Source organism: Zalophus californianus, chromosome 1 (genome assembly GCF_009762305.2).
Source record: "Zalophus californianus isolate mZalCal1 chromosome 1, mZalCal1.pri.v2, whole genome shotgun sequence".
Classification (NCBI taxonomy): Eukaryota; Metazoa; Chordata; class Mammalia; order Carnivora; family Otariidae; genus Zalophus; species Zalophus californianus.
In genome coordinates, this window is record NC_045595.1 from 753,868 (window position 1) to 869,650 (window position 115,783).

At 60.1% G+C, this 115,783-nt stretch overlaps 5 protein-coding genes and 2 non-coding genes across 18 annotated transcripts; 5 read left to right on the forward strand and 2 right to left on the reverse strand.

Annotated features, from left to right (window-relative positions):
• Positions 1–45,910: 45,910 nt before the first annotated feature.
• PWWP3A (PWWP domain containing 3A, DNA repair factor) lies at positions 45,911–62,744 on the forward strand. 6 transcript variants are annotated; one of them, XM_027582073.1, is made up of 14 exons: positions 45,911–46,039; positions 46,558–46,685; positions 47,239–47,324; positions 48,392–48,462; positions 49,904–50,740; positions 51,869–51,970; positions 53,680–53,750; positions 55,150–55,226; positions 55,736–55,796; positions 57,652–57,727; positions 58,102–58,152; positions 58,598–59,034; positions 60,711–60,799; positions 62,432–62,744. In XM_027582073.1, the coding sequence occupies exons 2-14, from the start codon at positions 46,629–46,631 to the stop codon at positions 62,484–62,486; spliced, it is 2,070 nt and encodes a 689-aa protein (XP_027437874.1). In that variant the 5' UTR covers positions 45,911–46,039; positions 46,558–46,628; the 3' UTR covers positions 62,487–62,744. The 6 variants fall into 6 exon arrangements, 5 of the variants coding, with proteins under 5 accessions (XP_027437874.1, XP_027437873.1, XP_027437875.1 ...); XR_003517852.2 differs by lacking the exon at positions 45,911–46,039 and having other exon boundaries at positions 46,435–46,685; positions 57,652–57,842; XM_027582072.1 differs by lacking the exon at positions 45,911–46,039 and having other exon boundaries at positions 46,439–46,685.
• Positions 62,745–66,105: 3,361 nt separating this feature from the next.
• On the reverse strand, positions 66,106–66,178 carry TRNAF-GAA. Its single transcript has one exon. It is a non-coding gene; the product is annotated as a tRNA-Phe (tRNA).
• Positions 66,179–66,309: 131 nt separating this feature from the next.
• TRNAN-GUU lies at positions 66,310–66,383 on the forward strand. Its single transcript has one exon. It is a non-coding gene; the product is annotated as a tRNA-Asn (tRNA).
• A 60-nt stretch (positions 66,384–66,443) lies between these two features.
• On the forward strand, positions 66,444–74,236 carry NDUFS7 (NADH:ubiquinone oxidoreductase core subunit S7). Of its 2 annotated transcripts, none has more exons than XM_027582083.2 (8): positions 66,444–66,687; positions 67,502–67,535; positions 68,364–68,432; positions 68,900–69,017; positions 70,128–70,307; positions 70,387–70,433; positions 71,186–71,274; positions 74,079–74,236. In XM_027582083.2, exons 1-8 carry the CDS (start codon positions 66,459–66,461, stop codon positions 74,174–74,176), a joined length of 864 nt encoding a protein of 287 aa, XP_027437884.1. In that variant the 5' UTR covers positions 66,444–66,458; the 3' UTR covers positions 74,177–74,236. The 2 variants fall into 2 exon arrangements, with proteins under 2 accessions (XP_027437884.1, XP_027437883.1); XM_027582082.2 differs by having other exon boundaries at positions 67,499–67,535; positions 74,079–74,233.
• A 547-nt stretch (positions 74,237–74,783) lies between these two features.
• On the reverse strand, positions 74,784–77,896 carry GAMT (guanidinoacetate N-methyltransferase). The gene is made up of 6 exons (XM_027582084.1): positions 77,655–77,896; positions 76,552–76,697; positions 76,323–76,386; positions 75,991–76,058; positions 75,706–75,816; positions 74,784–75,149 (listed from the first exon to the last, which is right to left on the reverse strand). The coding sequence occupies exons 1-6, from the start codon at positions 77,833–77,835 to the stop codon at positions 75,009–75,011; spliced, it is 711 nt and encodes a 236-aa protein (XP_027437885.1). The 5' UTR covers positions 77,836–77,896; the 3' UTR covers positions 74,784–75,008.
• Positions 77,897–82,802: 4,906 nt separating this feature from the next.
• DAZAP1 (DAZ associated protein 1) lies at positions 82,803–107,657 on the forward strand. 5 transcript variants are annotated; one of them, XM_027582078.2, is made up of 13 exons: positions 82,803–82,978; positions 91,004–91,044; positions 91,678–91,844; positions 92,089–92,154; positions 94,015–94,125; positions 95,571–95,619; positions 98,865–98,947; positions 101,921–102,074; positions 103,975–104,004; positions 104,138–104,278; positions 105,126–105,302; positions 106,227–106,316; positions 107,248–107,384. In XM_027582078.2, exons 1-12 carry the CDS (start codon positions 82,950–82,952, stop codon positions 106,304–106,306), a joined length of 1,128 nt encoding a protein of 375 aa, XP_027437879.1. In that variant the 5' UTR covers positions 82,803–82,949; the 3' UTR covers positions 106,307–106,316; positions 107,248–107,384. The 5 variants fall into 5 exon arrangements, with proteins under 5 accessions (XP_027437879.1, XP_027437877.1, XP_027437878.1 ...); XM_027582076.2 differs by lacking the exon at positions 106,227–106,316 and having other exon boundaries at positions 107,248–107,657; XM_027582077.2 differs by lacking the exon at positions 106,227–106,316 and having other exon boundaries at positions 94,018–94,125; positions 107,248–107,657.
• A 4,168-nt stretch (positions 107,658–111,825) lies between these two features.
• On the forward strand, positions 111,826–113,184 carry RPS15 (ribosomal protein S15). 2 transcript variants are annotated; one of them, XM_027582089.1, is made up of 4 exons: positions 111,826–111,887; positions 112,220–112,305; positions 112,720–112,954; positions 113,038–113,184. In XM_027582089.1, the coding sequence occupies exons 1-4, from the start codon at positions 111,885–111,887 to the stop codon at positions 113,149–113,151; spliced, it is 438 nt and encodes a 145-aa protein (XP_027437890.1). In that variant the 5' UTR covers positions 111,826–111,884; the 3' UTR covers positions 113,152–113,184. The 2 variants fall into 2 exon arrangements, with proteins under 2 accessions (XP_027437890.1, XP_035582947.1); XM_035727054.1 differs by lacking the exon at positions 111,826–111,887 and adding an exon at positions 111,933–111,952.
• The last annotated feature ends 2,599 nt before the right edge of the window (positions 113,185–115,783 follow it).

The window sequence follows — 115,783 nt, forward strand, 5'->3', positions numbered from 1 at the left end:
CTGATCAAGGCCCCCCTGCTCCCTCCTCCACGCTGGGGTTGGGGGGAGTGGGGGGCGCTGGCGAATCCTCAGATTCTGTCATGGCTCCTTCAGGATCCAACCACATTCTCTGACCTCTAGGTCTCCGAGCTCTGCTGCTGTGTGACCCAGTTTCCCTAACTGCCCAGGCCAGGGTAGGGGTCTGTCTGTTGCCTCTTAATCCCTTTCTGGCTTTGGAAACGGCATGTATCGGGGGCTGTGGGGTCCCAGGGCCCTTCACCCCAGCCTCACCCCAAATAGGGATACAGGGAGGTTGGGGGCCACCCAGAAGGGCCAATGGACGGGGGTCCTCTCAGCTGCTCGTCCCCTTGGTGCCACCTGCCAGGACCACATCCTCTTGGGCACAATTAGCAGGGAGGGAAGGCTCTCGGCTAATTAATTCAGCCGAGCGGGGCCCAGCGACAGCGACTGCCTCTTAATGAACCCAGTGAGCAGCACAAAGATCCCTGTGTGCACCCCGCCCGCCCTGCCCAGTGTTGCAGGATGGACGATGGACACCTGTGCTGAGCACCATGGAGGCCCTAAGGATCCCCCATTCCACGGTGAGGACCCCGAAGCTCAGAGAGGGAGGAGGCCTCCCTGAGGCTGCTTTCCCAAGACCCCTTGCCACAGGGGACGGACGACTGCACAGGGACCGTGGGGCGGAATCCTAGCAACTGACTGCAGTTTTCTTATTAAAAAAAAGTTATTGAGATGTAACTCGCATACCACACCATCCATTTAAAATGTTAGTACATTCACAGGGTTGCACAACCAGCTCCACTATCTGGGTCCAGAACTCTCACCGTCCCCAAAGGCAACCCTGTCCCCATGATGTCATCCCCACCTTTGCCCCCCCCCGGCCCCCGGCCCCCGCGGGCCCCCTTCCCGTCCGCGGACGAGCCCGCTCCGGACGTGCTGCCCACGTGGACGCACACCCCGCGTGGCCTCCGGTGTCTGGCTCCCTCCCTGCGCGTCGTGGGCTCGGGGTCCGGCCCCGGGGCCATGCGTGTGGGCGCCTGGCTCCTGCTCTCCGCTGCGGGACGCTCCAACATGTGGATATATCACATTTGGGTTATCCTTTCACCAATTCATGGACATTTAAGGTGTTTCCAGCTAGCTATTATAAGGATTTTTTTTAAAGATTTATTTATTATTTATTTTGAGAGAGTGAGAATGAGAGAGAGAGAGAGAGAGAGAGAGCGAGCACATGAGAGGGGGGAGGGTCAGAGGGAGAAGCAGACTCCCCGCGGAGCAGGGAGCCCGATGCGGGGCTCGATCCGGGGACTCCAGGATCATGACCTGAGCCGAAGGCCGTCGCTCACCAACTGAGCCACCCAGGCGCCCGAGTGGAATCTGGTTCTCATCTGCTCTCCCCCGCAGGCTGGGAGCTCCCAGGGGCAGGGCCAGTCCTGTTTGGTCAGCACCGGGACCCAGTGCCCACAGCTGGGGGCTCTCCTTGAACTTGTCGCTGGCTGAATGCACAGTCGCGCTCACCCACGCACACCCCCATGTTGCCTGGTGCTTGCAGGCAGGACCTGGGTCTCTCAGGGACCAGCCCTGTGCGTCGCCAGCCACGGATCCCTGCCTCAGGGACCATGGTCACTGTGCAGGATGGCTGCTCACTCCCAAGGCTGCCCTGGGCACAGTGAGGCCCCTGTGACCAGCACCCCAGCCTCAGCCGGAAGATGGGCACCACCCTGCAGGGCCCCCGGCCAGCCATCCGTTTGCGGGGCCCAGCGGAGGGAAGGGATTTCCCTCCAAGGCTGGTTCCTGCTGCCTTGGTGCCCCGCCATGGGGAGGGGGTCCTGAAGTTCCCCCAGCCCTGACGTCTGCTCTGGGATGGAGCTGGGCCCCTGGTCAGATTTGGGGCCGTCTTGGTTTGGGGGGTCAGGCCTCCATCACATGACAGTGTCCGGTGGCCCCTCTCCATCTCCACTGGAGAAGAAGCCCCAAGGCCCCAGTACCCCTCACCATCAGGACTGACCGGGGCCACCCTGCCTCTAGGGGTCCTCTGGAGCCCCTTGATCGCAGTCCCACAGCCAGAAGCCCCCGCCCCCCTGCTTTCCACAATGAAGGCCACGGTGCCTTCTGCAGGGTTCTCACCCCTGTGCCTCCCGCCGGCACCTGCTCCCTCGGGACCCTCTGCCCCCCTGGGCGCACCCACACCCACCGCTGGGCCTGTGCCCTCTGCCCAGTGCGCCCTTCCCCAGATGTCTCCCCCCCCACCCCCGGCCCACAGCCGCCTCCCCAGATCTCATCTGTCACCTCCTCTAGGTCATCAGCTCCCGGAGGGCGGGGATCCCTGTCTCCACAGGTCACTGCCCCGTCCTCAGGGCCTAGAACTCGCCTGGTACACAGAAGGCGCTCCATGAATTCTTGCTGATGGAGCGACCGAGTGTGGAAGCTGCATAACTAGAAAGAGAGAGAATGTAACAGACGAGTTGCTTCCCAAGCCAGGGTCAGCGCCCCCAGCATTTCGGGCTCCTCTACCGTGTGCGGTCAGCGCCCGGCCCTTCCCTGGTCTGCGGGCCCTCATGGTCTCCGGGCCCAATACTGGGGGCACCTATGGGCCATGGGAGGAGGCCACACTGTTGGGGCCCCTGATCCAGGTTGCAGGTGGCCGGGAGGCCACGAATGGACAAATACAAAGCAAATCCACAGCCCAGAAGCCCCAGAGGAACCATAAATCAAAGCAAGATGACATACAAGCCGGAAATTAAGCGGCTGCAGCGGGGCCGGTGTGGCCAGGGGGGCACACTGCCGTGGGAGGGGCTCCTGTCCCCTCCTGGGGCTGCATGTGGCCGGGGGACGAGGGGCCTGAGTGCACAGCCCGAGTGGCACAGCCACCAGACTGATGGGCAAGCCAGGCATTTTGTGGCCCAGTCTTTACGGAGACTGCGGGGGGAAGCACGAGGGTGTAAAGGAGCTGGTCCCAGGAGCCATGGGAGGCTTTGGGGCAGGGCTGGAAGCCAAGGAGGGGTGGGCTGGGGGATGCTGAGCACTAGGACCTAGACTGTCTCCAGGGAGGCTTCCAGGAGGCCGCTGCACACTTCGATGCCTCCCTCCCTGCATAGTCACCTGGGGGAGCAGAGCCCCTGCCCGTGGCCACCGTGGATCCTCTGCACACTTACAGGAACCTCGGGGTTGCCTGCTCAGTGTTGGAGACCAGGATGTTTGGGGTGAGCCCCCTCCCTCTGAGGCCAGAGATTGGGAGAAACTCTCTGCATGGGGGGGTTTGCTGCTTACCTGGCAGCCGCTGACCCCCACCCCTGATCCAGAAACAGGCCCAGAGGTCTAGAGGCAATGGATCCAGGAGCCCTCATGGACAGTGCAGTCTGGGGGGACACTGAGTGGCGGGGGGGGACTCCTCTCCTGTGCAGATGGGGACAGAAGCCCCACCAGGCCCTATTGGTCCTTGGAGTGAGTCCAGGGTGAGCCCCAGGCCTCTGTGGGATCAGGATTTGGATCTGAATGGGGCCTAGGGCAGCCCAGGGAATGAGACCAGGGTCCCCCCACCAGCAGCCAGGAAACATTTGTTTGGTTCCTACTGGGCAGTGTTGGGGAACCCTGGGGCTGCCCTCTCCCTGAAACTCTGATGTACCTGCTTGGGTTTGGGAGCACTGGAGCTGTGCTGTGGGTTCAAGTCCAGACACCTCCACAGGCGGTGTGGCCTTTCCCTCTGGGCCTGGGGCGCTGCCCCGACTCCCGGGGTGGGGGTGGGAGAAGCTTCCAGGAGAGATGTGAGAGTCTTTTCCCAGGATCCTCCGCCCCCGGCCCTCTCTAGCTCCAGCTCCCGAGGGGGCACACTGATGGAGCGCAGGGGGGTGAGGGGGTGTTACTGACGGCGCTTCCCCGAGCCCCCACCCCCACCCCCGCCAAGACTCCTCCCCTGGGGCTCCCGCCATCGTCGGGATGATCGATTACTGACACCTCCGAGGGGCTGCCCCTGTCAGACGAGCGGGAAACTGAGGCACGGGTCAGGCGCATTGCCCCAGCCAAGAGAGGGGTCCTGGGGGAGGAAGAGGAGGCGAGAGGCGGCGGTTCCGGCCCCAGCCGCCCCCCTCACACCAGTTTGCGGGCTCTAAGTGCTTAAAAGCCTATTGCGGTCGCTGGGAGCAGCGGCGCGGGCGCGGGTGGGCACCGAGGCGGGGGCGTCCCTCCGGAAACGGCCCTGGACCTGAGACAGGCAAGAAGCCCAGGAAAGGCCGGCGCCCCCCACCCCCTCCCCAGCTCTAGCCCCGGGACTAGGCCCCACCCCTCCCTTGAGGCCCCGCCCCTCCCCTGCCCCTCCCCATCGCCCTCCCCGGCTCCCGCCCGGGACCAGGCCCCACCCCCCGCGAGGCCCCGCCCCCTCTAACCCAGGCCCCTCCCCCCCCCTCACCGGGGGCCTTCCGCCGGGGCGCCCGCAGGCCAGCCCTTCGCTCCTCCGTGCCTTTGCCCGAGCCGGTCCCCCACCGGGCGCTCTGTTCCCTGCGCTCTCTCCCTTGTGAAAGAGCATCGTCTCCCCCTTCAGGCCCCAGCTCCTCGCTCGGGGCCTCAGTTTGCCCATTTACACACGGAGGGCGTGAGCTCCGGTCTCTGAGAGGAGACTGGAGGGGAGGCCTGGTTTTCTTCTTCCTCCCGTTTTGGCCAGCTTTGTCTGAGTCACCTTACCCCGCAGGACTCGGTTTCCCCACTTGTGTGATGTGATGCATCTGCCACACAGATGAGACCCATCTGAGACCCATTTTACAGATGGGAAAGCTGAGGCCAGAAGGGGGTCGCATCCAGCCGCAGGCCCCACAGCTGGCACCCTGCTGTCCGCGCCTGAGGGGCCCGTTAGCAGGGATGGGGGGTGGGATGGGGGAGGGCCTGATTGTCCTCACTCCAGCCAGGGGGCGGGGCGGGGCCTCCCACCCCAGCAGCCCCGGTAAGCTGCACAGGGGAGTCTGGGATCATTTTCCTTGTAAAGTGATTCAGTGTGGGCTCTGAGGAGCCGGCAGGCCTGTCGGGGGGGGGGGGGGGGGGGGGGGAAGGGCACCTGAGTAGGCCGTGGGCGAGGTGGGGGCTGGACTCTAAGCAGCCAAAATTAGAGCCTGTTACTTTCCTGCCGTGGGGGCACCCCCAGAGGGGCTCTCCACAGCACCTGCTTGGGAATGACCCCTGGCCCCTCTGCGGCTTTGCCTGGCCCCACCCCTGCCAGGCGCCAGAATTACGGTTTTTCCGTATCTCTGCTCCCCTCTGCGGCCTGAGTGTTAATGAGGCAGTGCCTCGGAGTCCCGCACACTGGGGGGCATTGTTAGTGTCACTCCTCACGCCTACCCGCAGGCTGCAGTTCTAGATGGCACTGTGGCCGGGAGGGGAAACTGAGGCACAGAGCGGTTAGTCGCCGGCCCTGGCTGAAGGCACAGCTCCAGACGTCAGACAAATCCTGGTTCTGGTGCAGCCCCCGGTTTGCTCACATGAAAAATGGTGCTATGGTGGCACAGAACGGGGGCTCAGAGCCTGGGATTCTCGGTGAGCTGAAGAGTTGTCCCCACAAGGCCAGGAACTTTGGTTCCTCCCTCCCTGCATAGCCCCAGTGTCTCGCACAAAGTCAGTATCCCTTGCCGAACGTGTGTGGAATGGCCGAGTAAGTGTGTTTTGTGCATGGACTCCAAATCAAGTGCTCTTTGTCACCAGCTGGGTGAGGCTGGAGGTGCTGGCCTCATTCTCCATTGTTCACGCCCTAGGGAGTGCCTGGTATGGGGGGTGGTTGGTGGGGAGAGGCCTCTCTTGGGTGAGGGGGGGCAGCAGGGGCAAGGCAGGAATCAGCTATGCTGGCTGGCAGATCTTGAAATTAAAACACATATATACACCAGATAAATAAACCTGGCCCACATCCTGGTGACAAGTGGAATTGAATCACCCGGTTGGGGACCTGGCAGCGACGGCTGGGGGGTGGGGGGTGAGGACACATCACTGGCTCTCTGTTGTCCTTCCCTGACCCCCGCAGCCTGCTGGGGACCTGGGGAGACACTCGGGGTCAGGAAGTGAGAAGAGTCCAACACCCACATTCTTGAGCCCAGGGGTCCCACAGGCCCGGGGTGGGGTGAGGCCAGCTCCTCAGGTGGGGGGGGGGGGGTCCCTGCACAAGTCATGTGCCCTCATCTGAACCGAAGACACCGTGGTAGCCCTGGGTGTTGGACGTGGGACAGGCAGGTCTGAGCCCGGCCCGGCCCCTCACGGGTCGGCAGCTCCTCCTTGTGAGGTCCTGGCAGCTGCCATCATGCTGGAGGCCAGGGAGACCCCACTCGAGCACGCGGGGAGGCCCCCTGGAGGCCCGCACAGCTGTGGGGTCCTCCCTGGCCCCTTCTCTCCTTCTGAGCCTGGCCCACAGAGGTGGAGGGGCGGGTGGGAAGGGAGTTTTCAATTAAGGAGCAGCTAATCACCAGGTGGCAAGGCCCAGTAAATCTATTATGAAAAGCCTCTAAATGTATGTAAAACCAGCCTCTGACAATCCAGGGATTAGGCCACCAGGAGGGGAAACCGAGGCGAGGGCTGGCCGGTGGATTAACGAACGGAATGGGGTCTCTTGAGGGTTGTGGGGAGCAATCCCCAGGAGTTGAGGCAGAGGGGGAGAGGTCTTCCTCTGCAGAAGCCAGCACCCATTTTATAGCTGGGGAAACTGAGGCCCAGAGAGACCCAGACCCAGCACACCCACTCGGGTGTGCACTTGGGGTGCTGCAAAGTGGACCCCTCTCCAAAGGTGGCCTCGATGGTGTGAAAGATCGGGGACCACAGACGGGAGGCTTTGACCAGACCAAACTGCCGGTGAGCCCCCGCCCCTGCCAGTGGGGAGCCCTCCGGCAAGGCGTGCGATCCCAGGGCTGGGATTTCAGGGTCCCTGGACCTGGCTGAAGTCACCGTGGACGTGCCCACACCTTTGGTCAGCGTTCTGGGAACTCAGGTGGATGCCCAGCTTCGTGGCTGGACGGACAATCGCACAGAGGCCGAGGCTGGGACGGGAGGACGGGGCGGCAGAGAGGGCTTCCGTCTCTCCCTCTGAGGGCGGCAGGGAGCCCTGGCAGGGGTTTTAGCCCAAGTGGCCTTGGCCTCCCTCCCAGCGTCTGCTGTGGGAACACTGACCCCAGTTCCCTCGGGCCTCAGTTTCCCCAGCTCGGGCCCCACACTCCCCCAGGAGGCCTCTGCTCCGGGACGCCAGCCCCACCCGCGGAGGTCCTTCCAGGGACCCAGGTGTGTGGGGCAGAGGGTGAGATGAGACCCCGTGGCCTCATCCAGCAGAGCTCAGGGCAGGGGGACAGTCTGTGGGCCTTCCCTGGGCCCCTGGTCTGGCTCTGGTCCAGCCACCTGTGTGTACCTGCCGCCCAGGTGCTGGGGAATGAACAGGAGGCGAGCGATTCCTGCGCCCAGGCCCCCGAGTCCCTCTAGATCCCTGGGGAGGTTGTGTGGGGGTGGGGAGGCCCCAGGAAGCCTGACCCACGGTCTGGGCCTCCCTGTGTGATGTGAGCGGCTGGGTATGGGCCTCCCCATGACTCAGTTTCCCCATTGCCACCACTGGGGGTGGCTTGAAGCTGTTCCCAGCGCTGGGGGGAGGAAGTTGGGGGGGCCTCTAGCACCCCCCCCCCCCCGGCCATCAGTAAGGCCTGCCGGGCCCCTTCAAGTCGTCACGGCCCAGCAGTGGTCGGGGGAGGGATTATCCAGCCTGTCCAGGGTGGACTCAAGTGGAACCGGGGCTGACGAGCGGAACGCGCCCCCGCGGGCCCAGCCTGCCTGCCTTTGTCTGCCATTGGCCCCCGCCCACTCGCCGGCAGGGACACCATCTCCGCCACTGAGCCGCGGGGCTCATGCTGGCCACGGCCCGCACAAAACCCCACGGGACCCTGACCCCAGCGGCCTCCTGCATGGCGGCCCGCCTGAGCCCCTCTTCCGGTCTCAGCGTCCCCACCTGCAGCATGGGTGCGCCTACTGAGCATCGGATGGAGGCTGTGTGGGCAGAGGCGGCTGGGGGCGCGGACACCCTCCCAGGACTTTCCCAGGGGTGCTTGGCCGCCCGTCCACCCAGGCGCTCCACCGAGCCTTTGTCCGGGAAATTCGAGGTGGCAGGGAGAACGGATCCGCTTGCCGCCTGAAAGAAGCCGCGGCAAATACTGTTGACCCCCGACCCTGACCCCCTAATCCTGGGCTGAGGCCCGCATGGGTGGGGGGGCCCTGAGAGCCGGGTCAGGGTGTGACCCCCGCTCCCGGCGCCAAGGGGGGCTTCCAGGTCAGGGTCACAGGGGCTTCCGGGGAACATGGCTGCCCTGTTGGCCACGTGTCTGGCCACCACCCCGCGGAGGCCGGCAGGGGAAACTGAGGGAAGGCAGGTACCGCCACCTCCAGGCTGGGCAAGCGAGGGCCAGCAGCTGCCCTCTCTGAGCCTCAAAACAGCAAGTTCCTGGGAAGTCTGGCCTGACTGGGAAGGTACCTGGTTTCTGTGCCTCAGCAGAAACTTCTGGGCTAACAGATGGCTATGGGGGGGGGTCCATGGCCTAGCGGCCCCCTCTAAGAAGGCCCGAGGAAACCCTCCCCTGGAGTATAAGAAGGGGCTCTGCCCCCTCCGCCCTCCCCTGCTCTAGATTCCTCTATAGCTCCCACTGTCTTCAAGACCGTTTTTCCCCACCCACCCGGACGAGGTCCACCGAGCTTCGCGGCCTGGGCTCACATCTCCACCCGCCTTCCCTGGGAGAGCCCTCCCCTCTCTGGGCCTCCCCAGGGGACAGAAAGGGTACGGGAAGAGCCACGAGGCGCCACATTAGCCAGGCTGAGCCCAGAGCCAGGCACACAGCAGGCACTTAGAGATGCAACTCGGGGCGGTGCTGGACTACAGCTCTTTCCACGTCCACCGACCCCGCGGTGCCGCCACAGGGGTGCTCCCGGGACCAAGGGCCGAACGAGCGGATGGAGGCAGGGCGTGTCCTCACTTCTGCCAGCTGCCGAACTTAGCCCCTCACCTTCCAGCTCCTGGGAGGCTGCCGCTAGAAGCTTCCACGGAAGATTAGACCATTCTCCACCACTGGCTGGAATGCGTTCGCACGCTCGGGCGCCCCTGTGCTCCCTGGCGGCCACATGTCTGTTCCATCCTGCCGAGCTGTTCCCCACGATCAATTTCAATTTGGCCTGGGCTCTGCCTCTGCAGCCCAACTTCCTTGGGGGCTGGGGCTGGGGAGGGAGAAGCGGTGGTTTCCTCAGCCTACCCTCCTACATGCCGGAGCCCGTCTGCTGATGAGAGGGCTCCGCTGTTGCTGCCCCGTTCCGGGCCTCAGTTTCCCCAAAATGACGGACTGAGGAGGTGGGGAAGGGTAGTCTGGGGCCAGTCCTGTTTTCATCCAACCTCATGCATTTCTGGGGTGCCACCTGTGTCCTCGATCCCATGTAGAAGGCCAGAGACACCGTGGGAACCAAAGTGGAAAAACTTGAATGAAGCAGGGTAAGGGGGCATGTGGGGCTTTCCTGGCAGGGGGAGTAGCATGTGCAAAGGCCCTGAGGCAGCAAGGAGCACAGCGCCTGGGAAGAACACAAGGAGGCCTGTGTGGTGGAAGCCGGTGAGAAGAGAGGAGCCGGGGGAGGGTGGGGGGGCTGGATGACAATGATGATCAACAGTCAACATTTACTGAGCACCTACTACACACCCAACATTGACCTATGGGCTTTACCTGCCTCACCTCCCTGGAACCTCACCACTACCCTATAATTACACCCATTTTACATAGGAAGAAACAGAGAGCATAGCGAGGAGGTTGCTGGCCAGGGTTACAGGGTGGGCGGCAGAGCTGGGGTTTGGCCCCGGCTCAGGTCTGCCCCAGAGTCTGGAGCAGGACAGTGGTGTGGACTGCCCGCTACAGCAGACCCTTTAGCCAACACCCCACCACGCCCCATCCCTGTCCCCCCTCCACTTCAGGTCCTGACTCCAGGCCTCTGTCCATTTCTGGGGTGAGGAAGAGGGACATAAAGGGGGTCCCACATCCCTGGAGTTTGATTGGAACTCAGCTGCCCTTCTGCGCGACCTTGGGGGCACGCCTGCCTGCCCCTTCTGTGCCTCAGTTTCCCAGCCTTATCAAGAGAGACCGCGGGCAACTCCTCTCTGACTAAGGCGAGCTGGGGGAAGGGATGAGGCGCCCCCAGTCATGGCTCTGCACCCCGCAGCCCTGGTCAGGCCCCACCCCCCTGCCCCTGGGGGAGCCTTTCCCCTGCTGTGTGTCCTGGGAGCCCTCTTTGGGCCCCTCGTGGCTCCAGGCTCTGGCCGCCACTAGGTGGAGCGTGGAGGCCAGTGGAGGCTGGGCGCGGCCGCCTTGGCTCCGAGCTGTGGGCCGGCCCCGGGCACTTGTGTGCGTGATCTCCCTCGAAACCTCCACGCCCAGGCCTCTGTCCTGCAGGCAGCGGCCCTAAAAGGACCTGTGTGGGCTGGACGGCGGGGCGGGGGCGGTGTCCAGGGCCGGACGAGGACCTACCCGGGCCCAGCCTTGACCCCGATCCCTGAGCCGGCTGCCGCGTGCGGGAACCGGCCTGGAGTCTGGCAGCGGGGGAGGCTAGGGCTGGGTGCTCAGCCCGTGGGTGGGGGCTGCAGGCATGCTTCTGGGTGAAGGCACAGTGGAGGCTGGGTGGGACTCCTCAGGGTCCTCAGGACACCCTCCTCGCCAGGGGGCCGGGGCTCCGTGCTGGGGTGGATTCGTGGGCTTCTCTGAAGAGGTGATGCTTCAGCTGAAATGTGAAGGGTGAGACGTATTGGGTGGGGCTGAGCATTCTGCACAGAGGAGACAGCTTCGCCGGTGCCCCACGGTGCGGGGCGGGCGGGGATGTCTTCATGCATGGGCACTGGAGTTGGTGAGGGAGGCGGGGCCGGGCTAGCCTTTGTAGGCCATGCGGGGACTTGAGTTTCATGTGGAGGGCACTGGAGAGCCATGGTGGGTGAGGGCAGGAGAGTGATGCCGTCGACAGCTCCCTGAGGCTGCCTCGGGACAGGTTGTTGGGGATGGAGTGGAGGCCAGCAAGGAGCGGGGGGAGGCTGGGTGGGGGGCCAGGTGGGGTCTGGGCAGGGACCTCAGAGATGCGGAGCGAGCTCAGGTGCCAGGGGCGTCTTCAGGCTGTTCTTTGCCTCCCAGAGCCCCAGGGGTGGATCCAGCCCCCAAATGAAGCCCCAGGCCTGCTCCGGCCCCCTCCTCCCCTGCCAGCTGACGAGTGGCTTCTGGCTTTATTCTCGTGGTACACCCGTTTCCACAAAGGGAAACTGAGGCACAGAAGTTTTGGTCACTCACAGCCCATTCGGGGGCAGGAGGGTGCTGTGTGATTAGCACATCTGGGATGGCCTTCTGTGTATCGGCATGTCTGGGGTCCCCCTTTGGCGTAATGAGTACATGTGGGGGCCACTCTCTGTGCCCTGGGCCCCAGAAAGGCCACGTCACTCTAGACCCCATTCCCATGTTCACTGTGGGGAGAAGCCCCTAACCCCGTGCTCCCTTGGATTTCAGTCCAGGATTGGACCCAACCTGAAGCTCTGGGAGGCAGGAGACAGCCTGGGGCTGGAGAGTCCAGCACCGCTGAGCCGTCCCGCTCTGCCCCCGTACCGTGTCCCCAGCCACTTTTCCCGCGTGAGGTCAAGGCGCCAAGAGTCAGGCCCATGCCCTCTCCCCAGGCGCACCGTGCACTTGGCCCCACCCCTCCCCCTTGTTCCCGCACACCCGGCCACCTGTTCCATCTTTGTAATAAACCAATCTTGTCCCTGCCTCAGGGCCTTTGCACAGGCTGCTCCCTTCTCTGCCGGTCCAGCCTTGACCAGCCAGGCAAAGAGCAGCACCCCCACCCCAACCAGCCGCCCACCTGAGCCCAGGTGCGCCCTCCCCCACCTGCTGACACCCCCTGTCAATATTTATTACAAAGGGGTTAGGGATTGTGCTTCCATAGGTGACAGATGCACAGTCCCTTGCTTCTGGAAACTTACATCAAGCACAAGACACGAATTTGCTTAAAAAACATGCAGCGTACACTAACAGAATGAATGAATCAGGTCTCATCCAGAAGAGCCAGTGAATCTTGTTTTTCTAACTGGCGGAAGTTCACCTGTTTAAAGTGAACAGTTCAGTTGTTTTTAGCAAATGCTGTGTGACCATCCCCTCTGTGTAATTCCAGAACATTCTTTTTCTTTTTTTTTAAAGATTTTATTTATTTATTTGACAGAGAGAGCCCCAGCAAGAGAGGGAACACAAGCAGGGGAGCGGGAGAGGGAGAAGCAGGCCTCCCACGGAGCAGGGGGCCCGACGCGGGGCTCGATCCCAGGACCCCGGGACCATGACCTGAGCCGAAGGCAGACGCCTGATGACTGAGCCGCCCAGGCGCCCAATTCCAGAACATTCTAACGCCCAAGAGAGCAGCCTGTGTCCATCAGCCGTCATCCCCACTGCCTCTCCGGCCCCCCTCCGCGAGCCCCCTTCCCGTCTGCGGATGAGCCTGGCAGCTGGATCTGAGCCTTCCCCCCTGGGCCAGCACCCTGGGGTTAGGGTCCCCCCGGGATCTGCCTCCTCCCCACTCCCTGTCTGTCCCACACCAAATAACACAGTGCCCGCCGCCATCATCCCAGGAACTGCCCCCAGCTCCCTCCTTCTCGGGGCACCCAGGGACTTTTCAAAACCGAAGGTCAGGCTGTGACCATCCCCAGCCTAAATCCTCCTGTGGCAACCTGTGGCCCTTGATGTTAGTCCGAATTCCAGGCCATGACCGACGACGTCCCTGCTGGCCACGCCGCAGGCTGGGAGATCCTCAGGAGGGTCCCAGCCTGGCAAGGAAGGCGGGATGCTTCCTTCCAACAGGCGGGGGGCTGGGAAGTAAGTGGGATCGTCCCCATTTCCTGGGTAAGGGTGCTCAGGCTCGGGGTACAAGATGTAAGAAGGGGCTCCAGTGAGTCGTGTTCTCAGCTGCGTGGAGCCATGTCAGCGGGACCGCTCGGTGCCCATGCGCCACTGCGCACTTGGCGATCCTGCCTGGGAGCAAAGAGCCCGTGAGGACGTCCAGCGGTCCCTCCATGGCTCCCGGGGCCGGCAGCGAGGTGGGGTGGGACGTTGTCAGGGTCCCTCTGAGACCCGCAGGAACATCAGGAGCCTAACGAGGGTCCCTAGGGCCCCTGCCCAGCCCTGGTCAGGGGATAAAGGCCACCTCCTCCACTCTGCTGTTTCTCCACCCCCCACCATAATAGGATCGGGATGTTTGAAGTTACTAGGAAGCGGGGAGGCTCCCACATAGAGAAGGGCTTAGAAGCGCCTTTGTGAGCCAGGCGGGTGATGATGAAAGCACCATGAAATCCACGGTGTCACCGATGCCCCGCGACCATGACAGGCCCCTTTACTGGAAGAAAAGGGGAAAAATCCCCAGTTACATGTGTGCATGCGAACATATGTGCATATGCCATGCTCCAGCCGTGGCAGAGGCCCCAGCAGCCCCCGAGGCGCTGGCCCCCGTGTGCCATCTCAGCACAGTGCACCGCCTCAGGGCCCCCCAACACCTGGCAGGAGGGCTCAAGACACAGGGCAGTTTTAGCAGAGGCCAGGGCAGGTAGCCCTGCCCATGGCTTGCTGTGCTCTGCTTGCATGCCTCTGGAGACGGAAACCTCACTAACTCACAAGGCTTCCAGGCTTCCTTGTATGTGGCCCCAGGTGGAGGTGAAGTTGTATTTTACCTGGGAGTGGACTTCCAGAGTCAGGGAGGAAAGGTGACACAGGGCAGGGAGGAAGGTCATGTTTTTATTTTTATTTTCTTATTTTTAAAGATTTTATTTATTTATTTGACAGAGAGAGACACAGTGAGAGAGGGAACACAAGCAGGGGGAGTGGGAGAGGGAGAAGCAGGCCTCCCGCGGAGCAGGGAGCCCGACGCGGGGCCCGATCCCAGGACCCTGGGACCATGACCCGAGCCGAAGGCAGACGCTTAACGACTGAGCCACCCAGGCGCCCCAGGAAGGTCATGTTTTTAAACAGCTTTACTGAGATACTCACCTACCTTCTCATTCATTCATTTTAAAGTGTACAATTCATCTGTTCTAGTACATTCACAAAGTTATATATCCATCAACACAATTGATTGTAGAACACTTCCATCTTCCCCAAAAAGCAAGCCCGTCCCCATCAGCTGTCACCCCCCATCCCCCCAGCCACCGGCCCCCACGAGCCCCCTTCCCGTCCACGGATGAGCCTGTTCCGGTCGTGTCACCCACGTGGGCTCACACCCCGTGTGGCCTTCTGTGTCTGGTTCCCTCCCTGAGCGTCGTGGGCTCGGGGTCTGTCCCCGGGGGTGCGCGTGTGGGCGCCTCGCTCCTGTCTGTGGCCGCGGGACGCTCCCGTGCGTGCGGGACGCGTCATGTGTCCATTCCCCCGTTGGCAGGCAGTTGGGTGTGTCCCCTCTTGACATGTATGAAGGGGTGCTATTCCTGAAAACGCTGTCATCTGCCCACGTCATGGGCGTTAAACCTTCACACAAGGTCAGGACCTGCCAAGGCCAAGAGCAAAGTGCGAGTCCATGCAGGGCTCGAGGTGTGGGGGGGACGGGGGAGAAGCCTCATGGACTTGGCGGTGCGGGCTGGAGGTCTCCCCCGCAGGGTGCTCGGGCAGGCAGCCGCGTCTCCACCAGCCAGAGTGTCTCACGGCGCCTCGCGCGCCCACCTTCTCGACTGCAGACACACCTGCTCCCCGCCTCCCACGGACGGGTCCTTCCTCCGATGGAGGTGGTGGGCAAGCCAGGCTCGAGGAGTGAAGAGGGCTGTGTCCAGCCAGACCCGCAGGAGACAGCTACCCCCACCCCACCCCCGTGGTCCCAAGGACTTCCCACCCCGCCACTACTGCGGGGAGCAGATGATGGGGTTGGGGGCCAGATGGAGGGGGGGCGGACGGCGGGGTGCGGGGGGCGGGTGGTGGGGTAGGAGGGGGCTCCATCCGCACCCCGGCCTGCAGCCGGACGGGTGGTTCTAAGGCCCCCTTGTCCACTAGTTTTGGGGGGGGAGGCAGGTGGCAGGGGCAAGACCCCGCCCTGGAAACTGCCCTGCCCTGCCCTCTCCCCGGCCCGTAGTGGCCCGCGTCCCTCCACTGGACAAGAGAGGGCCAAAGGTCACCCGGCGGGTGGGAGACACAGAGGCTGACAGGTGGAGGAGGCAGGTGAAGGGCTGTGTATGAGGTCTTGGGGCCAGCAGCCTCAGTCCTGGCCTTCCTGAGCCCTCCACCTCGAACCCCGACATCCGTGCTGACCCTGGCCTGCTCTGTGTCCTCAGGAGGCCGCTTGGCTCTAGCTGTGGGTTCGAGGGTGAGCGTAGGCCGCCAGGTCGGGATCTGGGGCCCAGAGGCTGCCTCATGTGGCTCCCGTAGCCCCATCAGGAAGCACCTGCTTGTGTACGTGGTGTGGCCACGGAGACCTGGGGAGGGGTTCAGGCGCCATGGCATCTGCCACAGCTGAGCACCCCAGGACCCCAGGAAGGGACACCTGGCCTGACCCCGGCACTCAGAGGCACTGCCCTCAGAATGCGACGGCATCTCCCGGGACCCTGTGGGGACAGATGAGGAGCAAGGGTCTCAGTGCAGGGGACGGGGGTGGGGGGTGGGGGAAGGGCACAGGCTCACGGACACGCCGCTGCGGGGTGGGATTGTGTCCGAGGCTTGACCCCTTGAGCGGGACCTTATTTGGAAACAGAGCCTTGGAGATGTGGTCAGTTAACACGAGGTCGCTCGGGTGGGCCCTGATCCAGTGACCGAGAGCACGATGTGTAACCTGTGCGCGTGGATCGGGGACGCGCAACAGGGTGTACCACAGCTGGGTGCCGATGCGCAAGAGCAAAACAGACCTGCTCCCTTGGCCTCGGTTTGCACCTCTGACATCAGGGTAACTGGTGGTTGTGGGTCCAGTGAATGCACGTTTGTAAGGTGCCCGGGACAGCGCATGGCACAATATAAACACGCGTTGTGTCTGAAAGTGACATGGAACCGAAAAGGGGAAAATAAGACAGGAAGGCAAGTCTAGTGCCTGTCCTTCGGAAGCTGGAAGCCAATGAGCTCGAAGGAGCAGTCTGTCTCTGTCCTTCTCTCTCTGACTTGTCAAGTACTAAGGGAAGGGAGGGAGGGCTTCTCAGAGGAGGTGCCACTGGAGTTGAGCCCTAAAGAGAGCTGGACTTTCCTGGGGAAGATGAGCATCTAGGCAGAAGGAAGAGCACATGCAAAGGTCCTGAGGCCGGGGAGTGGCCAGGGTCGCTGAGCAGGGGGAGGCGGGGGAGGAGCTTGGCAGTGGGGAGCCACAGCGGGGAGGGACATGATCACGTGGCGTGCCCATCAGAAGGGCCACGCAGGCAGCGCTGCCTAGAGGCAGGGGGGAGGCTCCGGCTAGAAATCCTGCCGAGCGCAGTTCTGGGAGAAAATTCCCTTCTCCTGTCCTCCTTGCCTGTGTCCGCCTGGTCGAGCAATGGTGGAGCAGGGACCTGGAGGGCAGACTGGTGGGGTCCAGGGTCCCACAGCCCCCCCCTTGGTGGGGACCGCCCACCAGCCAACCAGCCTCATCCCCCCTGCAACCCGGGCACGGTGGCAAGCTGGGGCCTGGGCAAGCGTCCAGCTGTGTGGGGCAGCCTTGGCAGGCCCCCCGGTCGCTCCTTCTCACTCCCAGGCAGGAGAGTGCGGTGCGGTCCCCACAGTGGAGTGGCAGTGACTCCGGGCTCAGCAAACGGCCCGCCCCTGGCCCCAGCCCGGTCAGCTTATGCTGGCTGGTCACCCCACCTGCTGGGCCCTTGCAGTGCTCTACCTGACAGACGGGGAAACTAAGCCAGGTGATCACTAGGGCTGCCATCGGACACCCCTTGGCCCTGGAATATGCATGTCTAACCCCTCTCCCAGGACGCTCGCCTTTTCTCAAGTTTAGGAAAGCTGAACTGTCTGGATTGAAATTCTCCGGCTGTGCGAGGCCAGTGGAGAAATCCATAATGCATTGTTTAGACAGATGCCTTTAAACTGCTCCGCGGGTGGGGGGGCCGGAGTGGGGGAGATGGACAGCGATGGGGAGGGGGGCCTGCACTGGGAAGGTCACCCTTTTTTTCTGCACGAAGGTCAGCAGCAGCCCGTTGCCGAGGCAACAGCGGGCTTAAAGATGGAGGCTTAAGAAGAACAGAGCTTCTCCTCCCCGCCCGTTCGAGGGGCCTGGGCCCAGGCTCGGGGGCTTGGGGGCCAGGGGCAGATCTTGGTCCTGCCCTGCCTGGGTCTGGGGCCCAGCTGCGGTCACTGTGAGCCTCAGTGTTCCTGGCTGTGGGATGGGAACAGCGTCCACACGGAGGCAGGGACCCCCTGGCTGGTCTGGTGTTGGGGTCACCTGCAGAGTCCTGGGTCCTCTTGGGGGCGCAGGCTGGGCAGGGAGGGGCCGGGGGCTTGGCCAGAATCCCCCCATCTCACTGCCCACAGCATGCCCACGGCAGTGCCGAAGAGGTCAGCATCGCCTGCGCCCCTTCCTGGAGCCCGGGGCCAGGGACCCAGCAGCCCCTGTGGGTCCGAACCAGAGCGGAAGCTCAGATTTGCAGACGTGGGGGCAGTGATCCCGACAGAGAAGCCCCGGAAGGGAGCGCATGGGCCTGAGACCCTGGTCAGTGGCCACTGCTCCGCCTGCGGGATCTGAGGGCCCCCACGGCCAGCAGGAGGCCGGATGCAAGCCACCATCAGCTCTGGGGACCACGGGCTGGGCTGACTCAGCTTCTCGGCGGTTCACGAGAATGGCATCATCTACACCTCTGTCCCCGGAGGGCGATCTGAACACCGGCTCGTTATTCACCGTCCGCCCCAGCGTCTCCTCCTGCTGTAGTGGACGGTGGCCACATGTCCCTGTCCCCCTGAAGAACAGAACGAGGAAGGTAACTTCTTGAGAAGAAATTCACACAACATACAATTAATCATTTTTAGCTGAGCAATTCAATGGCAGTTAGTACATTCACAGAGAACGGCAACCACCGCCTCTATCCAATTCCGGAACATTCTGTCACCTCAGAAGGAAACCCCGTCCCCATCAGCCGTCACCCTCACCCCCCATCCTCCCCCGGCCCCCGCGGGCCCCCGTCCCGTCCGCGGATGAGCCCGGTCCGGACGTGTCACCCACGTGGACTCACCCGCCATGTGGCCTTCTGTGTCTGGTTCCCTCCCTGAGCGTCGTGGGCTCGGGGTCCGTCCCCGGGGCCGCGCGTGGGCGCCTGGCCCGCTCGTGGCCGAGTAGGCGTTCCCGTGTGTGGCTATAGAAAACTTTTTTTTTTTATTATTTTCTCAGAGAGAAAGAGAGAGAGCTCACAAGCAGGGGGAGGGGCAGAGGGAGAAGCAGGCTTCCCGCGGAGCAGGGAGCCCGATGCGGGGCTCGATCCCAGGACCCTGGGATTGTGACCTGAGCCGAAGGCAGACAATTAATGACTGAGCCACCCAGGCGCCCAGAGAGATAACTTTTCTTGAAAGCCTGTGTTGGATCAGGGTCCCGAAGGCTGACGGGACTCACCACCTGGGCGGGCGGGGATGCCCCAGGGAGTGAGGGCCCCAGAGGTGGTGTTCAGAGCCACAGCTGTCTGGGTCACTGCCCCAGGCTGTCCTGGGGGCGCTAGCCGTGGCAGGGCTTGTGGGCCAGCAGGTGGATTCGGGCAGACATGCAGCTGGTTTTCAGAGGTTTACTGAGCTCCCACTATGTGTTGGCCTTGTGCTCAGTTCCTGGAAATCGGGTCAGTGGGGCCACACTCCAGGGAGGGTCCCTCTTGCCTCCCCCACCTCCTGGGGGTGCCACCATTCTTTGGCCTGTGGCCACATCCTCCAGTCTCTGCCTCTGGGGTCAGGGGTGGTCTCCTCCTCCTGTCTCTTGGAAAAGACACTTGTCATTGAATTTAGGACCCACCCGAATCAGGATGAGCTCACCTTGAGATCCTTCATAACATCTGCAAAAAACCCTTTTTATAAGTAAGCTCAAATTCACAGTTTCCAGGGCTTATAACATGGACAAATCTTTGCAGGGGTCGCCTGGCTGAGCAGAGAGAGGCCAGGCCTGCAGGCCTGGGTCTCCAGGGGTGCGGTGACCTGCAGCCACGACGTTTCAGAAGGCTCCAGGCCCTGTCTAGTTAGTGGGCCTGGACTTGGCCCTTCTCAACTTCCAGGGGCCCAGATTCTTGGCCACCACCCCGGATCTTAGTGTTGGGACGACATAGGACACTCATGTCACCCAGGGCTTTGCTGTGGGTGCTGGGGGTTTCCACAGCTCCTGGGATTCTGCACGTGGCCTGTGGGACCAGAGAAGAGAATGAGGCAACTGTGTGTTCTTGGGTCCACGTTGGCTGCCTGTGTGGCTGGGAACACAGGAAGCCTCAGCCTGGATGAGCAGCTGGCCAACCCTGGACCCATGGGTGAGCACCAGCTGCGGCATCTTTCTTCTATTCACCATCATAACCGTCTCTAAGTGCACAGCTCCGCGGCATGAAGCCCGCTCACTCGGTCCTGCAGCCACCCCACCCTCCGTCTCCAGAACGTTCCGTCTCCCCCCACGGAGACTCTGTCCCCACCCCCTGCCCCAGCCCCGGCTCCCACCCTCTCCTCTCTGTCTGTGGGGACGGGACTCCTCTGGGGACCTCCTGGGAGTGGGGTCCTGCGGGATGTGTCCTTCTGGGTCTGGCTCCTCTCACTGAGCCCGGTGTCCTCGGGGGTCCCTCCGCGTCGTGGGCAGGTGTCAGGGTCCCTTTCTTCCTGAGGCTGGAGCGTGTTCCCGCGTGGGGACGGACCGTGCTGGGTGTACCCTCATCTGTGGGTGGACACTGGGGGGCTTCCCCCTTCAAGCCGCTGTGACTCATGCGGCTGTGAGCACGGCGTTGCAGGTACCTGTTGGAGTCCCTGCTTCCAGCTCCCTGGGGTGTAGACCCAGCATCAGAATTCTGTTCACCTCTGGGGAACTGCCTAGCAGCTGCGTACAGTCCTGGCCCAGTTCATGCGGCCCGTCTGTGCATGAGGTCTGGTTTTGGACGGAGCACTGGGCTTTGTCGAAGAGACACCATGTTTGGTTGCTGAGCCCGTGTCGACTGTTCTTCTGACAAGCGTAGCCATGGGGCCCTGGCCTGCAGTGGTGTCTCCCTCTGCAAGAGAGCCCAACTGGAGAGATACCTGCATGGGGTGAGCTCTGAGGCAGCGTTTCGGAGGCTGCCTCTCGAACGACCCAGCAGGTCAGTGTCCCTGACCCCGTGGTCTTCCTGGAGCTCTGCACCCAGGTCTGTTCTGAGCCACTGAGCGTTCCCTGGGGCTGGGAAAGCGAATGACCACACTCAGGATGGCTTCAAACAACAGAAATTTATTCCCTCTCAGTTCTCCAGTCCTGGAAGCCAAAAGTCCAACATCAGGGTGTCACAGGGCTGCTCTCTCTCCGAAGCCCATGGGGGCTGATCCTCTGGGCCTCCTCCAGAGGCTGGTGGCTTGCTGGCAATGCTCGGTGTCCCTTGGCTCGTGGGCCCCTCCGTGACTCCAGTCTGCATCTCCGTGGACACGCGGCTTCTCCCTGTGCGTCTGCTTCCACATCTCTCTCTCGTGAGGATTCGGGGCCACCTACTCCAGTGTGACCTCATCTTAACTAATCACATCTGCAAAGGCCCTATTTCCAAAAAGGCCCCATTCACGAGTTCCAGGCGTTGGGACATGTGGGGACCTATCTTTTGGGGGACACAACTGAACCCACAACACCGAGGGATGAGAAAACCCGCCTTCTAGAGATTAGAAATAATTCACGTAAATGCCACTGGGAGAAAAAAATCCAGATTCTTTTTTTTTAATTTTTAATTTTATTTTTTTAAATTTATTTATTTGAGAGAGAGAATGAGAGACAGAGAGCACGAGAGGGGGGGAGGGTCAGAGGGAGAAGCAGACTCCCCGCCGAGCAGGGAGCCCGATGCGGGACTCGATCCCGGGACTCCAGGATCATGACCTGAGCCGAAGGCAGTTGCTTAACCAACTGAGCCACCCAGGCACCCAGATTTTTTTTATTTTTTTTAAAGATTTTATTTACTTGACAGAGAGAGACAACGAGAGCAGGAACACAAGCAGGGGGAGTGGGAGAGGGAGAAGCAGGCTTCCCGGGGAGCAGGGAGCCCGATGCAGGGCTCGATCCCAGGACCCTGAGATCATGACCTGAGCCGAAGGCAGACGCTTAACGACTGAGACACCCAGACGCCCCCACATAAATATTTTTTAAATCCCAGGGTGAGGGAATGCTTTCTCACCGCACTCTAGAAGCCAGAAACCATAAAGAAAAGAGGCGTCCGAGATCTGAGCACTGAGAATCCAAAACACACCACACACAGGGACGCACAGCAAACGTCCTTCACATGTGACTCGTCTTGTGAGCCAACAAAGACCAGCAGCCCCGGACAGAATGCGAGCGGAGTCGGTGAAAACACGGTTCTCTGCAGGTGCAATGTGACGGGCGGCACCGGTGAGCAGAGGATTCACCTGCACGGAGCTGGGGTCGGTGTTTCGGGGGCGGGGGCCGCGGGCCTGGCGGAGTTTGGTCGGGCTGCCATGTGTATACGTCCTGCGTACAGAGCATCTAGGAGAGACACACTGATGAAAACAAACAACTTTTCACCAGTGGCCCCTATAAACCTCTTTTGAAGTCTGACACTATGGGATGAAACGAGTCAGGCAGAGACGGGCAAACACATGTGACCTCGCTCCTGCGTGCAACCGATGCCAGAAGCCGAGCTCGTGGGTCCAGAGGACAGACCGGCGGCTCCCAGAGGCAGGGGCGCGGGTGACGCATCCGAGGGGCATCGTCTGGTTATACCGAGAGCAAGTGCTTGGGGCGTGAAGCGCGGTCCTGCTGATGCTGCTGGGCGGCTCAGTGCGGGCTTCCCAGGGGGAGGAGACGGGTAAAGGCGCGTGGTGATGAGCGTCGACCCCACCTGCCGAGATCACTCTCAATGCATGCAGACACGGAGTCTTTATGTTTATGCCTGAAACGAAGACGGTGCGATCGATCGATTATATCTCACTTTGCACAAAAAGGCCACATCAAAGGAAGTTCAAACGCATCGGAAGGCAGGCGGCCGTGCACGCAGATGCCCGTGTTCCCCGAGGCCCAGCGCCCCGTGGCTCTACTTCTGGAAACACGTCGTCCAAGGGGCACTGCATTCAGGGACGTGCCATGTGCCGGGCGCGGCGTCCCCTGCAGCAGCCAATGCAGCCGGAGGAATCCTGAGAAGCCACCCCAAATGGGGGTGCGCGTCCACATCCAGCGACGAGGGGCAGAAACAGCCCACCAGGCAGCGTGTGAAACACTTAGGACACGACCCCGCAGTTGCCATGTTCATCCCTGGCCTTCCTCCCAGAGAGGCGAAGATTTGTGTCCGCTCAGAACCCGAGCACGGACGTGCCGGGCCGCTTTATGCGCGACAGCCCCGGATGGGACCCGGCCCATGAGCCCCTCAGGACACCAGCTGGTCCGTGCACCGCAGAATATTAGTTGGCAAGACAAAGGAAGAAACTATGGCAGGGCCGACACACTGGCTGGACCTGCGGGTGTTGTTCTCCAAAGACACAGAGAGAACATTCTCACGGTGACTTACGGAGACGGACAGCGGTCTGAGGCGTGCAGGGGTGCGGGACGGCCGTGGGGTCGCTGGAGGGAGCGCTCTGTGCTGGCGGGAAGCCCCGCATCTGGCCCGGGGGCAGGGCACACAGGTCTTCACGCCGCCTGCGAGTGTCCGCGCCGGCTTCGTGACTGCCCTACACGGACACACGGAGCGACCCGCCGGGGGGACAGGCACGGCGGCTTCCCTGCCCCAGCTTTGCAAGTTCCTGTGAATCTGTCACTATTTCTAAATAAAGAGTGAAATTAAAAAAAACTGTAAGCAGCATAAAAAAAAGATGCCATTTGTATAAAAGCACAAGGTCCCCGAGGATGTCTGCGGGATGCTGACACAGGTCCCTGGCCTCTTTCCCTTTGTCCATTTCCGGAATTAAACAGTTTTTTTCCAGGGTGTCCGGCCGGCTCCGTCGGGGGACCCTGTGGCTCTTGATCTCGGGGTCGTGAGTTTGAGCCCCGCGTGGGGCACAGGGAGAACTTAAAGCAATTGTTTTTAAGGAGGACGTATTCTTACAACACAAAAAAGCAGTTGAACGTTTTTGGAGGACATAGGCCTAGATTTTGGAAGACGGTCGGATTCTCGGTGTGCTGAACGGACGGCTGGTCGCGTCATTAGCTGTGGTGTCGTTAGCCGACGGTCCGTGATTTCACAGTTGTCACCGTTCCTGAGGGTCACAGAAGGGCAGCACTAACCCAGCTCTGACAGCAGATTAGGGTCAGAGCCGGCCGGGGCTGGGGCGGGCTCCTGGACACCTGCCCTTCGGCCTCCCAAGCCCCCGCGTGCCCGGCCACTCCCTGCAGAGCGCGCCTTGGGCATCGCAGGAAATGTGAGAAACACAGAAACCTGCCCCGTGAAACCGCCACACAGCGGTGTTCACCCCAAGCCTGCACGGGCGCCGAGGCTCCCCGAGCGTGCGAGCCCGTGTGCACACGCTTCACTGCTTCTCTCCCTCCTTCCCTCACGCGCACCTGCACCCCACACCCCAGCCCCCCTGGGCACACTGTCCTCCTCCCAGACGGGGCCCTGCTTTGCGTTCGCCGCCCCCAGGGTGAGCTCCGGACAGATGTCACCTCGCTGCCGCTCGCTGAGGTGACGCGCTGGCCACAGGGAAATGGAGCTGCGCTTGGACAGGTCTGGGGTGATGCGTTCTCCACCGGGGCCGATTTAAAAGTTCCCAAAGGCAGGCTGTGAATCTAAGTGGCAAGTGATTTTCGTCACGCTGAGCTCTCTCTCTCCCCAGGTGCTTCGTGGTCCCTGGGTCTTCCTCTGTCAACTGCTACCCGCCCGGGCTCTTTGCGTCCTGTCTCCTGGGCCGGGTCGGGCTCTTGCGTCCCACGAGGTCATCCCGCGCTGCGTGTGCTGTGGTTCGGGGCGCTGGAGGCGTGGGGCTCGCATCCAGCCACCACAGATTGTGGGGGCAGCGCTCTCCCGGGGTCGAGGATTGCCCTGGACGCTGGGGGCAGACATGGCCCGTGTTGGAAGTGGAGGGAACAGGCAGCCAGGGGATACAGGCGCGCGTTGGCTGCCTGCCCCGCCCCAGGCCAGAGAACCGCTTGCCCACTCCTCCTACAGGCAGGAAATACCGCATTTTGTTCTGAGGTTTTTTTCCCTTTGGCTCCAAGCAAAATCCTGCTTTCTTTGCCCTTCTAGAAATGTTCCCCTGCCAACGATATTAAAGTCTTAAAACCAAGGACCAAAAGCCCCAACAAACCCTCTGCACGGTACCCCGCAGGAAGCAGGCAGGGCCTCCCCCGTGCCCGTGCTGACGGGGGGCAGACACCTGGCAGGAGGAGCGGGTTGAAGTCAGGAGGGTGACATGGGATGACCTGAGGCGGGTTGCCGGTGACAACATGCAAGCCCAGGAGCTCACGGGGCGGTTGCCTTCGGCACCCTGAGCTGCCTCAGGCCAGGGCAGCGACAGGGCCCGACGCTCAGCGGGGCCTTCTCCCAAAATGCCGTAAGACTGCCCGCAGGGTTGATGGGCCCCAGGAGTCCTGGAGGGTGCTGGGGGGGGCAAGGCAGGGGCACAATGGGCCCGCTGAACCCTCCCATGGCCCGGTTCTCCTGAAATTGGATGGACACAGCTGCAGAAGGCCCCGGCCCCTCTCGCGGTGAGGCGACGGCACACAAAGCCGGCTGTCGTCCCACGTTTTCTGCTGCCCCTGCCTTGTCTTCTGCGTCCCCAGGGCCACTGTGCAAACCGGGGGCAGAGAGCCCTTCCAGGCAAGCTGTCTTTGTCCCTGTTTTGTGGGAGACAATAGGGGCCACTTTCCTTTCCAGCCTCTGGACAAGGCCGGGCAGCAGCTCTCGCCAACGGCATCTGGGCACTTGCGGGCTCTCTGGGGAGAAGGGGGCCAGCTCCTGTCCTTGCACCCACGGCACCCCGTCGCCGGCTCTCCGTCCCGTTCTGGCTGTCCTGCCTGGCAGAATCCTGAACTGTGACCAGTGTCTGCTTCCCCGTGGGGTCAGGGGCTCTCCCTCAACGCCGAGTGACCAGCTACGAGCGCGGCTGGACGCAGGAGACGGTCTCGGGCTGAGGGGCAAGAGGTAGAAATGCTGGCAGGTATCCAGGAGCCGCAGACCAGCTGGCCCGACGGGGGTCAGGAGGGAGATGGCTCAGGAACCCGCAGCCCAGCTCAGGGCCGTCCCCTTGGGGCTGCCGGATGCAAAATGATGGAAAACGTGGCGGCGTCCAGCCGACTGGCAGACGCGGCTTGCGGGACTGTCCAGGGCGAAGACTCACAGGCAGCAATTTGCTGGATCGAGTATCTCATCTAAAAAAGCAGCTGCCCCCTGCCCCGTCAGCCAGGTCCCGAAAGCACCAGGGTTTGCACATTTCTCAGCCAGAGCTGCTGTGGGGGGCAGAACCGAGGGCGGATGTCGGCGCCCTGCAGGAGTGCCTTGGGCCATCCCTCCCCGACCCCTATAGCAGGCCCGCAAGCGCGGTGACCACAGGCAGCCAGCACTTCTCAGCGGCTGCTGCTGCGGGAGGCTTTCTGCTATAGAACCTGTAATAGTCACACAGAGCCCAGAGCCATGAACGAAACTCACGGCCCCACACCGGCGTTTCCTCTCCCGCGGGGAATGCATAATCAGAGCAAAACTGTGATCCTCAGCAACAATCAACCATCTGTTGCTCCTCCAGCCCATCCTCACTCGGGTGGGTCTGACAGGTATATGGTAAGTTAGGGATCTGGCCACCCCGTGCCCCCCGTGGGCCAGGCCGTGTTCCTCTGCCTCAGGGCACCCGCATGCTTCATCCAACCCGGCGTGCGGGGCTGGAGGAGAGACGCCGGGTGCGTGGGCCCCGCTCGCCAGCAAGATGGATTTCAGTGCTGAATGGTGGTGGGGGTGCCTGGAAGGGGCTGTGTTCACACCCGGAGTGGTCCCTGTTGGCTGCAAAGTCCTGGGCAGGGGTGTCATGGCCCCCGCCTGGACCCCAGATCGCCCCACCTGGAGGACATCCTCCAGCCTGGCCAAACAGGGCTTTGGGAGGGCGGCTAGTGTCCCCGATCCTGTTGAATGCCTTGGCTCCTGGGACAAATTCCCCTCTAAAGTGGTCCCTGAAGAGATGCCCTGGTGGCTCAGTTGTTAAGCATCTGCCTTCAGCTCAGGTCATGATCCCAGGGTCCTGGGTTCAAGCCCCGCATCGGGCTCCCTGCTCGGCCAGGAGCCTGCTTCTCCCTCTCCCTCTCCCACTCCCCCTGCTTGTGTTCCCTCTCTCTGTGTCTCTCTCTGTCAAATAAATAAAATCTTTAAAAAAATAAAGTGGTCCCTGAAGTTTTCTTCAAAGCCAGGTGAAATTTACATAACAATCCTTTTAAAGTGACGATTCAGCGGCACTTAGTACATCCAGGAGGCCATGCCACAGGCACCTCTAGTTCCAGAACATTCCACCGCCCCAGAAGGAGAGCCGACTGTCTTAGCCGGCACTCCCCCTCCCCCTCCCCAGCCTGTGGCACCCACTAACCCACTTTCTGTCTCTGCGGCCTGGCCTGTTCCAGACATTTCACATCAGTGGAATCACACACTCTGTGCTTGTGAAGGGTTTCTTTGCATAAGGAGGTCCCAAATACCACATGGCACATACTCACACTAAAGGTGATCTGTCGTTTATCTGGAATTCACGGTCTGCTCAGTGTCCCGGGTTCCTCCCCACCACAGTAGGCAGCCTGCCTGCTCCGAGGTTGGGGCTCTGCTCACTGTGGGGCCCTCCCGGCTCGAGTCTGTGCCCCGGGGGCCTGGTCTCAGTTGCTGGAGGCTGGGGGCCCTTCCTGGGGGGTTACTCTTGCTCTGCTGGACGTTATCTGGGAAGGTGCGGGCGTGAGCCTTGGCCGGCCGCATTCTCTGTGCACCGGCTGGGGTGGGGGGCGCTGCACCCGAAGACCCTGGCCTGTGGAAGGCTGGCCACTGCCCGCGGGAGGAGCTCCCCAGTGGCTGTGGTGCAGAGAACACCTGTGTCCACAAAGTGTTTGCACACTCCTGGGAGAACCAGGCTCCTGGCCCACCCAGGATGGACCCAGGTACGCAAAGGGCATCAGAGAAACCTGCTTCCCAAATCGAATGCCCGGAGGTGAAAATGTAAACAGTCTCAAAATTGCTGGGTGACAGGGAGATGGACATCCATGTGCTGCCCGGGGCCTGGGACGCATCACTGTTGCCTGTGGCATGGGGCCACGACCCCCATGCCCAGCGTGCCATGGCCCCACGTGGCTAGTCACCTGCGAAGACAGGGCAGGGAGAAGCAGGTGGCTCATGGTTCTGGGAGACTCGTTGTCCAGTGTAAGACCTCAGCTCTGTGACCACAGCATGTCCCAAAGTGACCCGTCAGCGGCCCCCAGGGACCAACAGGGCCCCCTGCTTCACAGGCCAAGGAATGCCATGCTTTTAAAGCATCTTCCGATCTTTCGTGATAAGTACTATTTTAAGTAACTCATTTTGAGGACAGTCTTATTTTCTGTGGGTACGGAAAAGCCGCACAGAATCCCTGGCCAGCCGCGGGCCCGTGGGGGCATCCTCATTAGCACCTCTTCTCCAGCGGGGCACAGGTGCTGCCCGGGTCCTGACTCCACTCACACGTCCTCAGTGACCCCTGGTGACCCCCTCCGTCCCAGGACCTGCCAGAATCCCACGCGACATCCCCTTAGGCCCCTCTGGGCTGGGACGGTTGCTTAGAGTTGCCCTGCGTTTTGTGACCTGGCCCGTTTGGAGGAGAGCTGGTCGGTGCGTTCACAGGCAGCCGCTCTCCTGGCGTCTGCAGTTTCCCTCACGGTCAGGCTGGATAACAGGTTTTGGGAGGAAGATCAACATATCATACATACTGAGGGTCCATAAAGCATTTTTCAAATTACAAAATTCTTAAAACGATGAAAATTTTTGAGGGAACAAAACTGAGAAAAAACAGTAAATATCCACTAAGCCAATTATACACATATGCACACACACACACTTTTTTGCATACGTATATATGTAAAGATTTGTTTATTTTAGAGAGAGCACACACGAGCAGGGGGAGGGGGCGGGGGGAGAGAGAATCTCAAGCAGACTCCCCGATGAGCGCAGAGCCCCATGTGGGGCTCGATCTCATGACCCCGAGATCAGGACCTGAGCAGAATCCATGAGTCTGATACTCACCCGACTGTGCCACCCGGGCGCCCCTGCATACACGTTTTCAAAAATAAAATATATACTTAAAAAAATTAAGACTGTATGTTTTTTCAGAAACTTGAGATATAATTCACGTAGTATACATATACAATTCAATTGTTTTTAGGATGTTCTCTCATTTTTTGAGAACAGTGGTAGAGTGTGCCATTCGAACTGCCGTCCAGCGTGTGGTTCGGGGTGGGCGTTCCAGCCCCTGTCAGTCGGCGCCCAGCCCGGTCGCACGGCCCGTCTCTCGCGGGAACCGTGAGCACCTACCAGCAATGCAGCAGCACCCGTTCTGGCACTTAAAAGAGGTATTTGACAATGTGGGGTTGTCATTGCCGCTGACCCCCCCCCCAGCCGCCGTGAAGCTGGGGACCCCGGTACAGGGTCTCCCTCAGCAGGAACCAGCCCTGCGACGCCTTGACCTTGGACTTCTGGCTCTGGAGCCTGGAGAGGGTACATGACTGTGCTGTTTCGGCCACCAGGTCGGGGGGTACCTCGTGACGGCTGCCCTCGCTTAACTAGCACAGGTTATTGATTTTTATTATTCTCGTAGAAGACAGACACGCTCCTGGGACCCAGTCAAACTCTCACCAAGTCAGAGCGAAAACCCCGGGCAGAGTGCACACTACCAACAGCTTGGGGTGCAGGAGCACACGGAGGTGCTGGGAGCCGGGCCCTGAGGATGCAGCTGTGCAGAGCCTCTGACCCCGGCCTGGCCCTCTGCAACCAGTGGAAGGCCCTTCACAGGAGCTAAAGAAAGAACATTCCTGCAAACCAGCCCTGGGAGGGAATGACCCACCACGGACACCACGTGACAGCGCAAAAGCTGCTTGCCCCTTTACAAATGCCATGCACTGCCCGACAGGTTCCCCAAAAGGAGAACTGAGCTCAGCTCCAAGAACCCAGCCTCTCTTGGGGGGCCTCTGAGGTCAGCCGCCCCTGCCCCCCTTGCAGGGGTGGTGGTGTGGTTGGACACGCAGGGCCAGCACATGGCCCTTCACACTCACTTCCCCACGGCTTCCCTTCGGCCCCCGTCCTCACCCCTCCAAAGCCCTTCCTCAAAGCCACATTCGCTTTTCTTGTTGCTTTGTGGTAAATGCTGAGTCTTGCAGTGGTTTTCCACGGAAGGAGAATCGTGAAGACAGGAGAGCGCGGTCCCGTGTCCCCTGCACCCAGTCTTCCCTGTTCCTGATGCCTGGCATTACTGGTGCGCTTGTCACGGTTAACAAGTCAGTATCGACGCCACCCCGGCGTCCTGTCTCCTCTCCTCCTGACGGGGCCCGTGCGGCATTCAGTGCTCGTACCTCCTTCGGCTCCTCTGGGCTGAGACAGCTTCTCAGCCTTTCTTGATTTGGGTGCCCTGGGCAGCCGTGCGGAGGACCAGTGCGGAGCTCTGTAGAATGCCCCTCTGCTGGGGCTCGGCGGGTATTTCCCTCGTGGTTACACTGGGGAGGGGGCTTTGGGGGGGATCCTTGGTCCACACCTGTTTCTGTGGGTTCTTCTGGGAACTTCTCGGGGCACCCAAGCGGCTTGGCTGGATTTAGGTCCTGGGGTTAGGGAGGGTGTGAGGACACACCCAGCACTTCTGCTGATAATGGAGGCTCTTTGGTTTTCTAAAGTTATTCGGTTTTGGAGCTTTGTGCTTTACTCATATTTATGACCTTTAAAAATCAAAGGATATCGCCCCCGTGTCTGTAATCCTAAATGAAATGTCTACTTTGCCCTGGTTTTCAACTTCAAATAAAGGGAATCATACTCCGAAAAAACAAAGGAAAACCTCAGATCTCAGAATCTAAAAACAAAAAGTAACATCTTTGTGTCCTTAAACATACACTCAAATGTTCTGGTCATTCATATAGAGACTTTTAAATGTACGTCCTTTCTGAAATTTCAGAAGTAAATACTTTCAACAGCTGGTGGCTTCTCTCAAGGACGATTTTTTTTTTTTTTTTTTTTAGGACCTTTTAAAAAGAAACTATGTTCTTTTTAGCTGGAAAAGGCAGGACATCTGCCGAGACCCCTTAGTGGAGATGTGCCCAAAGCAGTGGTGCTCCGGGAGCAGTCTTGCTGCAGGGACAGAATCTGGGACAGCTGTGGTCATCGGGACCACGGAGGGGTGGGGGCCCGGGACTCTGAATGGCAGCACTGTGAGGCCGACTGAGCGTCCCCCGTGTGCATCTGCACCCAGATTTCCCCTTTTTATAAAAATACTCATTGGATTAGGGGCCCCCCATGCTCCAGCAGGACTTCATCTGAGCTAATTACACCCTATTCCCAAACAGAGTCCCATTCTGAGGTCTAGGAGTCCAACCTCTGAACTCAGAGGTCTCAGCTGGAGCCCCAAACCCACTGTCTCTTGGTGTGGCCGGCCCTGCCCCTGTGCCCAGCTCGTCTTCTGGGTCAAGGTCTTTCAGAGCCCAGTCCTATCTCCTGGTGCATCTCTGGGTGAGGACCACTCACTTCGGGAGGAGGGTACAAGGCCAAAAGGCTTCCTTCCAATTCACCACCTCCAGCCCGGGAACGGTACTGTGCCAAGAGCCAGGAAGGACCCGGAGTTCTTGGAGGGCACAGTCCTGCCATGACCTAGGCCTGGTGCCTGCTACCTGTCCTGTCTCCCCCTCCCCCCACCCCGGGACAGAGACAGCTCCTTCAGGGAGCCACCCCACTGCTGCCTGATGCTTTGCAATTCCCAGGCCCCCCAAATGAGCGTGGGGTGTGGCAGCTGCAGGACCCCCTGGATCCGGGGTGCCGCGAGCTCAGGGGGACCTCGTTTTAAGCCATGGCCCCTCTCAGCTGTCACCTCCTCTCACCCGGACTGCGGGTTCCATTAAGCCTGCATTTCAGGACAAACAGCATTTTCCCGATGCTTCCGGAAACTTTGTCTGTCTAGTAGAAAGGAACACCCTCCTTTCTTCTAACAAGGACACAGGAAGTCTGTCTCCCGTGTAGCAGACTCTGGCCTTGACACGGGTTTGCAGAAACACAATGTTCGGGGCGCCTGGGAGGCTCAGTTGTTAAGCATCTGCCTTCGGCTCAGGTCATGATCCCAGGGTCCTAGGACCGAGCCCCGCATCAGGCTCCCTGCTTGCAGGGAACATGTTTCTCCCTCTCTTGCTCCCCCTCCTTGTGCTCCCTCTCTCGCAGTCTCTGTCAAATAAATAAAATCTTAAAAAAAAAAAAAAAAGAAACACAATGTTCTGTGGATTGGGTTTTTTTTTTATTATTTTTTTTTAGTAATCGCTACACCCAAGGTGGGGCTCGAACTCAGGACCCTGAGTTCAAGAGTCGAACCCCCTTCCCCGTCCCAACAGAGCCAGTCAGGCGCCTCCTGTGGGGTTTTTAAATACATCGCAAGGCTTCTGTCCCTGATGAGTGGGGGGGCCCCATCAGTGAACCACAGCCTGTCCTCTGGGCTTGTCACTTGCTGTGTCTGGGCAGAGGCTAACGTTCTGGGAATAGTTTGGCTGGGAGGGGTCTCTGGCCAGGTAGCCAGGGCTGCTCCGAGTCCTCCCCAGCCCCCCAGACAGGAGTTCGCTGGCACCTGAATGGGCTGTGCACAGGGGGACACAGAACGGGGCAGCTCTCCAAACGGGAAAGACCTGCCGGCCTCACCTCACTCCCTGCCCTGCCGTGGGTGGTGCCAAAGCCCTCCACGTGGTGCTGTGGTCTCACCGGTGCCTGTTCACCTCTGTCCACAGTGCAGCCCTGCCAGTCTGGGCAGGGGACGGATTTCTGGAACACTTATCTTATCTTGTTTTTCTGTTTTAATATTTTATTCATTTATTTGTCAGAGAGAGAGAGAGAGAGCGCACAAGCAGGCAGACAGGCGGGCAGTGGGAGAGGGAGGAGCAGGCTCCCTGCCGAGCAGGAAGCAGATGCGGGGCTCGATCCCAGGATCCTGGGACCATGACCTGAGCCGAGGAGACGCCCAACGACTGAGCCACCCAGGCGCCCCTCTTATCTTGTTTTTTTACGTGTATTTTTAAATGTTTTACTTTGAAAGTTACCGAAAGGCAGAGAGAAACATACGGGGAAGTCCAGTGCCCACTTGACGTGCACCCCGTCCAGTCAGGTCATAGGGTGCCGCCTTCCATCCCGAGAGTCGGGAGCCGCCTCTGCCGCGCGTGCTCGGGGGGCAAGGCAAACTCCTTTTTTTTTTTTTTTTAAGATTTTATTTATTTGAGAGAGAGAGAGAATGAGAGATAGAGAGCACGAGAGGGAAGAGGGTCAGAGGGAGAAGCAGACTCCCTGCTGAGCAGGGAGCCCGATGCAGGACTCGATCCCGGGACTCCAGGATCATGACCTGAGCCGAAGGCAGTCGCTTAACCGACTGAGCCACCCAGGCGCCCAACAAGGCAAACTCCTGAACCAGCACACAGCGTCAGCCCAGCTATGACTTGGGGTGCGGCAAATGTACGCTGTGTCCCCAGAGAGCTTTACTTCCATTATTTTTTCTGGCGTTTCCTTTGATGCCTTATGTTCTGATGTATCGTGCTGCTGAAAGCAGGTGTCAGAGTCTAGGGTTTTCCTACAACCAAGAAAGAGAGGGAGTGTGCACGGACACATCTCTGGCCATACTGTACCAGGAGAGAGGATGAGAGCCGGTGAGCGGTGATATGCAGGTAACCCAGCAGCCAGCCAGAGCGTCCGTGTTCCCATCCAACATCCTAACACGGATGGAGGACCTCAAATGACGGGATGGATGTTCAGCCAACAGACCCTATGGTGGCTGTACCCACAGCACATGGGGGACTGCAGACACCCCCTTTCTCTTCCTGACATTCTCATTGTCATTTTGGAAATTTCAGTTTCTTCACCTTCTGTCACTCTAATGCAGAGTTATGTGGTTTTCTTTTAAGATTTATTTTGGAGAGAGTGCACACACACGTGCCCAAGCGGTGGGGGGCAGAGGCAGAGGGAGCAGCAGACTCTCCGCTGAGCGCAGAGCCAGACATAGGGCTCTCCATCCCAGGACCCCAAGATCACAATCTGAGCCAAAACCAAGAGTCAGAGGCTCAACCCACTGCACCACCCGGGCACCCCTGGGGTTATGGTTTTTAGACATTTTTATTGATCAGTTTCACATTCTGAGAATGCAATTCTGGACGATAAGGAGACCAACACTCCTGACCAGGCACCGCACTTCATTTTAGGAAGACTGTAGAGTGAATTCATCTGGTTCTTATTAAAAGAACCGAAAAGCCTAATACACTAGAGTTTGTAACACAGGCTGTGCCAACGATAAACCAGGAGTCACGTCAAATAAACGCTTGCAGTTCTGATTTCTGGCCCGACCTGCGCTGGAGCTGCCCCGCGGAGGCGACAGGCAGAAGAACGTGAGAAGTAGAGCCCAAGTTTCCAAACTGCTCCTGCGGGTGGGGGTGGTGCATTTGGGCGCTTGCCAGGGACAGAGTCTCCGTGCGGGGAACGTTCTGGAGACGGCAGGTGGGGGTGGCCACGAGACCGTGTGAGCGTGCTTCATGCCGCGGAGCCGCGTGCTTAGAGATGGTCACAACAGGACATTCTGTGTTACACGTATTTTGCCACCACGTTTAAAAATCGCCCTGTGTGAGAATGAGCATGGAAACCCCCGATTCCCTGGAGCGCACTCCAAATTGGAACTGCAGACAGAAGCGCACCTGGTGGCAGGGTGGAGGCGCTGGTCAAGGCCATCAGGTCCAGCCCGGGGGCAGTCCATGCTCTAGGGACTCTGCACCGAGCTGCTGGCCGCGAGCCCGGAGCCCAGGAGTGGCAGCTGAGGCTCGAGGCACTTAGGGAGGCAGACTCCCCTCTTGGGGATGGAAGGCGCCGCAGGGATCCTGCAGGAGGGCTGCGTGGCGTGGGCTGCCGCTGCACGCGGGCGAGCCCCGCACAACCTGCCGACTTGTCCAACCACATGCCGCACACCTGCAGTGGACGTCGCACCCCGCACCTGCTCTGCTCCAGTCACTCACACACTCACACACACAGGAAAATCCTCGTTTCCACTCAGTGTCTTGGGTGGAGACGAAACAGGGCGGGGAGACCCTTAGGGTGCCAGAGGAGCAGTGTGGCCGCTGGGTTGGGGGCTGGCCACCGTGTCCCTGCAACCGTCTGGGAACAACGTGGGACAATATGATGGAGGACCTTGAAGAAAACCAATAAAAGCAGCTGCAGATTACCCGCCTGGGAGAAGAACGAGGAAACAGAAAAGAGGGAGGAAACAAATCTCCCCAGCGGCACTTGTTTGAAATGCAGATGACACTGCACAGCCTGCCCTGAAATGCCTAATAGTGGAAATGAAAGGCTTTTTTAAAAAAATCAAAGGCAAACAGGATGGGAACTCAACGGGGCCTAATCCTTGACTCTTTGTTGAAGAGACACTGCAGCGCAGCACGCCCTTCCCTGGTCTGGGAATGCAGGTGTCTCGCTGGAGAGAGGACGCGGCTGCGGGGTCATGTTCCTGATGGGGTGTCTGTCGCCCTCCGACCCCAACAGAGAACACGTCAGGAAACATCCCACACGGCGTGGGAAATGCCTGGCTTGTAGGAATGGGGTTTAAAATTTTTTTCTTAATGTTGTATGATACACATAAAATTTACCATCTTAAGCGTCTCTAAGTGCACAGCTCAGCGGCATGAGGCACACTCACACGGTCCTGCAGCCACCCCCACCCTCCGTCTCCAGAACTTTCCATCTCCCCACACGGAGACTCTGTCCCCATGAAGCATGGACTCCCCACCCCCTGCCCCAACCCCCGGCTCCCACCCTCTCCTCTCTGTCTGTGGGGACGGGACTCCTGGGGACCTCCTGGGAGTGGGGTCCTCGGGGTCCCTCCACGTCGTGGCAGGCGTCAGGGTCCCTTCCTTCCTGAGGCTGGAGCGTGTTCCCGCGTGGGGACGGACCGTGCCGTGTGTACCCTTCATCTGTGGGTGGACACCGGGGGGCTTCCAACTTCTGTCTACTGTAAATTCTCCTGCTGCGAACGCGGTGTGCAGATTATCTTTTTGATATTTCGATGCTTTCAGTGTTTTTGGGTAGATACCCAGAGTGGGATTGCCGGGTCATATGATCCTTCTATTTTTAACTTTTTGAGGAACTGCCAGACATGTTTCCACAGCAGCTGCACCATTCTCCCTCCACGCCCACAGCTCAGCCAGCAGCCAGGTCTGGCGGGGGGTAATTCCAGGACAGGCACACGTGTGGCAGGGGCACCAGGCACCGAGTCGTTGTGGTGGCGGGGGCACAAATATAAGCTGGTATCAGTTACCCAAGGCTGCTGTCTCTGCCTGCTCAGCCTGCCGTCACGAAATACCACGCTGGGGGAGCTAGACACCTCTCTCCCAGTTCTGGAAACCGGAAGTCTGAGGTCAAGGTGTTGGCGGGGCTGGTTTCCCCTCATTGTGTAGACAGCCCTCTGGTCTCCTGTGTCCTAATCTCTTCTTATAAGGACACCAGTCCTACTGGGTCAGGACCCACCCTCGTGACTTCATTCTAATGGAATGATCTCTTTAAAGACCCTGTATCCACATGCAGTCACATCCTGAGGATTAGGACTTCAACATTCGGATTTGGAGAGGACACAATTCAGCCCGGAACGGCGGCAGAATCAAGTTAACTGCATGCTGGGTGATTAAAACATAGATTTTTTTTTTTTAAGATTTTATTTATTCATTTGTCAGCGAGAGAGAGAGACCACAAGCAGGGGGGAAAAGCAGGCTCCTTGCTCAGGAGCAAGATCTAGGATTCGATCCCAGGACCCCAGGATCATGACCCAAGCCAAAGGCAGACGCCCAAACGACTGAGCCGCCCAGGCGCCCCCTGGAGATTTATATCTCACAGCTCTAGAGGTCAGAAGGCCCCAGTCATGTTCACTGGGTCAAAATCGCCAGGCCACTCTCTCTGGAGGCTCCAGGGAGGGTCCCTCCGGCCTCTTCTGGCTCCTGGGGGCCCCAGGGGTCCCTTGGCTTGTGGCTGCATCCCTCCAGTCTCTGCCTCCAGCTTCACGTGGCTTCTTTATGTGTGCGTCAAATCCGCGCCCCCCAAATCAGGGCCCCTGCGATGACACCGGGACTCAGATAATCCTGGATCATCTCCCGTCAAGGTCCTTAACTTAATCATATCTTAAAATGCCTTTTCTGCTGGACAACGTTCATAGGTTCCAGGAATTAGGATATGGGTGTCTTTCTGTGGCCATTTTAGCTTATCACACCACACCGGGGACTGTTACTCGGCTTTGAAAAGCAGTGGAGCGCCACACGCGCGGCCCCGGGGACGGACCCCGAGCCCACGACGCTCAGAGAGGGAACCAGACATGGAAGGCCACACGGGGTGAGAGTCCACGCGGGTGACACGTCCAGAACAGGCTCATCCGCGGACAGGAAGGGTGCTCGTGGGGGCTGGGGAACAGGTTGAGGGGGCGGTGAGTGCTAATGGGGACAGGGCTTCTTTTGGGGTGATGGAATGTTCTGGAACTAGACAGAGGTAGTGATTGCAAACATTGTGAATAAATATCACTGGATCGCACGCTTTATTATTTTTTAATTTTTTAATTTATTCATTTGAGACACAGAGATACAGAGCGAGCACGAGCAGGGGAGAGGCAGAGGGAGAGGGAAAGCACGCTCCCCGATGAGCCAGGAGCCCGATGTGGGACTCGATCCCAGGACCACGACCTGAGCCGAAGGCAGATGCTTAACCATCTGAGCCACCCAGGCGCCCCTGAATTGCACACTTTAAATGGGTACGTTGTACGCAAATTTTAACAGCACAAAACCACAATAAAATTAGTTTTAAATGTTTGATTAAAAAGGGCAACCAACATGTTTTTAAAAATATTTTATTTATTTATTTTGAGAGAGAGCGAGCGAGCACATGTGAGTGGGGGCAGAGGGAGAGGAAGAGAATGTCAAGCAGACTCCCCGCTGAGCAGGGAGCCCTGCATGGGGCTCGATCTCAGGACTCTGAGAGCATGATCTGAGCTGAAATCAAGAGTCGGATGCTCAACCAACTGAGCCACCCAGACGCCCGCCCCATCGTGTTTTAAAATCTGTATCTCATAACCAATTTTCCTGTTTCTGGAGGCTTCTGTACACACTCATACACACACTGTTGAAAGCATCCCCGTTATTCAAGACAAGACTCCAACTGCTACAAACCAAAGGTTCTTGCAGAAATAGGAAAATCAGTATTATGTTCCTAGAAGTTCCATTTGTCCCTTTGGAGAAAAGTCTATAAATCCAATTATTAAACAGGGTTGCCAGATTTACCAAATAAAAATACAGAACACCCAGTTATCACTGAAATTTATATATATGACATATACTTTTAGGATGTTAATGGTTAACCTGACTAAATGATCAACTGTATGTTAATAACGTATCTAACGAGCATTTTCTATATGTATAACACGTACCCCATAATCTACACCTAATGTATACCTAATAATTTAATCCCGTATTTCACCTGGCAAATGGTAATGTGTAAGACTGCTGCTCACAGCACTGAGCACAGGTGACATGGTGAGGAACTTGTTAAGTGTGATGTTTTTATGGGTTGAATGTGTCTCCCAAGGTTATGCTGAAGTCCTAACACTCAGGAACTCGTGACTGGGGCCTTATTGGGAAATAGGGTCTTTGTAGACGTTAGTAGTTAAGATGAGGTCATACTGGATCGGAATGGACCTAGATCCAACGAGCAGTGTGCTTATAAGATGAAGGGAATTTGGACACAGACACACAGAGAAAAGACTGCATCCATAAACCGAGAGATTCCAAGGCCATGAGAGGCTGGAAGAGGCAAGAAGGATGCTCCCCAGGAGCCTCCAGAGGGAGCATGGCCCTGTGACACCTTCAGTTTGGATTTTTGGTTTCCCTAACTAGGAGACAGTAAATTTCTGTTTGTAGTACTTTGTTACAACAGCCCTAAAAAAGTAATAGACATATGATCTATGCTCTGTGCAGAAACTCCCACCGGGCACCCCAAGCTGTCCCGTCCACATTTCATCTTGATTTGTTAATCCTGGGCACATGCCAAAGGACAGCCCCTCTGGACCGCACCAGGTCAGGAGCCCTGTGGGGAAGAACCTCGGACGTGCTAAATGCAAACAGCCAAAATCAGATTCAGCACGCCAGGAGAGGTGAAGGACAAAGATGGGGCTTCTCCCTCCTCCCACAGTGGCCCACCACCCAAAGGGAAGTCCTGATGGGCAGCAGGAAGTTCTGGAGGAGAAAGCCTCGTGCTGTCAGGGCTGTCTTTTCTTTCATTTCTTCACACACCAGGCAGTGAGCCCATACTGGGTGCAGGGCCAAGCCTGTCCCGAGGATACCCCAGGGCGCAAGCTGACCCATTCGAGGCTACCTCCAGGAATGATGGCAGGGATGCAATTAGTCTGTGGCCATGGACCTCATCCGGGGGACCCTGCCCGCAGGGCACACTGGGCAACGTCCGAGGATGTCTGTGGCTGACATGACCAGGGGCGCTCCTGGCATCAAGTGGGTGGGGACTAGGGATGCTGCTCAAGCCTCCGTGGTGCCCAGGAAGGCCGTAAATGGCAGCACTACCGAGGAGAGGCTGGGGCATGAGAGCCCGTCAGTGCCACGACTGGGGTCAGGGCTGCGAAGCGGGGCCTACGGCTTCTTCACAGCTGTCAGCAAAGCCACGGACAGGCCCACAGGACCGCTGATGGTGGGGCAGCCTGCTGGGAAGGGGTACACAGCAGTCAGTCCAGCAGCCTGGAGGGAGCCAGTCCCACATCAGGGAAGCATAACATAGGTGGTTTTAAAATACTTTACTTCTTCGGTCACCTTTTTCTAAAAACCATGCCAAAGGTAATGCAGGCCCAAGGTAACCCATCAAAACTCAGGATCACGATGGAGTGCCGGCCATGGCCTCCTCCGGGACTGCCCTGCACCCACCCGGCGGCCAGCGCCAGCACAGCCCTGTGGCTGGGTCAACACTCTGGGCCTTGGCAGCATGAGGAGCTCAGGGCTAGGGCTGCTGTAACCGGGAGCGTGGTCTCCGCGGCACCCTGCACGCGCCTTCCAGTCCCCTTGTCCACACTGAGCTCTCGGTGGACCGCACAGCGTGCCACTGGCTGGCAGCTTGTCCTCTGCTTCAGCCGAGCAGCCCCAGCTCAGGGAGGGTGTGGCCAACTCCTGTTCTGCAGCACAGGGCCCCCGGATAGGGTGCTGCTGGGTGCCGTGACGTCCACAGGCTCTGCCTTCTCCACCGACCTCAGGCAGCCCCTCCTCTCCCTCTCCTCTCAAATGGTGGCAATCTCCTCCTGCTGGGAAGCTTAGCGGCTTCTCTGTGCACCCTTTCACCTCACATCGTAAGGGCTGCCCTGACCAGTCCCCAGTACTAACTAAGGTATTCTCCTAAACAAGCCCACCTGCCTCTCTAAAGTATGTTCTGGTGTCAGCTGGTAAAACTAATTCTTCTCCAACCTGTACAGTACAATAACGAATGATAGGCCACCTCCCATTGGCAGGAGGTCAGTGTCCAGGTGAAAACAAGTATGCAGACAAATAATTACATTACAGTGTAAATCAGCGACACTACGCGATATAACAAACACCCTGCGGCTCAAGAGTCTGTAAACAACAAAGGTTCATTTCTCTCACCTGCTACGGGGAGTGCGTTGAATACTGTCCCCCCCCAAACTCACGTCCACCGAGAACCTCAGAACCTCATGAATAGGGTCTTTGCTGAAACTAAGGAGATTATAACGGAGTAGGGTGGGCCCTAACTCCAGTGACTGGTGTCCTTATAAAGAGAGACGGGGCGTCCGGGGGGCTCCGTCGTTAAGCGTCTGCTTTCGGCTCAGGTCATGATCCCAGGGTCCTGGGATCGAGCCCCGCATCGGGCTCCCTGCTCTCTGCTTCTCCCTCTCCCACTCCCCCTGCTTGTGTTCCCTCTCTCGCGGTGCCTCTGTCAGATAAATAAATAGATGATCTTTTTAAACAAAGGGAGACAGGGACACAAGGGAGGGAAGGAGTCCATGTGAAGACGGAGGCGGACTGCCAGAGCCCCCAGGAGCCGGGAGACAGACGTGGGACTGCCGCTCCCTCAGAGCCCCTGAGGGAACCAGTTCTGCCTATGCCTGGATCTCCGACTTCTCCAAAAGCACAAGATCATAAATAACTATTGTTTTAAGGCACCAGATGACACTGTTTCGTTATGGCAGCTAAAGAAACTCCTACCCCAGTCATCCACTACGGTCGGTGGGGCTCAACTGTGTCACCACCCTCCTTGCTCTTGGGCCTGGCCAGGGCGGAGGGGGTGGGCGGCAGCCAGCACCCAGAGCAGAACCGGCTCCTGGGGCAAGCAGGAAGCGGAGGAGGAGGGCAAACGCTCGCTGGCCACAGTGCCCTGCTCACGTTTCTCCCGCTGGCACCCGTGTGCCACAGCCATGCCCGCGCTGGCGGGGGCAGCAAGTGCGAGTCCCCCTGTGCCACGTGTCAGGAGGAAGAACGGAACAGACAGGAACCCCACCAGTGACCACCACGCCGTAGGTACAGGCCGGCTGCGGGCTCCCAGGGAGGGTTCCCTGAAGCAGCTGAACCTTGACCTGGGCCTCTGGAGGTGGCCAGGGAGACCACGGAAACAACAAGCGAGGAAGGCAGGAGAGGGAGCTTGGGAACTCCACCATGGCGGACGGAGGAACGCCATCTGTCTTCTACTGCAACGTGTAACTGGTCACAAACTTAGAGGCTTAAAACAACGCTCATCTGGAAGTTTCTGTGGGTCGGGAGCCCGGGGAACACAGGGCTGGGTGTTCTGCTCAGGGTCTCTGCGGTGGCGTTCCAGGGGTTGGCTGGGCCTGTGCTGCCCTGAGGGAGGCGGGGCCCCTTCCAAGCTCACAGGGCTGTTGGCACGATTCCTTCCGGGCTGCTGCATACCTTGCAGTGTCCTGCTTCTCCACGGACACAGGAGAGTCCCTCTGACCTCAAGAGGACCCCCAGTCCCTCTTCTAAAGGGCTCCCCAGATTAGGTCAGGCCCACCAAAATAATCTCCTTTTTCATTAACTAAAGATCAACTGATTTTCTTTTTAAAGATTCTATTTATTTATTTGACAGAGACAGAGCACAAGCACGGGGGGCAGCAGAGGGAGAGGGAGAAGCAGGCTCCCCGCTGAGCAGGGAGCCTGATGTGGGGCTTGATCCCAGGACCCCGGGATCATGACCTGAGCCGAAGGCAGACGCTTAACCTACTGAGCCACTCAGGCGCCCCTAAAAGTCAACTGATTAAAGGACCTTAATTCCATCCAGAAAATCCTTTCACCTCCACGTAAAACATATAATCAGAGATGTGACACCCATCACACTGCAAATTCTACTCACACTCAAGGGGAGGGCATGACACAAGGTCGTGAGCCACTGGGGACTATCTTAGGGTTCTGCCTGCCACACCATCAAAGACGCAGAGGGGTGACAGCGTGGGCCAGGAGCAGCCCACAGGAGGCAGGTAAGAGAAGAGCTCACTCACCGTGGGGCTGCTGCTACCTAGGTCTAGGCAGGAGAGGCCTAGGATGTGTGGGGGCCTTTCTCTTTGGGGTTTCTTCTCAGCCCCCCAGAGTCACAGATGCAGCCCTCCCTCTATTTTACATGCTACGGAGATAAGGGTCCTGAGTGCCACAGACTCTGCTCTGGTCTACGTGGGGCTTCCTGGCACAGTCCACTGGGCGGCCCCACAGGGACGCATCTGCCCACTTGATCACTCACTCAGTCACTCAATCCTGGACTGCACTCCAAGGCTCCAGGCCCCCCAAACACTGGAGGGAAGGCCAGGCTTCTCCCCCAGGCTGGGTGGGGAACAAGACAAACCAGCCTTCTCTACCACTGTGACTACAGGTAAGGGGCAGCAGGATCACAGGGGAGATACCCAATGCAGTCTCCCCTAATTCACAGTGGGTAAACTGAGGCAGAGGCGATGTGCCCAAGGAGCACGTCTTCTGTCCACCCCACAGCACCTGCCTCCCTGATATTAACTGCTCTGTGCCCACCAGGGCCCCAGCTGTGGGGTGCCAGGCAGCCTACAAGACACTCACAGGCAAGGGCCTGGTGAATCCTCTCAACCACCCCTGGGTTGAAATGCGGACAGGCTCCAATGAGGGTTTGCTAGCTGTCCTCAGATGTCCCTTCTCCTCCGCGAACCTCCCTTACGATGGGGCAAGTGGCTCCTAGAACGGAGACAACTTTCCTGGCCTGCCTGCAGCTGTATGGGTGTGCTTGAATCTGGGAACACAGGGCAGACGTGGCGTGCCAGCGTCTAGATCATGCCCTCCACTCCTTGATCCCGTGGGATAGATGGGGACGATGTCCACACTCTGATCCCTGGAAACTATGTATACGTACGGTTGACAGCAGGGACCTTAAAAGAGGGAGATTATCCGGCACATGCACCGCATGGAACACTACTCAAGACAAAAAGGAAGAACTCCTAACGCGGGAGAGTTTGAACGCCTCTCCGGAGTACTGTGCTGAGTGAGAAGAGGTCTCCAAAGGTTATGTGCTGTATGGTTGCATTTACAGAGCATTCACAGGGAATTAGAGACATGGAGAACAGACTTGCGGTGCCCAGGGACGAGGGATGGCAGTGGGGCGCCTGTGGGGGTCTGTCGGGGCAGCTGGAGGGAGATCTCTGTGGCTAGGGGAAGGTCCTGTGTCTTGACTAGGGTGGTGGGTACACAAATCTATGCATCGTACAACGGCTCAGAGCTCCACACACCACTTTATCATCTCAGTGTCCTGGTTGTGATATTGTATTACAGATATACAGGATACAACCACAGGGGGAAATGGAGGGACAGGTACAAGGTTCCTCTCTGGACTACTTCTGCAAACTTCTGTGGATTTGTAATTATTATAAAATAATAAATTAAAAACAAAACCAAAAACACACCTAAGCCTGAGGAGCTCCCTCTGCTTCCCTGACCCTTGTTCTTAGCCTCACTAGGCATCACTTACTTTCTCTTACAAGTAGGACCTTCCACCACCCCAGGACCTTTGCATGGCCCCTAAGCTCTGAACACTCTCCCCCAGTCCCCAGGCCATTCAGACATCAGGATTTCAGGCTAAATGTCATTTCCACGATCCCCTCCACCCCTGACCACAAACAAAATTGTCTGTTACTCTCTTGGTTTCCTGAACTTCTCCTGTATTAGCTTCATCAGTATTTCATGGAGCTTTGGAGCTACTTTCCTATCAAATCTCAGTTCTAGGGGCACCTGGGTGGCTCAGTCAGTGAAGCACCTGCCTTCAGCTCAGGTCATGCATGATCCCAACGGCCTGGGATGGAGCCTAGAGTCAGTCTGGCTCCCTGCTCAGCGGGGGGTCTGCTTCTCCCTCTACCGTCCCCCCCCCATGCTCTGTCTTCCTGGAATAAATTACAAATCTTAAAAACAAAATCTCAGCTCTGCTTTGGACAAATAAGTCAACCTTCTTCTCTGTGGGTTTCCTCGCCTGTAAAATGGGTTGTGCTCTTGGGAACCTTCAGCAGCCAAGTCAGAAGCCGGCGACGCTGTTGGAGCAAGCGCGTGCAGCGACCCCACGACTCCACGGAGGGCGGAGAAGCCCGGAGCGCACGGGCAGAGGCACCAGCCCCCCGCGCCAGCGGACCCTCCAGCTGAAGCCAGCACACACGGGACTGCTAGGGAGCACGGGCAGCACCAGGCTGAAGCCAGGTCAGGCTGCAGGACGCAGGAAGCGTTTGGCTAACAGACTTTGCGCTGTTGTAACCAAAATAACGGAGTAATCAGATCCCGGCCTTCTACGGTTCCTGCGCTAAACGAGGCTGGGTAGGGTAAAGCGCTGGGACGTTGCTGTCACCACTCGACCCGTCTTCTCCCTCAGACTGAGCTCCCCGAGGGCCACTGTCCTCAGCACGGCACGCCCTCAAATGCTTGCTGACCATCCCAGACCCCGAGACGCGCAGCTGCGCGAAAGGCTCCGCTGCGGAAGGACCGGCACAACTGCCAAGAGAACAGCCTTTAACAAGACACCCCCTTCTGGGAACCAGTCCAGGCTGAACCACCCCCGGCCCGCGAGCGCCTCTAGGAGGGGCTCCGTCGGCTCGCAGCCAAGCGGGTCTGCGCTGCTGCAAACTCGGGGGACTCGAGTCTGCGCGCGGCGTACGGGACCGGTCTCGGGGCACACCGGACGGAGGGGAGGCTGCGGGGCTGGGGCTCCGACCGCCCGAAGGCCCGGCGGGGGGGCGGACGAGGTCAAGCTGCCCGTTCGCGCTCCCCCGCAGCCCTGCGTGCGGAGGGCCAGGCGGGGCTGCTTCCGCCGCCGGTAACCATGACGACGGCAGCCAACGTCCAAACCCACACACACCCCGAGGGCGAGTCGGTCCAAACCAGCGCTGAACCCGCGTTCTGCAAACCCGCCTCCGAACTCTGACTCCAGCGCCGTCTGAGTCCATCCCACTCCCCGAGCAGGGCCCCAGGGGGACCTCAGCGGGCACCGTGCCCAGGCCCAGAGCCGCGGGCACCGCCGACACCCGCAGGCGGGCGCAGCTCGCAGCGCGGGGCCTGCTCTCCCGCCCCCGCTTTCCCAGGGCGTCAGCTCCGCCCCCTCCCCCTCCCCCCCCACCTACGGGCGTCAGCGGCCCTCCCCCCGCCCGCCCTGGGCGCCAACGCCCCACGAGTCGGCCCCACCCCCGCCCCATCCCCCGCCCCCCCGCCCTCCGGGCATCAGCCCCCGCGCCCCCCGTCCCCCCGCCCTCCGGGCATCAGCCCCCGGGCCCTCCTGCCGCCGTCCCGGCCCCCCCCGTCTCAGTCCCTGCTCCCCCACCTCCCAGGCACAGGCCCCGCGCCCCCCCGCCCCCTGCCCCTCCTCACCGCGGGCGTCGACCCCCTCCTCAGCCCCCACCCCGGGCGTCAGCCCCACCGCTCCCCTGCCCCTTCTCCCCCGCCCCTCCTCACCCGGGCGTCAGCCCCGCGCCCCCCGCGCCCCCGCCCCTCCTCTCCCCTGGTGTCCGCCCCCGCGCCGCACCCCCGCGGGCATCAGACCTCCCCGCCCCCTCCGCCCCCGGGCGTCGGCGCCCCCGCTCCCGCAGTTCCTCCATCCCCACGCCCCGGCCGACCCCCGGCCCCAAGCCGGGCCTGCACCCGCCTGCTGAGGCCCACGCCTGGCCGCCGCCGGGGGATTAGGCTGAAAAGAGGCGACGCGACCCCGGAGCTCGGCCCACGCGCTGGTACCTCCTTCCCGGGCTGCGCTCAGTGCCTCCGCCGAGGGCACCGCAGCAGCACGTGGCGCCTCAGGAACGTGAAGGTTCTGGAAGGCTCTGGAAGGTTCTCTCGGGCCGTGGGGGGGGGGGGGGGGGAGGCGGCGTGGGCTCCTTCGCCCGGCCGCGGCGCCCGGAGGCGGGCTCACAAAGAGAGCGGGGCCGGCCCGGGCGGAGGCCGCCTGTCGTCGCGGCCCGCCGTCGCCCCTCGGCTTCGCGCCGTTCTCCCAGCGCCCGTCAATCAACCGCCCGCGCGCCCGGCGCCTATCAGTCAGCCGCGCGCACGCCCGCCCGGGCGGAAGGGGCGGGTCCCGGGGCGGACACGCGCGCCCCATTGGCCGGCGGCGGGGGTAGGGCTTGGCTGCGCCGCGCGGTTGGCCCCGCCCCTAGCCCGCGGGGGGGGGGCGGCGGCGGCGGCGGCGGCGGCGGCGGCGGTGAGCGCGGGCGCGGGCGGCGGCTGGGAAGGCGCGGGTGCTGACGCCGTTGGGCCGCCGCGGCCTCCTCGTCCTCCGCGCCGGGCTCGGGGACGCCGCGCTGCGGAGGCCGGGCGCCCGGTGAGCCCTGCGGGCTGCGTCCCGCGGGTCGGCCGGCGGGGCCTGGGGCAGCCGCGCCGGGCCTGGGGGGAGGGGCGAACCCCGAGAGGAGGGCCCCCGGGGGCTCGAGCCGTCCCGCGCCGCGTGCGCGCCCTGCCCGGCTCGCCGCGGCCCCGCCCTGCCGCGTGCGTCCTCTCCGCCGGCCCCCGGCCGCCCCCCGAGCCCGGGCCGGGCCCGGACCCTCCCGCGGCGGTGCCCGTGGGCGGCCGGCCCGGCAGGACAGCCGTGCAGCTGTCCCCGTGCGCTGAGCGCCACCGCCACGGCAGGCGCGCTCCCCTGGGCTGCGCGGCCGAGGCCCCGCGCGGGGAGGGGAGTGAGCGCGGGGCGGGGCGGGCCTCGGGCGCGGGGACGGGCTGTTCGGGAGCCGTTTGCCCGTCGTCGGCGGGAGCGCGGGCGCCGGGCCGGGCGGCGCCTCGGTGCCCGCCGCGGCCCAGCCGCCCGCGCACGGCTCCGAAACCGCTGTGCCGCTTGTGTTGCAGGGCGCCCCGCGTCGGAGCTGCCCGCGCCCGGCGGTGCCCAGTCGTTCCCACTTGCCACAGGAGTCCGAGTCATGACGGACGTCCAGTATGTCCTGTGCAGATGGGAGAAGCGACTGTGGCCTGCCAAGGTGACAGCCTTCGGTCTGTGGTCCCGGGGCCTGCGCAGGGCCCAGGGGTGACGAGTAAAATCTCCATCGGGGCGGACCTGGGAGGTCCTGGGGCGAAGAAACGGAGGCGAGCGGGCGGCCGTCCTCGTTCCCCGCCTGACGGGGTTTCCCTTCCGGGAGGGTCTTTTCCCTACAGTTAGGAAAAAGCGAGCCGACTGAGCTTTAGAAAGGCGTGCAAGGCAGCGCGTACCTCGAGGGAATGTCTGGAGGGGAGCCCCGTGCTAGTAAATGAGGGCAGTGCCCTGGGGAGACTTTCCAGCAGCAGGCCCCGGAGAGTGCCCGACTGCAAGGCCGAGACCCTGCTCCCTGCCTGCGTCTGCCACTCACCCCGGACGTTCCTTGGTTTCCCTCGCCCGCGAAGGCCCAGGATGAGACAGGGTATTGCTCACGTCCCGGGCCGAACGCCTTAAAAGAATTAAGTTGCTGCGTTTGCATCTACACATTAGCGTTCCTTTGTGGTCACTGTTGCTTGCGTCTTGGTAATGACGGTTTTTTTTTTTTTTCTTCATCATAGGTGTTGGCCAGAACTGAGATGTCAACAAAAAATAAGAGAAAAAAGGAATTTTTTCTAAGTGTTCAAATCCTCTCCCTAGATGAAAAGTTAAGTGTTGTGGGTTTGTTAAATATTACTTTTTTCTGAATGGGATTTCTGATACTGCACCTCCCGCCCGCCCCCCCCAAAGGTGAAGTCTACTCTTCAGGGTTTATTTTTCAGTTACTGTAAAGGACTTGTGCTTGTAATCTTAAGAGGAAAACACTTTTTTTTTTCATGTTCGTCTGTAAATTGAAGATCCACATGAGGTCCACTGTGTGAGAGATGGGCAGAGAAGTCGAATAAATATAAATTATACACAAGGGAAACTCTTGTTGGGGTTCTCGTAGGGATGATTCCTTCCTGCAGATTTGTGTCTTTTTCTCAAACTTGTGTGACAGGCCCATCAGTTTTGAACTGTTTGATGTTTCAGCCTGTCCATCCATTTAGAAGCTACTGTTTAGCATTCAGTAGGCACATACTATGTGGAAGCACGTTACTCTTTTGCTCTTGATTATCCGGAGATGGAAAAACATATTACCCAGGATGATTAAAAGGCCCAGATCACGTATGATTGTGGTATTGCTGTGTCTAAGGGAAGAATTCCCAATTCAGAAAGAAAACCTCGTCAGCTCCAGTTACAGCTTCCCCAGGTCCCCATCCCTCTTCAGAGCGGCCTCCTAAGCTTGCTTAGTCCCCAGCTCACACTTTCCCTGCGGCTCGGAAGGTAATTGAATACTCGAGTTTAAAAGGAAAGCACATCCTTTTAAACTAAAACACACCTGCTGGGCTGTAAACAGTCTTTTGTGACGTTACAGTCTACTCTGAAAATCTAACAAAGGAGTTATTTGTGCATTTGAAAGTAGGATTTGCCTCATAAAAATCACAATTTGAATTCATTTTTACTCTTAAATCGAGCCGACCTTTTCTGTCTTAAAAGAAAAAAAAAAATTCACTAGGGTCTTTGCTGCCTCTCACCTCAGGCACATGAATTCCTAGTTGGCTGTGACTTTGGTTTAAGTGGAAGGTTGAGAAGGAAGAAATCGAATTTTTTTGTCATCTAAGGAAAAACACATTTGAAAATGTTTTCGTGGCCTTGGCTGGTAACGGATAACGGGTGTTTCTGTCCCTGCAGGATTGAGGTGAGAAGCACAGATGTGGAAATCCTGAAGACGGCCCACATCGAACGGATTGCCTCCTCCCTGGGTGAGAACACATCTCTAAATAACAAAGAGACTGTGTGGGAGAGGAAAGACCCTGCCCCCCAGGTAACCCTGAGCCAAGGAGAAGGAGGAAATGGATCTGATTTCTTAAACCTTTGTAGAATTTACCCCAGAATCAATCCTGTTCTTGACTCCCAGTGTGGCCTGCCGTGGGCATTGAGATCTGCTGGTCACATCCATGGCCTACGGTGTGCATTTGCCTCCATGAGGAGATGGGGCAAGATGCTTCCTTCCCCACCACCCCCATCCCACAGTAAGACTCAAACTGGTTTCGATGCTGGTTCATTCCCTGCCCGGGCTTTGAGAGCAGGGGTGTGTGTATTTAAATTCCACAGCCAAGCTCCAGGGAGAAAGGACTGTGTGACCAGCGTCGCTGTTGGGTGCCCATGGTCTGCCGGGACTCTCCTCGCCGACACCCACCCCCTTTGCCTTTCCTGGTGGGAGGGAGGGCCCGAGCCCCACGGTGCTGGGGCTGATGGTGTGCTTGCCTGCTGGCAGCTCGGCAAACCTAAGCAGAAGTGTTTTCTGCCGCCTCAGAGTGGGGGGTGCACACCCCCTGTACCAAGCGCTGTGAGCCTTATGGAAAGATTGACCAGGAATTCTTCCAGTGGTGTGTATAAAGTAGGATCCGTTTTCGTCTGCGTTTGGAAGAACCGCTTTGGTTCAAAGCGGCATCCACCCGGCACACCTTAGGCAGCGTCAGCCACCGCCTCCTGGACGCTCTTCGTTTGCCCGGGTCATGTGGGGGCTGGGGGTCTGTAGGAGCCTTTACGAGTAACCCGGGAAGAGACTCTGCGGGAGGGGTCGTGCCCGCCGAGTTGTGATACTGTATCCGTTACCTCGTTCACATGAATAGTGCTGCATCTGTGGGTCGGAATGAATAAATACAACTGTAGCAGCGAGGAGGTCAGGCTGAAACCTCCAGGTCCGTGATGCTCTTTTCCGGCTTGGAAACGCCCTCGTACGGAAGCACGGAAAATCCACCAGCCCACAATGGGTCCCTTTCATGGGCTGCCCCTCACCCCCACCGCCACCCAAGAACACGTTGCCGGCAGAGTTCTTTATGGAGTTGGCAAGGGTTTTTATTGAGCCTGATTGAAGTTGAAACTGTGAGGCTGGGAAGATGTGGGAAGTGTCTGAGTACGTTTTGCTGGCAGTATTTTTTTTGTGACCTGGAGGGATTTATCCCTGTAACCCAATCAGGTTGGGGTCAGTCAGTTTGTTTTTGGAAAAGCAGAGCCCTGTGGCCCCGAACAATAGCTGTCGTTCTGTGGCCTTGTCCTGCTCTGGGAAAGACGGAGCTGAGCAGGGTCCGTCCCCCCTCTTCAGGTGTGACAGCCCGTGTCAGCCCTCAGTGGCCATGCTCTGACGGCAGTGCCAGGCACCTGGGCGTCACAGGCTTTGTGTGCTTCTCACCCCTACAGCCTCCCAGAACAAGGTTCCTGCTGAACCCCTGGAGGAGCTGGCCTACAGACGCTCGCTTCGAGTGGCTCTGGATGTTTTGAACCAAAGAACCAGTTTGCCTCAAGAAAGCTCTTCAAGGGAAGAAAGAACTGCTCTGTCTTCAGGAGAGAAGCCCATGGAACTGGCCTCCTCGCTCTGTGACCCCAGCTCTTCTGGTCTCCAGGAAGACGTGCTGAGCAGTTCTGGACCTCAGAGGAGGGAATGTGTACACCCAAGGCTGTCGGGTTCACCCTCTTGTAGAAAGGACCCCAAGTGCAAAGACCACAAGAAGGAGCTCGGGAAAAGTGAAAGTGCACGGGCCTTGGTGGTCCCCTCAGCCAGAGGGGGTTCTCAGGACGCCGGTGGATCAAGAACGTGCTGCAGAAAGCAGACGACCCTGAGTAAAAGGGGAAGAAATTTAGCACAGGAGCCTAGCTTGTGTCAGAGAGTACCTTCACTCTCAGAGGGAGATGGTGAAAAAGACAGCAGACCTCCAGCCCCCGGCTCACCTCCCAACTTTAGGGAGGGGGGTCTGTGGGCCAAAGGGCGAGACCCGGGTTTGCCTCTGCGTGGCCCCACTGTGCTCCCGACCCCGGGGCGCCCCGCCTGCCCAGATGCCCGAGGCCGCCCTGCCAAGCGTCTGCACCCAGAAGGCAGCCAGAGGCTGCCCACCCCACAGCTGGAGCCAGGGGCAGTGCCCAGGCAGAGGCCTAGGGGATGCATGACTTTGCGCAGCACTGCCAAACTCAGCCTGCCTGGCCCCCATGCTTCCCCGGAGGAGACAAGAAATCCTCGCATCCTGGTGGAGGAAGGTAAAGGTCTGTGGCCGATAAGGTCTTGTGCTGGCAGAGGGCGGATCTGGGTTCTCCTAGGGGCCGATGCGGGTCAGGCACCTGTGTGGGTTTTTTTTTTTTTTTAAGATTTTATTTATTTATTTGACATAGCCAGAGAGGGAACACAAGCAGGGGGAGTGGGAGAGGGAGAAGCAGACTCCCCGCGGAGCAGGGAGTCTGATGCGGGGCTCCATCCCAGGACCGTGGATCATGACCTGAGCCGAAGGCAGACGCTTAACGACTGAGCCACACAGACACCCCTCACTTGTGTGTTTTTTAACCTGATCTTAATGAGGTCGTATCAAAACAGAAGCAGAGCCGATATTGCCCGATTCCTTTCTGTCTATGTCTCCCACTGGGTTGTAATTCTGACTTGTGTCTTTTGTTCTGAACGGGAGAGGGCAGGGGCCACGGAGGTGAGCCTGGTGGCTGCAGGAAGGCTGCGGCTGCACCCCGGGAGTGCAGCCCTGGGGCTGGGCTCTGACAGATGCACGGGAGTGCAGTGCACTCCCCCTGAACGGGAAGGAATCTCAGAAGTGAAGAACTCACTCAGAAGGCTCCCGACTTGTTCACAATTCCTGTGGAGACGTACTTTTGTGTGGTGGCCGTGTCACGCAGTGGCTCGTTTCCTTTGAACATGGCGGTGTCCCGTCTTGTTTTTGAGCTGCTGATTGAGAACTGTTATTTTCTCTGGGCTTCCGTGCCTCCACGCTCCCTGGCGACACACGTACTCGGGTTTCTGCCTTGAGTTTAAGCGTCATGTGTTTAAACTTGGTGTGCGGCTCGTCCGAGGTGGCAGGGAGGTGAGCCGCAGCCTGTCCCTGCGTCTGCCCGCCTGCCTGGGCCCTGGAGGGACGGTCTCCCCGGCCAGGCCCTCAGTCTGCTTAGGTTGCTGCTTGTGTGCCTGCCCCTCGTTGAGGCGCGGAGGCCTCCCTCCCCCATGCCGTCTCTCGTTTGTTTCCTGTGAGTGTGCTTTAGTCAGAGTACCCACCTTGCATCTGGCCGCGTGGGAGCTCTTACGTTTGCGTGGACGGTCACGTATCATGAAATGTGTGTCTGGGGCTGAGTCCCTGAGACGCTGACAGTGAAAGTGTAATCTGACATCGTTGGCAGACCGTCAGTCTTCGGGAGAGTCAGTCGACTTCAGTCCCCTTCATCCCGTCCTGGAGGAAGAGGATGACGACGAGGAGCCCCCCAGAATCCTTTTGTACCACGGTGAGTCCGGGGAAGCAGCCGGAGAGCGCGCTTCCGCTCACGCTGAGCCCCCGGGCGGAGGAGGCTGCTGTTGCTCCTGCGCCGGCGGCGTGCCGAGAGCGTGTTTTCTGCGGCGGTCCTAAGGGAAGAGGGCGACCCTGCCAGCACATCTCTCCTTTGTGTCCGCTCCGTGGGGAGCCGGGTCCCGTCGCCACCGTGCGGGTGTGGCCTGGCGCTGCCTCCTAGGCCTTTGGGGACAGCGATTGCTTTCTGTCCAGAGAGGCAGGGTCTCTGGCCCGAGGCAGCGGGGGCCCCGGGACCCCCCCCCCACCGCATGTGCTGGCCGCACCGGAGCAAACAGGCGCAGATGCGTGCCCTTGGCCCTCTTTGTGGAAGGACCTGAAATAGAGACCCAAGATCCCAAACCGACAACCAACAGCAGTTTAGTCTGTTCTGTGGAGTAAATCATTTAGAATGAATTTCGTTTTTAGATTTATCCATTCGTTAGTTTTAATGTATCCTGGTGTTTTTTAGCCTTCTCGTTTTGAAGGAACTATAGATTCACGAGATGTTGGAAAAATAATACGTGGAGGGGGGCCGGGGGGGAACCTCTACTCCAAGGGCGACACCCTGCGCCTGGGGAGGCGAACACCGGCGCGGCAGGCAGGGCATGCCCTTGGACTCGGCTCCTGTCGGCCACGCCGCAGTGCGCCTCTCCCTATCTGTGCTGATGGTAATGCAGACACACCTTACGCTTGCTCGTGGTCTTCTGACGACTCTTCGCAGCCACGCTTGTTCCTTGCCAAGCCCTACCCCCACCCTCAGGTGCCTAGATGGTTCCACGCCTGGGGGCTAAGCTGTGCCTGGTGTGTGCCTCTGGGAAAGAGCTCTGTCAGCTTCGCTCCTGGGAGCGGAACTCGGCCAGAGTAGGGACCACGCACCTTCTTCCAGATTCTTTCAGATTCTTCCAGAAGGCCATTTTCATCCACTGCTGCCAGCAGGGGGCCAGGTCACCACAGCCCAGAGAAACCCCCTGGTTTTGGCTTCTGTTTGATTTTGTCTTGTCCCCAGCCCCCCGCAGCCTGATGTCTGTCTGGGTGTTTCCCGAGACCTATTTGTCCTCCCGGGGCCCTGACGGTTCTCTTAAAAACCAAACGCTTCTCGCCAGTTGGATGACAGCCCTTTGCCTGCCCGCAGACCTTGCCTCGTGGCTGCGCTTGGCCGCCTCTCGCGTCTGCAAGCTTTCCTTACCTCACTGTTTCAACATTTACATTTTCCGTCCTGGAGTTTTGTGTTTGGTTGGAAGTCTTGTTAAATTTTGTTTAGAGGTAATTGTGTGGTCACTGGATGATGATTTTGGTTCATTTTTTTTCTCCCTTTGAAGATAAAGCTCAGTTTTTCAGACTGATGAGCTTCCTAGGGATTTGCTGCTTTTGTTGGGGTTTCTGAGCCACACTCTTTTTAAAAAGATGTTTGAATCTGGAATAATTTGAGATTACAGAGTAGCAGCCAAGGCGGTACAGAGTCGGCCCCAGCTTGTCCCCGCTCAGCAGCGCGTGCGTCCCCTGCACTCAGGCATTGTTGTGAGACTACCTTGCAAACCGTGGGGATCTCTGACGAGAGTTGGAGCATCAGGTTTAAGCGACCTCCAACAGACGCATTTTTTTTTCAGTTGCATTTGGTGCCTGATGTGGATCTTACTGTTTATCTCTTTATCTTTCTAATTTTAGAACCACGCTCATTTGAAGTAGGAATGCTGGTCTGGCTTAAACACCAGAAATACCCCTTCTGGCCAGCAGTGGTAAGCATTGGGGGCACCCCGCTGAAACCCCCCGCTTCTCCCTTGCCCCCCATTCATGTCGGCTGGACCTCTGGAGATTTCTTTATTGGGAGAAGCCGATGGCCTTAACGAATCTAAGCAGGGTTGCTGGAGATGGTTACCTGAGTAAGGGGAACATGATCATTTTGGCACAGTTGAGCGTGAGGGTCCTGGGTCCAGTCTTGACCGAGCAGGCTCAGGAAAACCTGAAAAGCTGCGTAAAAAAATCGGCAACTTGCTGATTTCAAATGCCGTGCGCTTGAGAGTTTCTCGTTTGGAGCTTTTAAATTGCTCAGATTTCAGGGTACAGATCGGCTGTGCATATGCGGTGGATGGGCCTCAGCGCAGTGAAATTCCCGGCTCTGCTTTCTCCGTGCGCTGAGCCTGGACGGTGCAGGCTGTGCGTTTACTTTTTAGGTCAGGGCAGCATGCCGGCTCCCCCGCCTTTATCCGGTGTCCTTCCTCCCCGTCCAGTGTAGACGGCATTCCGACGGCTCCAGCTCTAGGGCTTTAACTTGTAGTGAGAAACGGTGACGTTGAACCTGGAAAGGTGTTTGCAGGAGCTGGAGACACTCCTGTTGTTGCTGTGAGGCTGACCTCCAGCGGGCAGCATGGTCTCCGTGCGTGGGGTGGACCGGTTGTAGGAACAGTAGGGTTGACATCCGTGCAGCGTTTGCTGGGCAGAAGGGGAGCTTGAACAGATATGCAGATGAAATGGGGGGTCTCCGCGCAGTGTCTCTGCACCATTGTTGGGGGTCGTTTATCAGGGCCCCTCGGCCTCTCTTCAATATTTGCTTTGTGGCAGATGCTCGTGTGACGCCCCCCCCGCGCAACTGGTACCCTTTTCCTGGACCTCTCCTCATTTTCACCAGGTCCCTGGGGACCTTGCTGGGTCATGGATCTCCAAGGTCACAGGTTCCTGGGGTGAGCTCTTGGTTTACGGCTGAGCTGGGGACACAGACAGGCACTGGGCAGGGAGGAGGCACCACCACCTCTGTGTCCTCAGCAGGTCCCAACCCGCCTGAGCTCACTTTGCTCATCCCGAAAACGAGAATGAGCCTGTCCTGCTGAGTCAGGAGAGAATCGTGTGGCCGTCTGCAGAGGTGGCAGGTAGTGTAGGCTTGGGTCTTTGTGTTAGGAGAACAGAGCAAAGTGCTGCCTGGTGCTGCTCATCTGTGAGCACTGAGTAGTGCATGCAGCAGACGGGGTGGTGTCTGAGCCTCCGACTGGGGGCTTGGCCTTGGTCCCCCCGGCCAGCGGCGTTCCTTGTCACACGCCAGCCATGTGCCAACCTGCATGGTTAAAAGAGGTCAGGAAGGTAATTCAAACCCATGGCCTCTTTTGGGTTCTTGATGCTTTATTTTCTTGGATTTGCCAACAGGTCAAGAGTGTCCGGCGAAGAGATAAGAAAGCCAGTGTGCTCTTTATCGAGGGGCACATGGACCCCAAAGGGAGAGGGTAACCCAGCTGTCTGCTCTCTGCAAATGCTTCCTGGGTGAAGGCCTGCCGGCTCGGGGGTGCCAGGATGGTGGGGAGGGGGCTGGGGTCCAGGGCTGGGATGGTCTCATGCCCCTGCACTCCAGCTCCCCAGAAGATGAATCCAGATGGAAGCTGTGTTGAAAGGGACTGCTCAGACAGTCCGGTGTCCCAAGCTCTGTTTGCCGGCTTTGAAGGGCAGCCCAGTTAGACACTTGGCCGATCCTGCCCGTTCCCCACAAACTATACTCCAGTCATTGCAGGTGCTGTGGGCAGCGACCCTGCCTCCACCTCCCACGGGTGGCCGGGGGGTGAGCGTCCTGCATGGCGGCCCCAGCCACGTCCCCTAGGGCCTGCGTCTGGGGCTTCCTTGGGCAGCTGGTGCTGGAGGGGGCCCCCACGGTCCCCGCTAGTTCCATCGGAGGAGAGGGAACTGTTGTCCTGACTCAGGAGATGGAGCTCCCTGTTAACTTTCGTCTCTCTGCTTCCAGGATCACGGTATCTCTCAAGAGACTGAAGCACTTTGACTGCAAAGAGAAACAGGCGCTTCTGGTAGGCGGACTGTGCTCTCGTGCCCCGGAAGCAGCCGCCGTGCATGGGGAGCAGTGCGCTCCCGTGTGACGGTGGTCTGCTAGGCCCAGCTCTGGCCGTTCTGGTGGGGACCACCACCGCCCTGGGAGGTTGCTGGCTGTCCCCCCGTTGTCCAGCGAAGAGGACGGTGTGCCCGGGTGCGAGGCCAGCGTCCTGATGCAGGCGTTGGTTCGGAGGCTGTCCCTGCGCCTGTGCGTGGGGGGCTCGAGGGCTCGGCTGTGGTGGCGCCCCACGGGGCTTCCTGGCCTTGCCAGTGGCTGAGCCCCACAAAGTGTTATCATCAGTTCTTGATTGTACACCGAGCCCACGAGCCGTGAGGCACTTACCCGTTCCACACACAGTCTGTCCGCCCTGCGGTGCTGTGTGTGTGACACCAGCTACCCCAACACAAACCCAGCTGAGGGGGGGGGGGGTCCGTCAGCCCCCCCCACCCCAGTGCGGTTCCTGTCCCAGCCTGGTGAGCAGGTTCCTGGCTCCATGTCCCAGGCTTCCTGTCTGCGTGGACTGCCAGGGAGCTCGGAGGGGAGGCCCCGGGGAGCCTTCTGCCCTTCGCTGTCCCCCTGAGTGCAGGCAGCCCAGGCTGCGGTGGGGGCGGGGGTTGGGAAGGGGAGCGCCCACACCGGACCCCAGCCTTCTCTTCCTTCCACTCGTGTGTGTCCCCGCGACGTAGTCGTGCTCCTTCCTGTGGTGAGTGTGGTCACCACAGCTTCTGAGAGCGGCCTTCGCTGGGCGCCCAGTCTCCGTCAGGGTGCCCGTTGGCGGGGCCCGGTTCTGGAAGAGGGCCGGCCACGGCCTCAGGAGCTTCCACACTCCCTGAAGCATAAGCCCACGAGTGCGGGGAGCCGGGCGCCCCACCTTCCAGGCCAGGGGCCAGCTCTGATCCCAGGGCCACTCTCGGGGATCCAGATAGTTTTCCCAAAATGGGGGGCAGTGTCAGAAAGGGGAGCAGGAATCTTGCTTTGAGGTCTATGTACCGCAAACGCAGACTTGTGTTTTGTGGCAAAGACGATGCATGGCCTCATGTAATCCAGACGCTGAGACGATGCCTGTTGCCCATCTTCCTGCTCCCAGAGCAAAGCCAGGCCCGCTTGTGAAGTGGGGTGCACGGGGTCACGGAGGGGCTGTATAGGTGGCAGGAGCACAGCCTCCTGGAGCTAGTTTGGACTGTCGCGGGCTGTGTTGATGGACCGGCCCTGGTGTCGCGGTCGTGGTCTTGAGCTCTGCTTTCCTGAGCAAGGAGCAGCACCACCTGCTGTCCCTTCTCACGCCTGCTACGTGCGGCAGCCGTGGGGAGAGGGCCAGGCTGAGATGGCGGTAACAGGACGTGGACCTCGGGTAGTGGGCCATCGTCCCAGCTCAGGCGTCCTCGTGGGGGTGGGGGGGCATTGTCCTCGGTTTGCAAATAAGGACCTTGAGGCCTCGGTGAGCATCCCCACGGGTGGCTAAGTGTCCTTCCTCCCGACTGAGCCGACACCATTCTAAGCCAAGGGTGCAGGGACGACTCTCAAAAGGATTTGTACGACTGTCAAATCTCGTTTGGGCGACATCAGCCGCATGTTGGGGTGCTTGGCACCTTCCTCTGCTTAGAGCCCCCAGCTCTCCTCTCCCAGAGTGCTCAGCTCTCCCATGACCCACTTCCTGAGCAGCCCTGGCCCCAGACCTGGGCCTCCGTGTGTGTTTCCCCATGCGGCCTCAGCAGCCCTGCGCGGGGGCATCTGCTGGCTCTGCATTGTGGATGCGGGAGCTGCGGACACAGAGAGGGGTGGCAGAGCGCCTGTGGTCTCCTGCTGAAGCTGCTGCCTGGGTCTCGTTGCAGAACGAAGCCAAGGAGGACTTCGACCAGGCCATTGGCTGGTGCGTCTCCCTGATCACCGACTACAGGGTCCGGCTTGGTACGTGGGCCTGCACGCCCTTGGACAAAGGGACCGAGCTGGGGGCAGAGTGCAGGCCTGTTTCCTATGGCTGCCCGGCCTGGGGCCATGGCAGTCTTGTGCCCAACGAGGGCAGGTGGGCAGACACGGGGCGAAGCCTGGGTGTGAATGGAATGCGGGGTTTGCTCTGAATCAGAGAGTTGGTCTCTGTCCACCCGACGTCTGGCCGTTGGGAATCTTCAGACGGTAGCCTTTCTGGGTGCCCCCGGGGCGGTGGCACCCTGCCGGCAGCGCTGGTGTTGGGGTCCGGGCAGGGCTGACCCCGTGTCCCTCGGGCTGCTCCCGAGCGCTGCCTCTGATGGTATGATGTGGCTCTTGTTCTGCCGCCTCTGCAGGCTGTGGTTCTTTCGCGGGCTCTTTCCTGGAGTATTACGCCGCCGATATAAGTAAGCCCGCCGACTCCTCTTCAGAGGCGTGAAGCAGCCGTCTTCTGTGTCTGAAGCTCGGGAGGGGATGCGTCTGGGTGGAGGCTGCGCCCTGTCCCGAGCCTGACCCTAGATTGCCAGGAACAAGCCCTGACAGCCGCCTGCCCCCGTTGTCCACCGGGCACCTGGCCTCTCCTCCTGCCTTCCCTGGTGCCCGAGTTTGGGGTGAACGGAGAGTCCCACCGTACCCCAGGGGCTCTGCTCATTGGGGCTACGCTGGCATCGGGCTGAGCTGGGAAGAGACGGGTCCCATCAGAGGAGGAGCCCTTGGGACCGGGGCGGTTGTGCCTGGGGGCCCCGGGGGGGGGGCCTCTCCCGCAGAGCCCCCAGACAGCACAGTGAAGGGAGGAGGAGGGAGCCGTGCCACACAGGCCGGCGGTCCCACGGACGTGTCGTTCGTCTGCAGGTTATCCCGTCCGCAAGTCCATCCAGCAGGACGTCTTGGGGACCAGGTTCCCGCAGTTGAGCACGGGGGACCCCGAGGAACCTGTGGCGGGGGGCCCCCAGGGGAGGAGGCGGCCCTACAGGAAGGTCCTCCCTGACCGGTCCCGGGCTGCCCGGGACCGGGCCAACCAGAAGCTGGTGGAGTACATCGTGAAAGCGAGGGGCGCCGAGGGCCACCTGCGGGCCATCCTGAAGAACAGGAAGCCGTCGCGGTGGCTGAAGACGTTTCTGAATTCGGGTCAGTACATGACGTGCGTGGAGACGTACCTGGAGGACGAGGAGCAGCTGGACCTGGTGGTGAAGTACTTACAGGGGGTCTACCAGGAGATGGGCAGCAGGACGCTGGCGCGGGTCAACGGCGACCGGATCCGCTTCATCCTGGACGTTCTTCTGCCTGAAGTGAGTGGATGCCAGGGCCCTCGTGCACGCTGACGGGTGGGGGGTCTGTGGCCACGGCCCAGGAACCGGACTACCAGCCACGCGGGGCTGGGATTTGGTGTTGGGATGGCATTCTCCAGAAGTCTGCCCAGGAGGCCACAACAGCATGGAGCCCGGCGCCCACCCTGGGATGATGTGTAGACCCCATGGCCAGTGCCAGGGGGTGAGAGCCACGTGCTTTATCCCCCTGTGCACATGAACGCGTTTCCAGAGTAGACGTTGCTTGTGGAAGGGAGCTGTAATTGTCCTGGACGCGCCCGCTGGGGTTTGGCTGGGCAGGAGCACACTCGTTTTGAAGGTCAGAGGGGGCTCTGCTGGGCACGTGTGAGCATGTGTGGGAAAAGTTGCCAAGCTCAAAGATTTTTAGCTTTATACCTGGAAGCTTTCAAATACATACGAAGTGAAAATAGTGTCAGGGAGCTGTGTGCCCAACACCCAGTTGGAACAGTGATTTCGCTCTGTTTGTACCTCTAGCTCCCTCCCTGCAAGTAACTATGGGGGGGTTCCCCAAACTTTTTTTTATGCTTAAGTACTCCAGTGTGTGTCTTTAAGGAAGGGGTGGTTCTGCCCCAGGGACACTGGTCCCCGTGTGGAGACGGCTGTGGTTCTCATGGGGGGAGGTGTCAGGATGATGCTGGACCCCCACAGTGCCTGGGTGCCTCCCCGAGAGTGACCTTCCCGATGTCAGCAGTGCCCAGGGGGCTTGGGGAGCCCTGTTCTAGACCATAAAGGCTCTGTTTGTTCGATTTTTAGGATTTTATTTTTAAGTAATCTCTATCCCCAGCGTGGGACCAAGAGTCGCAAGCGCTCCCAACCGAGCCGGCCACGCGCCCCACACAGGCTCTTTAAAAACACTTTCCAGGGGCGCCTGGGCCACTGTCGCTGAAGCATCTGCCTTCGGCTCAGGTCATGATCCCGGGGTCCTGGGATCGAGCCCCGCATTGTGCTCCCTGCTCCTCGGGGAGTCTGCTGCTTCCTCTCCCTCTGCCCCTCCTCCCCCTCAAATGAATACTTTCTAAAAAAATAAAACACTTTCCAGGGCGCCTGGGTGGCTCAGTTGGTTAAGCGACTGCCTTCGGCTCAGGTCATGATCCTGGAGTCCCGGGATCGAGTCCCACATCGGGCTCCCTGCTCAGCGGGGAGTCTGCTTCTCCCTCTGACCCTCTCCCCTCTCGTGCTCTCTATTTCTCATTCTCTCTCTCTCAAATAAATAAATAAAATCTTTTAAAAAAATAAATAAAAAATAAAAAAATAAAGTACTTTTCTTGTAACCACAGTTCTGCTATTTCTTCTAAAGAAACGGAGAAGGATTTCTCAACGTCAGACATGCCGTGTGCTTGGATGATCGCTGTTATTTTTTCCTGTTGTTTGAACAGTAAACTTACAAATTTTCACAGATGGGTTTGTTGGTTTTGGTCCTGCCTCATTCTCTGCCTTTAGTGACACGAACTCTCGTGTCTCATCCAAAAGACCGTGTCCTTCACGTGATGCAGGAGTGTCGCTGCAGAGATCTCACGGATCCGTGCGTGTTTGCGGAGGCTGTTCGGAAGCTGCACCGGGCCCCACGTGCACCCCTCCCGCTCCACGGGCGGCACGGGCCCGCGGCCTGCGGCTGAGCGCCCTCTGTCCTCTTGCAGGCCATCATCTGCGCCATCGCGGCAGTGGATGCTGTGGATTACAAGACGGCTGAGGAGAAGTACCTCAGAGGACCGTCCCTCAGCTACCGGTAGGCTGCTCAGGGCGCTGCTCCCCAACCAGCAGAAGTGTGTCTAGAAGGGCTCACGCTCCCTCGTGCTCGTGGCTGGGGCTCAAGGCCCCTCTTGCCGACACGCTGGTCCAGGTGTCCGCCAGGTGAATGAAGTGCCTACGGTTGGAAGTGCGCATTAGCCCTTGGCCAGGAGTTGTCAGAGGGACCCAGTGAAGCCAGCAGTGGACGTTGTCCTCAGGCGCGTCCCTGAGCCGGTCTGAGCAGGTGGAGCCGGCCCCCAGCCCGGCCTGTGCCACAGCCCCCAGGCAGTCCACCGGGGCTGCTCCCTGGGCGCGTGCCGGGCCTGCTGTGCCTAATTGCGTTTCGCATGGGCTCCTGTTTGCATTTCAAGCTTTCTCCCCTTGCCCCAGTGCAGTGGCCGTTTGAAAAAACACAGTAAGATTACACGGCAGCAGTCGCCCGGGCCTTTCCTAGCTGGTCAGAAGAATACCGTGATCAAGATGTTTCTCTTCCGTTGGTGAGGTTAGCCGCCCTGGGATTTTTGGCCCCAGAGCCCCTAATCCCGTCTCTGGGCTTGCTGCCAGGCTTGCTGGGAACAGGCTGGGCCCGCGCGGCAGTGACAGGCTGAAGACTCAACTAGAGTCACAGGCCAGGGTCTCTGTCCAGGGCCGCCCAGGCCCACTGTCACGGACGCCGGACAGCGAAGACGGCTCCCAGGAGGCCGCACTCCGTCCCCGGGGGTGCCCCGCGGCGTGCCGGGAGGCCAGGCCTTGGGGTGGGGCGGCCGGCTGCCAAGCTGGCCACAGAAGAGCCCGTCTGGCTCCGTGTGCAGGAGTGTTGGCCCAGATGGGTCAATAGAGCATGAGGGGCCTTGGCAGCAGGGAGACTTGGTGTCTCTGTCCCTGGATCTCGGTGGTCCAGTGCGGTGCCCTCGACACAAGTACAGAATAGTGTTGGGGGAGCAGGGTCGGAGCCGGTACCTGTCTCCCCACCAGCGATTTCCTCCTCCACGTCCGAGGGGCTGGCCTGTGCCTGTGAGGACGATTGTCTGTCTTCACGCACTGCCGCTGCTCTTGACCAGCCGTGGACGCGTCGGGTGCCCTGTGGGCATGATGGCTGTGCCGATGATGGCACGGGCCACCTGCTCTGGACTCCAGGGACCTGGCCTCTAACTGAGTGCCAGCCGGCCGGCCCCTGCCCTCAGCTTGTGGTGACGTGTTGGGGGTACCCGCCAAGTGGCCTCGTGTTCGCCTGACCTATCTGCTGTCCCGGTCTGTGTTCTTTGTTACTGTCGTCAACGCTGGGGAGGGGGGTGCCCCAAACACCCGTTAATGTAATTCTTATCGTCAAGGAGTCGCTTAATGAGGACGATTTGAAAGTTCACACTCCTTAAAAAGTTGTTAAATTTTTTTTATAAATTGTGGTAAAATGCACATGATGTAAAATGTCCTATCGTAATCGTCTCTAAGTGCGCAGCTCAGTGGCATGAGGCACACTCGCATGGCCCTGCGGCCACCCCCACCCTCCGTCTCCAGAAGGTCCCATCTCCCCACACGGAGACTCTGTCCTCACGAAGCACGGACTTGTCTGTTTCATATTCTAAGACAAGATGAATTACTAAATGAGGTTCTCTCCTTTTGCTTTCTGAAGGGAAAAAGAAATATTTGATAACCAGCTCCTAGAAGAGAGGAGTCAGCGGTGCTGATGCTGGAGGGGCTGCCGCGGGTCCCGTGGCTGGGGCGAGTGCAGTCTGCAGGACGGGGGCCCGGAATGTGCTCCTTCTCATCTGTGGGTGCTCCTTTCCTGGCTTTTGTGGAAGGTAGAGTTCCTGATTTTGAAACGAAAATGTGTTTTATTTTATTGCATATCATTACTTGTGACTGTATTGTTTAATAAAAGGTGCACATCTGTTTTTTTATGTTAAAAAGCATTGTATCCAATATTAAACAGGAGTTTTAAGAAAGCCTCTGTGAATGCATTCCTCCAGAACACGCGTGTGTTTCCGCGTTTCCCTCCTCTTGAGGCCACGGTGCCGCACTCGTTTCCTCGCGTTTCAGCTCTGCTGACCTTCCCCGTGCCGGAGAACACGTGCGGCGGGACCCTCCAGCGACCGCTTCCCACCCACCCCCTGGTCCCGTGTGGATGTTCACGTGTGGCCGCATCTGGTCCAGTGCTGAGCGCGGTCTCCCCGGAGGGCAGGACCCCCCCACCCGTGGCCACCTCAGTCACTGTGTGTGCGGCCGTGGGGTGGCGGTGGGGACCGGCTCCTGCAGGAGCAAGGCCTTTGCCTGGAGGCCGGGCTCACGTTCCTGCCCAGGCCCAGAAAAGGAGGCAGCTGGTGGGTCACCCTGGTGCCGGAGGGTTCCCAGCACGAGCCCTGGCCTTGGGAGACCTGCCGTCGCCTGTCCTGACCCAGTCACAGAAATTCTGTGGCCTGCCAAAGCCATGCTCAAATGAACTCTTCATCCTAAGCTGCTGGGAGAGTGCGCAGTGTGGGTACACGGTCAGGAGGTTCAGCTCGAGGCCCTGGGCGGGGTCAGCAACCCCTACATCGGGGGCTTAGACGGAGAGCCTGTTGGGAGGCAGGCGGGCTCGGGCCCTGAGAAGGGGCCGTCTGAGCAGGCAGAGGCCCAGGCCGTAGACAAAACCACGGGTCAGGTGTGCAGCGGGAGAGGTCGGGAGATGGCCCCAGAATCCTCCTGGTGGAGGGGGGCGAGCCTGGCCTGGGACCACGGGGCTGGAACCACAGAGGGTCTGTGGTTCCCATCCACCATGGAGCCTGAGGCCAGGCCGCTTGGTCGCTTCCCCCACAGAGAACAGCCCGACATTGTCTCCAAAGCAGGCCGTGCCCCTTTCTGGGAGAGCCTGATGGCTCCGTCCACCCCTGGACGTGCTCGATGCGGTGGCTGAGGTGGGCCGCCGGCAGTCAGCCTGTCCAGACCCGTGTTAAATGCCCGCCGGAGCCCCACCTGCAACCGGGCCTGCCCCCCCTGTTGGGGGGATCCTGAGGGTGCTCGTCCTAAGGCCGCCGGGCAGGTGTGAGGGGCGCGGGGCTCGGCAGCTGGCGGCCCCATGGGGGCCCGTGGAGAGGCACGCACCGCACAAGCCTCTGAGACACAGACTGCCCCCAGCAGAGCGTCCTGTTCTCCACCACGAGGCTTCTGTCAGCCCTCACCCCTCACCCCTGCTCCACTCTCCCCCTCGGCGCTGCAGACGCCAGGCCGGGTCATTCTCCGACGGCCGTCCTGGGTGCTGCAGGGGGTCGGGCAGCATCCTGGACCCCACCCCTCAATGCCAGGAGCCCCCCCCAAATCCATGACCATCTTGCCTCCTTCCCCTGCCCCACCTCTGCCCCTTCCCTCTGGGCTCTAGCTCGCTGGCCTCCGTGTGGCCTCCCTGCTGACCCCTTGACCCTCTGCCCTCCCCTCCTCCCACCGCCCCCAGCCCACCCCTTCTCTGAACTGCTGCCCATCCAGACCCCAAGGCCCTGCAGAAGCTGCTCGTCAAGTTGGTTTGCTTTTCTCACTCCAGCCCGACGCCGACGCAAAGGAAGGGTCCCACCCCTTGTACCTGTGGTCACCACACAGCAGCCCCGCTGTCCGAGAGGGGGATTGTCATTGCACACGCCTTGGCCCCTCTTCAAGCCCTATTGCTTATCTAAAAAACTGATTTTTAAAAAAGTCACAGGGCAGGGGTGGGGAGGGTAGGGGTGGTGCCTGGCTGGCTCAGTTGGTGAACCGTTTGACTCTTGATCTTGGGGTTGTAAGAGCCCCATGTTGGACATAGAATTGTTTTAAAAATAAAATCTAGGGGTGCTTGGGTGGCTCAGTGAAGCATCTGCCTCTGGCTTTGGTCATGATCCCGGGGTCCTGGGATTGAGCCTCCAGTTGGGCTGCTTGTGCTCGCTTGATCTCTGCCAAATAAAATCTTTAAAAAATAAAATCTTTAAAGAAAAAAAAAACAATTCACAGGATATGTGGGTGACTCGGTTGGCCGTCTGACTTTGGCTCAGGTCGTGATCTCGGGGTCCTGGGATGGAGTTCCCAGTCGGGCCCCTGCTCAATGGGGAGTCTGCTTCTCCCTCCGTGCCACCCCCATGCCCGCACACGTGTGCTCGCTCTCTCAAATAAAATCGTTAAAAAAAAAAAAGTAATTCACTATACGGTAAGAATCTGAAACCTCAGGGAAGCACACCTGCACAAGAAATAGTCCATCCCTCCCACCCCCAGTTCCTGAATCACGGCCCCCACTGGCCTGGTTCCTGAGCCGGGTGCCTGGTGCATGCTGTCCTTCCTCCCTACTCTGCTCCCCTCCCCACTCCCTCCCCAACCCTCTGCTCCGCTCCCGGGCTCCCACTGCAGGGCTCTCCCAGGAGGCTGGCTCAGACCTCCCTGACCTCGCCGCCCACCTCCCCTCCCCTCGGTCAAGCAGCCTTGACCGGGCCCATTGGCCCCTCGCAGCGTTCTCTCTTGTGACCTAGCAGCTGGAGAAGACGCTCTCTCGTGGTTCTGGTGGGATTGGAAAGTCACTGAGCAGCCCGGCTGGGTGACTCAGGTCTCATGAGGTGCCAGTCGAATGTCACCAGGGCTGCGTCATCTGAAAGTTCAGCTGGGGCTGGGGTCTCAGTCCAGGGTCCCTCACTCACAGGGCAAGGACGTTATGGGCGAACAGAAAACTTGCATAAAGCTCAGACTTCAGTAACATCCACTTTGGTTCATGAATTGCAACAAACGTGCCCAGCCGTGTAAGCTGCTAACAGTAGGGGAACTGGGTGCTGGGCACACAGGAACTCTACTATGTCGGCAACTTTTCTGTGAAAATGCAAAGTTTAGTTAAGTAAGTTACAAAATCCAGCTCCACAGGCTAGCGGGGAGCGGGAAGGAAAGGGGAAGGGGACCCTCACCTCCCACCCGGGACCTGGAGATCCCCGGGAGCGAGACCAGGTGGGCTGTGCAGGGGTTCAGGGGCCGGAGTGGTCCTGCCAGGAGGCCGGCCTGCCGCTCGCCTGCGCTTGCCTGTGTGAGCCTCAGTTTCCCCCAAGTGTAAAATCCAGCAGGATTGCAAGAATTAGGGGGCCTACGAGCGGCAGGTGTTCTTGCGAACTCTTAACAATTAGCGCTTGTTCTAATCCTACCGCGTAAGAAGTAGTGGGAATCGGGCTGGAGTCCACGTTGGGGCCGGAATCATGGTCTGGGGGTGGAGACAGGGGTTCGAGGGCTCCGTTCCTCCCCGACGTGGGCCTGAGTCAGCGGCCCCGCCCCTCGTCTGCGGAGTGGGTGGCATGCTGGGGAAGGAAAGGCCGGGAGCCGGAGCGCCAAAACAGCTGCCGAAACCCGGGATCGAACCAGGGACCTTTAGATCTTCAGTCTAACGCTCTCCCAACTGAGCTATTTCGGCTGGGCGGCAGGGGGCTGCCGTCGCCCCGAGTCCGGCTCGGGCCGCGCCGCCCGCGCGCCGCCGCAGCTTGCGCCTGGCCTCTCGGCGGCGCACGCCTCATAGAAGCTCAGGGGGCGGCGGGCGGCAGCGCCGTCTCTGTGGCGCAATCGGTTAGCGCGTTCGGCTGTTAACCGAAAGGTTGGTGGTTCGAGCCCACCCAGGGACGCTGTTTTGAACTTTTGTTCCTGAGGTAAGGAGGGGGCGAGCGGCGCCCCCGGGCGCCCCCGGGCGCCCCCGCCTCATGCCGGGGCGCTCCGCGCGCACCCCCAGGCCAGCGCGCCCCGGGGAGGGGGTGTCCGGGGGCGCGCGGCAGCGGGCAGTCCACCGAGGCGGAACGTCCCAGGGCCGGGGCCCGGGTTCCGCGCAGCAGCCGAGCCGCTTTGGCAGCCGGGCCTGGGGACCCGGAGCGCTGAGGCGGACGGACCGCAGAGGTTGTTTGAAGGCCGAGGCGGACATGGCGGCGCCGGCGGGTGAGCGGGGCGGCCGCGGCGGGGAAACTGAGGCCTCCGGGGCTCCCAGCGCGGCGTGCGGCGGCGACCTGCCGTCGCCGATGCGCGGTTAAACGCACGGAGTACGAGGGCTGGGGGTGCTGGGGGGGACCGCCGTCGGGGTCCGGGGCGGCGAGACCCAGCGGCTCGTCCGAGGGGAAGGGCGCTGACTGTGCAGCGAGCGCACCCCCAGACCTGGATTTCCGCCCGAGGCACCGGGAGGGACGGGCGGCGCGCACCGGAGCGGGGCCCGGCCGGGAACTTGGCTGTCAACGCCAGCCCAGGGCCGGGAGCGCGCCAGGCACAGCAGAGGACCCCGGGGACCCCAGCGAGGCCCTAGCATCTTGGGAGAGACAGGCACCGCACAGCACAGAGATGGAGGTGCAGCCGGGTGACCGCATCCAGAGAGCCCGGGGGATGGGTGGTACTGACCGAAACCTGCCCGTAAGAAGGGCTGGCATGTGCCCGCGTGGGGCAGGGTGCTCCAGGCAGCGGGGACTGCGAGTGCAAAGGCCCTGAGGCAGGAGCGACCCTGACATGCAGGAGGAAAGGGAGGATGGCCCGGGTGTGGTGTGGCCTTTTTTTCAGGGTGTGGGATATTAAGCAGGGTAGGGACACTGTGTGGGGCACATCCTGAAAGACCCCTTTTTACCAGGTTAAGTGGAATTTAGATAGACCAAGGGTAAGCGGAAGGACGTGCCAGGCGTAGGGCTCATGGGCAAACTCCTGGGGGCTGGGCCCCACCAGGGTTTGTCGCCTGCAACTCACTGCCTGCACCGTGTGGTTCTCTCAGCAGCTCCGGGCCTGCTCTTCCGGATCCTTGCTCTGCGGTGAGCGTCTGCGTCTCCCCCACCACACGGCCCTGCCGGGGAGGGCTCGGTGCGGGGTGGGGGTGCATCAGAGCACCGCGGAGCTGGGGAGCCCTTCAGCAGCATTAGGCGGGGGCCCGCCTGCTGAAGGTCACATAGTCCAGCAGTCTTGCAGGTGGTGGTCAGGCCTCCCCGCGGGGACGGTCCAGGCGGTGGTAAAGCCTGCGTTCAGACCATGCCTGCCTGCCCTCCTTCCCTCACAACTCACTCACGTGTTGCAGGAAGGCGGTTGGTGCCTTTGCTCAGGTGGCGGCCTCAAGTAGGCCTCCTCAGGACAGGGAGGCAGGTAGTCACCGTGCCCTCTCAGTGGACAGAGCCCAGAAATGAAATCTCCAGCGTCATGAGGACATGGCAGAGCTCAGGAGAGGGTCTTCCTGATGGAGGGGAGATGGGAGGCTTCGGGGAGCGCTTGGGTTTGGACTGACTCTGCCTTGTTTTGAGAAGACCTTTTCTCTAGGAATCAAACGCAGTCACTGTAAAATAAAGGCGAAATGAGAGAACTAGGAGATGAAAACCAGACTCCTTCTGGACAGGGCTCAGCAGACCTTCCGTGAAGGGCCAGATTGGCTCTGTGGAGACTACTCGGCTCTGCCTTTGTGAAAACAGCTGAGATAGGCAGAAACGGGTGGATGTGGTTGCATGTCAATAAAACTTTATTTACAACAACAGGCAGAGGGCCAGATTTGGCCCCCTGGGTGAAATTTCCCCATCCCTGCTCCAGTGTAGCCTCTGTCACAACGTCTCAGGGCACCCCAGGCTCCTCTTCACCTGCACCCCCTCCCCCTGCAGCTCCGGCGTGGCCGTGGCTACACAGGTGCGTGGCGTCCACTCAGGCGTGGCTGCTGACAGCCCCAGCAGGTGAGGCCAGCCTTCCTGGGATCCTGCGCACCCTAAAGCCTCCCTTTGGCACCGCAGCAGCCCCGGTGACTCCAGGGCCCTCCCTCCGCCATCCGGGTGATGCAGCATGGGTCCCTGCCCTCGGAGCTTTGCCCAGCTCCCTCCTGCATGTCCAAGGCAACGGCTGCACGTCCCTAGACCAGAAGGGCCGTTGATAGTGTCTCAGCAGAGCTCCTGCTTTCCGCATGGGGAGGCCAAGTTTCCTCGGGGACAGAGGCCAGCTGGGGCCACAGCAGGGCAGCCGTCAAAAGTTCATTCTTGTTCTGACCCTGGCAGCCCAGCTCCTACCAGTGCTTCCTCAGAGCAGCTCATGCCCCAGCTTGCTGCTGCCCTCTGAGAGGGGGCTCTGGGCTCAGACGTGCGGTGGGGGGTGTTGAGGTGCCTGCCTGGCTAATGCCCCCCCTCCCCTTGCCATGTGTTCTTACCAGCACCCAGCCCGCTGCGTCCACGGCTGGAGCCCTGGCCCCCAAATCCTCCGCACTTCCCAGCAGCCGAGGCGAGTATGTGGTGGCCAAGCTGGATGACCTCATCAACTGGGCCCGCCGGGTGAGCCCCTGACCCCTCCCGCGTCATTCAGGCCTCCTGCCGCATGCTCACACATGCTCACACACGTGCACACCTGCCCCTGTCCGCTGCTGGCCCTGATGCCCTCTCCGTGCCCGTGCCGTGCTTCCTGGTCTCTCCCTCCACCCCCAGGGAAGATGCCCTGCCTCCCCTCTGCGGATCTCCTGTGTCTGTTTATTCTCTTTTGATGCAGAAGTGATTTTAACTGGGAAAGTAGTGTGTACCTAGAACAGTGGCTCCTTCCTGGGAAAAACCCGAACACACTCCCCCACCCCCAGTGTTCACTGGGGACGGTCTGCGTGTTGTGTGCACGTCTGTCTCCCCCCGATTCACAGGGCAGTGGCTCCTCTTGGTGTGCTGGGGGTGCCCAGGAGCAGGCCGTTCCTGTGTGTCTCTGTAACTGATGGGGCCATGGCGAGCGTCCCGCCGGGTGTCCCCTGCAGTGGTGGTCCTAACTGCACATCTGAGAGGCTGTCAGGGTCAGCCCCCTGTGTAGCCCAAGCCCGGTGGCCCGCATTAGCACAACGTGGGGCAGGCAGGACCCATTCCAGGTCCCCGACTAGGCGGAGAGAGAGAGCAGAGAAGGCTCTGGCAGAGGCGTTCAGCAGGAGAAAGGAGCCACTGGATGGATGGAGGCAGTGGTCAGAGGGCAGCCAGAGGCATCCAGGAGGCCTTCCTGGAGGAATAGGCATTGGGAGTCCCTGGACATTAGGAAGTGTTGGGAAGGAGCCCCTTGCAGGGGCTGAGCCCCAGGGTCTAAACCTGTACCACATGTGGCTTTCCAGGCACTGGGAGCGGCACGTGCCTGTGTCTGAAGGATGGGATCTAGGACATGCTGGGTTATGTGAACGATGTCAGTAAAGCTCATTTCACCTGGGCCTGGGTTCTTTACTTTGGTAACGTGGCTGCTGGGAAGTGTTGACCCACAGGTGTAGCTTGCTTTACCTTCCTGTTGAGCACACTGGGCCGTGACACCATCTGAGGGCCCTTCGGGGCCTGGAAGTGGTTTGGCTGCCGTGGGAAGGCCTGACTGATGGGCTTTGAGCTGGGGCAGATACCATCCCCCCCGGGCTGAGCACCCTGCCCCCGCAGAGCTCCCTGTGGCCCATGACCTTTGGCCTGGCGTGTTGTGCTGTGGAAATGATGCACATGGCCGCGCCCCGCTATGACATGGACCGCTTTGGCGTGGTCTTCCGCGCCAGCCCGCGCCAGTCCGACGTGATGATCGTGGCCGGCACGCTCACCAACAAGATGGCCCCGGCGCTCCGCAAGGTAGGCCCGGCCCCGAGACCCGCCCCCCGCCCCCCGCCCCCAGCCTCGAGCCGCACCCAGACCCCGCCGTCTCTTCCAGGTGTATGACCAGATGCCAGAGCCGCGCTATGTTGTGTCCATGGGGAGGTGAGTGCCCGCGACACGCTGGCGCGCCTCCTGCCCACCTCCGCTCCCTCTGCCGCGGTCACAGGGGGCATCTGTGCCCTCAGGACACCCTGCGGCCCCTCCCCAGGGCGGCACCTCCCCCAGGGCACCCCCCCGTGCCACTCAGCATCGCCCCTGTTCTGTCCCTGTTCCTGCTTCATGGATGTAAGTGGTGCCCTGCTCTGTGGGCTGTCTGCACGCTCCTCGGCCTCCCGGCGCCCAGTCCCTTCCCCACGCCACCAGCAGCTGCTTCCTCACCTCACTGTTCTGAGGTAGAACTCGGGCCACAGAGTCCACCCTGTTCAAGTGTGCAGTTCCGTGATGGTCCATGTAGTCACGGTGCTGTCAGCTGTAGCCCGTAGTCCCAGAACATTCCATCACCCTCCAAGAAAACCCTGCCCCGATCAGCTCTCACCCTCCCCCCAGCCCCTGCCCCCGAGAGCCCCCTTCCCGTCCGCGGATGAGCCTGTTCTGGGAGTGTCACCCACGTGGACGCACACCCCGCGTGGCCTTCCGGGTCTGGCTCCCTCCCCGAGTACCTGAGTGTCGTGGGCTCGGGGTCTGCCCATTTGGTTCCGCTCTCCCTGGTCCCACAGAAGCCCTCGTTCTCTTCTCTGGGACCCCACGTCCCATTCCTGCCCATTCCTGGCACCTGTTTGAACCTGGAGGCAGGTGTGCGTTGGGGGCAGGGCTGGGCGCGGCCAGTGTGGCCCTCACACGCCCCCCCCCCCCAGCTGTGCCAACGGAGGAGGTTATTACCACTACTCGTACTCTGTCGTGAGGGGCTGTGACCGCATCGTACCCGTGGACATCTACGTCCCAGGTGAGCCCGCCCCTCCCATGTCGCAGGCGCCCGCGCCCCCACAGAGGCGGTGGGCTCCCCCCTCTCAGGATGAACAGATGTAGGTCCAAGCAGAAGAGTGAAGCCCCGGCCTCCTCCTCCCTTGTCCCCTGAAGGTCTCCCCTGCCGAAGAGCCTTGGGTTTTATGCAGACGTGGGCCCAGGCTGGTGGGGAAGGCTTAGCCTGAGCTGCGTGGGGCTGCGGGTCCTCGGCTTTCTTTAAACCCCGCTTCACAGGCTTCCACCTAATAGACACAAAACCCACACAACACAGTTAAAAAACAGACTGGTTCTTGGAGACCAGGACCGGTGTGCACGGGGCCTGCCTTGGACCCCAGACCACCAGGGTGGTCAGACTGTGCAAATAAAAATGCAGGGTCCCCAGTTACTTCTGTCCGGAAAGCAAGGAATGTTTGCGACCCGTTCATACTGGATAAGTACCGACCGTCTGTCTGAAGCCCGTGTTCGGCTGGCCACCCTCGGGCCCCAGGGCCTCTGCCCACACTGTGTCAGAGGTCAGGGGTCAGCGGGTGGTGCTTAGCCTGCAGATGAAGGCCCCATGTTCTTGGGCTCTCAGTGCCCCGTGGAAAGCCCAACCCGAGGCCCGGAGAGCAGAGGACACTCAAGACCCTGAGTCCAGGTTGCCCGGGAAAGTTTAGGTCACGTTCTGGTGCCCTTCAAAAGGACATTGGATGGTGGTGATTTGTTTAGCGTTCTACGGATATTTCCTGAGGGCCTTAGACACCGCCAGGCCACAGGCCCATCCCCGCTGTGGGGGGCCAGGGCCCTGGTCGGGGAGGGCACCTGGGACTCCACCCTGCAGAGTGAGACCAGGCCCTGCTCAGCTGCCTTCGGGCTGTGTGCCCCGGCGGGCAGATCTCCACAGGGCCCCGGCCCCTCCATCAGGCGGTACCGGGGCGGTGCCGGGGCGGTGCCGGGGCGGTGCTGCCGGGTGCAGGGGCGGTGCTGGGGCGGTGCTGGGGCGGTGCTGGGGCGGTACTGAGGCGGTGCTGGGGCGGTACTGCCGGGTGCTGGGGCGGTGCTGCCGGGTGCTGGCGCGGTGCTGGGGCGGTACTGCCGGGTGCTGGGGCGGTGCTGGGGCGGTGCTGAGGCGGTGCTGGGGCGGTGCTGGGGCGGTACTGAGGCGGTGCTGGGGCGGTACTGCCGGGTGCTGGGGCGGTGCTGCCGGGTGCTGGCGCGGTGCTGGGGCGGTACTGCCGGGTGCTGGGGCGGTGCAGGGGCGGTGCTGGGGCGGTGCTGGGGCGGTGCTGGGGCGGTACTGAGGCGGTGCTGGGGCGGTACTGCCGGGTGCTGGGGCGGTGCTGCCGGGTGCTGGCGCGGTGCTGGGGCGGTACTGCCGGGTGCTGGGGCGGTGCTGGGGCGGTGCTGAGGCGGTGCTGGGGCGGTACTGCCGGGTGCTGGGGCGGTGCTGCCGGGTGCTGGGGCGGTGCTGGGGCGGTGCTGCCGGGTGCTGGGGCGGTGCTGCCGGGTGCTGGCGCGGTGCTGGGGCGGTACTGCCGGGTGCTGGGGCGGTGCTGGGGCGGTGCTGCCGGGTGCTGGGGCGGTGCTGGGGCGGTGCTGCCGGGTGCTGGGGCGGTGCTGGGGCGGTGCTGCCGGGTGCTGGGGCGGTACTGGGGCGGTGCTGCCGGGTGCTGGGGCGGTGCTGGGGCGGTGCTGGGGCGGTGCTGCCGGGTGCTGGGGCGGTACTGGGGCGGGTGCTGCCGGGTGCTGGGGCGGTGCTGGGGCGGTGCTGGGGCGGTGCTGGGGCGGTGCTGCCGGGTGCTGGGGCGGTACTGGGGCGGGTGCTGCCGGGTGCTGGGGCGGTGCTGGGGCGGTGCTGGGGCGGTGCTGGGGCGGTGCTGCCGGGTGCTGGCGCGGTGCTGGGGCGGTACTGCCGGGTGCTGGGGCGGTGCTGGGGCGGTGCTGCCGGGTGCTGGGGCGGTACTGGGGCGGTGCTGGGGCGGTACTGCCGGGTGCTGGGGCGGTGCTGGGGCGGTGCCGGGGCGGTACTGCTGGGTGCTGGGGCGGTGCTGGGGCGGTGCCGGGGCGGTACCGGGGCGGTACTGGGGCGGTACTGCTGGGTGCTGGGCCCAGGGCCGCACGTGCTTGCGGTTGCTCTTCCAGGCCCCTCAGGTCCTGGGCAGGTCCCCTGGGTGGTGACCTGTCTGTCTGCTTTTTCTGGCAGGGTGGTGGGGACGGGGACTGTAGGGAGCATTTCTCCAGGGCTTCCCCTCCCGTGGCCATGTGGGCCTCCCTGCCCAGCCTGGCTGCTCTGCCCCCTCAACTCCCCCCTCCCTCCCTGCTTTCCAAGGGCCCATCGCCACAAGGGCCACGCGCCCTTGTCCTCCGGAGGTCCTGAGCCAGGTCATTGGGGGTAGCGGACAGGGCAGCTGGGCCCAGGATGGGCAGCCTAGTCCTCCCCGTGCCCGAGGCTTGACTGCCGGGGTCAGGAACTCGGCGGCTCCTTCCCTGTGATGAGCCAAATCCCCAGCCTGGGCAGTACAAGCTAGAGGTGCTGGAGAGGGGCCCGCAGCAGACGTGGCGCTGCTGCCCCCTCCTCGTCCCAGGGCCCCATCTGGCCTCCAGCTGCTGCGCCTAGCTGCGCCCTTTGACCATCCTGATCAAGGCACCCTTTGCCAAGTGGCAGGGGGTCGGTCCGTGGCCCCAGCAGGGAGGACAGGCACAGGTCCCAGAATCTGGGGGGGCCTTGGCTGCCCTCCCAGGGTCCGGGAGGAGCTCCGCCCCCTCCCTGCCAGCAGGGAAACTGAGGCACAGTCCCACCCACAGGCTGCCCACCCACAGCCGAGGCCCTGCTGTACGGCATCCTGCAGCTGCAGAAGAAGATCAAGCGGGAGAAGAAGCTGAGGATCTGGTACCGCAGGTAGTGCCGGCCCCCTCCGGCCCCTGCAGCACCCCTCAGGATGGTCAATAAACTGATAGACCCAGCTGGCCTCCCCGTCCCCCTCCCTGCGCGACCGGTGGGTAGTGGGGCTCTGGGGGTGTGAGAGGTCAGTGCTGTCCTGGGCAGGCCCAGCCCTTTCTTTTGTGCACGGAGACACTGAGGCCCTGAAGGAGGGGAGTGGACGGGCCCAAGAGCCTGTGGTGAGAAGAGCAACACCATGTCCAGGGGTGAGGCGGGGGTCCTGCGGAGCACGGCTGGGTTTAAAGGTTTTGCTTTGTTTCAAGGCTCTCAGCCTGACCTGACCGGGTGGGACCAGAGACTCAGTGGCCATGTGGCCCTGATGAGCGCCACCCTCTCTGTACCCCAGCAGCCAGCTGAGGGAGGAGGTTGACGAGTTGTCCGCTACGATCCACTGGCCCTGTGGGTCTGCTGTGGGCACAGGGCGGATCGCGTATGGGGTCACGTGCCAGCTCAGAGCTAGTGGTGCGGAGTGGCCCCCTGTCTCCCCGGGGGCCCGTTTAACAGATAGTGTTTTGTTTTTTTTACTTTTTGGAGGAGCAGAAGTCAGTGAAAGCACACGGTCCTGCTAATTGGGCAAGCCCAGGGTCAGCATTTATTTTGTCCTCAAGGATGCGGACAGGGAGGTCATGGTATTCCCATTGCAGGGACGGTTGGGGAAGTTTACCCTCTGTCCCACTGTGGGTGTGGCCGGACTCGAACCCAGGGCTGAGAGCCCAGAGCCTGCACTCCCGGCTGCAGAGGCACTGAGTGGGGGCACAGGGACATCAGTAGTTGAGCCAGAGGCCTGGGTGGGCTCAGTGCTTGGTGACCAGGGGCGTGATCATCCGCGGGAAGGCGTAGTAGCGGCACTCAGCAGGGGGGACCAGCTCCATCAACTCCATGCGGATGTTCTCCCGCCTGAAGCCCGCCTCCAGCAGGGCTGGCACCTGTGTCTCCTGGGGGAGGGGGGGAGCGCCAGGTCGCTTGCAGGGCCCTGGGGCCTCACGAGACACCCACAGCGCCCACCCTTCGTAGAATGGCATTCACAATTGCCAAGGCCCCTGGGAGCTGGACACGGCAGCCCAACTGCTGACTGACAGAACCAGGAAGCCCGAGTTGGGGTGGGCATCCTCCAGGTGTCTAAACTCAGGTAGCAATGTCCAGACTCTCGCGGGGCACCAGTAGGCTGCCCACCGCACATCCAGCAGCAGGGACGGCATGCCTAAACCTATAGACCTGTTTGGTGGAGGAGGGCAGAGTGAGGCGGGATGCCTGGGTGCAGAGCCTGGACTGGATCCCTGTGTCCTGAGGGCACCGGGGAGCCACGGAAGGCCGTTGAGCTGAGAGACCTTACCTGACTTGTAAGTGGAGGCTCACAGTCCACCCAGGAGACCAGCTCCTGAGGCCAGGGACCCTCCCCAGGTCACAGGCTACTCCTGTCTCTGCCCCAAAGTTGCTTCCTGGCTTGGGGCTGGGGCGTGGGACCCACAGGGAGCTCCCGGGCTGCCACACCTCGAACATGGTGGTGATGTCTGAGTACTTGGACTTCATCAGCTCCCCCCAGGACGTGAGGTTGCAGTAGGTGAGGATGCCTCCAGGCTTCAGCAGGCGAAAGGCATGGCCCTGGGCAGGGACAGTGGTCAGGACAGAGGTCTGGGGTATGGACAGAAGCCACTGCCCAGGGGGCCTCCCACCCCCCAGCAGGACGGAGAAACAGGAAGGAGAGGTGCTCCATGTGTGGATGGCAGCCACCTGCACTCACCCCTGGGGGTGACCGTCCCCCCAAGCAGGTCCTACCCTGATGAAGTTGAACTGGTGTGTGTGCCAGGTCTCCTCGGACAGCGGGTACGTGTCATACAGGATCCCTGCACAGGAAGCGGGGTGGGGGCTGGAGCTCAGCGGTGTGTGCACGTGGAGACGGGCCCTGCCCAGAGCTCATAGCATGCTGCCTCCTCCGGGGACAGCAGCGAAGCATCCCCCACATCTGTTCCTCCGGGGTCTGCCACGCCCCCCCAGTGCAGCACTGCTGTGTGTTCCCTACAAGGTCCCTCTGCAAGCCAAGGACGGGAGCTAGTGGTGGAAACTCAGGCAGAGGCTCCCCCTCCCCCAGCTCCCAGCGCCCCCCTCACCATCAAAGTGGCCATCTGGCAGGGTAGGTGTTACGTCCTCCCACAGGCCTTTCAAGGGAACCACCTAGGGGCCCGGGAGAAAAGAGAAGGTTGAGGGTCCCAGGTGTCCAGGCTCTCCCCACCTGCTGTAAGGGAGAGGGCAGAGGAGTTCCCAGGGGAGAAGACCACTTCCTCCATCTTGGTGGCTCCAGCCCCGCCCCCGGAGGGCAGGGCAGGCAGAGGTGGGCACCTTGTGTGGCTGCCGCTGGGCCCAGTCCTGGAGCCTCTGGAAGACGCTGTCATTGCACTCAATGATCCAGTGCTCATCGATGGGGGCCTCCTGCACCTTGGAGGCCGCGATCGCCATGCCAAAGCCCACCTCCAGCACCCGGCCCCCTGGTCACACAAAGAACCCAGTATCACACGCCAGGCTGGGGCTGGGAAGCTGCCTGGAGGAGGAAGCGCAAGGGACAGGGCCTTTGCAGAGAGAAACGTTTGCCACAAGGCCGGGAGGCCACAAGTGGGGCGGGGGCGGAGGGTGGTTTGGAACACAGGAGCCCTGAGCAGGAACGGAGTGGGCTCTGGCCAGGGACGTGCGGGCAGCTGATCTGAGGCCTGGCCCCGGTGGGGAGGTCAGACCCTGGACTTTGAGTCCTGGTGGTGCTTATCTCTTGAGTTGGTTACTTTTCTCTACCCTCCTTGCTACAGTGAAACGGGGGGTGGGTTTGAGGCCTGGGGCCTGGAACACCTGGGAAGGAGGTGGGTTCCCACTGGCCCAAAGACAGGCGAGGGGGACACCTCAACTATGCAGGGACGCTGGGTACGCTCATTGGCCAGGTAGAAACTCGGCCGCCGGGAGGACCTCCGCCCCGCCCCTGGGGCACCCCGCAGGCTCTGACCTAGGCACAGGGCCACCCCTACAGCTGTTTCCCAGCCTCAGCTTTCCCGGAGCTATTCTTAGCCCGGGCGGGGCTTCCGGGGACTCCGGGGCAGGAACATTTCCCGCGTGTGCCTGGGCAGCGCCCCCCGCTCGGGCCGACACCACCTCCCCGGCCTCATGCGGGGATAGCGGTCGAGCTCCACGCGAGGTCATCGTCGGAGAGCCTGTCCCCATCTGCGGGGTGGGGGCCCGTTACCCCTGGATAGGAAGTTCCGATACTTAAGAGGCGCCTGCTGTGTGCAAGCCCCTGCCTGCAGCACCCACTTTTATTTCCCCGTTGCCCCCCGCTAGCCTCATTTTGCAGGCGGGAAAACAGAGGCACGGGAGGCTCGGGTGCACCTCAGCTGGAGAGCGGGCTGGACCCCGGATCTGAGCGACCTTCGGCCTCAGTTTACCCCTGCGCGCCCGGCTACCTTTGGAGGAGGCGGCGGCCGCCAACGCGTGCATGTAGGGGGTCTCCCAGCGTTCCATCACCGGCTTGCCGAGGATCTGCAGGTGCATGTCCGCCGCGTCGTAGGCCGCGGGCGCCGCCTGCCACGCGGGGCTGCAGTTCTCGCCGGGGGCGAAGATGGGGGGCGCGGCGGGGGCGCTCATGCTGCGGCTGTAACGCGCGCCGGGACTCGGCTCGCGACGCGCGGGCCTTGTCCCTGCGAGGCCTTCTGGGCCGGGGGTGGGGCCGGGGGCGGGGCCGGGGGCGGGGCTGGCCGCAGGCCGGAGGGGCGGTCCCGGGGGCTGACTGCGCGGTGGACCCGGGGGCCTCTAGCGGCCGCCGCGCGGAAGGCGCCCGGTGCAGCCTATGCAGATGGCACTCGCTAAATGTCACCCAATTTAAGCGATACCCCGGAATGCCCTGCCTGAGACAGAAGGCAGGTTATATTTGTTAGCTATTGCTGTCTAACAAGTGACCCCAAAGGTGGCCACTTCAGACAACACACGTTTCTTATCCCTTAGCTGGGTCCTGTTTCACGCCCTCTCAGAATGCCACTGTCAGGAGGCCAGCCAGTTATGGGGGTGCCTTTGAGGGTTCCTCTAGGGAAGGATCTGCTTCCAAGCCCATTCACTGGCTGTTGGTGGCACCCAGTTCCTTTGGGACCGTTGGCGGGAGGGCCCTCCCCAACGTGACAGCATGCTTCATCAGAGCCAGCAAGAGAGTCTGCAATGTCAGAATTGTTTGAGACCTGATCACAGAAGCGACATCCCTTCACCATGGCCAGGCACACGAGGGCAGGGATCTCACAGGGCCAGGAAGAGCAGAAAGCGGAGACGCTGGGGAACTCTCAGAGGTGGCTGCCCACACAGATCCCAGCGAAAGCAGTGAGGGGGCGGTCAGCTCAGAGCCTCCCCTGTGGTTTCAGTGTCCCCTGGCATAAGGGACCTCCCAGCAGTCACCTACACGCAACTTGGACTGCATCCCAGAAAGTAGCCATGGGCACAGTACTGTCTGGCTGGCAACTTAGCCAAACAGTTTCTGTTCCAGCTTCAGCTTCCTCTTCTCCCAAATGGACTAACCACTGCTCCTGTTGGTGAATGAGTGACACGTGGTCCTTCCTTGTGTCCACTCTTTGTGAGAGGCCCGAGTGTGTGCTGCGACTTCTGCACGTCACAGCCTGGAATCAGAGAGGGAAAGTGACTTGAGGGTGCACAGCAAGTCACAGCAGAGAGGATACTGGGAGGGATGTATCTGACTCCAGTCTTTTTTTTTTTTAAGATTTTATTTATTTATTTGACAGAGACACAGCGAGAGAGGGAACACAAGCAGGGGGAGTGGGAGAGGGAGAAGCAGGCTTCCCGCGGAGCAGGGAGCCCGATGTGGGGCTCAATCCCAGGACCCTGGGACCATGACCTGAGCTGAAGGCAGACGCTTAACGACTGAGCCACCCAGGTACCCCTCTGACTCCAGTCTTAAAATACTGTGTATACGTATATAATATATATATATACTTCTTTTTTTTATATTTTATTTATTTATTTGAGAGAGAGAATGAGATAGAGTACATGAGAGGGGGGAGGGTCAGAGGGAGAAGCAGACTCCCTGCTGAGCAGGGAGCCCGATGTGGGACTCGATCCCGGGACTCCAGGATCATGACCTGAGCCGAAGGCAGTCGCCCAACCAACTGAGCCACTCAGGCGCCCTAATATATATACTTTCTGATTAGAACGGTGACACGTTTGAGCAAAACATTCAAATGTTGCCGACTTGTCATCAGCCTTCAGATCCCATCCCTCTGCTGTTGTTTTGGTACAGCTTAGAATGGTTTTTACATTTTTAAATAGTTGTGGGGGAGAAGACTTTTACAACACGTAAAAATTATATGACATTCACATTTGTGCATGGGTAAATAAAAGTTTTATTGGCATAGAGCCACCTCCATTTGTTAACATCAGCACTCTGGTGTATTCTGGCTATAAATAGTATAAGTGAGTCATGGCTATGAAGCCTTATGGCCAACAAAACCAAAAATATTTACTAGCTAGCTCTGTACAGACCTGTTGTAGTGCAGTGGGTCACGGGAAGTGACATTCATCAGACACAGATGCAGTGCCTTACTTTGGGGGTCCCATCCTGACTCCCCTGGAGCTCACAGCCTACCGGGGTGGGGAATGAACAAGAATAAGTGATACGTGGGGCACCTGGCCAGCTCCGTCTATGGAGTGTGCAACTCTAGATCTCAGGGTCGTGAGCTCGAGCTCCACGCTGGGTGTGGAGCCTACTTAAATTTTTTTTTTTAAGTTAAAAAAAAAAAACAAAACAGTAAGTGAATGGGTTAGGCCAAAAGGTGGAAACAATCCAAATGTCCATCAGTGTGTGGATAAACACACACGCTGGAACACAATCCAGCCTTAAGAAAGAAGGGGCCCTGACACCTGCCACGATGTGGAGGGACCCCCAAGGACACCGGGCTCAGTGACAGGAGCCAGACCCAGAAGGACACATCCCGCAGGAGGACCCCACTCCCAGGAGGTCCCCAGAGGAGTCCCGTGCACACAGACAGAGAGCAGAGGGTGGGAGCCGGGGCTGGGGCAGGGGGTGGGGACAGAGTCTCCGTGGGGGGAGACGGAACGTTCTGGAGACAGAGGGTGGGGTGGCTGCAGGGCCGTGTGAGTGTGCTTCATGCCGCAGAGCTGTGCACTTAGAGACGGTTACGATCTTTTTTTTTTTTTTTTAAAAACTTTATTTATTTGGAGAGAGACACAGAGGGAACACAGCACAGGGAGTGGGAGAGGGAGAAGCAGGCTTCTGGGACTTGATTGGGACTCGATCCCAGGACTCTGGGATCACGACCTAAGCCGACGGCAGACGCTTAACGACGGAGCCACCCAGGCGCCCCAAGATGGTTACGATCTTGAATTTTATGTGTATCGTACAACATTAAGAGACCAAAACTATAGTTTGTGTATTGGGTATGCATGTATCCAAGTGAGGAGTAAACTCAGAAGTGTCCACATATCCATTATTGTCCAGCATTCGCTCTGGGGCAGAGGCAGGAAATGAGTCAGGAAGGAGGGAAAAACCAACTGGCTAGTTTATCTTTTTAGAAAGATATGAAGTAAATGTAACAAAGCACTAACATATGTTTGTTACAATGGCAGGTACACAACTCTTATTTTATTCCTGGTAGGTGTTTGTATTTTTAATATATCTTTTTTTCCCAGATTTTATTTGTTTATTTTGAAAGAGAGAGAATGAGATAGAGAAAGAGAGCATGAGAGGGGTGACAGTCAGAGGCAGAAGCAGACTCCCTGCTGAGCAGGGAGCCCTATGTGGACTCGATCCCGGGACTCCAGGATCATGACCTGAGCCGAAGGCAGTCGCTTAACCAACTGAGCCACGCAGGCGCCCTTATCTTTTTAAGTAGGCTGTATGCCAAAGTGGAGCTTGAACTCATGACCCTGAGATCACGAGTCCCACGATGTACTACTGACTGAGCCAGCCAGGCCCCCCAGTGTCGGTATTTTTAAAAAATATATTATTTTAGGGGCACCTGGGTGGTTCAGTCGTTCAGCGTCTGCCTTCCGCTCAGGTCACGATCTCGGGGTCCTGGGATCGAGCCCCGCATCGGGCTCCCTGCTCCGCGGGAAGCCTGCTTCTCCCTCTCCCACTCCCCCTGCTTGTGTTCCCTGTCACATAAATAAATACAAAAATCTTTAAAAAAAATAAAAATAAAAATATATTATTTTAAGCAGTTTGTGTCGGGCTTCCTTCATTTGACCACATCCTGTGTATTTCGCTCAGGCCGTTCATGGCTTATTTATGGAGATACCAATGGATGGATGTGTGGGTTGTTCCAAATGTTCTGCTCCTCTGTTAGTGGGCTGTGAGCATCATGGGACATCTCTGTGCACTTGGCGGGGCCAGCATTTGAGGGATAAATTCCTGGAAGTGGGCTTGCTGAGCTTCCTCCTTTGTTTGCTTCATGTCTGCTTCCCCCATCAGGGACACCCAGCTAAGCCTGTCTGTCCCCAGCGCACTCTTCTCCACATGTCTTGGGGACGTCCTTCCAGCTCCCCGGGGCCCCCAGTGGGGTGCCAGTCCCTGCCAACTGCTACTGATTCCCTGTGACTTGCAAAACGTTACGGAGCGGCGCGTGAGCACAGTTCCCAGGGCAGGGACACAACGCCTGCCCGACGCTGCCTGGACCACTCCCTTCCCTTCCGCCGGACCGCCCTCTCCCACCTGCAGATGGGGACTAAGGAGTTACTCTGCTCTGGCGACTGCTGAAGGGACACGGATGCCCACGCGCTCTGCAAACTGGAAAGCGGGCGAGGTGAGAGGTGCTGTAAATGGCTGGTCTCGTGCTGTCTGCCTGTGACCTCGTTCCGCCACTCCTTCCGTTCCCTTAATTTTACGACGATGAATACACGGACTTGCCGCCGGCGGAGAGAGCGGGCGGAGCCGCGCACCACCGCCCGACAACCGGGCACGGGTCCTCGCGAGGTGCGGACACGCCGGGCGGCCTGCCCTGGGCTGCGCGGCCGCCTGCAGCGCTGACCCCACAACCGCATCTGCAGGGGCCGGGGACACGCGGCGGGGTCGCCCCGCCAGTTCTTGCCCTGAGCCTCTCCTCCCGTCAGACGAGCTCCGCGGAGGCAGCGGGGACGCCGGCCAGGAGAGGGGCACCGCCGCCTCGCGTGACCCCGCACCGGGCGTGGCCTCTGCCCATCGTTGACCCCGCGCGCCACTTCCGACCGGAGATCAAACAAGGAAGCCCAGACGCGCCTGCGCCCCGCGGTGCCTAGCTCGGAGTGCCCGAGCGCGAGCGCGCACGCACGCTCGTACGCACGCACGCACGCACGCACGCACGCCGTCCGGCCGCGCGCTCCCCTCCGCTCGGCGGGCCCGGCGCGCGAAACTCCACTTCCCAGCGTGCACCGCGGCGACGCCGATAACTGCGAAGGAGCAAGGCCGCCGTGCGGCGGGACCGCACGCAGGCACGCACGCAGGCACGCACGCAGGCACGCACTCCGGCGGGCGCACCCCTGGCCCCGCCCCCGGAGGCCCCGTGCGGGAGCGCGCCCGGGCGTGCGCAGGGCGGCGGCGCGGGCGCGGGCGCGGGGGCGCGCGGTGACCGTTGGCGCTGAGGGGAGGAGGCTGCGCGGCCGCCGCCGTTGCGCAGATCCGGGCCGCGGCTGTGGGGAGGGCGCCGGGGCCGGTGACCTTCCGGAGGCGGGAGCGAGCCAGGGGGCCCGGGACGCCGAGCGCCGCCGCCATGAACAACTCGGGCGCCGACGAGATCGGGTGAGGACGCGCCGGCCTGCGCCGCCGCCGCCCAGACGCCGCCCCGGCCCCCGTCAAGGTCACGCCGGCGGGCCGCGTTGGGACCGGCGGCCTGGGGGGCCGGGGACCCCGGCCGGGGCCGCCGGGGCCGGGGACCGGCGAGCAGGAGCCTGGGAGTCCGGCGTCCCGCCGCTTCCTGGCCGGGGCGGCTCTGGGAGGGCCCCGGGGGGGGGCGGACGCCGCCGCTTCCTGGCCGAGGGGCTCCCGGCGCGGGAGCCGGGCGGTGGGGAGGCGGCCAGGGCGTCCCCGCCGCCGCCGCCGCCGCCGCCGCCGCGCCCGAGTTTCCCGCTGTGGCATCGGGAGCGGGGCACCTGGCGGCCTGGGGCGTGTTGGCCGCCCCCGCGCCTGGATCTCTGGCCGCGGGACCTCGAGCGGAGCCCTGGGAGGGTCCGGGGGGACCCCCGCTGCTTCCTGGTCGAGGAGGACCCGGGACGCGGGCCGTCCCTTGGCGCCCGGACCTCTGGCCGGGGGGACCTCGAGCGGAAGGTGGAGGGTTGTGGGGCGCCCCGGGCGCCTGGGCGCCGGTGTTCCGCCCGCCCGAGCACCAACTTGGCGGGGCGGCGCACGTGGCGGCCCCGGCCCCCGCCGTGCCGGCTCTGCCGCCGCGCAACTTCTTCCACCCGCCGTCGGGGCGGCGGCTTGCCCTGTTGCCCCTCTTCACCCTTCCCGAAGTGCGAAGAACAAGGAAGGTGCGCGGACTCGGCGCCCGCGGGCCGAGGTCACGTGGGGCCGGCGCGCTGAGCGCCCCGACCGTCTGCCGGGGGGTCTGCCGCTGGAGCGCCTTCCGGCTCAGCCCCCTCGAGCCCACCAATGGACGGACCGAAAAGGAAGAAGAACGGTACCTCCCGTCGGGGGACGGCAAAGGCTCGCTTCCCCGGGCGCTCGCCTTGACCAGAGCGGAGTTGTTTTCTGTGGCGATGGCCTTGTCTGATGCCGAAGGGGCCCGAGGTGCGAGCGAGCGATCCCCCGGGAGCCGGGAAATCCGTTTCTGCCCTAGTTGAGGGGTTTGGTCGAGGCTTCTTCGCAGAGAGCAGCTCCTACGCTATCAGCATGTTTTACGGTTACGTTTCCTGTGCAGTTTGCGGTTGGGTTTCTGTGGCCTTGTATACGGTTCTCAGTGCCCTGAGCTTCGAAGAGACGCAGTGCGTGCTGAAGTGTTTGATTTGGTAAAGTCATTGTTGGCGGGGGGAACTGGCCTCCCGGGGCCTCCAGCTGCAGGGTCCTGCTGTGGACATGAAATGCCTTTTGGGGGCTCCCCCTCCCCAAACCCCACACCACAGAGAATCGGGAGGAGGACCCTGAACTCCTAGCCTGGTTTACTTTAAAAGGCGTGTCCAGGGACTGGAAGACGGTGTGTTCTTTGTGTTACGTGGGCAAAAAGTTGCAGCACTTCTGACGGGAAACTAGGGTATAGGGAAAAAGTGCTCCAGAAGTGGGGCAGAGCCTGACAGGAGAGAGAACAGGCCTGCCACATCCATCCCCATAGTGCTGGCCTTCCAGAGTGCAGCCAGGAGCCGCCCAGGGCGAGGGTCTTCAGGCTTTGGGCTGCTTTTCTCTCTCAGGAGGGAGAGCAGGCAGAGGTTGGGAGGGAAGGGAGCCTGGAGACCCCTGAAGTGTGCCGTGAGGATCCATGCTTGGGTCTGCAGAGGCAGCTTGGGGACGCTGTGGAGCTAGTGGCAGGATGGGGTCAGGGACCCTGCCTGGCCACATTCCCCTCTCCACTCCTGCAAATCCACCCGGATCGCCTGAGTTTTAAAGTTGTAAATGACAGGTGTTCCAGAAATCTTTAATTGCTTTGCAGGTAGAAATCTGTTGCAAAAAACTATTGACCGGTGTCTGTTTTGCACATAGGATGCTTGTTTCTGTTCCATTGATGTGGGAGTCCAGGGTCCACTTGGATCTCCTTGCTATGTTTGGCTGTCCTCAGACAGTGCGGGTGACTCTACCGGGCTGCCTGACGAAGGGCCCTCTTGCAGTTTCCTGTGAGCGGACCATGGTTGCCTACTCTGGGGTGGTTACCATGTGGGAGTGAGTGTTGTGCTCAGATCCAGGTGATGGCAGATGTTAGCGGGATGTGGCGGGTCTGAATGATCTCTGATGACATGCACCTTCGTCTCTGATCACTTTTGCTCTGGTCTTTGGTCAGCCTCGTCTGAGTGACTCCTGAGGGAGCGGGAAGGGCTGCTCCCCTTTCCCTAACAGGAACCTGCATGTATGGGGGCAGGGGCAAGGCCTCAGGAAGTGTGTGGATGTGTGGGGTGCCATCCAACGGGGGGATGTACTTCTGAGTTTGAGTCTTCCAAGGAAGAGCTTCACTGAGTCTTGGCTGTACCTGAGCCGGCTCACTGGTCCCCATGAAGTCTGGAGGGGAGAGGAAGTTGGCTGAGACCGGTGGTTTTGGTTAGTGTTTTCATCGTCCTGATTGTCACAATCAGCCAGAACAGAGGGAGGGCTGGGTCTTGAGGGCAGAGGGCTGATAGGAGCAGTGGTGTCACGTGTGGCCCCGAGTAGCAGGTGTGTGACAGGCTGATATCTTCCCTTGGGGCCAGCGACTAGGGGGACAGACACTTACCTTGCTGGAGTGGGGGTGGGGGTAGCACTGTGTCCTCTTTCCTGTGCCATAACCTTGGAAAGTTGACTTCGAGAAGGGTCTCTCGATTCTGACTCTGGAACTGGCCCCGGCACAAGCCTTACAGAGTCCAGACCCCCTGGTCTCTCGGTAGGCCTCTGAAGGCACCTGGCGTCGAGTCGGTGCTCACAAGTGCTGGGGAGGGGGCTGGTTCTCGTTCGGGCAGAGGTGTCTTGTCCACCGGCCTCTGGGGTGCTGGCTTGTGTTGTGGAACTGGAGAGAAGTTTGAGGGAGACTTTATGTATCGGACGCAGGGTCTGGTAAAAGGCAGGGCCAGCTGGACACCCTCAAGGGGAGAGTCCCAGGGAAAGGAGGGACTCCACAGAGAGAAAGTGAAGCAGCACGTGGGTCACTTTGAGAGAAGGTGCAAGGAGGCGTCAGGAGTCCACTCCCTGCGGGAGCTGGGAGCACGGAGGGCGGGTGACCCCACCTACCCCAGCAGCCCAACCGTCCCCGGGGTGCTGGCAGGGTGAGGCCAGAGACCTGGGCCTGGAAGTGTGGGGACTTGTTAAACGCCTGTTTTCACTGAGCAGCCAGGAGGTGGGGAGGGTCCTAATGGTCTGGTTCAGAGAGGTCCTGATTGGGGAAGAGGCTGTTTCTTGCAGGGTAAAGGGTGACGGAGACCTTTGGGGGTAGAAGGTAGAGATGCTTCTCTTCTGCATTTTGGAGCAGAGTCTCTGCCCAGCAGTGCTGATATTTGGGGTGTCCTGGGCACTGTGGGGGCTGAGCAGCATCTCTGACCCCCAGCCACTAGGTGCCGGGAGCACCCCCAGTTGTGATAATCACAGATGTCCCCAGATACTGCCCAGTATCCTCTGGCAAATGAGACACCTGTTTGGGAACATCTGCTCTTTTCGGCCTGGTTCCCAGGGTGGCCCTGCCACTTGCCCCCATGGTTTAGGATTTGTTTGCTGTAGTGGGAACTAATCTGACGCCTCTAAGGTTGACCGTGGTGTTGGGAGGCGCTCTGGCTGACTTCTTCTATTTTCAGTGTTGGCAGCGGGTTGAGCATCTTTGCCAGGTGATGTGCCTGCCCTGCTTGCAGAAGCACACCCAGAGTGACTCACTGGTGATACCCTTCCTACAGCACCTGCTGGGAGCCGGGCTGGAACTTCATGCCCCAAGTCAAAGCCTTCTCTCTGTGGACAGACCGAGGCTTAGAAGGGCAGGAGACTTGCCCAAGGTCACCCCAGGAGGAGCCAGAGCTGGGAGTCCCGTGCTCCTGGTGAACCAGTGCAGCCCTTGTAGGGAATGGCAGGGATCAGGGCCAGGCCCGAATGTGGACATTGCAGCACTGTCCATGAGAGGCCGGACTGTCTTCTTAGGCCGACTGTTCTCGTGCACGGTGTAAGGACAGAATTGTGAGCAGGGTTTTCAGCAGGAGGTCACTTGTTTGATTGAGGCTCTTGCCTGGTACCAGGGAGTGGTGGGGGACACTGGTCCTGTCTGGGGGAGGGCAGGTGGAGGAGTTCACAGCGGGAGGCTGCGGGTGTCATCGGGAGTTCATGCCAGGCACTGAGCATCCTGGGGTTTTTCTCTTGCATGTGTCGCTCGACCCCCACTGTAGTCTGGGAGGGGGTGATCTCACCTTGCTGGCAGGAGGTAAGCCTGAGCTGCTGAGGGCAGGGCCTGAGCCCCAACACTTGCCTTCCAGGACTTTGCGTCTCTTGCGGTGGAAGGGCCCTGCAGCGGGGTGGCTCCCTGGCTCCTGGGCCAGTGCTGTGTTCCTCCTCCTAGAGCTGCTTCCTTCCCGGCAGGGGGACAAGGTCCCAGGGTGACCTCACTGGAGGGGCAGGAAGGTGCAAAATAGGCTCCACGTTATGTGTTCTTTAAGCAGAAAGAGCCGTTTGCTAAACAACCGTGATTGGTCCCAGGCCCTCTGCTTCTCTGCCCCACCGCTGCCTTCCTGGTGGCCGCCTCACCAGGCGAGATGGCACTTTCTGAAGGCTGCCCGCATGCTGTGAGGGGGCAGAACCTGCGGTGGTTGGCCGGGACCAGGGGAAGCCGCTGAAGGTTTGCTTTCTGGCATGAATACCATGTGGCTGCCCTAAAGTACACAGAGCGGGAGCGGCGTGGTCCTCCAAAGCAGGTTTCCATCTTGGCAGGTGGGGGAGGGGAGAATTAAGCAGAGCTGGGTGCCCCCCGGTGACTGCTGCAGAGCCCCTTCTGAGAGGAAGCCACCGGCACCTGCTGTCGAGGTGCAGGCCCTGGGAGCCGCCTCTCCTGGGCCCTCCTGGTAGTGGCATTGCCCGTCCCCCTCAGGAGCCCGACTCTGGGTCACCTGGCAGGGCCTGATGGTTTACGGGGTTCGGGGACTGGGAGGGCGCTGACTCTCCGCTTCAGCTGAATCCTGACTCTTGTGCCCTTAGAGCAGGGACGGCCTGGAGGGCAAGTGCACAGGGAGCTATCCCCTTAGTCTGCAAGGTCCTCACCAGGGGTGTAGCCGGTGCCCCGAGAGTCAGTGCGGGCCACCGGTGGGCAGCTAGCAGGGTGAGCGGCCCCTCGCTCCGGGCTGGCGTGCACACACACCTGTGGTGACTGGCGATGGTTTTGCTGCCTGGGTAGCTGTGGAGCTGGTCCTGGCTGGTCCTGCCAAAGGCCCTGTCGTCTCGGCGGTTCAGAGTTGGGGCTTTGTGCTGGGGCTCTGGAGAGGGCCTCCCAGGACCTTGGGAGCCTTTTGGCTCCTGTGTGCGGGCCGGGGAAAGTCCGCCCTTGGAGTGGGAGGGGACGAGATGGGAATGGGTAGAGCGGCTAGCCTGGTGCCACCTGAGGGCTTGGGGCTCTCCTCCCCGAAGGTCACACCCCATGAAGGTGTCCCCGGGAGTGCAGCTCAGGGAGCCTAGGGCCAGGGGAAAGGGAGATGCTGTTTTTGTCTCAGTGGTGAAAATCTCTTGTAGCTTAGAACTTGGTAGAACTTCAGACCTGCAGAACATTGCAAAATGGTAAGCAGAGTCGCTAGATACTCTTTCCCCACCACACTTAGCAGTGGCTGACATCTTGTCCCGTTGGTGGGTGCCCCTCCCATACGCCTTGGGCATCAATGGCGAAGCACTGGGGAGTGAGCGGGGCCCCGTGACCCTTCATGTGGACACTTGGGTATGTGCTGTTTTCTAAGAACAGGGACCTTCTCTGAAATCAGTGCAGCACAAGGATAAAGTGAGGGTACAGCATTGATACCTTTTTACTATCCAGTCCATAGGGCAGAGTCTGGCCTTGTCAGTTGTGTGGATGATGGTATTTCTGGTCTTTTTTTCCTTAATGCCAGATTTTGAAATTTAAATGAGGGCTGGAACCTGGACTGGTCAGACGAGTTCCTTCCTCCATTAGGTGGGTGGGTGGTGGAGGATTGGGTTGCTTAGAAGGATACCTGTTTATGACCTTACTGTTTTGGTTGGATGCACGCTAGATAGAGACTGGTATTTGTCTCAGTGAATTAGGTTTTGTTTTTTGAGAATGCTTGAGATCTCTTTTTTCCTGCATGAATTTGCTTTTCCACAGCAAACCTTTGTTCATTCCTGTGTGGAAGGAGTGGGCAAACACGCAGCTCCTCAGCGGTGCCAGCCAGCCTTGGGGCCTTCAGTCATCTGCCGCTCTGTGCCCCTACTGGGTGCCAGGCCCTGTGAGGGCAGGGCGGGGTAGGGCCTGAGTCACAGCTTGCTCGGGGCAGCGCCCTGGATGTCCGAGGAGGCCCCACTCCCCTGGGATTGTTTGGAGTCAGGAGGAAACCTGGCCTGATTCTGAAAGGGGTGCGTAGGAGACACGAATTTAAGTTAATGAGGCCTAAATGTAAGCCTCCCTCTGCTGCTTGGTCAGCATGTTCTGGGAGACTTGTCCTTACAGAGCTGCCTTCTACAGCCCCATAGCACAGCCTCCGCCAGATGTGCCTGTCCCGGGCCCTCCTCAGCCCTGTCCGTAGCGTGGCGGCTTGTTTGCGGCCATTTTGGGGATGGCAGCGGGTACCTGTCACATCCTAAGTTCAGAATGCTTCTTCTTAGGGAAAAGGCTGGGGTGGGAGCAAGCCCCTGACAGGCCTGCTGCCTGTTGGAGGCATTTTGCCGGGGGCTGGCACGCTGGAGCTTGAGTCCCTGGATGGAGCAGGGGTGATGGGTGTGCTGGCCTCCTTGAAGGGGTCTGTCCTGGGGTGGAGGGCAAGAGACCCCTGTTGCTTGGGGGCAGGAGGGCCATCAGCCTTGCGGGGGCCTTTTTGTCTTTAAGCTGAGTGTGGTGTGGTCGGCCCCAGATAAGGGGACCACAGGACCCTAAATCTCAGACAGGGACTGAGCCTTGGCCCCGTGCTGGTGTCTGAAGCCCTTGCCGGTTAGCATCGAGGTCCCACTCTGCGTGCGACAGTGCTCGGAGCCCCTTCCCCCTGCCTGCTCTGTCATACTCACCTCCCAGGTTGTGAGAGGCCTAAATGGTGTCTGAGGGGCCTGTGCATCTTGGAGATGCAAGTGAGCTTGGCCCCAGTGAGGGCTGGAATAGCCCCACCACACGGGCCCGTCTCCGGACCTGCTCCAGTGCCTCAGTTCACTTCAGGTCTAGCCAGTCCCGGGGCAGGGCCAAGGTGGATGCTGCCCTGTGGCCTGTTAGTGTGGAGCCCCTCCCCAGGGGCAGGGGAAGTGGAAGGGCTCTGTGGGTTCTGGAGCTGCCCTGGAGGTGTCCTTTGCAGAAGAGAAGCCAGTCGGCAACAGGGGCAACAGTGGGGTTCCTCTGGAAAGTTCTAATGTGTCTGCCTGAAAGGACAGCCCAGGCTACCCTGGAGTGGGAGCTGTGGGCCGGGGCTCCGGTGCCGAGTCTGGAGCTCCGGGACCTCCCGGTGACGTGTGGGCCCTTACTCACGACCACAGGGAAGGCACCTGAGACCTCCCGGTGACGTGTGGGCCCTTACTCACGACCACAGGGAAGGCACCTGAGGCTTTGTCCTACAGCTCCTCGTCGTTCTCTTTGGTTGCACGTGCTTTCAGAGCTTGACTCCTAAGTCCACAGTATTTGCAGGAGCACTGGGGACGTGTGCCCCACAGCCCCACCTGGAAGCCCCTGTGGTGTGGGGGCTCCCGTCAGGCCATTTTGCAAGGTCTCGCTTTCTCACTGGTTTGCGCGGCGAGCACGTGTGGCTCTGGACGTGTGGTAACGCTCACCCCCCGCCGTCTGGGCAAGTCTTGGTGTTGGCCTTCATGTCTGTAGCTGATGAGGCCGGGCGATGGTTTAGGCGGACATGTGTCGTTGCCATGAGCTCGACACCAGGCATCACGTCTGCACCAGCTTCCAGGGGAATCCCAGCTGAGGGTGAGGCAGAGTGCTGGCATCTTTAAAGCAAGAACTGTCTTGACCCTAAATGTTTTTTTGTTGAATTGCAGGAAGCTCTTCGTGGGCGGTCTTGACTGGAGCACCACTCAAGGTAGGTGGTGGGGACCGGCCTGCCTGCCAGGCACCGCAGACAGGCTGGTGACCCTGGTCTTCAAGTTGTGTGAATTCGTCTCTCCCTAGTACCTTGGGTTTTTTGTTTGTTTTCTTTAATTCTTGATTTATTTATTGTCTTGAGTTCTGGGGAGGAGGGGCACTTGACTGGGCGCTGTCCCGATGTCTCAGCGGGGTTAGGGGAGGGGCATGGAGGGCGGGAGACAGTTGGTGTGTGGAGTGTGGGGGCCTGGAGGCTTCCTGGCGCAGTCCCTGAGCTCAGGCTGGAGGGGGAAGCAGCTTGCGGTAGCGGGCATTCCTGGCGGTCACCCGTGTACCCTCAGACTTCACGTTTCCCAGTGCCTTTGGCTGCTGCCATTGTCAGCCGCACCCTTTCTGATTCGTGTGGAGACATAATGCGTCCGCGTCTGGAACCCCCCATCCTTTCCCGTGGGCCTCCTGTCCTTGACCATCTACCATACCCCCCGATCAGTTGCTGAGCCAGTTTACAAGTTGCTGGTTCCACACTTCCAGGTCAGGCGGAAGAACTAGGAGCATGTGTGCCTGTGTGCTTGGCACACCAGCTTGATACTCCGGTGTGTGTGTTTGTGTTTTTGTCCCAATCTCTGAGCAGAGACTCTACGCAGCTACTTTTCCCAATATGGAGAAGTTGTAGACTGTGTGATCATGAAAGATAAAACCACCAACCAGTCTCGAGGCTTTGGGTTTGTCAAATTTAAAGACCCAAACTGTGTGGGGACGGTGCTGGCCAGCAGACCACACACACTAGACGGCCGAAACGTAAGTGTCCCTCCCTGGAGTCCTCTCCCTCCAGCCTCTCCGGCCCCGTCCCATGCTGCTCCGCCAGCCTGCCTCTGCCACTGGGCCTTGGTGGGTGTGCACGTGAAGGAGCGTTTTAGCGGGGTGCACTTAGAGGGTTGCAGTTCTGGGCTGAGGCTGGATTTGGGGTAAATTGACTGGAGGCGTGGGCTTGTTTGGGAGAGTAGCTTCGTATTTACAGCTGACTCCTCTGAAACTTCTACAGATCGACCCAAAGCCATGCACACCCCGAGGGATGCAGCCGGAGAGGACACGGCCCAAGGAAGGATGGGTAAGGGGCTGGGCGGGGTGGGGCGGCCTCCCCGCATGTGCCACAGCCCCAGCAGGAAGGAAATATGTACCTTTGATCTGGTGTTTTTGCTCATTACCATTGAGAACATCAGAGCTCTTCTCGTTTGCTGTTTGAGCAGCGGAGGATTCGGAGGATTGCTCAGATTTATCCAGTGGTGTACGTTTTTACTTTATAGCCAAGAATTTTCTTACTATTCTGCCTTGAAAACAAGAAAAAGACCTCCCACACCTGGGATCAGGTGTTCCATTTTCTCCTCCCTGGTGGCTCCCACCCTGCCTGCCGGGGGGTGGGGGTTGGGGGGTGGGGGGGCGTGTCAGAGCACCCTCTGCCCCTGCTCCCCCACTCCTTTCTGCTTGCTGGCTGCTCCCGTCCAGGTGCTGCAGCTCACAGGCAAGGGCCCAGTTGGCCATGTCTGAGAGCCTGGTTGCTGGTTGTTGGAACAGCTGATTCAGAATCTGCCAGTGTGGTGGCTCCTCAGGGATCCTCTGTGAGCTGGGTGTGGCCCCTGATGCTTGGCCAGTAGGGGCAGACCCGTCCTCTGCACCATCACCCATCCCTCTCCTCCTCCAGCCTAGCAAGTCTCAGAGAAGACCGTCATGCAGAACGCCTTTGTCCTAGCAGAAGGGCCTGGCCAGAGCTGGGCTGCAGGCAGGGCAGATGTCTGGGCCACGGCCCGAGAACTGCATGTCTAGCAGGATCCGGCTGCTGCTGGTAGACAGGGGTGTCAGACCCTTAAAACAGTTTTTATTTTCCCAATTTTCTATTGGGAAACTTTTGGGGAACTTCACAGAAAAATCAGAAGAGTAGTACATCAAACACCTAAACACATTGCCTAGATTCATCAATTGCTAATATTTTCCTAGTTATCTGTATTTCTATCGCATCTTTTTCTGTATCTACCACTCCTAAACTCTGGAGCGTGTATCTCCTAAAAGCATGTTCTCGCACGTAACACCCATCCGCACAGCGGGAGCGTTGGCAGGGGCTCCCAGCACCACCTGTGTCCAGACGGGTGCACTTGCGGCTCTGGGGTCACTTCACAGGTGGCCCTCGTAGCTCTTCTCTTCAGACTGGAATCCCAGGCACGTTCAGATTCCACTTGGTTCCTCGTGTCCTTCAGTCTCTTAGCAGCTTGACTGAGATGGAGCAGGCACTTGATGGAGTTTGACCCCTAAGTGTACCTGTGAGACCCTTGCCTGCCCCCAGAGTTCAGTGGCATTGGTCCAGAGCCGTTGGGACAGCGCAGCCCGGAAGCCCCTTGGACAGGAAGGACGGGGTGAGGAGTGCAGTGGGGGGGAGGCAGCCTCCCAGGAGCAGGAGCGGAGGGTCCAGTCCTCTACTACCCACAAGGGATAAGCTTGGGCAGGCGTTTCCCTCTGAGGTGTGAGACCCTCCCCGCAGAAGGTGGAATCACTGGGGTCAGGTGAGGCGAGCGAGAACTTCCCATAGTCCTCCTTTGTTATCAGCTGAAAACCTGAGAAAACTGCTAGTTTTCATCGTTATGGCCGCCAAACCCAAAGTCCTTCCTTTGACATCATAGAGCTATATGCTCTCTAGCTGTTGTGATTCAGGATGATTTGACACAGGACCCACCACATGCTCTGCACATGCATTTGAGTGGTGGTGCTGGACCCCTGTCGCCCCGGGTCTCTGTAGGAAATGGAGAGAAGAGTTACGATAGTTTGCTGATTGTGTTTCTCTTTAGTGGGTTTTTTGGAGTGTTTTGGTCTGGCTTTTAGTGGGGTCTTAAAACCAATGCAGTGCGCATCACATACTCACCATGGGGAGCGCTGTGAGGGTTTCCCACACGGACTAACCATTTTTTCCTTTTTAAAACAGCAGAAAGGACCCAGGAGTGATAACAGTAAATCAAATAAGATATTTGTCGGTGGGATTCCTCACAATTGTGGTGAGACAGAGCTCAGGGAATACTTCAAGAAATTCGGAGTGGTGAGTTGTCCCTGCCCCAGAGCACGGCGGGTCAGGGCGGGGGCGGTGGAACCAGGTGTCCGTGGAGGTTGAGCCTGGCAGCGCTCTCCCCTGGGCCTGTGTCTTCCCCCAGAGCAAGCCAGAGCCTGGGAGAGGATTTACTGCCTTTTCAGGCAAACGAAAGCTCACCCTGCCAATCTCCTGGAAGGCCCTTGTGACTGGTTGTGAGCGCCACGGTGTAAAGCACTAGATAGCGTTAGGGAGAAGCAGGGTTTGGCTTAGCCAAGGGAGCCAGCCTGCTGTCTCTCATCACGAAGGGAATGTGCTAGGCCAGGTCCTTACAGCAGCAGCGCAGACTCCACCGGCCTGGACCCGGAGCCGCCCTGCTCCAGCAGCTCACGCTGTCCACCAGGCTGCCAGGCACTCCCTCCCTGGCCAGGGGTCGTGAGAGTTTTGGGCCTGTCACCTGCTCAGTGTTTTCCTCAGTGACAGCAGATCTTCTCCCAAGGCTGGTTTTGTCTCTGGAAGAGGCTGAAATTTTTTAGAATCTTTTTTTTTTTAAGATTTGATTTATTCATTTGACAGAGACACAGCGAGAGAGGGAACACAAGCAGGGGGAGTGGGAGAGGGAGAAGCAGGCTTCCCGCCGAGCAGGGAGCCCGATGCGGGGCTCGATCCCAGGACCCCGGGACCATGACCTGAGCCGAAGGCAGACGCCCAACTGACTGAGCCCCCCAGGCGCCCCTCTTTTTAGAATCTTACAGGGGTTTAGAGTTACTTGGGCTCCTACAGGAAACTCCGTTCTAGTAGGGCAGACGGGCTAGCAAGCAAGCTCGTGTGGGGTACTCGTGCCCCAGTCATCCGAGGCAAAGGCACGGGGTCACCTCAGGCTCCCACCTGGTCACACACCCTGTTGGTGGGACAGCCCCGTTGCCTCACTACTGCTTGTCTGTCAGGGGGGCGCCTGAGTGTGCTGAGGACCTGGGCCAGGAATGAAGAGTGCCAGAGCACATGGTGATGTGTGCTCAGTGAGCCAGGGGCCCGGGAGCGAGGGGCGTTGGCTGGGCGGACATCCGTGAGGGAGCGCCAAGCCAAGTGCCGGTCAGCCGGATGGTCTTGGACGTGTGGCCGACCGCCAGAGCTCTGGGTTCTTCTGTCCTAGCATCCGAGCCTTGGTTTTTGTCTGTGAATGGGAGGGAGCACTGTGAGGCTGGGGCCTCCGGTGTCCAGATGCCTCCCCGTGAGTTCTTGGCGCAGAGGCAGCATGCACTTCCCCTGGCCTCCTTCGTGCCCCATGAGTCTCAGGCATCAAACCCCATAAGGCTGGCCTTTTGCCTCAGGACTTCCCTGAGGAATGTCTGGAGACGTTCCCAAGCTGTCTGTTTGCCTCGGGAGTTTTGTGGTAGCCAGATGTGCCCGTGGCCGCCCGTGGCACCCGGATTCTCGAGCACCCGTCTCTCTTGCAGGTCACAGAAGTGGTTATGATCTACGATGCAGAGAAGCAGAGACCTCGAGGTAAAAGACATGGAGTTTGTCCTTGACCTCCCCTTCAGATGGCAAACTATTTCACAATTAGGTGGTGGTGGTAGCGAGCATTGCCTCAGAGAAGGATGATTTGGAGACATGATTAAAACGTAGGCCCTTCCTGTGCAGCCCCAGCCTGTCTGCTTCCCAAGGTCAGACGTCACCGTGTTTTTTTTTGGCTCGTTCTTTTGAAGTTTTTACAACTTGACATGAATTTCAATATGGTTTCTGTTTTTAAATGTGTACTGAAAGATTGGTGCTTTTTTCAAATGGTGCACTTGTCACTCAGGGCTGCGTCCTGCTTGGAGTCTCCTGCCCGGGCAGGTCTCATTCCATGGCGTCAGGCTAGGTCTGCCCCAGCTCGGCTTGAACGTGGACTTTCCTTTATCCATCCCATGCTTTTTTCCTGTTTTTCTTGTTTCTTGTTCCCCTAAGCCCGTGGGGCAGCGGGAGGAGGGTGAGGCGCTGCCTCAGTGCATCCCCGACAGGTTCGGGGAGCTGCCCACGCTCGCACGTCCAAATTGGTTTGTGGGGCTGGGACGGCGGGCACCCGATTTCCTTGCCCTTTTTTATGATTGTTATTTCTTTTTTTTTTTTTTTTTTTTTTTTTTTTTTGTGGCTGCTGCTGTTTGTGCCTGCCCATCTGTTTTGGTTCATCCACCGCTTCTGGACCGGCTGTGCGAGCTGCCCTGGCGGTCTGGGCACCGTGCAGCCCCTGCCCCAGCCCCGTCCGAGGCCCCCCCTAGCGCACAGAGCCGGCGCCGCCGCAGCATGCGCCCGCCATGCTGGAGAATAGTTTGCCATTTGAACTTCCACCCTCTCTTCCTCCATGATAAGTGACGTATCCTCACTTCATGTCAATTAAGCTGTTAAGTCTTAGCTTAACTTTAACGTAGACATACGTGCTTAGTGACGTACTTAAGTGTCTCGTAGTAAAGTACAGTAACGTTAAGTAAGTTGTTTTTCCTTTTCTCTCTGTGAATTGTTTGTGATTAACGATATCTCTTTAGATTTCTCTTCTCCAGGTGCTAAATTATATCACACAGGTACAGGCCAGTCCCGCAGTCAGAGGAGGGAACGGGCTTTGCTCCAGTGGGGTGTAAACGAAGTTTCAGTGTGTTTCTGTCCGCTTCCTCAGTGGTGATGTCGCCTCTTGACAGACAGATGCACCCCTAGACGCCCCGCCCCGGGGCTCCTTACCCAAGACTCACCGCCTCTTGCGCTATAACGGACCACGCGAGCCCTGTGGTTGCAGACACTCCTGCACTTGGAGAAAATGTTAACTTTTTAACATGCTGTTCATCACCCATGTTGTGTTCCACCATTTGCCTCCGGTCTTGTGAAACTTCAGGACATGGGAATCCTGAGGGCTGCTCTTAGACTCATACCCCCAGTCAGCCCCCTGAGGCCTCGCCCTGGGCCTGGGGAGCACGCCGAGCCGCCGTGGGCTGGGGGGTGCAGGCAGGAGGAGCTGGTGGGGAGAGCGCTTCGGGCTTGACCTTGGGACCCATGTTCCCGTGGGGGCTCACGGTGTCCTCCACCTCAGAGAGTCCCTGCGAGCACGAGGCCAGCAGAGGGCGGGAGCGACAGCAGGAGCCCCCGGTGGGCTAGAGGGGCGTCCCAGAGAGCTCATCCTGCTTCCTCCCCTTCCCAGGTCTTTTCCAGGGCTCCACCTCCCTCCTCCCTCCTCCCTCTTGGCCGATCTAAGACAGTGTCCCTGTCCCAAGGGTTCTGCATGTGTCTCACTGGGGACAGTGAGGCCCTGACCTCGCCCCTCACCCTGGCTGCTGCCTTTGCTCGCCTCACACCTTCCTCTTTGGCGACCCCCCCCCCCCCCCCGGCTCCAGCTTCTGTCTCCTGTGTCTTGCTGTCATCGTTCTGCAGCCGCGTTTCTGCTCCTTCTCGCACGCCGTGTGCAGTTTCTTGTGTGAGTGTGTGCATAGTCACGCTCAGACACACGCGTGTGCGGAGACACATCCGAAGCTTCCTGAGTCCTGGGTGCCCCTCCCCGCTAGTCTGTCAGCCCCAGGTTTCTGAGCTGTCTTCTCCCCCCACCCCCTACCCCAAGGTTTTGCCTACAGTCTTCCCACACGGCCCAGCGCCTGCAACCTCAGTGTCCCTCTCCCGTCCTCTTGAGAGTGCTCGGGCTTGGCTGCTCCTTCCCGGTGCCCCCTCCCTGCCCGCTCCGGCCCTGCGGCCCTTGGAGGCCCTGTCGGGCGCAGGCCTGACCTGGGCTCTTTGCATCGGCCGTGTCATGCTCTGTCGCTCTGTCCCCGCCCGCACCCCATGCCCTTCTTCAGCCCGGTCTGGGCGCTCAGCCCTTCCCCTCACCCGTCTTTTGTTCTCCCGGGTCTTCCGGCAGCTGCCTGCCGCACGCGTCCTTTTGTGCTTGGAGCAGATGGGCCCCGGGGAGACAGTGCAGTCGGCTGAGGACCAGACATGCCACCTTAGCTGGGCAGTCACACTCACCCAGACCAACCAAACTTCGTTTATACTGCCACTTTCTTGTGTTTGGGAAATGCTAAATTTTTTTTCCCTTTAAAATTCTCTTTTTGATGACATGGTGCCTCTTGCTCTTGCTGCTGACAGCAGAGTTTGACCTGCTGGAACCCGTTGTGGCCTGTATCTTTGTGTATTTTATTTACATAGATGCGTACAGATAGATACCTGTATACATACGTATGTTCCTTTGACAGGACTCCTTGGGCTTACCCAACGGTGTTGGATAAGCTTAGCGAGGCACTAACTGTGTAGAGACCGTACTTCTGTTTAACGCGCTAGAACAATATATGGCTGCTGTCAGCACTAGTTGCAAAGCAAATTGCAAGCCGAGGGGGAGAATCTCGGGTTTCAGAAAAGCAGCCGCGCACCCACGGCACACACCCCGACGGAGGTGGAGCTCGCGGCCCGCTGCCCTGCTTGCAGGGGTGCGCTGCGGCCCCCTCCACAGAGTGCTCTGGCACACTCCGGGCGCGCTGGGCCTGCTCATGGGTCAGGCCCCCGCCTTTCTCCTGCCCAGGCTGCCCCTGTCTGTGAGGCCAGCCCCTGGAGGTTCCCACCGTGTCTCCACGTGGAACCCTGCCTCCATCACCGGCTCGGGCCCCGCCCTGCAGCCTCACATACTCCGCTTCCCTGAAACCCTTGGACGACCCCTCGGCCCGGCCCTGATACTGTTCATCATCCTGTTTTGTGTCACAACGCCCTGCTACCTTGATTCACTCTTCGTCGTTGGCTAGGTTTTGGATTTATTACTTTCGAGGACGAACAATCAGTGGACCAGGCTGTCAACATGCATTTTCACGACATCATGGGCAAAAAAGTGTGTAGTTGTAGTTTTATTTTACCTTAAGACCAAACCAAGTCTTAGGCAACTTAGGGATTTCACTGGAAACGACAATTCCTGAACAGGAAAAGGGCCGGGCGAGTCGACCTGGGGCACTGTGTTGTGTGGGCTTGGGCCTGCTCCTGCAGAAGCAAGGGGCCCTCCCTGCCTGAGGGGTTCTGCCTGTGGCGTGGCGTCTCCCGTCTCGCCAGCTCTGCTCCCGGAGCCCCTCACTCTGGATCACCGGGGACCGGTGGGTGGGGTGGCCCCCTGGCCGAGGGGCACGGTCTGCGGGGGCCTCCTGGGCTGGCCTCCAGTGAAATTGCAGGTTGCCTCAGGCTTGGTTTCAGTGACCACTCCTTCAGATGTCTGTCCTGCATTCCAATTGCCTCCTGCCGCCCCATGATGTGTGGTGGGCAGCGGACCTTTGACCACAGGTTCCGTGTCAAACCGAAAGAGACGTAAACATCCTGAAGGATTGGTTTTTTTTACTTGGGTCACTTACTGTGAAACTCCAGTCCCCACCACATGCTCTCGGTAGTATTTAACTCCATGCAGTCAAGTGACCTCTGGTTTCATCTTCATACTGTGTTGCCGCCACGGAGACGGGCTGGCTCAGAACGTGGCCCCTGCTCCTCATTTTACTGGGGCCCCCAGAGCTCTCTAAAACGAATCACTGGTAGAAATTCTGCAGTGGGGGATCCCTGAGAGTTAGCAAGAGGCTTTGGGTCCACATTTTTGCAGGATTCTTGTGTCCGTCCTTGTGAAACTTGCTCTGCACACCCTGGCGGTCCCCGTGGGTGCCACACAGGCAGCACGTCCTTGTGCCCTTTGACATGCCCTGCCCTTGGGACGGGACCATGGCCATTTTTGTCAGTTACAATGTCGTGGAGGGACTAAGGCACCACGAGTTTGCTGCCTCCCCAGCGCTCTCACCCCAGCCCCACAGCCTGTCCCTGAAAGCTGATGAACACAGCAGTGCATGGAGCTGTTGTTACATATAGGTGGCTGAGGTTTTGTTGCAGGCTTAATTAATTCCATTTGAACCTGACTAGGCAGCAGACACAAATCTCGCTCCGACGTTCATTGAAGCTTTTAGTTTAAAATTAGCATGCAGATTTCAAGGATGCATGCCAGTTACGAACACAAGTTCAAAGGAGTCCACGTTCAATATTTTAAGGTACTGTGACATTTAAAACTTGGAGGAAGCCTGTCCTGCTCTAGGGGCAGAAAGGCTGCTAAGCGCACGGATCTGCTCCATCTTCAGGCGGCTGGCCCCGCCCCAGTTTTGTAGGACGCATCGGTGTCTGAGTCCGGTCTGCACGGAGCACAGAGCGGAGACTGAGGTGGCTTCTCGGTGTGGGGCTCGACTTCTAAAGTAAGGTGCACACGTGTGGGAGCCCAGCTCCCGGCAGCAACCCCCAGCCTCGCCCTGTTCCCCTTGCCCGACCTTCACTGGCGGGCAGGCCACAGCAGCCCCTCGGTTCCTCGGTGGGGGTTCGCCTCCATGAGGGGCTTGGGCCCCACTTCTAATTAAAACCGTAGTGCCAGGGGCTGCGTCCGTGTTCTGAGAGGAAGACGGTAAAGAAAAAAAGTTGACAAGGGCCGCTCTGCTTCGTAAGCAGGAACCACATTCCCTTAAGGAGCGTATGTGAAGACTCATGAATTTGAGTTCTTTGAAATGGGTCCCTTGGTCCTGCTGTCACATCGCCTTGAGCTAACGGGGATTTTGTTCCTATCCGTGGAGTGTCCTTGGGGCATCAGGAAGGTGGGGTCTTTGTGCCGATGTCCCACTTCCTGTTTGTTCTCCAACAGGAAGGGGTCTTAAGGCAGAACTGACGGAATTCTGAATGCATAATGCTTAGCTCACCAGACTGTGAGACCCCAAGGATGACTCCAAGTGGATTTATTGTCTCTTCCTTCCCATTAAAATTTATCATTAAAAAAACAAACAAACAAACAAACAACTGGAGATTCCGGTGCTGAGGCAGCCCTGTAATTGGGGGATTTCGGGTTGTCAGTCTGCCCGCATCTTAAAAGCTGCGTAAGGGAGGGAGCCTTCTGGCAGCCACAGCGCCTGGTGCTAGTAGGGCACACACGGTCACTCCCGCTGCCCCGGCCCCTCCCAGTGCTGTGGTTCCCGACAACGTCCAAAAGAGGCAGGGTCCTGGGCTGCTGACCTAACACAGTATGAAGATTGCTTACTGATTCAAATGTCCATTTTATTGCATGTTTGTTTACTTTTTTTGTTAGATGTAATGTAAGATTCTCTTTATCACATCCATTCCCTCTGACATTATTTTGAGTTAATTGAGATTCTTTAAGCGTTAGCCTGGGGAAGGTAAGTCTTTATCTTCCATTAGACATTTTAAATAAAAAACCTAAGTAAACCAACTGTGTTTCTCAGGTATGAGCTTAAAGCGCAGGCAGGGTGGGTGGCCTCTGGAAAGGTCCTGTGTGTCTGTCGGCCTGGCTCCTCCCAGCGGAGGTCCCCCCTCCACCCCGGTGCTCCGACAGCATCCGGCTCCTGCCACGCTGGGGCCCTGGAGAGGCCTGGGGAGAGGGCTGTGGTTGTTCGTTGGTCCTGGTCTCTGTGTCCCTAGGGTGACGAGGCCATCGAAGGAGAAAGCTGTCATTTCACCTTGACTGAAAGACCCTTGTCACACAAAACTCTGAGGGTCCTTGGCCTTCGGTCCGTGCTCTGCAGTGGGTAGGGCTTAACATGTCTTATGGTTGCATCTGTTGTACCTGAGAAACATGTTTTAAGCAAAAAAGAAAAAAGAAAGAAAAAGGAAAATTATAAATTTTTAAAGAAAAAAAAAATACTGGCCTAAATAAGGTTTATAGTTAAGTATTTAGTTTTAAGTCGTAAGATGCTAAGTGTAGTCGTAAGTTATCTGAGGGTGTGTCTGAAGGGAAGGGGGTCCAGGACCCTCGGCATCTCCCTAAACCAGAGCTTCATTTGTCTAGGTGGAAGTTAAACGGGCTGAGCCACGGGACAGCAAAAGCCAAGCGCCGGGACAACCAGGTGCCAGCCAGTGGGGCAGCCGGGTCGTGCCCAATGCCGCCAATGGCTGGGCAGGCCAGCCCCCACCCACGTGGCAGCAAGGATACGGCCCGCAAGGTAAGGCTTCAGCACCCAGAACCGACTGTGCCCCCAGACGGCCGCCTCGGGGAGGCCTGCTTGAAGGCCAGGGTCCCAAGCCTGAGGGGCGGCAGCTCCCCACAGCCGCGCACGCCCTTTTCCTGCAGACTCACCGCGGAGGTGGGACGTGCTGGCTGGACAGGTGTGCAGGCCTTTGCGGGAGTGCATGAAGGCAGAGGTGGGGCTCCCTCCCTGTCCAGCCCCAAGGTCGACACACACAGCTATGTGCTCATTCCAGTAGCCAGCACGTGGGCTCTGTGCTGGGTACCCGTTAGCGCTGGAACCTTCCAGCAAACCCCCAGAGGGTCGCTGTCCAGTCAGCTCACAGATGAGAAAGGGGCTAGTTTCCCTGTGCTCACCTGGTCCACCTTGAGCGTGGTGTGACCCTGGGTGGTGTGCTTGGGCCACAGCCAAGTTCCCCACCTGTGGTTTGGGCAGACGGGTCTCACTGTGGCCAGCAGAGCTGCCGCGAGCGTCCTTGCCCCACGTGCCGTGCTGTGGAGGAAGGGCCCACGTAGGTCTGAGGGAACATTCGGATGCCGCGTGTGGCCCGCGGCCGTGCCGGGCATTGCTTCTAGGGGGAGGCTAGGAGGACCTGGTGGGTCGTGGGTCGTGGAGTCCGTCACTGCCGCCATCGCCCCCAGCAAGTGCTGCACCACTGAGCTCAGAGTGGGAAGTGGGCCTGGCCGGCCTCTTGGGCCCTCTGAATCTGCTCCTGCTCCCTGGGCTCTGGGCTGTCAGGGCCTCTGTGAAGGGTGAGGAGAGTGGTTAAGGACAGCTTGGCAGAAGGGTTGAGGTTCCCAGGGGCCGCAGGACGCAGGATCTGGTAGCCTCCGCCTCCTTTAGAAACACAAGAGAAGGGGCAGTGTCCCGAGGAGGCCCAGAGGAGGCCACGTGGGTCTGTCTGGCCCCAGAGGCACCTGGCGCACTGCCCCCAAAGCTTGCAGATTGGTCTTTTTAAAAATATTTTTTCACAAAATAAAACACAGCCAGGGGCGCCTGGGTGGCTCAATTGGTGAAGCGTCTGCCTTTGGCTCAGGGCGTGGTCCCAGGGTCCTGGATCCAGCCCCGCATCGGGCTCCCTGCTCCGCAGGAAGCCTGCTTCTCCCTCTCCCTCTGCCCCTCCCCCTGCTTGTGCACACGCTCACTCTCTCTCTCTCAAAAATAAATAAAATCTTTGTGCCCGGGGCGGGGGAGGGGGACAACCAGCCGTATAGGAGACCAGGTACTGAGACCAGAAGCTCTTGGCTGGTAACCAGCCCAGGGCTCCCACCACCCAGCCTAGGGTCCCACCTGTGCATCTGGGCCCCTAGTCTGTGGGTGTCCCCTTCACCCTTCCTTTCTTTTTCTTTTTTTTTAAAGATTTTATTTATTTATTTGAGAGAGAGAGAGAATGAGCGGTAGAGAGCACGAGAGGGAAGAGGGTCAGAGGGAGACGCAGACTCCCCGCCGAGCAGGGAGCCCGACGCGGGACTCGATCCCGGGACTCCAGGATCATGACCTGAGCCGAAGGCAGTCGCTCAACCGACTGAGCCGCCCGGGCGCCCCCCCTTCACCCTTTCTGATGGGTTCTGTTAAGAGCCGGGGCCAGCTGACCAACAGGCTTCTCTTGGGGATCCTTCTCCTGTAGAAGCAGGATGTGAGTGGCAGCCCTTTGCCCGTACCCAGGTGCCTGTGTTCCTGATCCACCACGGGCTCCTCGGATGCCTTCCTCGGGCTGGGACGTCCTCCCTGTGCCCACAGTGCGGCAGGACGCCAGGCCCCGGGACTGTGTTTCCAGGAGGGCTTTGCCAGCAGAGCAAGTGCTGTCGGGGGTGGGTCAGCTGCCAGTCTGGGACATGGACAGGACACCAACCACTCTCTTTGTTTTCCTGTTTAGGAATGTGGGTTCCAGCAGGACAGGCAATTGGTAAGTCCTTCTTTGTGGGTATCCGAGAGAGAACAGAATCTGAAATGGGGTGGGCCCCTGGGGGGCCTGGGCACTGGGAGCTGTGTGTGCCCCACCCTTTCCCCCTCACCCACCTCTGCGTCCTGTGTTCCAGGTGGCTATGGACCGCCGCCTGCAGGGAGAGGAGCGCCCCCACCGCCCCCACCGTTCACCTCTTACATCGTGTCCACCCCTCCTGGAGGGTTCCCCCCTCCTCAGGGCTTCCCACAGGGCTACGGTGCCCCCCCACAGTTCAGTAAGTCCTGCGGGCCCCTGGGGTGGGGCAGGGGGCCCATCCTGACATGCATCCTTGCACCCTGTGCCTGGCACTTGCTTGGGGCTCGTGGCTGGGGCGCTGCCTGCCCTGGTCCGTCTGCTTGTGGGGCCGTGGGGGTGGCACGCCTGTTGTGTGAGGAAAGTGTGCCCCCTCGCTGGGGCATCTGGATCTGATGGTGGGACTCAGCAGTGAGGGGCTTGAGCGCGTCAGGAGCTCTCATCTGTGCTGGGCTCTGTGGCGTGGCACCTGGGCCTTGGGCAGCTAGCACGCCTGCAAGGCTCCGTGCTCGCCCTTGGTAGGAAGGTGGCCTTGCGGCCTCGCCTGACGCACTGTGGCTGACTGCTGTCATTTTGAGTGCCAGGCGGCCAGCCGAGACGGTCCCGCGCTCTTGCTGGGAAGTGCTTGGGGGTCTGGGTGTGTTCTGTCGGAGTGCACCCCGCGCAGGTCAGGCCCCAGGACAGCTGTATGGCCCCTCACCCTGGCCTGGACCACATCTGATTTTAGTTGTAACCAGGAGATGGGTGGATAGAAACGGGGTGTTGACCCCCAGGACAGAGTGGAAGCCATGCCGTGAGGGAAGGTTGGCGCTGTGTCTGGCAGGCGGGTTTTATCCTTTTCAAGAGGACGCCAGTGCAGCCGCTGTCTGTGGGATCCCTGCCGAACGCTCGCTGTTGGGGGTGTGACAGGCCACCCCAGGCCCACGCTAGGGACATCCCCAAGGCCTGGCCGCTCGGGGGGTCTCAGCAGGACATGGTGCGGCGGCTTCTGGTGGGCTGGGCTGTGGTCGCGCACCGTGTCTGTGTCTTCCTCTCCTGTTTGTGTGCAGGTTTTGGCTATGGGCCTCCACCTCCACCACCGGATCAGTTTGCCCCACCGGGGGTCCCTCCTCCACCTGCTACTCCAGGGGCAGCACCTCTGGCTTTCCCTCCGCCCCCATCTCAGGCCGCCCCGGACATGAGCAAGCCTCCAACGGCCCAGCCGGACTTCCCCTATAGTCAGTACGGTGAGTTGGAGACCTGCAGGTGCGGCCTGGGGCCCAGGACCTGGCCCCACCATCTCCTGCCTTCCTCCCCGCCAGCAGGAATGTGGCGGGGGGCCTGCTGTGCAGGGGCTTGTTGCAGAGGGTCAAGCGAAATGAAAAGCAAGATTTTGGTGTCTCGGGTTTTGGCTAGGGAGCTAGTCTTAGAAAAGCATCGATCGTGCAGCAGGTGTCCAGGCTGCGTGGGCTCGGGAACCCGAAGCTGTGACGGGGCCCCTAGGAGGATGACGCGAGGGCTTTTGGGGCACCCCTGGCAGGCCTTGTTCCTTGGCTGTCTCGTTTTCTTCCGCGTGCAGAGCGCAGGGTGGGCACCTGTGGGCCACGTGGCTTCGTGGCTCTGGTCGGTGGCAGGCACGGGCTTGGGTGTTACCATGTGCTTCACTCGAGGGGCTGGTCATGGAGGAGGTGCTTCTGAGCCTGGGGGTCTACAGGGTGGCGACCTGTGGCCTGTGTGGGAGGAGCTCATGTGAGGACAGGGTTGGGCCCAGTGTCCGGGGGTCTCCCGCCGCCTCTGCTGGGCCACGCGGGTAGGGCTGCCTGTCGCCAGGGCTCCCAGGGTTCTGCTCTCTTCCCACTTCGTTGTTCAGACTGTTTGGCCTAAGACCACAGTGTCTGCAAATTGAAGCTGTTCTTGCCCTCGAATGCTCCCGGCTGCCCAGCATCGTGCAGTCTTGCCCCCTTGGCGCCGTGCCCGGCAGCGCTCCCCGAGTACATGGGTTTTTAACCACCACCACCACCACCACCACCACCACCCCCGCCCCAGAGCACTTCCTGCTGTGTCTGGCGCCCGTGAGCAGCCCTGGGTGGGGGGGTGCTGACCGCCAGCGTGGCCCCGCCCCTCTGCTGAGGCTGCCCTGGGGTAGTCACCCTGGTCTCGTCTCTTGCCAGGCCTGGGTACCTATTCTCAAGACCCATCAGGCTTCGGGCCCATACTTTGTTTACACTCTTATGGTCAGGCTGAGCAGTGATGTGGCCTAGGTAGGTGGCACCTCCTCATCCACGATCCCCACTCTGCCTGCACCCGGGCAACGGACATCGCCTCCTCTGCCGTCCTGGGCGGGGGTGGACCTGGCGGTGCCCTCGGGACGGGGCCCTTGCTGGGGCGAGGATCTCGACTGGCCACGGCCCCATGGCCCCAGGAGCTCTGCTTCTGCTGGGCAGCAGACACAGGCACCCCGTGCCTTTGTGCACCCCCTACTGGGGACCCAGGGGCCCCGGGACATGCCTTCATCCTGGGTGTGCAGTCTGGTGCCGTTCCCCTTTCCAGAAAGCGCCTCCCATGCCTTTAGAGGTCAGCAGTGCAGGGTCTAGGTCCTGTTTGGAGGAGGGACCTGCCCAGCCCAGGCAGTCTCTGCGGGCATGGCGCCATGAGGCACTCACGGCCTGGCGTTGGGCACGCAGTCCTGCCCCACACCCGCCGGTTCTGTGGAAGCTGCCAGCTTGGGTCAGTTCTGCGGGGAGGACTGTCTCGGGTCTGGCGGGCATCCGGGGGGGGCGCGGGGGGAGGCCTGGCGCTAGTCTAGTCTGACATTTTCTTAAATTCTGGGGGCTGTGTCTGAGTTCCCCATGCATTCCATTCAAAAGTAAACTTCTAGAAGCCCTCGGGCCACCGAGCCAGGCCAGGTGCTCTCACGTCTCCAAGCTCAAAGGTTTCCAGCGGCTCAGATGGGCTGCTAGGGCCCAGCCCCGGGTCCTTGGGAATGGGGGGGGGGGGGGGAGGCAAGGCCGAGGATGGATGGGACAGACCAGGGGGCTCCTCGAGGTCTCTGAGCTACTTTTCCTTCTGTGCGGAGACAGCGGTCGGGGTCCTGTGGGGGAGCAGGATGGGCTGTGCGGGCGTGGACCCCTCCTGGGCTGTCGGCGCACAGCTGCGTTCCCGCCCCCGGCTCACTGGGCTTTTTCCCTGCAGGTTACGGACAGGACTTGGCTGGCTTTGGACAGGGCTTCTCAGACCCCAGCCAGCAGCCCCCCTCCTACGGGGGCCCCTCGGTGCCAGGCTCGGGGGGCCCCCCCGCCGGCGGCAGTGGCTTTGGACGAGGTCAGAACCACAATGTGCAGGGATTCCACCCGTACCGACGCTAGCGGGCCGGTGCCCTGCGGACGCCGGGGCGGCTGAGACCCAGGATTTAGAACTTGTGAACTCGTGACAATCACAAACTTGGCAGAAAAATAGCGACTCGACGGTGGGGGGAGGGGGGCGAGAGGCTTTTGGAGGCGGCTGTGGGTGTCTGGACTGAAGTTTTTAAATATATTTCTTTCTCTAACCCATCAGCACAATAAAAAAAAGTCACTGGTTCAACAACAGGGTTAAAAAAAAAATGTCTTCAGCTTTAATTCAAAACTTCAGGTTTCTTTTTCTTCCTTTTTTTTTGAAATTATTTTCCTGAGCCTTTTGTTTTACCGTATATTGTAAACTTTTATGTTAAAGAAAAAAAATATACATTTACAAATTGTGAGATTTTTAAGAGAAATTTTCTACGATGTATACTGGCTTATTTTTTAATTTAAAGCAGGGTTTCCGTGGGCACTGGTGGCAGTGAGGGGCGTGTTCAGTGCCTCCCTCCTGGCTTTGAGGGTTGGGGCTCGCTGGCCCAGAAACTCCGGGAGCTTACAGAAGACGTCTACTGAGCGTGTTTTGTTTTTTGTTTATTCCTTGCTTTTGTCGACTGACCTGCCCGGCGCCGTCTGCGGGTGCGCTGTGGGGGCCGCGCCCACCCAGCCTCTGCCGGCGCCGCCCCGCGTCCGCCCCAGCAGCAGGGACAAGGAGGCCTTGTCAGCCGCTCTCCCGCGCACGTGGTTTCAGGGGTCCCCACTGACCAGTTTGACCCTGGTTTGAATAAAGAGAAGTGCGTTTGGATTAGAAACCCACGTTGTGTCCTTTTGTACCCCCCTGCTCTCGGCTGTGCATCCCCACGGGGGCACCTGTGCTGGCCCTCGGCCTCCTCAGCGGTCCCAGGCCCGCGCAGTCTGCGCGACTGGAGAGCCTGGGGCCCCACCTTGGTGCGCCTAGGGTCTTGGCGTGGTGGCGGATACGGATTTGGGGACGGCCGGGGGCTCGGGGGCCTGGTGAGAGCTGCAGATCCAGTGTGAGGGGGCCCAGGTTCCAGGGCTCAGGCCACTCGCTGGGTGCCCAGGAAAAGGTGCCTGGACAGATCTGAGCAGGGACCGGCCAGGCCTCCCCATTCCCATGGGAGTGACGCCTGGGTTGTGGCCTTGAGTAGGCCACTCACCTTTCCGCAAACTAGGCTGTTGCCGTGGATGGTGTGGGCGTCGGGGCACCCAGCTGAGGGCCGGCAGGAGGCAGCATGGTGGCCTGAGCCCCTAGAGCTGAAGGGAGATGCCCCGGGGGCACCTGGTGGGGCCTGGCCATCCTAGCTGGGACCCCCAGCCGGGGGCAGGAGGTGGGGTGGGATGAGCTCCAGCCTCCCACAGCGGCCACTCCCCTGCCTAGCACAACAGGGCCTGGCCGGCAAAGTGTCTGCCAGGCCTTTCCAGCCCTGGACATTCTGGGTATTCCGTTCCCGTCCATGTTCCTGACTGCCCCTCTCCCCGGGTAGAAGGGGCTGTGACCGTCAGTGACCATGGAGGGGAGTCCGAGCTCATTTGTACACGGGACTTCTTTGGCTCTGGCCTGGCCTCTCTGTAAGAGTGGGAGGGACTCCTGGGTCCGGGGGAGGCTGGCCCTGGGAATTAGGGACAAAGTGGGTGAATCCTCCCGTGTTCTAGCGTGTGGGGGCCTGAGGGCTGCTGTCACAAACCGCCACCAACTTAGGGCTTAAACCGCCCACACTCATGTCCTGACAGTTCTGGGCTCAGAAGTCCTAAAACCCCGGGGCGCCTGGGTGGCTCAGTCGTTAAGCGTCTGCCTTCGGCTCAGGTCGTGATCCCAGGGTCCTGGGATCGAGCCCCGCGTCGGGCTCCCTGTCAGCGGGGAGGCCTGCTTCTCCCTCTCCCTCTCCCCCTGCTGTGTTCCTTCTCTCTCTCTCTCTCTCTCTCTCTGTCAAATAAATAAAATCTTCAAAAAAAAAAAAAGTCCTAAAACCCCAGCACAGGTGGGGCTGGTCCCCCCGGGAGACCCGGCTCCGGCCTTTCCCTGGCCTGCAGCCCCCCCCCCCCATCCTCACCGCCAGCAGCGCGGGGTCTGCCCATCTCTGGGACTCCCACCCTCTGCCTCCCCCTCGGGAGGACGCCGGGCCCCCCGGGAACCCAGGGCCACCCCCTCGGGGGCCCTGACAAGGTCACGGGGACACATCCTGGTTCCCAGTCTTTGGAGGCCGTTATTACATCATTCTAAAGACCACCGTCAAGATTTTAAAAATGTAAAAAGAACAGGGATGGGCGCCAGGGGGCTTAGTTGGTGAAGCCTCTGCCTTCGGCTCAGGTCATGATCCCGGGGTCCTGGGATCGAGCCCCGCGTTGGACTCCCTGCTCCGCAGGAAGCCTGCTTCTCCCTCTCCCGCTTCCCCTGCTCGTGTTCCCTCTCTTGCTGTCTCTCTCTCTCAAATAAATACAAATTTTTTAAAAATGTAAAAAGAACAGATTCATCCAAAATGCACCGGATGCCTCCAATGTACCAGCCTGAAATAAAGCAATGGACAAAACAGCCAGAAACCCCCATCCGCACCCACGGCCCAGCTCACGTTGTGGGGCAGGGAAGGTGGGTTTAGCTCAAAGGCCGAGAGAAGGGGCGCCTCCCCTGCAGTGCTCAAAATGCCCCTGTGAGGCAGCACCCCGCCACGCTCCACCCGGGTTTACAGAAGGCACTTCAGGCCGGCGCCCTCCATCCGTACTGCGTGTCATCACAGTGTGAAACCTTAGCTCCTTTCTTTTGTGAAATTAATTCTCTGCAAAATTAAGGTTCCCTGGCAAAAGGGCATTATGCAAACGAGGCAGGGATTTCCAGCCGGCCAGGGGCTCCTGGGACCACACCTTGCTCTGGTGAGCCTTGGCAAGCCCCCCCGCGTCCCGAAGGACACATCCTGAGGCCCCCAAACCTGTGCTTGTGCTCCACCAGGGGCCGGGAGGGACGTCCCCTTCTTGGGTACAGTTAACGGGCTCTACCCACAGGATTGTGGAAATGGCTGAGGAGGCCGCGCTTCCTTCCAGACTTCCTGTTCCCTCCAGGCCAGCCCCAGCTCCCCACAAAGCCACGGGTCTAAACCAACCCCCCCCACACACACACACCGCCAGCAATCTGGAGGAAGGGTCTGGAGGCTCAGGGGCTGCTGGTCCCACCGGCCCAGCACTCAGCTGGGTGGGGCGGAGGCACCTGCGCATCCCTCCCCTCCCGCGGGGTCTTTGCATGCTTGCTCCCTCTGACGGGGGCTCACCTCCCAATGCCCCTTCCGTCCTGCCCTTCAGCGCCGTTACCCTTACGCTCGGGGCTCCCACTGCCGTTTCACCGGTTTTCTGTGTTTCTGTGTGTGTTCTTGTTTCTGTATGCTTCTGTTGATGTTTTTGCATTAAATGAGTATTTTCTAGTGTCCCGTTTTAATTATTTTATTTTTTTTCATACCATATATATGTTTGGTTTTTTATTGTGACAAAACATAAAGATTTACCATCGTAACCGTCTCTAAGCGCACAGCTCTGCGGCATGAAGCCCACTCACTCGGTCCTGCAGCCACCCCACCCTCCGTCTCCAGAACGTTCCGTCTCCCCCCACGGAGACTCTGTCCCCACCCCCTGCCCCAGCCCCCGCTCCCACCCTCTCCTCTCTGTTTCTGTGGACGGGACTCCTCTGGGGACCTCCTGGGAGTGGGGTCCTCCTGCGGGATGTGTCCTTCTGGGTCTGGCTCCTCTCACTGAGCCCGGTGTCCTCGGGGGTCCCTCCGAGTCGTGGCAGGTGTCAGGGTCCCTTCCTTCCTGGGGCTGGAGCGTGTTCCCGCGTGGGGACGGACCGCGCCGTGTGTACCCCTCATCTGTGGGTGGACACCGGGGGGCTTCCCCCTTCAGACCGCGTGACCCGTGCGGCTGTGCACAGGTGCATCTCTGTTCGAGGTCCTTGGGGCGTCCCCTGTGTGCTGTCACGGTTAGACCCGCACACGTGTTACAGAAACCTAGCCGTGCACGGCGGTACGTGACTTCGGGGGCTGAAGGCTGGCCGGTCCCCATCAGGGGCGCCTTCTCGGAGCATCCTGCAGAGCCCGCGTCCGGCCCGCCGGCCCCCCGCTTTTCCGCCTCGCTCCGGACTGACCGCAGCCCCCACTGGAGCGCCAGCTCCCCCGCGGCGCTGGGCCTGAACCCGCACACCTATGCTGGAATAGGGTTGCAGGAATATGAGGTTCCGAAAGGGGCAGCGACGTGTCCCACGTCCCCCAAACACGAGGCGGCCGGCCCCAGCCCCGGGGGTCGGAGCCCCGAAGAACCGCGGCGGTTGCTTCAGTGTGCGCAGCCTGCGCTCGGCCCTCCGGCCAGCAGAGGGCGCGCTCCTCCGCCCAGAAAGCGGAAGTGCGTGCGCGCGGAAGGCCGAGGGGCGGGGCGCGCGGGGACCTCGTGATAACTGCGCAGACGCAGGGGGGCGGTCCTTTCTCTAGAGCTGACAAGATGGTGAGTGCCGTGGGTTGGCGCGACTGTTCCCGGCGCATCGGACGCCATCCGCCGTCTGACCGCGCGTGAGGGCCTGGGTCGGGCCGCTCGGCTGCGGCAGCCGCCTCCAAGCCTCCGGGGCCGCCGCATATGGGGGCGCGGGGTGGGCCTGGTTGGTGTCGGGATGACGCGGGGCGGGGAAGGCCCGTGCTCGCCGGCACGTCCCCGCCGAGCCCCAGCAGCCCGGAGCCGCGTGTGTGTGCCCGTGGGCGCGGGGACCCGGGCCGGGTGAGCGTCGCGGCTGGGGGGCCGGTCTTCGGGCCCCGCACTGACCCGCGCCCCGGCCCGCGCAGGCGGAGGTGGAGCAGAAGAAGAAGCGCACGTTCCGCAAGTTCACGTACCGCGGCGTGGACCTGGACCAGCTGCTGGACATGTCCTAGTAAGGGGCGGCCGGGGGCGGGGGCGGGGGCGGGGGGCGGCCGGGGACCCGGGGGCCGGGGCGGGGGCGGGGGGCGGCCGGGGACCCGGGGGCCGGGGCGGGGGCGGGGGGCGGCCGGGGACCCGGGGGCCGGGGCGGGGGCGGGGGCGGGGGGCGGCCGGGGACCCGGGGGCCGGGGCGGGGGCGGGGGGCGGCCGGGGACCCGGGGGCCGGGGCGGGGGCGGGGGCGGGGGGCGGCCGGGGACCCGGGGGCCGGGGCGGGGGCGGGGCGGGGGGCGGCCGGGGACCCGGGGGCCGGGGCGGGGGCGGGGGCGGGGGGGGCCGCGGGGGCGGGGCGGGGGGCGGCCGGGGGACCCCGGGGCCGGGGCGGGGCGGTCCCGGCTCAGGCCGCCCGCGCTGTGCCCCCGTCCGCAGCGAGCAGTTGATGCAGTTGTATAGCGCGCGGCAGAGGCGCCGGCTGAACCGCGGGCTGCGCAGGAAGCAGCACTCGCTGCTCAAGCGCCTGCGGAAGGCCAAGAAGGAGGCGCCGCCGATGGAGAAGCCCGAGGTGGTGAAGACGCACCTGCGGGACATGATCATCCTGCCGGAGATGGTGGGCAGCATGGTGGGGGTCTACAACGGCAAGACCTTCAACCAGGTGGAAATCAAGGTTCGTGCGGGGCTGGCCTGGGGCGGGGGGGACTCCTGTCCCCTGACGGTCGCCTGACGCCCTGCCCTGCCCGCCCCCCGCAGCCCGAGATGATCGGCCACTACCTGGGCGAGTTCTCCATCACCTACAAGCCTGTGAAGCACGGCAGGCCGGGCATCGGGGCCACCCACTCGTCCCGCTTCATTCCTCTCAAGTAGCCCGTCTGCCCAATAAAGGCACAGACTTGTCTAGTCCGGAGTCAGCGTTCCTTTCTTCCTGGTGTCCGCCCCCCGGGGCCTCGGGTCCTACGAGACTTGTGCCGGTCGTGGCCCTGGTTCCCTGCTGTGGGCACGCATTGCTGGCATCCTGAGACAAGCCTTCCTGTGCTGTCTTGTGCTCCAGCCTCTCGACCCTTCAGCCTCAGACCCTCGGGTGGGGCTGCCATGCCCTTCTCGGGCTCCTCCTCCCACGTTCTGCGGCACGGGGGTGGTTTCCACAGCTGAAGCGAATGATTGGCAGGAGCCTTTGCACACCTTGAGCCTCTCCCTTCCAGCTGCACACACCTACCCCGTCCCTCACTGTGCTGCCTGTGTCAGTCTCAAATCCCCTGGGTCTCCCATGGTGTCCGATGGGGACGCTCACCCAGCACCCCCTTAGGATCTGATGAAAGGTCTCAACCCTGCTCCCTAAAGTGTTTCTGCTCCAGTATGTTGTCTTCACGTCGGGGAAGACCTGCAGACCACGGGGGCAGATGCCTCTGTGGACCGGGTGTAACTGTCCAGGCAGCAGTTCCTGTGACTCACTGATGGATGTATGTGGGGGAGAGGCGAGGTGGTATCCTGGTTGTGGCCTGAGTCAGCTGACGTGGGGACAGCAGGGAGACGTGAAGAGAGGTGCCTGCTGTGCATCCAGCAGTGGTAAGGTGGCTGCACCGCTGGAGGTGAGGCGTGGCCAGGGGGCAGAGACAATGGAATGAAAAGGAGCCTCCTGCCTCTCCCCCCTCCCCCCAGTGATGACTGCTGTCCCCTCTGCCTGCTTTTTTCCTGGACTCTTATCTCCGGGTTACAGCATAATGGGCTCATACTGTTCCCCTTTTTTTTTTTTAAGATTTTATTTATTTGACAGCACAAGCAGAGGGAGAGAGAGGGAGAAACAGGTTCCCTGCTGAGCAAGGAGCCCGATATGGGACTCGATCCCAGTACCCTGGGATCATGACCCGGGCCGAAGGCAGCCGCTCAACCGACTGAGCCACCCAGGTGCCCCCATACTGTTCCCTTTTGAGTTGGAGTGAGTTAGGAAGCTGGGGCCGTTGTGCTTGTAATTTGTAGCAGAAGGCAGTAAGAGGACAGGCTGTGTGACAGCATGGCACAGGTTTCTCCAGCTAGGCAAAAGGAACTGCACTGGAGACCAGACGGCCTGGAAGTTTATCTGTAGGCTGTCCGCCACTTTCCCTGGGACCCCGCGTTCTTACAAAGCCCCAAGAGAGAACAGCCCCGCAAGAGACTGGGGCCGAGTATCTGAACTGGCAAAATCAAAATACTTGGTCTCAACTTCCGTTTCTAAAGCCCCCACAGGTGCCGTGCGGATGTTGTTGGTTCCAGGCCTGGCGGGAAGGGTGGGCAGGGAAGGCTGAGTGGGCTGGTAGGAGGGGTCTGGAGCTTCCAGGAGGGATCCCTCTGAATGGCAGCGGCGAGGGGCTGGGGATCCTCTGACTGTCCCCGGACTCTGGTCTGACTGCGGAGAGGTGGACCGGGAACTCCCAGTCGTGCTGTGCATTTGGTGTGTGTGAGATGGGGCACAGGCAGGCCAGTGCTTCGAGGTCTCAAGGCCTTTGTCGGACCTGCTGCCTGCAAAGACTGGTGGACCCCATCCACGCAGCCATCACTCGGCTGCAGAGGCCTTTGACCTCAGACTCACCCGGCCCAGGGGACGGTGAGGGCTCACTGTGGTCTCAGTTGTCTCGTCTTTGGAGTTTTTATTAGTTTCAGGGGTAGAATTTCGTGATTCATCCGTTGTATACAACACCCAGTGCTCATTCCATCATGTGCCCTCCTTAGTGCCCATCACCCAGCTACCCCCCCACACCCTCCTACCCTCCCCCCCAGCAACCCTGTTCCTAGAATTAGGTGTCTTACGGTTTGCTTCCCTGTTTTCATCTTTATTTTTGGAATTTTTTAAATTAGGGTTTTTTTTTTTTTTTTTGTCAGAGCACAGGCAGGGGAGTGGCAGGGAGAGGGAGCAGCAGGCTCCCCACCCAGCAGGGCTCCATCCCAGGACCCTGGGATCATGACCTGAGCTGAAGGCAGACGCTTCACCGACTGAGCCACCCAAGTGCCCCTTTTTGGAATTTTTATAATTAAATAAAATTGAATAGAAGAAACATTTTTTACATAAGATTGGCAAGGGGGAGGAGAATGCCCAGGGCGAATGTGTGCCTTCACTGGAAAGTGGTTTTTATCCTGAGCATTGAAAAGCCATACAAATGGACAGTTACTAGGCCACCGGGTCCATGTGCAGGATAAAAGGCACGTGCAGACAGGTGTCTTGAGGGACATGGGAATAATGGCAGTGAATGAATGGCAGTGAATGCCAGCTGGGTGTTGGTGCCCGCTCAGCTCGGAGTGGGCAGCCCTGGGACTGAAGGGCCCGCCATCCCTGCTTTCACACCACTGGCCTGCACCAAACGGTTTCTTGTATAAAAACAAGCAGGACCCTCCCTGTGACAGCAGCGTTGGTGTCTCCCACCTTCAGGGCCTTTAACCCTCACTGGAAGCTTCCAGCATGGCCACCAGAGGCCACCTTAGTGGGCTCAGGGTGGGAGTGGTCAGTGGTTATACCATTAATTTTATG

What these genes read in the sequence shown, in the direction of transcription:
- PWWP3A (XM_027582073.1), top strand. Translation starts at nt 46,629, where the DNA reads ATGACGGACGTCCAGTATGTCCTGTGCAGATGGGAGAAGCGACTGTGG. An exon ending in AAGAGAAACAGGCGCTTCTG is followed by an intron (nt 55,797 to 57,651) that starts GTAGGCGGACTG and finishes GTCTCGTTGCAG; the next exon opens with AACGAAGCCAAGGAGGACTT. An exon ending in CGACTACAGGGTCCGGCTTG is followed by an intron (nt 57,728 to 58,101) that starts GTACGTGGGCCT and finishes CCGCCTCTGCAG; the next exon opens with GCTGTGGTTCTTTCGCGGGC.
- NDUFS7 (XM_027582082.2), top strand. Translation starts at nt 66,459, where the DNA reads ATGCCGGGGCGCTCCGCGCGCACCCCCAGGCCAGCGCGCCCCGGGGAG. An exon ending in TTCCGGATCCTTGCTCTGCG is followed by an intron (nt 67,536 to 68,363) that starts GTGAGCGTCTGC and finishes CTCCCCCTGCAG; the next exon opens with CTCCGGCGTGGCCGTGGCTA. An exon ending in TATGTTGTGTCCATGGGGAG is followed by an intron (nt 70,434 to 71,185) that starts GTGAGTGCCCGC and finishes CCCCCCCCCCAG; the next exon opens with CTGTGCCAACGGAGGAGGTT.
- GAMT (XM_027582084.1), bottom strand. Translation starts at nt 77,835, where the DNA reads ATGAGCGCCCCCGCCGCGCCCCCCATCTTCGCCCCCGGCGAGAACTGC. An exon ending in CCCAGCGGCAGCCACACAAG is followed by an intron (nt 76,387 to 76,551) that starts GTGCCCACCTCT and finishes CCGGGCCCCTAG; the next exon opens with GTGGTTCCCTTGAAAGGCCT. An exon ending in GCCAGATGGCCACTTTGATG is followed by an intron (nt 76,059 to 76,322) that starts GTGAGGGGGGCG and finishes CTTCCTGTGCAG; the next exon opens with GGATCCTGTATGACACGTAC.
- DAZAP1 (XM_027582076.2), top strand. Translation starts at nt 82,950, where the DNA reads ATGAACAACTCGGGCGCCGACGAGATCGG. An exon ending in AGAGAAGCAGAGACCTCGAG is followed by an intron (nt 95,620 to 98,864) that starts GTAAAAGACATG and finishes GTCGTTGGCTAG; the next exon opens with GTTTTGGATTTATTACTTTC. An exon ending in CGGTGCCCCCCCACAGTTCA is followed by an intron (nt 104,279 to 105,125) that starts GTAAGTCCTGCG and finishes GTTTGTGTGCAG; the next exon opens with GTTTTGGCTATGGGCCTCCA.
- RPS15 (XM_027582089.1), top strand. An exon ending in CAGCTGCTGGACATGTCCTA is followed by an intron (nt 112,306 to 112,719) that starts GTAAGGGGCGGC and finishes CCCCGTCCGCAG; the next exon opens with CGAGCAGTTGATGCAGTTGT. An exon ending in TCAACCAGGTGGAAATCAAG is followed by an intron (nt 112,955 to 113,037) that starts GTTCGTGCGGGG and finishes CGCCCCCCGCAG; the next exon opens with CCCGAGATGATCGGCCACTA.